The sequence below is a fragment of the Salvelinus fontinalis genome, chromosome 5 (genome assembly GCF_029448725.1).
Source record: "Salvelinus fontinalis isolate EN_2023a chromosome 5, ASM2944872v1, whole genome shotgun sequence".
NCBI lineage: Eukaryota > Metazoa > Chordata > Actinopteri > Salmoniformes > Salmonidae > Salvelinus > Salvelinus fontinalis.
The window spans coordinates 66,846,780-66,988,299 of NC_074669.1; the positions used below are offsets into that span (position 1 = coordinate 66,846,780).

The 141,520-nt window shown below is 43.9% G+C and overlaps 2 protein-coding genes and 2 pseudogenes across 2 annotated transcripts; all 4 read right to left on the minus strand.

The window, feature by feature from the left end:
- Positions 1-17,267: 17,267 nt before the first annotated feature.
- LOC129856179 (scavenger receptor cysteine-rich type 1 protein M130-like) lies at positions 17,268-28,365 on the minus strand. Its single transcript, XM_055924280.1, has 6 exons — positions 28,353-28,365; positions 19,479-19,784; positions 19,078-19,353; positions 17,970-18,068; positions 17,778-17,866; positions 17,268-17,650 (listed from the first exon to the last, which is right to left on the minus strand). Exons 1-6 carry the CDS (start codon positions 28,363-28,365, stop codon positions 17,516-17,518), a joined length of 918 nt encoding a protein of 305 aa, XP_055780255.1. The 3' UTR covers positions 17,268-17,515.
- Positions 20,431-84,584, minus strand: LOC129856064 (mitochondrial import receptor subunit TOM5 homolog; annotated as a pseudogene).
- On the minus strand, positions 39,091-41,048 carry LOC129856061 (mitochondrial import receptor subunit TOM5 homolog; annotated as a pseudogene).
- LOC129856180 (scavenger receptor cysteine-rich type 1 protein M130-like) lies at positions 50,036-118,142 on the minus strand. The gene is made up of 11 exons (XM_055924281.1): positions 117,569-118,142; positions 109,294-109,323; positions 108,760-109,062; positions 108,026-108,331; positions 107,616-107,900; positions 91,714-91,743; positions 55,628-55,936; positions 54,901-55,206; positions 50,564-50,812; positions 50,300-50,388; positions 50,036-50,179 (listed from the first exon to the last, which is right to left on the minus strand). The coding sequence occupies exons 1-11, from the start codon at positions 117,855-117,857 to the stop codon at positions 50,036-50,038; spliced, it is 2,340 nt and encodes a 779-aa protein (XP_055780256.1). The 5' UTR covers positions 117,858-118,142.
- Positions 118,143-141,520: the final 23,378 nt, after the last annotated feature.

Sequence of the window (141,520 nt, forward strand, 5' to 3'; positions counted from 1 at the left end):
CCTCTGCCATCGACACTCCCCCCTTCTCCTGCTCTAACATAAGACCAATATTAAATAGATACATAAAATATACTCTCACTCATTTACATAGGGACAGATACAATCAATCATTGACACACTGACTATACAACAGTCAGATGCATGACACCATCACAACTTAACTGACATTAGTGCCTGTCCCCAGATGGACAGTTAGGCTACAGTAAAGTACATTTACAGGTGATCACATCATTGTCCTGCTTTGAGACACATTTTTACTGTCTGCTTCCAGTTGCATGTTATTTTACCAGCCCTGAAAATTATGATATATCTTACAATATCAAAACATATCTCAGTAACTGTCACAAGTGTATAACAATATAACAGCCTCCTACCTGTGCTCCACAACAGGATGGTCAGTACCACTGCAGGTATCATATCTGTCTCTAACTGGGGCTCCACTGAGCGAAACAAGTCTACTGTCATGAAGAGAGGACTGAAGAGTTGAAAATACTGCTAGGCTATATGACTTCTATCTCATTACTTCCTGACTTCTATGACGTGACAAACCTTTAAGCAGCTAAGATCAGCTAAACCCACCTACCTACAGGAAACACTGACATTAGAAAAACTCCACAGGAAACTGCTGACAGAGCAGCAAAGTTTCACATAGTGTGTCCTATAATATCACCTCTAACTTTCTACTGCTTGAGTTCACCTCGTATAGAATATTGGCTTAATGTTCCAGCACCTCAATATAAACAGTACCAGCACCCAAAATGAGTACTGATGAGGTCTCATGTTAGAGCAGGAGAAGGGGGGATGTGGTGTAGAAGCTAGAGGTCTGTTACCCAAGTCAACTCAACAGGCATGATGCTATATGTCAGGGTCAGGCTGGGCTGGGACAAGGGAGGAAAAGGTTACTGGTTATGATGACATCACTGGTGAGAAGTCAGTGATACAAATATATTCAGTTGGTTTAAATGTTTGTCTCTCTCTCCCTCCTCCCCTGTCTCCTTCTACCAACCCAGTCTGTCTGTGAGTAAGAACTATCTTGCTCTCGCTCCTCCTCCCGTTGCTCTCTTCCTCCCGCCTCCCCCCTCTTTGACAGATATGATGCTGCATGTCAGGTTCATTGTTGGGGTCAGGGTCGGGGTTGGGGTCAGGTCAGCCTACAGCTGTGTCTGTAAACAACGACCCTATATGGAAGTAAATGACTACAAACTACATTCAAGTCTTGAGTTTATTCAAGTAGAATAAGAAAAGGACAAAACAACATCAAGGTGTATCTGTTAGAAATCATCAGAACATCACATCAACTCACAAGTATCACAGTAGGATAGAAATTAACACTTGGTAGAATATATAACTTAAACATCCATGGTGGTGACATTAACACTTGGTAGACTATATAACTTAAACATCCATGGTGGTGACATTAACAATTGGTAGAATATATAACTTAAACATCCATGGTGGTGACATTAACACTTGGTAGAATATATAACTTAAACATCCATGGTGGTGACATTAACACTTGGTAGAATATATAACTTAAACATCCATGGTGGTGACATTAACACTTGGTAGACTATATAACTTAAACATCCATGGTGGTGACATTAACACTTGATAGAATATACACTGCTCAAAAAAATAAAGGGAACACTTAAACAACACAATGTAACTCCAAGTCAATCACACTTCTATGAAATCAAACTGTCCACTTAGGAAGCAACACTGATTGCCAATAAATTTCACATGCTGTTGTGCAAATGGAATAGACAAAAGGTGGAAATTATAGGCAATTAGCAAGACACAAATGTGCATGTGTCAGCATATGGTCTCACAAGGGGTCTGAGGATCTCGTCTCGGTACCTAATTGCAGTCAGGCTACCTCTGGCGAGCACATGGAGGGCTGTGCGGCCCCACAAAGAAATGCCACCCCACACCATGACTGACCCACCGCCAAACCGGTCATGCTGGAGGATGTTGCAGGCAGCAGAACGTTCTCCACGGCGTCTCCAGACTCTGTCACGTCTGTCACATGTGCTCATGTGCTCAGTGTGAACCTGCTTTCATCTGTGAAGAGCACAGGGCGCCAGTGGTGAATTTGCCAATCTTGGTGTTCTCTGGCAAATGCCAAACGTCCTGCACGGTGCTGGGCTGTAAGCACAACCCCCACCTGTGGACGTCGGGCCCTCATACCACCCTCATGGAGTCTGTTTCTGACCGTTTGAGTAGACACATGCACATTTGTGGCCTGCTGGAGGTCATTTTGCAGGGCTCTGGCAGTGCACCTCCTGGCACAAAGGCGGAGGTAGCGGTCCTGCTGCTGGGTTGTTGCCCTCATACGGCCTCCTCCACGTCTCCTGGTGTACTGGCCTGTCTCCTGGTAGCGCCTCCATGCTCTGGACACTACGCTGACAGACACAGCAAACCTTTTTGCCACAGCTCGCATTGATGTGCCATCCTGGATGAACTGCACTATCTGAGCCACTTGTGTGGGTTGTAGACTCCGTCTCATGCTACCACTAGAGTGAGAGCACCGCCAGCATTCAAAAGTGACCAAAACATCAGCCAGGAAGCATAGGAACTGAGAAGTGGTCTGTGGTCACCACCTGCAGAATCACTCCTTTTTTGGGGGTGTCTTGGTAATTGCCTATAATTTCCACCTTTTGTCTATTCCATTTGCACAACAGCATGTGAAATTTATTGTCAATCAGTGTTGCTTCCTAAGTGGACAGTTTGATTTCACAGAAGAGTTACATTGTGTTGTTTAAGTGTTCCCTTTATTTTTTTGAGCAGTGTTTAACTTAAACATCCATGGTGGTGACATTAACACCTGGTAGACTATATAACTTAAACATCCATGGTGGTGACATTAACACTTGGTAGACTATATAACTTAAACATCCATGGTGGTGACATTAACACTTGGTAGACTATATAACTTAAACATCCATGGTGGTGACATTAACACTTGGTAGACTATATAACTTAAACATCCATGGTGGTGACATTAACACTTGGTAGACTATATAACCTAAACATCCATGGTGGTGATGTCGGGGCAGGTTCCTTGTTCCTTGTCAATCATTTGCTTATTGGTGAAATCAGTAATCAGACAATATCTTTAAGTAAATCAATCATTCATTTATTAATGCAGTTGCAGACAGAAGTTGACAACGGGAACACAGCATGTATGTTTCAGAGTAAGTTCTGCACCCCACCTAAGAGCACAGCTGATTATATACATGTGATCACTCCCTAGTGGTATAATCACCTACGTCAATGTATGTGTGTATCAATAAGCTGAGATTACCTTATAAAGTAACCTAGTTCAGTAGCTTCTCTGAATTCATTAGCATTGTCCACTGTCACACAATATCAGCATGTCAAAACCAGACAGTGGTTCCTTCTCTTTATCTAGTTTCGGTCTGACTCAGACCCAGCCTGCAAGCACACACTCACGACAGCCAGGGCTTAACCACAAAGACTAATATAGATGGCTTGTACAACGTATAGTGGCAGAGTTTAGACACATAGCAACAGTATCTATTATAAGGCCTGCAGAAAAACATATGAATCTTAAAGTCCCTTAATTAACAATGGGGAGGGTCTCTGGAACCCACCCCCTACAGTGACATTAACACTTGGTAGGCTATATAACTGAAACATATTGGTTGTTCCTGTTGGGTAGCAACTTCACCAGCTTGTTGTTGTTGTTGTCGTCATGGTTGTTCCTGTTGGGTAGCAACTTCACCAGCTTGTTGTTGTTGTTGTTGTCATGGTTGTTCCTGTTGGGTAGCAACTTCACCAGCTTGTTGTTGTTGTTGTTGTCATGGTTGTTCCTGTTGGGTAGCAACTTCACCAGCTGGTTGTTGTTGTTGTCGTCATGGTTGTTCCTGTTGGGAAGCAACTTCACCAGCTTGTTGTTGTCATGGTTGTTCCTGTTGGGTAGCAACTTCACCAGCTGGTTGTTGTTGTTGATGTCATGGTTGTTCCTGTTGGGTAGCAACTTCACCAGCTTGTTGTTGTTGTTGTCGTCATGGTTGTTCCTGTTGGGTAGCAACTTCACCAGCTTGTTGTTGTTGTTGTTGTTGTTGTCATGGTTGTTCCTGTTGGGTAGCAACTTCACCAGCTTGTTGTTGTTGTTGTCATGGTTGTCCTGTTGGGTAGCAACTTCACCAGCTGGTTGTTGTTGTTGTCGTCATGGTTGTTCCTGTTGGGTAGCAACTTCACCAGCTTGTTGTTGTTGTCATGGTTGTTCCTGTTGGGTAGCAACTTCACCAGCTTGTTGTTGTTGTTGTCATGGTTGTTCCTGTTGGGTAGCAACTTCACCAGCTTGTTGTTGTTGTCATGGTTGTTCCTGTTGGGTAGCAACTTCACCAGCTGGTTGTTGTTGTTGTCGTCATGGTTGTTCCTGTTGGGTAGCAACTTCACCAGCTTGTTGTTGTTGTTGTTGTCATGGTTGTTCCTGTTGGGTAGCAACTTCACCAGCTTGTTGTTGTTGTTGTCATGGTTGTTCCTGTTGGGTAGCAACTTCACCAGCTTGTTGTTGTTGTCATGGTTGTTCCTGTTGGGTAGCAACTTCACCAGCTTGTTGTTGTCATGGTTGTTCCTGTTGGGTAGCAACTTCACCAGCTTGTTGTTGTCATGGTTGTTCCTGTTGGGTAGCAACTTCACCAGCTGGTTGTTGTTGTTGTCGTCATGGTTGTTCCTGTTGGGAAGCAACTTCACCAGCTTGTTGTTGTCATGGTTGTTCCTGTTGGGTAGCAACTTCACCAACTGGTTGTTGTTGTTGTTGTCATGGTTGATCCTGTTGGGTAGCAACTTCACCAGCTGGTTGTTGTTATTGTTGTCATGGTTGTTCCTGTTGGGTAGCAACTTCACCTGCTTGTTGTTGTTGTCATGGTTGTTTCTGTTGGGTAGCAACTTCACCAGCTGGTTGTTGTTATTGTTGTCATGGTTGTTCCTGTTAGGTAGCAACTTCACCTGCTTGTTGTTGTTGTCATGGTTGTTTCTGTTGGGTAGCAACTTCACCAGCTTGTTGTTGTTGTTGTTGTTGTTGTCATGGTTGTTCCTGTTGGGTAGCAACTTCACCAGCTTGTTGTTGTCGTCATGGTTGTTCCTGTTGGGTAGCAACTTCACCAGCTTGTTGTTGTTGTTGTCGTCATGGTTGTTCCTGTTGGGTAGCAACTTCACCAGCTTGTTGTTGTTGTTGTTGTCATGTTTGTTCCTGTTGGGTAGCAACTTCACCAGCTTGTTGTTGTTGTTGTTGTCATGGTTGTTCCTGTTGGGTAGCAACTTCACCAGCTTGTTGTTGTTGTCATTGTTGTTCCTGTTGGGCAGCAACTTCACCAGCTTGTTGTTGTTGTTGTTGTCATGGTTGTTCCTGTTGGGTAGCAACTTCACCAGCTTGTTGTTGTTGTCATTGTTGTTCCTGTTGGGTAGCAACTTCACCAGCTTGTTGTTGTTGTCATGGTTGTTCCTGTTGGGTAGCAACTTCACCAGCTTGTTGTTGTTGTTGTTGTTGTTATGGTTGTTCCTGTTGGGTAGCAACTTCACCAGCTTGTTGTTGTTGTTGTTGTCATGGTTGTCCCTGTTGGGTAGCAACTTCACCAGCTTGTTGTTGTTGTTGTTGTCATGGTTGTTCCTGTTGGGTAGCAACTTCACCAGCTTGTTGTCGTTGTTGTTGTCATGGTTGTTCCTGTTGGGTAGCAACTTCACCAGCTTGTTGTTGTTGTTGTCGTCATGGTTGTTCCTGTTGGGTAGCAACTTCACCAGCTTGTTGTCGTTGTCATGGTTGTTCCTGTTGGGTAGCAACTTCACCAGCTTGTTGTTGTTGTCATGGTTGTTCCTGTTGGGTAGCAACTTCACCAGCTTGTTGTTGTTGTTGTTGTCATGGTTGTTACTGTTGGGTAGCAACTTCACCAGCTTGTTGTTGTTGTTGTTGTCATGGTTGTTCCTGTTGGGTAGCAACTTCACCAGTTTGTTGTTGTTGTTGTCGTCATGGTTGTTCCTGCTGGGTAGCAACTTCACCAGCTGTTGTTGTTGTTGTCATGGTTGTTCCTGTTGGGTAGAAACTTCACCAGCTTGTTGTTGCTGTTGTCATGGTTGTTCCTGTTGGGTAGCAACTTCACCAGCTTGTTGTTGTTGTCATGGTTGTTCCTGTTGGGTAGCAACTTCACCAGCTTGTTGTTGTTGTCATGGTTGTTCCTGTTGGGTAGCAACTTCACCAGCTTGTTGTTGTTGTCATGGTTGTTCCTGTTGGTTAGCAACTTCACCAGCTTGTTGTTGTTGTCAGGGTTGTTCCTGTTGGGTAGCAACTTCACCAGCTTGTTGTTGTTGTCATGGTTGTTCCTGTTGGGTAGCAACTTCACCAGCTTGTTGTTGTTGTCATGGTTGTTCCTGTTGGGTAGCAACTTCACCAGCTTGTTGTTGTTGTCATGGTTGTTCCTGTTGGGTAGCAACTTCACCAGCTTGTTGTTGTTGTCATGGTTGTTCCTGTTGGGAAGCAACTTCACCAGCTTGTTGTTGTTGTCAGGGTTGTTCCTGTTGGGAAGCAACTTCACCAGCTTGTTGTTGTTGTCATGGTTGTTTCTGTTGGGTAGCAACTTCACCAACTTGTTGTTGTTGTTGTCGTCATGGTTGTTCCTGTTGGGTAGCAACTTCACCAACTTGTTGTTGTTGTCATAGTTGTTCTTAACTGACTTGCCTTGTTAAATAAAGGTTAAAACATAAATAAAACAACTAGACAGTTACATTACATTTGACCTTAAAGTAAAATCCTAATTGTGTATGTACTTACCTATATAGACACACTTCCCATGGTTTGACAGAAATAAACCAGCTATAAAGACTATTTTCCTGACTGTCTCTACTGATGGCCTGTAACAGCAGAATAAAATAAGTGGGATATTTAACCAGCACTGAAACAGAGTAGGTTGCTAGTTGACTATGTGTTGGAAATTGTTTCAATGCTGCCGTCTACAGATCTTCTAATGTATTGTAATACCACATGTACCAATACAGTAGAATTGACAGGGACACTGTGTAATGATACAATGACCCTCCATCCAATGTTCTGCTGCTGTTGTGCAACATTGTGACACCACTGACATGTTTACAGGTTGCCATGCCGACGAAAGAGAAGGTGTTTTCATTCTGTAATAAGGCCTTTACTTCAGTCTGGATGGCTGGTTGACTGCAGACAGGTTACACAGTATCAGTGTAGGTGTTAGGCTGTTTCTGCTCTCCTCCCAACTACTAATGGAATTGTCCTGCCAATGCAACGTATGAAAATGTATCCACTCACTACTGTAAGTCTCTCTGGATAAGAGCGTCTGCTAAATGACTCACATGTTCAATGTAATGTTCAGTTTGACAATATCAATGGAATAGACCAAAGCAGAGCCATGTATTTAGATATGAATACATGACTCTGGGCAAAAACACAAACAGATCTGGGACCTGCCAGGCTACACAGTTGACATCATAGGGAAACCCGACTAGCTTCTGGTCCAATACTTACTGACTCGGAGTAGGGCGACATGGAGGAGAAAGTTCCTGACCGAAGACACCACATCTTCCTCTTCATCTCTTCCGGGTCCATCTTCGGCCCGAGTCCCTCCATTTTCAGCATCTTTAGTTAATTATCTGGCGGTGATGTGATCTGATTACCAAGATGGCTTAGCAGTTCAGATGTCATTTTTGTCCTCGTATTCTCGTATTGTCGTGTCCTGTGTATATATATATTTACACCTTTCTTCGCATATCTTTTATATATTTTATTATCCAAGAACTCAACTACAAAAGCTTTCCTGCAAAAGCTTTCCTGCAACCCGCCTCACCAATTACAAAAAAAAAAGTATTATTTACCTCAAATCTGAAAATCCACAGTGGAAGCTAGCCAGGGGTTAATCAGAAGCTAGCCAGAAAGCTAACCAGAAGCTAGCCGAAAGCTAGCCAGAAGCTAATCTGTAGCTGCCCAGAAGTTAGCCGGTTTGCTGGCTAGCGTTGGTGTTTCAGCTGCCCACGTTTTGTGGTCATCAGCTATTCCTTTAGCTCGATAATCTACCGGCACTTTTGTGCAACGCGACTCGGACCGGAGCATACCGGGCCTTTTTTTTCTCTCAGTTTCCCCGGATTTCAGCCGCAGGCTCTGGACATTTGCACCTTGATTTCGCAGCTAGCTAGCTGCAAACCGTGTGACTATTGGCTTACGTCGATCCCGGAGCAAACTTAAATCATTCCGGAGCTAGCCAGCTGAGGAGTTCCATCAGCCATTCCTGGGCTACAGTCACCTATCCGGACCCGTTTTTTTTTTTTGCTGCAGATACGGAGCCCCACCGGGCCTTCACGACTGACTGCCGACGTTATCTGCCCGAGGGGGTTATCCAACTGGCACCTCCGTCGCGACGTTACCTGAACGCTCATCTGGGGCCCGCTAATCGTTAGCTGTCTTATCGGCTGCTATCTGAATAAGTATATCGGACAATTATTATTATTTATTTTTTTCTTGGGTCACTATATCTATTTTGCCAATTGGATTGATCCCCTCTACCACACGGAACCCCACTAATCTACCGACGGAAACGCACGAGGTGACTAAAAATAGACCTCCATCCTATGCTATGCTATCTTGCTACCGATAGCCAGCTACCCGGCCAGCTGTCTGGATCGCCGTGACCCCAACCAACCTCTACTCACTGGACCCTTATGATCACTCGATTAAGCATGCCTCTCCTTAATGTAAATATGCTTTGTCCATTGCTGTTCTGGTTAGTGTTTATTGGCTTATTTCACTGTAGAGCCTCTAGCCCTGCTCACTATACCATATCCAACCTTTCAGTTCCACCACCCACATATGCGATGACATCACCTGGTTTCAATGATGTTTCTAGAGACAATATCTCTCTCATCATCACTCAATACCTAGGTTTACCTCCACTGTATTCACATCCTACCATACCTTTGTCTGTACATTATTCCTTGAAGCTATTTTATCGCCCCCAGAAACGTCCTTTTACTCTCTGTTCTAGACGTTCTAGACGACCAATTCTCATAGCTTTTAGCCGTACCCTTATCCTACTCCTCCTCTGTTCCTCTGGTGATGTAGAGGTGAATCCAGGCCCTGCAGTACCTAGCTCCACTCCTATTCCCCAGGCGCTCTCTTTTGATGACTTCTGTAACCGTAATAGCCTTGGTTTCTTGCATGTTAACATTAGAAGCCTCCTCCCTAAGTTTGTTTTGTTCACTGCTTTAGCACACTCTGCCAACCCGGATGTTTTAGCCGTGTCTGAATCCTGGCTTAGAAAGACCACCAAAAATTCTGACATTTTCATCCCCAACTACAAGATTTTCAGACAAGATAGAACGGCCAAAGTGGGCGGTGTTGCAATCTACTGCAAAGATTGCCTGCAGAGTTCTGTTTTACTATCCAGGTCTCTTCCCAAACAATTTGAACTTCTACTTTTAAAAATCCACCTCTCTAAAAACAAGTCTCCCACCGTTGCCGCCTGCTATAGACCACCATCTGCCCCCAGCTGTGCTCTGGACACCATATGTGAACTGATTGCCCCCCATCTATCTTCAGAGCTCGTGCTGCTAGGCGACCTAAATTTGAACATGCTTAACACCACAGCCATCCTACAATCTGAGCTTGATACCCTCAATCTCACACAAATTATCAATGAACCTACCAGGTACCACCCCAATTCCGTAAACACGGGTACCCTCATAGATATCATCCTAACCAACTTGCCCTCCAAATTCACCTCTGCTGTTTTCAACCAAGATCTCAGCGATCATTGCCTCATTGCCTGCATCCGTAATGGGTCTGTGGTCAAACGACCTCCACTCATCACTGTCGCTCCCTGAAACGCTCCCTGAAACACTTCAGCGAGCAGGCCTTTCTAATCGACCTGGCCGAGGTATCCTGGAAGGATATTGATCTCATCCCGTCAGTAGAGGATGCCTGGATTTTTTTTTTTAAATGCCTTCCTCACCATCTTGAATAAGCATGCCCCATTCAAGAAATTTAGAACCAGGAACAGATATAGCCCTTGGTTCTCTCCTGACCTGACTGCCCTTAACCAACAGAAAAACATCCTATGGCGTTCTGCATTAGCATCGAACAGCCCCCGTGATATGCAACTTTTCAGGGAAGCTAGAAACCAATATACACAGGCAGTTAGAAAAGCCAAGGCTAGCTTTTTCAAGCAGAAATTTGCTTCCTGCAACACAAATTCAAAAAAGTTCTGGGACACTGTAAAGTCCATGGAGAATAAGAACACCTCCTCCCAGCTTCCAACTGCACTGAAGATAGGAAACACTGTCACCACCGACAAATCCACTATAATTGAGAATTTCAATAAGCATTTTTCTACGGCTGGCCATGCTTTCCACCTGGCTACCCCTACCCCGGTCAACAGCACTCGCCCAAGCCTTCCCCATTTCTCTTTCTCCCAAATACAGTCAGCTGATGTTCTGAAAGAGCTGCAAAATCTGGACCCTTACAAATAAGCCGGGCTAGATAATCTGGACCCTTTTTTTCTAAAACTATCTGCTGAAATTGTTGCCACCCCTATTACTAGCCTTTTCAACCTCTCCTTCGTGTCGTCTGAGATTCCCAAAGATTGGAAAGCAGCTGCGGTTATCCCCCTCTTCAAAGGCCGGGGACACACTTGACCCTAACAGCTACAGACCTATATCTATCCTACCCTGCCTTTCTAAGGTCTTCGAAAGCCAAGTCAACAAACAGATTACCGACCATTTCGAATCCCACCATACCTTCTCCGCTATGCAATCTGGTTTCAGAGCTGGTCATGGGTGCACCTCAGCCACGCTCAAGGTCATAAACGATATCTTAACCGCCATCGATAGGAAACAATACTGTGCAGCCGTATTCATTGACCTGGCCAAGGCTTTTGACTCTGTCAATCACCACATCCTCATCGGCAGACTCGACAGCCTTGGTTTCTCTAATGATTGCCTTGCCTGGTTCACCAACTACTTCTCTGATCGAGTTCAGTGTGTCAAATTGGAGGGTCTGTTGTCCGGGCCTCTGGCAGTCTCTATGGGGGTGCCACAGGGTTCAATTCTTGGACCGACTCTCTTCTCTGTATACATCAATGATGTCGCTCTTGCTGCTGGTGATTCTCTGATCCACCTCTACGCAGACGACACTATTCTGTATACTTCTGGCCCTTCTTTTGACACTGTGTTAACAACCCTCCAGGCGAGCTTCAATGCCATACAACTCTCCTTCCGTGGCTTCCAATTGCTCTTAAATACAAGTAAAACTAAATGCATGCTCTTCAACCGATCGCTGCCTGCACCTGCCCGCCTGTACAACATCACTACTCTGGACGGCTCTGACTTAGAATATGTGGACAACTACAAATACCTAGGTGTCTGGTTAGACTGTAAACTCTCCTTCCAGACTCACATCAAACATCTCCAATCCAAAGTTAAATCTAGAATTGGCTTCCTATTCCGCAACAAAGCATCCTTCACTCATGCTGCCAAACATTCCCTTGTAAAACTGACCATCCTACCAATCCTCGACTTCGGTGATGTCATTTACAAAATAGCCTCCAAAACCCTACTCAATAAATTGGATGCAGTCTATCACAGTGCCATCTGTTTTGTCACCAAAGCCCCATATACTACCCACCACTGCGACCTGTACACTCTCGTTGGCTGGCCCTCGCTTCATACTCGTCGCCAAACCCACTGGCTCCAGGTCATCTACAAGACCCTGCTAGGTAAAGTCCAAGTCCCCCCTTATCTCAGCTCGCTGGTCACCATAGCAGCACCTACCTGTAGCACGCGCTCCAGCAGGTATATCTCTCTGGTCACCCCCAAAACCAATTCTTCCTTTGGCCGCCTCTCCTTCCAGTTCTCTGCTGCCAATGACTGGAACGAACTACAAAAATCTCTGAAACTGGAAACACTTATCTCCCTCACTAGCTTTAAGCACCAGCTGTCAGAGCAGCTCATAGATTACTGCACCTGTACATAGCCCATCTATAATTTTGCCCAAACAACTACCTCTTTACCTACTGTATTTATTTTGCTCCTTTGCACCCCATTATTTCTATCTCTACTTTACACTTTCTTCCACTGCAAACCAACCATTCCAGTGTTTTTTATTTTTTACTTGCTATATTGTATTTACTTCGCCACCATGGCCTTTTTATATTTTTATTTATTTATATATATATTTTGTTTGCCTTCACCTCCCTTATCTCACCTCACTTGCTCACATTGTATATTGACTTATTTTTCACTGTATTATTGACTGTATGTTTGTTTTACTCCATGTGTAACTATGTGTTGTTGTATGTGTCGAACTGCTTTGCTTTATCTTGGCCAGGTCGCAATTGTAAATGAGAACGTGTTCTCAATTTGCCTACCTGGTTAAATAAAGGTGAAATAAATAAATAATAAAATAAATTAGCGTCTGTCTGTCAACCAATAGCCTACTATGCTGTGTTATTAGCTAGAGCTAGACAGTCCCAGTACACTACATCCTGAATGGCCACGAAGATGTGTGTCTGAAATGCACCTTTAAGTTCAGTTGGAGCTGAAACGACGGACAGATATCTCGAATGAGGATAATGGCAGTATTCAGCTAAATTAGCTGTTTTGCTCACCAAAGGTGTAACAAAGTGAAACTGTTGATCTCAAAGCTACAGTTCCGGGAGAGTAGTGGGTGAAACCATTCACCTCAGGAAAAGGGGTGATGTAAATAACGTTTCCTTTCATTATGTGTTACTGAATTCATAAAAATATTTGCTGCCATTGTAGTAAGGTCGGTAATACGAGAGGTCTTCGGACTTACCATTTTTGTATTATTTTCTTTGAAAGTACAACTAGTGGGTTTTGAGTGCTTCTCCCCTATTTGGGAAGTTGGTCTGCCCGCTCCTCAGTCTGAGAGATATTCTGAGAGCAGGTTCGAGTCCTCTTCCTCTGTACATAAAAACTGTTTAAAACTGTATAACACAATAGTGTTTTTGGAAAACTGGTTCATATATCCTAAAGTCAATAGTGAATGTGGCTATGTGTATATTTATTTTGCCGTTCATGAATTGAAGACCTATTTCAGCCAGTTAACCAGGTTTTTGCTGTTTTAGCTAGCCGTGTTAATGACGAGCTAACTAGCACCGTTGGTCACTGCACTACAATGTCACGCCAGCTATTGTCAGCAGGTGATTTACTAGCAGGTGACTTATTGAAATATTAAGTGAATGTTTATTTTCTTACTACCTTTAAAGGTTTATATAAAAGGGTTGTTCTTGTGCTCTGTATTTATGGATTAATATCACTTCACATTGAGGGTATGTATCAATAACGTTACTGTTGCTCCTATCTAACAGATATCTTGTGTCCTACCTAACCATGTATCACTACTGTTGCTCCTATCTAACAGATATATTGTGTCCTACCTAACCATGTATCACTACTGTTGCTCCTATCTAACAGATATCTTGGGTCCTACCTAACCATGTATCACTACTGCTGCTCCTATCTAACAGATATATTGTGTCCTACCTAACCATGTATCACTACTGTTGCTCCTATCTAACAGATATCTTGTGTCCTACCTAACCATGTATCACTACTGCTGCTCCTATCTAACAGATATATTGTGTCCTACCTAACCATGTATCACTACTGTTGCTCCTATCTAACAGATATCTTGTGTCCTACCTAACCATGTATCACTACTGTTGCTCCTATCTAACAGATATCTTGTGTCCTACCTAACCATGTATCACTACTGCTGCTCCTATCTAACAGATATATTGTGTCCTACCTAACCATGTATCACTACTGTTGCTACTATCTAACAGATATCTTGTGTCCTACCTAACCGGTGAACGTGTGGCTGTGACCGTCCTGTCAGTGCCTGTCATCACTGTTTGATTTATTTTACTGCAGATAAAAACTGAGTCAACCTGAAGTGTGGGTGTCCGTGTGCCTTTCTTCTGGGGGGCTATGTGAAGTTGGTTACACCAGGTGCCCGTGCTACAGAAACACTGCTAATCCAACAATAGTGCTAGGTGCCTGTACTATATAAACACTGCTAATCCAACCATAGTGTTAGGTGCCTGTACTATAGAAACACTGCTAATCCAACAATAGTGCTAGGTGCCTGTACTACAGAAACACTGCTAATCCAACAATAGTGCTAGGTGCCTGTACTACAGAAACACTGCTAATCCAACAATAGTGTTAGGTGCCTGTACTATAGAAACACTGCTAATCCAACAATAGTGTTAGGTGCCTGTACTACAGAAACACTGCTAATCCAACAATAGTGCTAGGTGCCTGTACTACAGAAACACTGCTAATCCAACAATAGTGTTAGGTGCCTGTACTATAGAAACACTGCTAATCCAACAATAGTGCTAGGTGCCTGTACTATATAAACACTGCTAATCCAACAATAGCGCTAGGTGCCTGTACTATATAAACACTGCTAATCCAACAATAGTGCTAGGTGCCTGTACTATATAAACACTGCTAATCCAACAATAGTGCTAGGTACCTGTACTATATAAACACTGCTAATCCAACAATAGTGCTAGGTGCCTGTACTACAGAAACACTGCTAATTCAACAATAATGCTAGGTGCCTGTACTACAGAAACACTGCTAATTCAACAATAGTGCTAGGTGCCTGTACTACAGAATCACTGCTAATCCAACTATAGTGCTAGGTGCCTGTACACTTGAATTAAAGGGGACCTACTCTCAAAAATCAAAATTCTTTAGATTTTTCTCAAACCTCAATTGTGGTCTCCTGATGTGATTTAAGTATTGTTATGGACTTAGAATATACAATTTTATTGTTTTCCTTTTTAAAAAAGTCAGACTTTGAGAACAAAAAAATGAGAGAAATTTTGAAACCTTTCTGACTCAGTTTCTCTCTTTCAATAATAGTTCTACTATTATCCTACTGAACAGTACAGCTTGTTTTGGTCTACTATTATCCTACTGAAACAGTACAGCTTTGGTTGGTCTACTATTAACCTACTGAACAGCACAGCTTGGGTTGGTCTACTATTATCCTACTGAACAGTACAGCTTGGGTTGGTCTACTATTATCCTACTGAACAGTTCAGCTTGGGTTGGTCTACTATTATCCTACTGAACAGTACAGCTTGGGTTGGTCTACTATTATCCTACTGAACAGTACAGCTTGGGTTGGTCTACTATTATCCTACTGAACAGTACAGCTTGGGTTGGTCTACTATTATCCTACTGAACAGTACAGCTTGGGTTGGTCTACTATTATCCTACTGATCAGTACAGCTTGGGTTGGTCTACTATTATCCTACTGATCAGTACAGCTTGGGTTGGTCTACTCTTATCCTACTGAACAGTACAGCTTGGGTTGGTCTACTATTATCCTACTGAACAGTACAGCTTGGGTTGGTCTACTATTATCCTACTGAACAGTACAGCTTGGGTTGGTCTACTATTATCCTACTGAACAGTACAGCTTGGGTTGGTCTACTATTATCCTACTGAACAGTACAGCTTGGGTTGGTCTACTATTATCCTACTGAACAGTACAGCTTGGGTTGGTCTACTATTATCCTACTGAACAGTACAGCTTGGGTTGGCCTGACTGTGAAAGACCAATATGGGATTCATCATTTTAGGTCATTCAGAGTGTATATCACTGTTTCTCATGCTTTTCACACAGGGTGCCTTTCCTTCTCTGGGCCGTTTGGAAAATGTTTTACTAAATTAGAGTACTGTGTACCCACTTCTCCAGGCAGCACTACACCACTGACCTACACAACAGCTTTCAACATACCAGTATTTAGTTTGGAAACTTTCATTAGAAATGCTGGTCTAAATAACACAATATCAAAATATGTAAAATTATCCATTTATTTGTTTCTAAAGTGGTTGAAATGCTGAACTACAGTGCTAAAATAATATTGCTATTGAGAAAGGCTGCCGTCGTATTAGTTATGAGCCCCTAACCAACAATGCAGTTTAAAAAAATATGGATAAGAATAAGAAATGAAAGTAACAAGTAATTAAAGAGCAGCAGTAAAATAACAATAGCAAGACTATATACAGGTGGGTACCTGGCTCTCAAGAGAAGACAGGCTATGTGCACACAGCCCACAAAATGAGGTGGAAACGGAGATGCACTTCCTAACCTCCTGCCAAATGTATGACCAGTTAATTCATACTGTATGTTGTAGTCTGTCCAAGAGGGGAATCACACAGATTGATCTCAGTTAATTCATACTGTATGTTGTAGTCTGTCCAAGAGGGGAATCACACAGACTGATCTCATTTAATTCATACTGTATGTTGTAGTCTATCCAAGAGGGGAATCACACAGACTGATCTCAGTTAATTCATACTGTATGTTGTAGTCTGTCCAAGAGGGGAATCACACAAGACTGACAGCCTGTAATTTTATTAAAAGCATTCAGTTGATTACATGGCAGTTTAGAGAGAAACATCATAACAATAATCTACTCAATAATCAATATCATAACATGTATAATCAATAACATCATTATCTATATACTACTAACAACATCATAACAATAATCTACATCATAATCAATATCATAACATTTATAATCAATAACATCATTATCTATATACTACTAACAACATCATCACAATAATCGACATCATAATCAATAATCAATATAAGAACATTTAAGAACATTTATAATCAATAACATCATTATCTATATACTACTAACAACATCATAACAATAATCTACATCATAATGAACATCATAACATTTATAATCAATAACATCATTATCTATATACTACTAACACCATCATAACAATAATCTACATCATAATGAACATCATAACATTTATAATCAATAACATCATGAGGGATAAAGACATAAAGACAAAAACATTCTGGAACTCAAAACAGACGAAATGTAGCTACTAAAAAATAAAACCCCATGTTACCCAAACCCCATGTTACCCAAAACCCCAATGTTACCCAAAACCCCATGTTACCCAGAACCCCATGTTACCCCAAACCCCCTGTTACCCAAAACCCCCTGTTACTCAACCCCATGCTACCCCAAACCCCATGTTACCCAAACCCCATGTTACCTCAAACCCCATGTTATCCAAACCCCATGTTACCTCGAACCCCATGTTACTAAAACCCCATGTTACCCAAACCCCATGTTACCAAAACCCCATGTTACCCAGAACCCCATGTTACCCAAACCCCATGTTATCATAACCCCATGTTACCCAGAACCCCATGTTACTAAAACCCCATGTTTCTCTGGTGGTAAAAACCAAACTAAAAGGAATAATGGTGGTTGCAGTCACTCCTTTTAGATTTCTTCCAAGGTTCTAGAAAGATAAACTAATTCTGAACTTGTTAAAATTAGAACCACTTCAGGTTTGTCACCACATTTTAAACACCAGTCCACTGCTGACCATCGATTTAAAACACAAAACTGACCTAAGATCAGCATGTAGGGTCAGCTTCATTCTACTCCTACTCCGTCCCCTGGGCTGCGCTCTCCTCTCCCGGTCCAGCTTCAGCTCTGGAGCTCAGAGAGACCATCTCCATGGCATTGACATCAAGATCCATGCTGCTCACCCTGTTCACTCTCTTCTGCCTCCTGGTGGGCTAGAGAGACACAGCATCAACAGTCAGACATTTACTCTCTAGTATCTCCATTCTCTCTCCCTCCCTCTCCTCCTCCCCCTCTCCCTCTAGTTTAAATGACTTGTAACGTCTGAGTAAATGTCTTTACCTTGTAGTACAGGTAGGAGGTGGTGATGGCTGTCAGTAGGAGCAGCAGCACTACAACGTGTCTGATGATGAAGGCTGGCAGAGGAGAGGCTGCAAACAGAAACACATTTGATGAGGGGACTGATCATCATCACATAGATCTGTGGGAAATCTGTCAATGACAAAGTTATAAGTCTGGTTCATGTTCAGTTACCTGTGATGCTGAGGGAGAGGAGCTCGCTCTCAGAGGAGAAGTTATGAGAGAAAACATAATTGTCATAAACACATCTGTAGGTCCCTTGGTGGGAGTCATCTGCAGCAGGGAAGAGGAAGGCAGCAGAGTGATTGACAGCTGGCTGGGTCTGGGTTCTGTTGGAGCCGGTGAACGTGAGGAGGAAGGAGCCTCCTGGGTACTGTGGCTGAGTGGAGCAGGTGATGGTGAAGCTGTAGCCCCTGAACATCTCGGGCCCCTGGTGGCCCCTGGAGACCCCTCCCATTGAGTCAGTCAGGGAGATATCAGGCTGGACCAGGAGATCTGTAACAATAAAAGAGAAGAAGAAAAACCTCTTCAACTAGTTTCCTATAGATATGACAATAACATCAGCATGTAACAGTGCCAGCCACCCTCCCTCACAGGGCAACATGAGTAGTGGGCCTACAGTCACTGAGACAACATATGTTGATATCAGGCTTAAGCAGGACATCTGGAACAAGAGGAGAGAAAAAGAAAACGTAGCTCCTCAACTACTTTCCTCATTTAGATATGACAATAACATGACATGTGACAGTGGTAGTGAGTAGAGACGTTCACTGAGATAACACTCAAATACAAAAGCATTCTGGGATATTTAAGTTGTATTTGATTCCTACTTGACTGAGTGATCTATTTTGCAAAGCAGACTGACAAGCTAAACAGTCATCATGAGAGGTGCAGAGAAAGTTGTATGAATGAAGGAAATCAGTTGAATATAATGATAATATGTCCAGGAAGGAGATATAATACATGGACAAAAGTATGTGGAACTCAGCAGTGAGTTTTACAACAGAGGATTATTTTTACGCTCTACGTGGTTCAATACCCGGCGGTCCGTTCTGTCAGCTTGTGTTGTCGACCACTTCACGGCTGAGCCGTTGTTGCTCCTAGACGTGCCACGTTGAAAGTCACTGATATCGTCAGTGAGAACATTTTACTGACTGTGCTTGTCTATGGAGATTGCATGGCTGTGTGCTTGATTTTATACACCTGTCAGCAACAGGTGTGGCTGAAGCCGAATCCACTAAAGTCCACTTATTTTTGGCCACATAGTGTGTATTGTTATTACCTGAGCAGATCACTGTGAATCCAGGAGAGATATTATATCTTCTTCTACACTCCCTCAGTGAAGACTCAGACCCAGAACAGTAAACTCTAAACCATCTAGTGGTGTTTCCAGGAAGTACTGAAACAGTGAAACCACAACCCAGCTGTCTACACACTACTGCAGCTACATCCTTCACGTCAGAGAGAGTTCCCACAGTCCTCCACTCTCCCTGGTCGTACCACTCCACTCCACCAGCACAGCGACTGCCTCCTCCCACCAGCCTCACATCATCAGGCTCTGACAAAAGAAAAGAGAGAGACAGTAATCTTACTATTTTCTCACTAAAACACACCTATATTGTCTCTCATATTCTTCACTCCAGGTGAGAAACAATGTTGATTGAGTGATAAACTGTTTCTTACCTGAGCAGGTGAGTCCAACAGCATTACCCGGTAGGCAGGTGTTGTGTTTTCTGTCTGAGGTGTCACAGTCCAGGAGAAGGGACTCTTTGCCTTTACACTGGAACTCTTTATCCCAGGTCTGACCCTCACCTCCTCCATAGAGCCCCCCCTGTAGAGCTGCAGGAGCCCCACAGCCAAGCTCCCCACAGACTACCTCTGCATCCTGCCGGTCAAAGTCAGCTTCACACACTGAGGCCCAGGACTGATTGGACTTCACCTCCACTCTCCCAGAGCAGAGACCAGCTCCATCCACAAGCCGCACAGACTCTGGAGAAAAAGAGTTGGTTGAACATTCAATCAGTTTTGTTGATGACACTGTCAAGGACTAAACACAAATATGTTGGATAAAAGACTGTAGTTTGCTTTGTTTGATACTGTAAGAGGTAGAAATGGGTTCTTAGTCACTCAGGATCGGGTTGGGAATAATGCAGGCAGGAGACAGGAATAAGTTCACTTCACTTTATAGAAAATAAACAGCTGGACATCCATCAGGCAGCTTCACTTCAGTACCATCTGAACTACAATGATCTGCCCATGAACATCTCCCATAAACCAATATGACAAACACAAATATAATGTTTAAATACATCTGACATCTCTCCCTCTATTTAAATGAAATAAAAACACATAAAACATGATACATGGTAATATTGTATAATGTACAAATAAATCTCTCAATATTACCAGTCTCTTACCTGAACAGGTCACATGATGATAATATCCACCATCACAGTAACCAGGTTCTTCTATGATGTCACACTGTCTAATAGAAGACTCATTTCCATCACAACTTAGTCTGACTCCTCTTCTTCCCTCTTCAATCATACGTTCTCTAGATTCAGCTACAGGATTCCCACAGTTCAGCTCTCTACACACAACCTTAGTCTCTATACTCATGCTCCACCACCCAGTACATAGACCCAACCACTCTCCTCTGTAGAAGACTTCCACTGTCCCAGAACAGGAAGTGGTCCCATTCACCAGTCTGACTGAGAGTTCAGCTGTAAACAGCAGAGAGGAAAACACAGTGGTGAGGACACATGATGACAGTGATTCTGTTATTCTAACAGGAGTAATGTTTTGTGGTTGACAAGTATTAGTAGTTACATAAAACACTACTTGTTATTTGGGTTTAGAATGGTTTGTATGGACACATGAATTTCTCCATGTGGGATAATAAAGTTGACTAATATTGAACTGCTATAATCACTGTAGATTTATACCTTACCTACCTGGTGGACTGACGCTTTGAGCCTGGAGATCTGAGAAGAAAGAAAGAGACAGAGAGATAGAGAGAAACAAAGGAGAAAGGGAGGAGTCAGAGGAAGAGAGAGACAGAGGAGAAAGGGAGGAGTCAGAGGAAGAGAGAGAAACAGAGGTTAAATGAACATCAACATGACCTTTCATGATGTGATGGGAAGACAGGCTTATCGTTGGTATGGTGCAACAACACCCATGTGTACATACACTATATATACAAAAGTATGTGGACACCCTTCAAATTAGTGGACTCTATTTCAGCCACACCCCTTCCTGACAGATGTATAAAATCAAGCACTCAGCCATGCAATCTCCATAGACAAACATTGTCAGTAGAATGGTCTTAATGAAGAGCTCAGTGACTTTCAACATCGCAACATCATATGATACCACCTTTCCAAGTCAGATGGTCAAATTTCATAATCCACCAACTCCTCTCCTCTCCTCTCCTCTCCACCTCTCATATTCCTCTCCTCCCCCTCTCTTCTCTTTCCCCCTCCTCTTCTCTTCTCTTCTCCCCCTCTCTTCTATACCCTCCTCTCCCCCCTCTACTCTTCTCCCACTCTCCTCTTCTCCCCCTCCTCTCTTCTCCTCTTCTCTTCTCCTCTTTCCCCCCTCTTCTCCCCATCTCTTCTCCTCTTCTCCCCCTCTATTCTCCTCTTCTCCTCTTCTCCCCCTCTCTTCTCCTCTTTCCCCCATCTCTTCTCCTCTTTCCCCCATCTCTTCTCCCCCATCTTCTCCTCTCCTCTCTCCCTTCTCTACACTCCTCCCCCTCTCCCAGCTCCCCCTCTCTTCCCCTCCCCCCTCTCCTCTTCTCCCCCTCTCCTCTTCTCTTCTCCCCCTCTCTTCTCCACCTCTACCCTTCTTCTCCTCATCTCTTCTCCTCTTTCCCCCCTCTCTTCTCCTCTCCTCTCCTCTTCTCCCCATCTTCTCTTCTCCCCTCTCCCTTCTCTTCCTCACCTCTTTCTAATCTTCTCCCCCCTTCTCCCCTCTCCTCTTCTGCACCTCTCCTCTTCTCCCCCATCTCATCTAGTCTTCTCTTCTCTCCCTCTCATCTTCTCCAACCCTCAACTCTCCTCTTCTCCCCTTCCGCCCCTCTCTCTTTTGACACTCTGTTCACCTCTTCTCCCCCTCTCATTCTCCCTCCACTCCTCTCTCCCCCCCTCTACTCTTCTCCCCCTCTCCTCTCATCCCCCTCTCTTCTCCTCTTCTCCACCTCTACCCTTCTTCTCCCCATCTCTTCTCCTCTTTCCCCCTCTCTTCTCTTCTCTTCTCCCGCTCTCTTCTCCACCTCTACCCTTCTTCTCCTCATCTCTTCTCCTCTTTCCTCCCTCTCCTCTCCTCTTCTCTCTTCCCCAGTCTCCCCCATCATCTCCTCCCTCATCTCCTCTTCTCCCTCTCTTCTTTTCTCCCCTCCCCTCTTCTCCCCCATCTTCTAATCTTCTCCCCATCTCATCTACTCTTCTCCCCCTCCCCCCTCCCCGCTCTCCTATTCTCCCCCCTCTCTACCCCCCCCCTCTCTTCTCCTCTTTTGCCCCTCTTCTCCCCCACTCATCTTTTCCAACCCTCTCCTATCCTCCCCTTCCCCATTTCTGCCCCTCTCTTCCCCCTCTCATTCTCCCTCCACTCCTCTCCCCTTCTCCCCCTGTCCACTCCTCTCCTCCTCTCACTTCTCCTCTCCCCTCTCTACCCCCTCTCTTCTCATTTTCTCCCTCTTCTACCCCCTCTCCTCCACCTCTACCCTTCTCTCCCTCTCTTCTCCTCTTCTCCACCTCTCTTCCCTCCCCCCTCTACTATTCTCCTCCTCTCCCCCTCTCTTCTCCTCTTCTCCCCCATCTCTTCTCCTCTTCCCCCCTCCTCATCTCCTCTTCTCACCCTCTTGTCTTTACCCCCCCTCTCAACAGTCCAATCAGATGTGTCTCACCTCAACATGGATCTAGTCCAATCAGACGTGTCTCACATCAACATGGATCTATTCCAATCAGACGTGTCTCACATCAACATGGATCTAGTCCAATCAGACGTGTCTCACCTCAACATGTATCTAGTCCAATCAGACGTGTCTCACCTCAACATGGATCTAGTCCAATCAGACGTGTCTCACCTCAAAATGGATCTAGTCCAATCAGACGTGTCTCACCTCAACATGGATCTAGTCCAATCAGACATGTCTCACCTCAACATGGATCTAATCCAATCAGACGTGTCTCACCTCAACATGGATCTAGTCCAATCAGACATGTCTCACCTCAACATGGATCTAGTCCAATCAGACGTGTCTCACCTCAACATGGATCTAGTCCAACCAGACATGTCTCACCTCAACATGGATCTAATCCAATCAGACGTGTTCACACTGATATTGATCTAATAGGCAACAGTGACTTTTTTAATGCAACAGAATAAACACTAAAAAACACATTACATTTCAATACAACTTTCATTACAACAGAATATCTTGGAAAGACAGACCTCAACTACAGTATATATGAAGGGATTATTGGCATTGTTACATTATATAGGCTACAGTAAGTTATATTCTTCCATTTTAAATAACAGGCTCTCCCACCATCTAGAATCATCAGGTCTGCTTGCAGATGAACAGAATGTCTTGGAAAGACAGACCTTTAGACCTCATAGGCCTGTCCAATACATTGTTGATTTTTATTATTTATACTTTCATTACAAGTTGGGATTTAAATTGATGTACACACCATGATGTCTCTGTGAAAATGTATTATATATATTTATTATAAAACAATTTAGAAAACGTCACTCAGATCCTGTTAAAATGTATATAGAGGTATTAGTCTCATGCTACAGTATATAAATGATATTGTTCCATTTTAAACAGCCTAACAGGCTCTCCCACCATCTCTAATGATCAGGTCTGCTTGATGATGAACTAAATGTAGACCACAGCATGATTATTATATGACTACCACATCTCTGTACCCCACACACACAATCCATGTTTGATGCTCTTTTCATTTACAATTTAACCCTTAGCCTACCGCTTCTGCGGCCGTGTGGAAATCTGTAACATCCGATCAGTTTGGCCTTTAAACTGTGGAAAGATGAGACTCAGGAACACGATGATGTTCTCCGTTCTGCTCTACGACCCCATAAGCATCGTCTGAAGTCGTACAGTCCATCTGACAACTTCTGTCTGTAGTGTCAGAACCGTTTGGACTACACACTAACATGACCCCACTATGGAAAGGTGAGTCTCTCAGGAACACATACAGGTTGTATTGATCTAGGACACACTAACATGACCCCACTATGGAAAGGTGAGTCTCTCAGGAACACGTACAGGTTGTATTGATCTAGGACACACTAACATGACCCCACTATGGAAAGGTGAGTCTCTCAGGAACACATACAGGTTGTATTGATCTAGGACACACTAACATGACCCCACTATGGAAAGGTGAGTCTCTCAGGAACACATACAGGTTGTATTGATCTAGGACACACTAACATGACCCCACTATGGAAAGGTGAGTCTCTCAGGAACACATACAGGTTGGTTTGATCTAGGACACACTAACATGACCCCACTATGGAAAGGTGAGTCTCTCAGGAACACATACAGGTTGGTTTGATCTAGGACACACTAACATGACCCCACTATGGAAAGGTGAGTCTCTCAGGAACACATACAGGTTGGTTTGATCTAGGACACACTAACATGACCCCACTATGGAAAGGTGAGTCTCTCAGGAACACGTACAGGTTGGTTTGATCTAGGACACACTAACATGACCCCACTTTGGAAAGGTGAGTCTCTCAGGAACTCATACAGGTTGTATTGATCTAGGACACACTAACATGACCCCACTATGGAAAGGTGAGTCTCTCAGGAACACGTACAGGTTGGTTTGATCTAGGACACACCATCATGACCCCACTATGGAAAGGTGAGTCTCTCAGGAACACGTACAGGTTGGTTTGATATAGGACGCCCACAAGCTTTACAAGACTCGTCTGAAGGTCTCCTGGTACCAGTTTAACACATTTATGGAAGTATATATGGAGATAGTTTAGTTCCAAACAATAAGGGGTGAAATACATGTAAAATATTAATACGAGTTTCCTGATCTTTTTCCCACAAAATATAAAAATCCCAAAACTATTTGGCCCTAAACAGACATTACATGGTGACAGACTGTCTGATTGAAAACTGAGGAAAAAATGTACAATATACAAATGAAGTGAGCCTTGCTATTGAGAAAGGATTGAAACAGGCAGAGAGAAGACTGGCTATGTGCCCCTCCACTAGGGCCCTCTCAGTCAGCTGGTGTGTGTAGGAGAGTGTGAGCTGTGTGTACAATAAGTAGAAGACTGGCTATGTGCCCACTGCCACAAAATGAGGTGGAAACTGAGCTGTACTTTCTAACCTCCTGCCAAATGTACAACGATATAAGAGACACATATTTCCCTCAGATTACAAGGACCCCAAAATAATTTGAAAACAAATATAATATTGACAAGCTCCTGTATCTGTCAGGTGAAATACCACAGTGTGCGATCATGTCAGCAGAATGTATGACCTGTTGTGATGAGAACAGGGTAAACAGTGGAGAACAAACACCACAGTAAATAAAACCTAGGACTAGATTTATCACTTTAGTTCATTTCCATTGACATTTGTACTTCTACTTATTGTACACACAGCTCACGCTCTCCTACACACACCAGCTGACTGAGAGGGGCCTAGTGGAGACAGCTGGTTGAGAGGGCCCTAGTGGAGACAGGTGGCTGAGAGGGCCCTAGTGGAGACAGCTGGTTGAGAGGGCCCTAGTGGAGCCGGCTGGCTGAGAGGGCCCTAGTGGAGACAGGTGGCTGAGAGGGCACCAGTGGAGACAGGTGGCTGAGAGGGCCCTAGTGGAGACAGGTGGCTGAGAGGGCACTAGTGGAGACAGGTGGCTGAGAGGGCACTAGTGTAACCAGCTGGTTGAGAGGGCACTAGTGTAGCCAGCTGGTTGAGATGGCACTAGTGTAGCCAGCTGGTTGAGAGGGCCATAGTGGAGCCAGCTGGTTGATAGGGCCATAGTGGAGCCAGCTGGTTGAGAGGGCCCCAGTGTAGCCAGCTGGTTGAGAGTGCCATAGTGTAGCCATCCTGTTGAGATGGCCCTAGTGGAACCAGCTGGTTGAGAGGGCCATAGTGGAACCAGCTGGTTGAGAGGGCCCTAGTGTAGCCAGCTGGTTGAGAGGGCCCTCGTGGTACCGGGGTACCGGTGCAGAGTCAATGTGCGGGTCACCGGTGTCAAGGTTATTGAGGTAATATGTACATGTAGGTAGAGTTATTAAAGTGACTATACATAGATAATAACAGAGAGTAGCAGCAGCGTAGGCGAAGGGGGGGGGACAATGCAAATAGTCTGGGTAGCCATTTGATTAGATGTTCAGGAGTCTTATGGCTTGGGTGTAGAAGATGTCTAGAAGCCTCTTGGACCTAGACTTGGTGCTCCGGTACCGCTTGCCGTGCGGTAGAAGAGAAAACAGTCTATGACTAGGGTGGCTGGAGTCTTTGACCATTTTTATGGCCTTCCTCTGACACCGCCTGGTATAGAGGTCCTGGATGGCAGGAAGCTTGACCCAGTGATGTACAGGGCCGTACGCACTACCCTCTATAGCGTCATGCAGTCAGAGGTCGATCAGTTGCCATACCAGGCAGTGATGCAACCCGTCAGGATGCTCTCGATGGTGCAGCTGTAGAACCTTTTGAGGATCTGAGGACCCATGCCAAATCTTTTCAGTCTCCTTTTGTCGTGCCTTCTTCACGACTGTCTTGGTGTGTTTGGACCATGTTAGGATGTTGGTGATGTGGACACCAAGGAAGTTGAAGCTCTCAACCTGCTCCACTACAGCCCCGTTGATGAGAATGGGGGCGTGCTCGGTCCTCCTTTTCCTGTAGTCCACAATCATCTCCTTTGTCTTGATCACGTTGAGGGAGAGATTGTTGTCCTGGCACCACACGGCCAGGTCTCTGACCTCCTCCCTATAGGCTGTCGCACTGTTGTCAGTGATCAGGCCTACCACTGTTGTGTCATCGGCAAACTTAATGGTGTTGGAGTCATGCCTCGGCGTGCAGTCATGAGTGAACAGGGAGTACAGGAGGGGACTGAGCACACAGTGTTGAGGATCAGCGTGGCGGATGTGTTGTTACCTAACCTTACCCCCTGGTGGCGGCCCGTCAGGAAGTCCAGGATCCAGTTGCAGAGGGAGGTGTTTAGTCCCAGGGTCCTTAGCTTAGTGATGAGCTTTGAGGGCACTATGGTGTTGAACGCTGAGCTGTAGTCAATGAATAGCATTCTCACATAGGTGTTCCTTTTGTCCAGGTGGGAAAGGACAGTGTGGAGTTCAATAGAGATTACATCATCTGTGGATCTGTTGGGACGGTATGGAAATTGGAGTGGGTCTAGGGTTTCTGGGATAATGGTGTTGATGTGAGCCATGACCAGCCTTTCAAAGCACTTCATGGCTACAGACGTGAGTGCTACGGGTCGGTATTAATTTAGGCAGGTTACGTTATTGTTCTTAGGAACAGGGCCTATTGTGGTCTGATTGAAACATGTGGTGGATCTAATTTAATACATTTGCTTTCGTCTGTTTTTAAAAATAATTTATATCAAAGGTCAGGGTCAAGCTGAGTCGGACCAAGAGTGGAAGAGTGGAAAAGGTTACTGGTTGTGATGACATCACTGGTGATCTGTTCATCTTTTAATTCAGGAAGATGGACAAGCAACACTGATGGAGTGAGAGGTGGAAATGCATTATACCAGAGGTAGGTAGACTACAGGTAGGGATTAGGATGCAGACAGAGCAACACTGATGGAGTGAGAGGTGGAAATGCATTATACCAGAGGTAGGTAGACTACAGGTAGGGATTAGGATGCAGACAGAGCAACACTGATGGAGTGAGAGGTGGAAATGCATTATACCAGAGGTAGGTAGACTACAGGTAGGGATTAGGATGCAGACAGAGGATGATGATGTAGTCCTATTGTTTTATTTAACTAGGCAAGTCAGTTAAGAACAAATTCATATTTACATTGACGGACTAGGAACAGTGGGTTAACTACCTTATTCATGGGCAGAACAACAGATTTTTACCTTGTCAGCTCAGGGATTCGATCTAGCAACCTAGTCCCCTCCTCTCTCTCTCCTCTGCCTTCCCCACCCCCTCTTTCCTCTCTCTCGTTCTCTCTCTCTTCCTGACATGTAGCATCAGGCCTGTTGAGCTTGACTCAGGTCACAGACCTCTGGCGTCAACACTCCCCCCTTCTCCTGCTCTAACATAAGACCAATATTAAACAGATACATAAAATATACTCTCATTCATTTACATAGAGACAGATACAATCTGTTATGTTCTGTTAATTACTGATGTCCCCTTTAAGAATGGAGCACCCTTGGTCATGCGCAGTGTTGTTCGATGTTATTCTGGCTCTAACTGATTCCAGTAAAATGTGAAGCTCCAGTTCCATTTATTGTATTCAGAGTCTTTCTTATTAGATAAATAAGTAATAAGAGCTAAGACACTACAATGGCGACGAGGATGATTACCTGCAGTGTGCATCACGAATGCAGATGGAACTCGTAGGAAGAGAGGAAGATTTTGACCCTGTAGCACAACAGCTAGCAAGCAGTGACGACGAGGGGAGAGCTAACGAGAACGAGGCGGCAGATCAAAGACCCGTGGAGCCTGAGGTAAAGAGAATGGCTAGCATCGGGAAAATAGATGTGTTTGATGACACGCAAGAAAACTGGGCAACTTACATTGAACGACTGGAACAGTACTTCATTGCAAACGACATTGCTGATAACAAGAGAGTACCAGCGTTGTTGAGTTTAATTGGCCCCAAAACGTACAGTTTGCTAAGAGATCTGACTGCCCCTCTGAAGCCCTCAAATAAAACATTCACAGAGATTGTGGAGATATTGCAAAATCACCTATCACCTAAACCACTCCTCATCGCGGAACATTTTCGTTTCCACAAGAGAGATCAGAATGAGGGGGAGGGTGTTAGTACATATGTAGCAGAGTTGAAGAAACTGTCTGAACATTGCCAGTAGGAGAGAACCTAAATGACACATTAAGGGATAGATTTGTTTGTGGACTGAAACATGAACACATTCAAAAACGTTTGCTCACAGAATCAGATCTCACGTTTGCAAAGGCTGTTGAAATTGCTGTGACTATGGAAATCGCGACGAAAGATGCATTTGAGTTGCAAAGTAAAAGAAATACTGACCTATCACAAGCTTCCCTGCACAAGTTTTCGCGCAGCCGACAGCGCCCCCGTGTGGCCGATAAATGCAACAGGTGTGACAGAGATGGTCACAGAGCAGAGGACTGCCGTTTCAAAGACGAAATTTGTCACAAATGCAGTAGAAGGGGGCACATTCAAAGAGCATGCAGAGCAAAATTCAGTCACAACAGGAAAACTGAGAAAATGAAAGGGTCTGTGAATGCACTAGCAGAGAACAGTGGCAGTGATTCAGATGAACGAGTAATTGGTACAATGGAGTTAAACACAGTGACTTCTCCCAGCAGTAGCATAATATGGGTGACACCAGATATCGAAGGCAAACCCCTCAAAATGGAGCTGGACACAGGATCTGCAGTGTCTATAATTTCCACTACTGTCTACAATGAGCACTTCAAGGCTATCAAGCTGAAGAACACAAATGTGTTGCTGAAGACCTACTCAGGAGAGAGATTGAGCCCAATGGGGGTGTTGCAGGTCAGAGTGAGGTATGGGGAGCAAACACAGCAGTTACAGCTGTATGTGGTGCCTGGAACTGGCCCCCCATTATTTGGCAGGGAATGGCTTTCAAAAATAAAGCTGAACAGGTGTGATTTGAAAATGCTCCACACGTTCCAGTCCAAAGAGAAAGACACAGACCAAACACTGGAACACTTGCTGAAGAAATACAGCACAGTTTTCAGTGATCAGATGGGAACAGTAAAAGGCTTCACAGCAAAACTTGTACTGAGAGATGACGCAACCCCAAAATTCTGCAAAGCCAGATCTGTTCCATACTCCCTGAGACCAAAGGTGGAAGCGGAAATCGATCGCTTGCAGGATACAGGGATCCTGACGAAAGTGGACAGAAGCGAATGGGCCACACCCATAGTTCCTATTGTGAAGAAAGACGGGTCTGTTAGAATGTGTGGGGACTTCAAGGTAACTGTGAATTCAATGTTGCATGTGGACCTATACCCCTTGCCACGTCTGGAGGACATCTTTGCTGCACTAGCTGGTGGGAAACACTTCAGTAAAATCGATCTGAAACAGGCTTACCTGCAGCTACCGGTTGAAGAGAGCTCCAAACAGTACCTGACAATAAACACACACAAAGGTCTATACAGGTATAACCGCCTGGTTTTTGGCATTGCATCGGCCCCAGCCATTTGGCAACGAACTATTGACCAGATTTTGCAAGGAATCCCAGGAACCCAGTGTATCCTGGATGACATGATCATAACAGGACGCACCGACAAAGAACACCTGGCTAACCTGGAAGAGGTCCTGAAAAGACTGAAAGAATATGGTCTACAGGCAAACTTACAGAAGTGTGAGTTCTTCAAAGACAAGATTGTCTTCTGTGGACATGAAATTGACCGCAATGGATTGCACAAAACACAGGACAAAATCGAGGCAGTGGTACAGGCACCACGACCACAAAATATCACAGAAGTGAGATCTTTTGCGGGACTGATCAATTACTACAGAAGATTCCTCCCAAACCTTTCAGCAGTACTCCAGCCTCTAAATCAGCTCCTGGAAAAGAATAGGACATGGCGGTGGACAGAACAGTGTGAAAATGCATTTCTGGAGGCAAAACGGCTCATCACATCTGAACAGGTCCTGATGCATTACGACCCTGAACTGCCAGTGAAGTTGGCTTGTGATGCGTCCCCTTATGGCTTAGGGGCCGTCCTTTCACACACACTGAAAGATGGGTCAGAGAGGCCAATTGCATTTGCATCACGAACATTGAATGATGCAGAGAAAAACTACTCACAAATCGACAAAGAAGCACTGGCGCTAGTGTGGGGCGTCAAGAAATTCCATGCATACCTATATGGCAAGCGTTTCACACTGGTTACGGATCACCAGCCGTTGCTTTCCATTTTCAGTCCAAAGAAAGGCATTCCGGCAATGACAGCAGCCAGGTTACAGCGATACGCCTTGTTCCTCGCCAGTCATATGTATGACATTGAGTTTAAGCCGTCGTCCCTCCACACAAATGCAGATGGATTATCCAGACTGCCGTGTAGAAGAGAAAGACAAAGGAGTGTGGATGCAGTGGACATTTTCCATACCGCTCAGCTCGAGGCACTACCGGTCACAAGCACAGTGATCAAACAGGAGACAAGGAAAGATGTGACCTTGTCAAAAGTGTACACCTACACCATGTCAGGATGGCCAGCTACTGGCAGAAAGGAGCTGACTCCGTATTTCCAGCGGAGAAACGAAATTACAACGTACCAAGGATGTTTGATGTGGGGAATGAGAGTCATGATACCCCAGAAATGCCAACATCAGGTTTTGCAGCAACTACATGAAGGTCATGTTGGAATTGTCAAAATGAAGCTGCTCGCAAGGAGCCACTTCTGGTGGCCAGGTCTGGATCAACAGATAGAAAATATGGCAAAGAACTGTAGCGGATGTTTGGAAACCCTTCACATGCCTGCTCCTGTTCCAGTCCACCCTTGGGAATGGCCCACAGAGCCATGGCAGAGAATTCATGTGGACTACGCTGGTCCCTTTGAAAAGCACATGTTTCTGGTTATAGTTGATGCCCATTCCAAATGGCCAGAGGTGTTTTGCACTGACTCCTCCACCTCAGCTCAGACGATAGAGTGTCTCAGAACAACGTTTGCACGCTTCGGATTGCCGCTGCAGCTAGTAAGTGACAACGCGCAAGCTTTTGTAAGTGACGAGTTTACAAGATTCATGTCAGTAAATGGAATCAAACACTCAACCTCAGCTCCGTACCACCCTGCCACCAATGGGCTGGCAGAACGCTTTGTGCAAACCCTAAAGCAAGGACTCCGGGCAGCAAAACGAGATGAAGGGACTTTGCAAACAAAACTGGCCAAGTTCCTGCTCTCCTACCGAAACACCCCACATGCCACGACAAATGAAAGCCCAGCCGCACTGATGTTCGGGAGGCCTCTCCGCACACGGCTGGACCTCATGAAGCCTAACAGGCGTAATGAAGTGCTGAACAAACAAGCCAAGATGCTCTCCGGTGGCCGGGAGCGCCATCTCCAAACAGGACAGGAAGTGATGGTGCGAGACTACAGAAGAGGAGGGAAATGGACAAGAGGGACCGTACATACACAAACGGGACCCAGAACTTACCAGGTTCAAGTGAGCCCAGACATAATGTGGCGGCGTCACATTAACCAAATGCATTCCACGGAAAACAGCACAACAATCGAGAAAGAACAGGCACAGAGAGTTCCTGAGAATGACACACAGGGAACTGTAGAGGACGGTGGAGCAGTAAAGAGACCCCAGGCTGAAAGAAGGGAACGTGTTGATGAAGGTGCTGCTATAGCAGAAGCTATAAGGGAGCAAGCACACACTGAGGATGTTCAGGAGCCTCCAGACAATCCTAGGCGCTACCCAGAACGAAGGCACCGTCCACCAGACAGACTGGACTTATAAACAAACAAACAAAAACTAACTGTTCAAGTTCAAATTAAAAGATGCAAAATAACTACAACAAGTTCTGGGAAGTGTTTCAGTTGTGGTTTGGTAAAAGTAACTCTGATTGTATAAGAGAGGGAATGTTATGTTCTGTTAATTACTGATGTCCCCTTTAAGAATGGAGCGCCCTTGGTCATGCGCAGTGTTGTTCGATGTTATTCTGGCTCTAACTGATTCCAGTAAAATGTGAAGCTCCAGTTCCATTTATTGTATTCAGAGTCTTTCTTATTAGATAAATAAGTAATAAGAGCTAAGACACTACACAATCAATCATTGACACACTGAATATACAACAGTCAGATGCATGACACCATCACAACTTAACTGACATTAGTGCCTGTCCCCAGATGGACAGTTAGGCTACAGTAAAGTACATTTACAGGTGATCACATCATTGTCCTGCTTTGAGACACATTTTTACTGTCTGCTTCCAGTTGCATGTTATTTTACTAGCCCTGCAAATGGTAATATATCTTACAATATCAAAACATATCTCAGTAACTGTCACAAGTGTATATCAATATAACAGCCTCCTACCTGTGCTCCACAACAGGGTCATCAGTACCACTGCAGGTATCATATCTGTCTCTAACTGGGGCTCCACTGACATATACAGTCTACTGTCATGTAGAGAGGACTGAAGAATGGAAAATACTGCGAGGCTATATGACTTGTCTCTCATTACTTCCTTATTTCAATGGTGTGAAAACCTTTTCTCAGATCAGTGGTTGAACTCAGCTAAGTAGAGGAAACTGATCTGTCTGAAAAACCCCACAGGAAACTGCTGACAGAGCAGCAAAGTTACACATACAGTTGAAGTTGGAAGTTTACATACACTTAGGTTGAAGTCATTAAAACACATTTTTCAACCTCTCCACACATTTCTTGTTAACAAACTACAGTTTTGGCAAGTAGGTAAGGACATCTACTTTGTGCATGACACTGGTAATATTTCCAACAATTGTTTACAGACAGATTATTTCACTTACAATTCATTGTATCACAGTTCCAGTGGGTCAGAAGATTACATACACTAAGTTGACTGTGCATTTAAACAGCTTGGGAAATTCCAGAAAATGATGTTATGGCTTTAGAAGCTTCTGATAGGCTAATTGACATCATTTGAGTCAATTGGAGGTGTACCTGTGGATGTATTTCAAGGCCTACCTTCAAACGCAGTGCTTCTTTGCTTGACATCACGGGAAAATCAAAAGAAATCAGCCAAGTCCTCAGAAAATAAAATGTAGACCTCCACAAGTCTGGTTCATCCTTGGGAGCAATTTCCAAACGCCTGAAGGTACCACGTTCATCTGTACAAACAATAGTACGCAAGTATAAACACCATGGGACCACGCAGCCGTCATACCGCTCAGGTAGGAGACGCATTTTGTCTCCTAGAGATGAACGTACTTTGGTGCGAAAAGTGAAAATCAATCCCAGAACAGCAGCAAATGACCTTGTGAAGATGCTGGAGGAAACAGGTACAAAAGTATCTATATCCACAGTAAAATGAGTCCTATATCGACATAACCTGAAAGGCCGTTCAGCAAGGAAGAAGCCACTGCTCCAAAACCGCCATTAAAAAGCCAGACAGTTTGCAACTGCACATGGGGACAAAGATCGTACTTTTTGGAGAAATGTCCTCTGGTCTGATGAAACAAAACTAGAACTGTTTGGCCATAATGACCATCGTGATGTTTGGAGGAAAAGGGGGAGGCTTGCAAGCCGAAGAACACCATCCCAACCGTGAAACACGGGGTTGGCAGCATCATATTGTGGGGGTGCTTTGCTGCAGGAGGGACTGTTGCATTTCACAAAATAGATGGCATCATGAGGGGGGAAAATTATGTGGATATATTTTTTATTTATTCAACTAGGTAAGTCAGTTAAGAACAAATTCTTATTTTCAGTGACGGCCTAGGAACAGTGGGTTAACTGCCTTGTTCAGGAGCAGAACAACAGATGTGTACCTTGTCAGCTCAGGGATTTGAACTTGCAATCTTTCGATTACTAGTCCAACGCTCTAACCACTAGGCTCCCGCTAGCGGAACCCCTGTCCTACACAGGTTTTAAACAATTTAAAGGCAATGCTACCAAATACTAATTGAATGTATGTAAACTTCTGACCCACTGGGAATGTGATGAAATAAATAAAATATGAAATAAATCACTCTCCTATTATTCTGACATTTCACATTCTTAAAATAAAGTGGTTATATGTCAGGAATTGTGAAAAACTGAGTTTAAATGTATTTGGCTAAGGTGTATGTAAACTTCAGACTTCAACTGTAGTGTGTGCTATAATATCAGCTCTAACTTTCTACTGCTTGAGTTCACCTCTTATAGAATATTGGCTTAATGTTCCAGCACCTCAATATAAACAGTACCAGCACCCAAAATGAGTACTGATGAGGTCTCATGTTAGAGCAGGAGAAGGGGGGATGTGGTGTAGAAGCTAGAGGTCTATTACCCAAGTCAACTCAACAGGCCTGATGCTATATGTCAGGGTCAGGCTGGGCTGGGCCAAGAGAGGAACAGGTTACTGGTTATGATGACATCACTGGTGAGAAGTCAGTGATAAAAATGATATTCAGTTGGTTTAAATGTTTGTCTCTCTCTCCCTCCTCCCCTGTCTCCTTCTACCAACCCAGTCTGCCTGTGAGTAAGAACTTTCTTGCTCTCGCTCCTCCTCCAGTTGCTCTCTTCCTCCCGCCTCCCCCCTCTTTGACAGATATGATGCTGCATGTCAGGTTCATTGTTGGGGTCAGGCTTGGGGTCAGGTTGGGGTCATTGTTGGGGTCAGGGTTGGGGTTGGGGTCAGGTCAGCCTACAGCTGTGTCTGTAAACAACGACCCTATATGGAAGTAAATGACTACAAACTACATTCAAGTCTTGAGTTTATTCAAGTAGAATAAGAAAAGAACAAAACAACATCAAGGTGTATCTGTTAGAAATCATCAGAACATCACATCAACTCACAAGAATCACAGTAGAATAGAAATTAACACTTGGTAGACTATATAACTTAAACATCCATGGTGGTGACATTAACACTTGGTAGACTAAATAACTTAAACATCCATGGTGGTGACATTAACACTTGGTAGACTAAATAACTTAAACATCCATGGTGGTGACATTAACACTTGGTAGACTATATACAGTGGGGCAAAAAAGTATTTAGTCAGCCACCAATTGTGCAAGTTCTCCCACTTAAAAAGATGAGAGAGGCCTGTAATTTTCATCATAGGTACACTTCAACTATGACAGACAAAATGAGAAGAAAAAAAATCCAGAAAATCACATTGTAGGATTTTTTATGAATTTATTTGAAAATTATGGTGGAAAATAAGTATTTGGTCACCTACAAACAAGCAAGATTTCTGGTTCTCAAAGACCTGTAACTTCTTCTTTAAGAGGCTCCTCTGTCCTCCACTCGTTACCTGTATTAATGGCACCTGTTTGAACTTGTTATCAGTACAAAAGACACCTGTCCACAACCTCAAACAGTCACACTCCAAACTCCACTATGGCCAAGACCAAAGAGCTATCAAAGGACACCAGAAACAAAATTGTAGACCTGCACCAGGCTGGGAAGACTGAATCTGCAATAGGTAAGCAGCTTGGTTTGAAGAAATCAACTGTGGGAGCAATTATTAGGAAATGGAAGACATACAAGACCACTGATAATCTCCCTCGATCTGGTGCTCCACGCAAGATCTCACCCCGTGGGATCAAAATGATCACAAGAACGGTGAGCAAAAATCCCAGAACCACACGGGGAGACCTAGTGAATGACCTGCAGAGAGCTGGGACCAAAGTAACAAAGCCTACCATCAGTAACACACTACGCCGCCAGGGACTCAAAACCTGCAGTGCCAGACGTGTCCCCCTGCTTAAGACAGTACATGTCCAGGCCCGTCTGAAGTTTGCTAGAGAGCATTTGGATGATCCAGAAGAAGATTAGGAGAATGTCATATGGTCAGATGAAACCAAAATATAACTTTTTGGTAAAAACTCAACTCGTCGTGTTTGGAAGACAAAGAATGCTGATTTGCATCCAAAGAACACCATACCTACTGTGAAGCATGGGGGTGGAAACATCATGCTTTGGGGCTGTTTTTCTGCAAAGGGACCAGGACGACTGATCCGTGTAAAGGACAGAATGAATGGGGCCATGTATCGTGAGATTTTGAGTGAAAACCTCCTTCCATCAGCAAGGGCATTGAAGATGAAACGTGGCTGGGTCTTTCAGCATGACAATGATCCCAAACACACCGCCCGGGCAACGGAGTGGCTTCGTAAGAAGCATTTCAAGGTCCTGGAGTGGCCTAGCCTGTCTCCAGATCTCAACCCCATAGAAAATCTTTGGAGGGAGTTGAAAGTCCGTGTTGCCCAGCAACAGCCCCAAAACATCACTGTTCTAGAGGAGATCTGCATGGAGAAATGGGCCAAAATACCAGCAACAGTGTGTGAAAACCTTGTGAAGACTTACAGAAAACGTTTGACCTCTGTCATTGCCAACAAAGGGTATATAACAAAGTATTGAGATAAACTTTTGTTATTGACCAAATACTTATTTTCCACCATAATTTGCAAATAAATTCATTAAAAATCCTACAATGTGATTTTCTGAGGAAAAAAATCTCATTTTTTCTGTCATAGTTGAAGTGTACCTATGATGAAAATTACAGGCCTCTCTCATCTTTTTAAGTGGGAGAACTTGCACAATCGGTGGCTGACTAAATACTTTTTTGCCCCACTGTAACTTAAACATCCATGGTGGTGACATTAACACTTGGTAGACTATATAACTTAAACATCCATGGTGGTGACATTAACACTTGGTAGACTATATAACTTAAACATCCATGGTGGTGACATTAACACTTGGTAGACTATATAACTTAAACAATCATGGTGGTGACATTAACACTTGGTAGACTATATAACTTAAACATCCATGGTGGTGACATTAACACTTGGTAGACTATATAACTTAAACAATCATGGTGGTGACATTAACACTTGGTAGAATATATAACTTAAACATCCATGGTGGTGACATTAACACTTGGTAGACTATATAACTTAAACAATCATGGTGGTGACATTAACACTTGGTAGAATATATAACTTAAACATCCATGGTGGTGACATTAACACTTGGTAGACTATATAACTTAAACATCCATGGTGGTGACATTAACACTTGGTAGACTATATAACTTAAACATCCATGGTGGTGACATTAACACTTGGTAGAATATATAACTTAAACATCCATGGTGGTGACATTAACACTTGGTAGAATATATAACTTAAACATCCATGGTGGTGACATTAAGTTATATAGTCTACCAAGTGTTAAACAATCATGGTGGTGACATTAACACTTGGTAGACTATATAACTTAAACATCCATGGTGGAGACATTAACACTTGGTAGACTATATAACTTAAACATCCATGGTGGTGACATTAACACTTGGTAGACTATATAACTTAAACATCCATGGTGGTGACATTAACACTTGGTAGACTATATAACTTAAACATATTGGTTGTTCCTGTTGGGTAGCAACTTCACCAGCTTGTTGTTGTCGTCATGGTTGTTACTGTTGGGTAGCAACTTCACCAGCTTGTTGTTGTTGTCATGGTTGTTCCTGTTGGGTAGCAACTTCACCAGCTTGTTGTTGTTATTGTCATGGTTGTTCCTGTTGGGTAGCAACTTCACCAGCTTGTTGTTGTTGTCATGGTTGTTCCTGTTGTGTAGCAACTTCACCAGCTTGTTGTTGTTGTCATGGTTGTTCCTGTTGGGTAGCAACTTCACCAGCTTGTTGTTGTTGTCATGGTTGTTCCTGTTGGGTAGCAACTTCATCAGCTTGTTGTTGTTGTTGTCATGGTTGTTCCTGTTGGGTAGCAACTTCATCAGCTTGTTGTTGTTGTTGTCATGGCTGTTCCTGTTGGGTAGCAACTTCACCAGCTTGTTGTTGTTGTTGTCATGGTTGTTCCTGTTGGGTAGCAACTTCACCAGCTTGTTGTTGTCGTCATGGTTGTTCCTGTTGGGTAGCAACTTCACCAGCTTGTTGTTGTCATTGTTGTCATGGTTGTTCCTGTTGGGAAGCAACTTCATCAGCTTGTTGTTGTTGTTGTCATGGTTGTTCCTGTTGGGTAGCAACTTCACCAGCTTGTTGTTGTTGTCATGGTTGTTCCTGTTGGGTAGCAACTTCACCAGCTTGTTGTTGTTGTCATGGTTGTTCCTGTTGGGTAGCAACTTCACCAGCTTGTTGTTGTTGTCATGGTTGTTCCTGTTGGGTAGCAACTTCACCAGCTTGTTGTTGTTGTCATGGTTGTTCCTGTTGGGTAGCAACTTCACCAGCTTGTTGTTGTTGTCAGGGTTGTTCCTGTTGGGTAGCAACTTCACCAGCTTGTTGTTGTCATGGTTGTTCCTGTTGGGTAGCAACTTCATCAGCTTGTTGTTGTTGTTGTCATGGTTGTTCCTGTTGGGTAGCAACTTCACCAGCTTGTTGTTGTCATTGTTGTCATGGTTGTTCCTGTTGGGTAGCAACTTCACCAGCTTGTTGTTGTTGTTGTTCTGAAGCATCTTGTGTGATGTAGGTCTTGAGGGGAGAGGGTGAGAGAAGATGGATTCTATTCATATGCTGTCCAGCTTCTGAAGACCGTATGGTGCTAGAATGGAGAGGAGATCAGTAAACAACAGAATATATGGTGCTAGAATGGAGAGGAGATCAGTAAACAACAGAACGTATGGTGCTAGAATGGAGAGGAGATCAGTAAACAACAGAACGTATGGTGCTAGAATGGAGAGGAGATCAGTAAACAACAGAACATATGGTGCTAGAATGGAGAGGAGATCAGTAAACAACAGAACGTATGGTGCTAGAATGGAGAGGAGATCAGTAAACAACAGAACGTATGGTGCTAGAATGGAGAGGAGATCAGTAAACAACAGAACGTATGGTGCTAGAATAGAGAGGAGATCAGTAAACAACAGAACGTATGGTGCTAGAATGGAGAGGAGATCAGTAAACAACAGAACGTATGGTGCTAGAATGGAGAGGAGATCAGTAAACAACAGAACGTATGGTGCTAGAATGGAGAGGAGATCAGTAAACAACAGAACGTATGGTGCTAGAATGGAGAGGAGATCAGTAAACAACAGAACGTATGGTGCTAGAATGGAGAGGAGATCAGTAAACAACAGAACGTATGGTGCTAGAATGGAGAGGAGATCAGTAAACAACAGAACGTATGGTGCTAGAATGGAGAGGGGAGGAGGTCAATAAACAACACAGTTAGGTTCTCTTCACAACTAGACAGTTACAGTACATTTGACCTTAAAGTAAAATCCTAATTGTATATGTACTTACCTACATAGACACACTTCCCATGGTTTGACAGAAACAAACTAGCTATAAAGACTATTTTCCTGACTGTCTCTACTGATGGCCTCTAACAGCAGAATAAAATCAGTGGGATATTTAACCAGCACTGAAACAGAGTAGGTTGTTAGTTGACTATGTGTTGGAAATTGTTTCAATGCTGCCGTCTACAGATCTTCTAATGTGTTGTAATACCACATGTACCAATACAGTAGAATTGACAGGGACACTGTGTAATGATACAATGACCCTCCATCCAATGTTCTGCTGCTGTTGTGCAACATTGTGACACCACTGACATGTTTACAGGTTGCCATGCCGACGAAAGAGAAGGTGTTTTCATTCTGTAATAAGGCCTTCACTTCAGTCTGGATGGCTGGTTGACTGCAGACAGGTTACACAGTATCAGCGTAGGTGTTAGGCTGTTTCTGCTCTCCTCCCAACAACTAATGGAATTGTCCTGCCAATGCAACGTATGAAAATGTATCCACTCACTACTGTAAGTCTCTCTGGATAAGAGCGTCTGCTAAATGACTCACGTGTTCTATGTAATGTTCAGTTTGACAATATCAATGGAATAGACCAAAGCAGAGCCATGTATTTAGACATGAATACATGACTCTGGGCAAAAACACAAACAGATCTGGGACCTGCCAGGCTACACAGTTGACATCATAGGGAAACCCGACTAGCTTCTGGTCCAATACTTACTGACTCGGAGCAGGGCGACATGGAGGAGAAAGTTATTGACCGAAGACACCACATCTTCCTCTTCATCTCTTCCGGGTCCATCTTCGGCCCGAGTCCCTCCATTTTCAGCATCTTTAGTTAATTATCTGGCGGTGATGTGATCTGATTAGCGGCTGTCTGTCAACCAATAGCCTACTATGCTGTGTTATTAGCTAGAGCTAGACAGTCTGAGTACACTACATCCTGAATGGCCACGAAGATGTGTGTCTGAAATGCACCTTTAAGTTCAGTTGGAGCTGAAACGACGGACAGATATCTCGATTGAGGATAATGTCAGTATTTAGCTAAGTTATTAGCTGTTTTGCTCACCAAAGGAGTAACAAAGTGAAAATGTAGATCTCAAAGCCTCAGTTCCGGGAGAGTAGTGGTTGAAACCATTCACCTCAGGAAAAGGGGTGATGTAAATAAAGTTTCCTTTCATTATGTGTTACTGAATTCATAAAAATATTTGCTGCCATTGTAGTAAGGTTGGTAATACGAGAGGTCTTCGGACTTACCATTTTTGTATTATTTTCTTTGAAAGAACAACTAGTGAGTTTTGAGTGCTTCTCCCCTATTTGGGAAGTTGGTCTGCCCGCTCCTCAGTCTGAGAGATATTCTGAGAGCAGGTTCGAGTCCTCTTCCTCTGTACATAAAAACTGTTTAAAACTGTATAACACAATAGTGGTTTTGGAAAACTGGTTCATATATCCTAAAGGCAATAGCGAATGTGACTATGTACATATTTATTTTTCCGTTCATGAATTGAAGACCTATTTCAGCAAGTTAACCAAGTTTTTGCTGTCTTAGCTAGCCGTGTTAATGACGAGCTAACTAGCACCGTTGGTCTCTGCACTACAATGTCACGCCAGCTATTGCCAGCAGGTGATTTACTAGCAGGTGACTTATTGAAATATTAAGTGAATGTTTATTTTCTAACTACCTTTAAAGGTTTATTTAAAAGGGTTGTACTTGTGCTCTGTATTTATGGATTAATATCACTTCACATTTACATTTGAGGGTATGTATCAATAACGTTACTGTTGCTCCTATCTAACAGATATATTGTGTCCTACCTAACCATGTGTCACTACTGTTGCTACTATCTAACAGATGTATTGTGTCCTACCTAACCATGTATCACTACCGTTGCTCCTATCTAACAGATATCTTGTGTCCTGCCTAACCATGTATCACTACTGTTGCTATTATCATAAAGATATCTTGTGTCCGACCTAACCAGTGAACGTGTGGCTGTGACCGTCCTGTCAATGCCTGTCATCACTATTTGATTTATTTTACTGCAGATAAAAACTGAGTCAACCTGAAGTGTGGGTGTCCGTGTGCCTTTCTTCTGGGGGGCTATGTGAAGTTGGTTACACCAGGTGCCTGTATTACAGAAACACTGCTAATCCAACAATAGTGCTAGGTGCCTGTACTACAGAAACACTGCTAATCCAACAATAGTGCTAGGTGCCTGTACTACAGAAACACTGCTAATCCACCAATAGTGCTAGGTGCCTGTACTACAGAAACACTGCTAATCCAACAATAGTGCTAGGTGCCTGTACTACATAAACACTGCTAATCCAACAATAGTGCTAGGTGCCTGTACTACAGAAACACTGCTAATCCACCAATAGTGCTAGGTGCCTGTACTACAGAAACACTGCTAATCCAACAATAGTGCTAGGTGCCTGTACTACAGAAACACTGCTAATCCACCAATAGTGCTAGGTGCCTGTACTACAGAAACACTGCTAATCCAACAATAGTGCTAGGTGCCTGTACTACATAAACACTGCTAATCCAACAATAGTGCTAGGTGCCTGTACTACAGAAACACTGCTAATCCACCAATAGTGCTAGGTGCCTGTACTACAGAAACACTACTAATCCAACAATAGTGCTAGGTGCCTGTACTACAAACACTGCTAATCCAACAATAGTGCTAGGTGCCTGTACTACAGAAACACTGCTAATCCAACAATAGTGCTAGGTGCCTGTACTATATAAACACTGCTAATCCATCAATAGTGCTAGGTGCCTGTACTACAGAAACACTGCTAATCCAACAATAGTGCTAGGTGCCTGTACTACAGAAACACTGCTAATCCAACCAATAGTGATAGGTGCCTGTACTACAGAAACACTACTAATCCAACAATAGTGCTAGGTGCCTGTACTACAGAAACACTGCTAATCCAGCAATAGTGCTAGGTGCCTGTACTACAGAAACACTGCTAATCCATCAATAGTGCTAGGTGCCTGTACTACAGAAACACTGCTAATCCAACAATAGTGCTAGGTGTCTGTACACTTGAATTAAAGGGGAACTACTCTCAAAAATCTAAATTTCTTAGATTTTTCCCAAACCTCAATTGTGGTCTCCTGATGTGGTTTAAGCATTGTTATGTACTTAGAACATATAATTGTATTGTTTTTCTGTTTAAAAAAAGTCAGACTTTGAGAACATTAGCCTGAAAAAAAATTGATAAATTTTGAAACCTGTGAATTTCTGTCTCAGTTTCTCTGTTTCAATAATAGTAATACTATTATCCTACTGAACAGTACAGCTTGGGTTGGTCTACTATTATCCTCCTGAACAGTACAGCTTGGGTTGGTCTACTATTATCCTACTGAACAGTACAGCTTGGGTTGGTCTACTATTATCCTACTGAAAAGTACAGCTTGGGTTGGTCTACTATTATCCTACTGAACAGTACAGCTTGGGTTGGTCTATTATCCTACTGAACAGTACAGCTTGGGTTGGTCTACTATTATCCTACTGAACAGAACAGCTTGGGTTGGTCTACTATTATCCTACTGAACAGTACAGCTTGGGTTGGTCTATTATCCTACTTAACAGTACAGCTTGGGTTGGTCTACTATTATCCTACTGAACAGTACAGTTTGGGTTGGCCTGACTGTGAAAGACCAATATGGGATTCATAATTTTAGGTCATTCAGAGTGTATATCACTGTTTCTCATGCTTTTCACACAGGGTGCCTTTCCTTCTCTGGGCCGTTTGGGAAATGTTTTACTAAATTAGAGTACTGTGTACCCACTTCTCCAGGCAGCACTACACCACTGACCTACACAACAGCTTTCAACATACCAATATTTAGTTTGGAAACTTTCAAAAGAAATTCTGGTATAAATAACACAATATCAAAATATGTAAAATTATCCATTTATTTGTTTAAAAAGTGATTGCAATGCTGTGAAAAAGTGTTGTACTCCACTACAGCAGTAAAATAATCGCTATTCTCAAAATTGAGCTTGTCGTTGCAGGGGGACTCTTATTTAGAAGAAAATAATCTGATGTTGTGCTGCCAGCATATTATCCTGCTGCTAGCAGAACAGTAATATAAGAGTTTAACCTCGAATATTTGTACAGTGTTCTGCAAGGTACAAACTGCAGAGGTCTCTATATAGAGTGAGATCAAAAAGAGGTTATTTCCACAAGGGGGCGACAAACGCCAGTTAATATTCCAGAATAGAGCACCACAGAATTTATAGGCTCCCTTTGCCAAGTGGTCAATTTGGAGATCCTCTGGCCTGGGCCAGGGGTGCATCCCAAAAGTATTTACTGCTTCCTGAAGTGTGTACTCGTTCACTACTCCCCGTAAAGTGTAAAAGCATTGGATTGGTGAAGGCGTAGGTTATAGCATGAGTTTCCATACTAATCAATTCCTGTCAAATCCTGTCCATGAAGGGAGGTGAGCAAGCGCACACTTTGGGAGGAAGGAGAGGTTATTGGGGCACAGCCCAGGTATGCAGATGTTGCCCCAGCCCAGGTATGCAGACGTTTCTCCAGCCCAGGTATGAAGACGTTTCCCCAGCCCAGGTATGCAGACGTTTCCCCAGCCCAGCACCACTTCAACCAATCAATCAATATATCATCAAATCCTTTATGATTAGCCAATTTTTCAGTGGTGGTCTGGAACAAAATCCTGCAAAGCCTGTATGTTAGGAATTTTGTTAATAAATAGTTAAAACAAATTCTAGCTTTAGATAAAACTATAACTAATTGAACTCTGCATGCCTGGGGAAAAGAGATTTGTGTTGTGGGTTATAAAGTAAGCAGAAAGGGTCATTAAACTCTGGTTGAACTGACCCAACTTAGCCCTGAGGTGTTCAGATAAGGCTGTGGGTAACTTTTTAGGTCTTCCATTATCTTGAGTTGTCTGCTAAAGTGGTAATCAATTATAGTGAGCCTTCAGGATAAATGATTATAATGTGTGTCATGTGAGTGCCCTGTGAGGTTAGAATGAACTTTTGAACCTGTTTTCTATTTGTCAGGACAATGAGACTCATTCTGTAACCTATGACGTCATATCTTGTATATAAACCTGTGTTTATGATCAAATGGGAGCGTGCTCCGAGAATAAACACTATTATATAATTTTAATAAGACTGTATCCTGTCTATTTTATGTTAATAAGTATCTTACAAATTCTTATAAATAGACAGATTGAATTTAATTAATGAGTATATTAGAGGAATCATTTAATTCCACTAACACTGTATCTCTCCAGGGTTGGTGGGTGACTGTATCTCTCCAGGGTTGGTGGGTGACTGTATCTCTCCAGGGTTGGTGGGTGACTGTATCTCTCCAGGGTTGGTGGGTGACTGTATCTCTCCAGGGTTGGTGGGTGACTATCTCTCCAGGGTTGGTGGCTGACTGTATCTCTCCAGGGTTGGTGGGTGACTGTATCTCTCCAGGGTTGGTGGGTGACTGTATCTCTCCAGGGTTGGTGGGTGACTGTATCTCTCCAGGGTTGGTGGGTGACTGTATCTCTCCAGGGTTGGTGGGTGACTGTATCTCTCCAGGGTTGGTGGGTGACTGTATCTCTCCAGGGTTGGTGGGTGACTGTATCTCTCCAGGGTTGGTGGATGACTGTATCTCTCCAGGGTTGGTGGGTGACTGTATCTCTCCAGGGTTGGTGGGTGACTGTATCTCTCCAGGGTTGGTGGGTGACTGCTGGACCCTGACCAGACATGGAGTAGTTGGCTCTGCATTTACACTCACAGCACACCCACCTATCACCATCAATCACCACACACACACCAGGACAACAATACATCATAGTTTATGGAGGATAAATAACTACACACCAGGACAACAATACATCATAGTCTATGGAGGATAAATAACTACACACCAGGACAACAATACATCATAGTCTATGGAGGATAAATAACTACACACCAGGACAACAATACATCATAGTCTATAGAGGATAAATAACTACACACCAGGACAACAATACATCATAGTCGATGTGGAGGATAAATAACTACACACCAGGACAACAATACATCATAGTCTATGGAGGATAAATAACTACACACCAGAACAACAATACATCATAGTCTATGGAGGATAAAAAACTACACACCAGGACAACAATACATCAGTCTATGGAGGATAAATAACTACACACCAGGACAACAATACATCATAGTCTATAGAGGATAAATAACTACACACCAGGACAACAATACATCATAGTCTATGGAGGATAAATAACTACACACCAGGACAACAATACATCATAGTCTATGGAGGATAAATAACTACACACCAGGACAACAATACATCATAGTCTATGGAGGATACATAACTACACACCAGGACAACAACACATCATAGTCTATGGAGGATAAATAACTACACACCAGGACACCAATACATCATAGTCTATGGAGGATAAATAACTACACACCAGGACAACAATACATCATAGTCTATGGAGGATAAATAACTACACACCAGGACAACAATACATCATAGTCTATGGAGGATAAATAACTACACACCAGGACAACAATACATCATAGTCTATGGAGGATAAATAACTACACACCAGGACAACAATACATCATAGTCTATGGAGGATAAATAACTACACACCAGGACAACAATACATCATAGTCTATGGAGGATAAATAACTACACACCAGGACAACAATACATCATAGTCTATGGAGGATAAATAACTACACACCAGGACAACAAGACATCATAGTCTATGGAGGATAAATAACTACACACCAGGACAACAATACATCATAGTCTATAGAGGATAAATAACTACACACCAGGACAACAATACATCATAGTCTATGGAGGATAAATAACTACACACCAGGACAACAATACATCATAGTCTATGGAGGATAAATAACTACACACCAGGACAACAATACATCATAGTCTATGGAGGATAAATAACTACACACCAGGACAACAATACATCATAGTCTATGGAGGATAAATAACTACACACCAGGACAACAATACATCATAGTCTATGGAGGATAAATAACTACACACCAGGACAACAATACATCATAGTCTATGTGGAGGATAAATAACTACACACCAGGACAACAATACATCATAGTCTATGGAGGATAAATAACTACACACCAGGACAACAATACATCATAGTCTATGTGGAGGATAAATAACTACACACCAGGACAACAATACATCAGTCTATGTGGAGGATAAATAACTACACACCAGGACAACAATACATCATAGTCTATGGAGGATAAATAACTACACACCAGGACAACAATACATCATAGTCTATGTGGAGGATAAATAACTACACACCAGGACAACAATACATCATAGTCTATGTGGAGGATAAATAACTACACACCAGGACAACAATACATCATAGTCTATGGAGGATAAATAACTACACACCAGAACAACAATACATCATAGTCTATGGAGGATAAATAACTACATTGATGTCTTCTGTCACGCCCTGACCATAGAGAGCCATTTGTTTCTCTATGGTGTTGTAGGTCAGGGCTAGGGGGTGATCTAGTATATCTATGTCTATGTTGTGTTGGTCCGATAATTCTTACGACGAGCGTGACATCTTCTCTTCTCTCTCTTTGTTTGTTTGTATTTTCTCACTGTTTGAATTAGCAGGTGTTATTATTAGCCCCTCGTCTGTGTGTGAGAGAGAGAGAGAGAGACAGACAGAAGAGTCCCCTAAGCAAGCTGGAACTGGGGCTCTGTTCACAAACACTAACAGACCCCACAGAGCCCCAGGACAGCAACACAATTTGACCCAACCAAATCATGAGAAAACAAAAAGATTATTTCTTGACACATTGGAAAGAATTAACAAAAAACAGAGCAACCTAGAATGCTATTTAGTACTAAACAGAGAGTACACAGTGGCAGAATACCTGACCACTGTGACTGACCCAAACTTAAGGAAAGCTTTGACTATGTACAGACTCAGTGAGCATAGCCTTGCTATTGAGAAAGGCCGCCGTAGGCAGACCTCAATCAAATCAAATTATATTAGTTATGATCCCCTAACCAACAATGCAGTTTAAAAAAATAGGAAAAGAATAGGAAATTAAAGTAACAAGTAATTAAAGAGCAGCAGTAAAATAACAATAGCAGGACTATATACAGGTGGGTACCTGGCTCTCAAGAGAAGACAGGCTATGTGCACACAGTCCACAAAATGAGGTGGAAACTGAGATGCACTTCCTAACCTCCTGCCAAATGTATGACCAGTTAATTCATACTGTATGTTGTAGTCTGTCCAAGAGGGGAATCACACAGACTGATCTCAGTTAATTCATACTGTATGTTGTAGTCTTTCCAAGAGGGGAATCACACAGACTGATCTCAGTTAATTCATACTGTATGTTGTAGTCTGTCCAAGAGGGGAATCACACAGACTGATCTCAGTTAATTCATACTGTATGTTGTAGTCTGTCCAAGAGGGGAATCACACAGACTGATCTCAGTTAATTCATACTGTATGTTGTAGTCTGTCCAAGAGGGGAATCACACAAGACTCACAGCCTGTAATTTTATTAAAAGCATTCAGTTGATTACATGGCAGTTTAGAGAGCAACATCATAACAATAATCTACTTCATAATCAATAATCAATATCATAACATTTATAATCAATAACATCATTATCTATATACTACTAACAACATCATAACAATAATCTACATCATAATCAATAATCATAACATTTATAATCAATAACATCATTATCTATATACTACTAACAACATCATAACAATAATCTACATCATAATCAATATCATAACATTTATAATCAATAACATCATTATCTATATACTACTAACAACATCATAACAATAATCTACATCATAATCAATAATCACAACATTTATAATCAATAACATCATTATCTATATACTACTAACAACATCATAACAATAATCTACATCATAATCAATAATCAATATCATAACATTTATAATCAATAACATCATTATCTATATACTACTAACAACATCATAACAATAATCTACATCATAATCAATATCATAACATTTATAATCAATAACATCATTATCTATATACTACTAACAACATCATAACAATAATCTACATCATAATCAATAATCACAACATTTATAATCAATAACATCATTATCTATATACTACTAACAACATCATAACAATAATCTACATCATAATCAATAATCACAACATTTATAATCAATAACATCATTATCTATATACTACTAACAATATAATATAATCAATATCAATAACATCATGAAAACAGACGAAATGTAGCTACTATCTTAAATTACTCAATACCTCATGTTACCCAGAACCCCATGTTACCAAAACCCCATGTTACCCAGAACCCCATGTTACCCAGAACCCCATGTTACCCAGAACCCCATGTTACCCAGAACCCCATGTTACCCAAAACCCCACGTTACCCAGAACCCCATGTTACCCAAAACCCCATGTTACCAAAACCCCATGTTACCCAGAACCCCATGTTACCCAAAACCCCATGTTACCAAAACCCCATGTTACCCAGAACCCCATGTTACCCAGAACCCCATGTTACCCAAAACCCCACGTTACCCAGAACCCCATGTTACCCAAAACCCCATGTTACCAAAACCCCATGTTACCCAGAACCCCATGTTACCCAAAACCCCATGTTACCAAACCCCCATGTTACCCAGAACCCCATGTTACCCAGAACCCCATGTTACCCAAAACCCCATGTTACCAAAAACCCCATGTTACCCAAAACCCCATGTTACCCAAAACCCCATGTTACCCAAAACCCCATGTTACCCAAAACCCCATGTTACCCAGAACCCCATGTTTCTCTGGTGGTAAAAAACAAACTAAAAGGAATAATGGTGGTTGCAGTCACTCCTTTTAGATTTCTTCCAAGGTTCTAGAAAGATAAACTAATTCTGAACTTGTTATTAAAATTAGATCCACTTCAGGTTTGTCACCACATTTTAAACACCAGTCCACTGCTGACCATCGATTTAAAACACAAAACTGATCTAAGATCAGCATGTAGGATCAGCTTCATTCTACTCCTACTCCGTCCCCTGGGCTGCTCTCTCCTCCCGGTCCAGCTTCAGCTCTGGAGCTCAGAGAGACCGTCTCCATGGCATTGACATAAAGATCCATGCTGCTCACCCTGTTCACTCTCTTCTGCCTCCTGGTGGGCTAGTGAGACACAGCACCAACAGTCAGACATTTACTCTCTAGTATCTCCATTCTCTCTCCCCCCTCTCCCCCTCTCCCTCTAGTTTAAATGACTTGTAACGTCTGAGTAAATGTCTTTACCTTGTAGTACAGGTAGGAGGTGGTGATGGCTGTCAGTAGGAGCAGCAGCACTACAACGTGTCTGATGATGAAGGCTGGCAGAGGAGAGGCTGCAAACAGAAACACCTTTGATGAGGGGATTGATCATCATCAGATAGATCTGTGGGAAATCTGTCAATGACAAAGTTATAAGTCTGGTTCATCTTCAGTTACCTGTGAGGGTGAGGGAGAGGAGCTCACTCTCAGAGGAGAAGTTATGAGAGAAAACATAATTGTCATAAACACAGCTGTAGTTCCCTTGGTGGGAGTCATCTGCAGCAGGGAAGAGGAAGGCAGCAGAGTGATTGACAGCTGGCTGGGTCTGGGTTCTGTTGGAGCCGGTGAACGTGAGCAGGAAGGAGCCTCCTGGGTACTGTGGCTGAGTGGAACAGGTGATGGTGAAGCTGTAGCCCCTGAACACCTCGGGCCCCTGGTGGCCCCTGGAGACCCCTCCCATTGAGTCAGTCAGGGAGATATCAGGCTGGACCAGGAGATCTGTAACAGTAAAAGAGAAGAAGAAAAACCTCTTCAACTAGTTTCCTATAGATATGACAATAACATCAGCATGTAACAGTGCCAGCCACCCTCCCTCACAGGGCAACATGAGTAGTGGGCCTACAGTCACTGAGACAACATATGTTGATATCAGGCTTAAGCAGGACATCTGGAACAAGAGGAGAGAAAAAGAAAACGTAGCTCCTCAACTACTTTCCTCATTTAGATATGACAATAACATGACATGTGACAGTGGTAGTGAGTAGAGACGTTCACTGAGATAACACTCAAATACAAAAGCATTCTGGGATATTTAACTTGTATTTCATTCCTACTTGACTGATTGATCTATTTTGCAAAGCAGACTGACAAGCTAAACAGTCATCATGAGAGGTGCAGAGGAAGTTGTATGAATGAAGGAAATCAGTTGAATATAATTAGAATATGTTGTTATTACCTGAGCAGATCACTGTGAATCCAGGAAGGAGATCATAACTTGTCAAACACACCCTCAGTGAAGACTCAGACCCAGAACAGGAAACTCCAAACCCTCTAGTGGTGTTTCCAGGAAGTACTGAAACAGTGGAGCCACAACCCAGCTGTCTACACACTACTGCAGCTACATACTCCTGGTCCTCGCCCTCAGTTCCCACAGTCCTCCACTCTCCCTGGTCGTACCACTCCACTCCACCAGCACAGCGACTGCCTCCTCCCACCAGCCTCACATCATCAGGCTCTGAGAAAAGAAAAGAGAGAGACAGTAATCTTACTATTTTCTCACTAAAACACACCTATATTGTCTCTCATATTCTTCACTCCGGGTGAGAAACAATGTTGAGTGACAAACTGTTTCTTACCTGAGCAGGTGAGTCCAACAGCATTACCAGGTAGGCAGGTGTTGTTTTCTCTGTCTGAGGTGTCACAGTCCAGGAGAAGGGACTCTTTGCCTTTACACTGGAACTCTTTATCCCAGGTCTGACCCTCACCTCCTCCATAGAGCCCCCCCTGTAGAGCTGCAGGAGCCCCACAGCCAAGCTCCCCACAGACTACCTCTGCATCCTGCCGGTCAAAGTCAGCTTCACACACTGAGGCCCAGGACTGATTGGACTTCACCTCCACTCTCCCAGAGCAGAGACCAGCTCCATCCACAAGCCGCACAGACTCTGGAGAAAAAGAGTTGGTTGAACATTCAATCAGTTTTGTTGATGACACTGTCAAGGACTAAACACAAATATGTTGGATAAAAGATTGTAGTTTGCTATGTTTGATACTGTAAGAGGTAGAAATGGGTTCTTAGTCACTCAGGATCGGGTTGGGAATAATGCAGGCAGGAGACAGGAATAAGTTCACTTCACTTTATAGAAAATAAACAGCTGGACATCCATCAGGCAGCTTCACTTCAGAAACATCTGAACTAAAAGGTCTGATGCTATATGTCAGGGTCAGGCTGGGCTGGGCCAAGAGAGGAACAGGTTACTGGTTATGATGACATCACTGGTGAGAAGTCAGTGATATAAATATATTCTCTCTCTCATCTCTCTGTCTTCCTCTTCTCCTCCCTCCTTCTCTCTTTGTGACAGTGGTAGTGAGTAGAGACGTTCACTGAAATAACACTCAAATACAAAAGCATTCTGGGATATTTAAGTTGTATTTGATTCCTACTTGACTGAGTGATCTATTTTGCAAAGCAGACTGACAAGCTAAACAGTCATCATGAGAGGTGCAGAGGAAGTTGTATGAATGAAGGAAATCAGTTGAATATAATTATAATACACTGCTCAAAAAAATAAAGGGAACACTAAAATAACACATCCTAGATCTGAATGAATGAAATATTCTTATTAAATACTTTTTTCTTTACATAGTTGAATGTGCTGACAACAAAATCACACACAAATTATCAATGGAAATCAAATTTATCAACCCATGGAGGTCTGGATTTGGAGTCACACTCAAAATTAAAGTGGAAAACCACACTACAGGCTGATCCAACTTTGATGTAATGTCCTTAAAACAAGTCAAAATGAGGCTCAGTAGTGTGTGTGGCCTCCACGTGCCTGTATGACCTCCCTACAACGCCTGGGCATGCTCCTGATGAGGTGGCGGCCAACTCCTGGACAGTCTGTGGTGCAACGTGGCGTTGGTGGATGGAGCGAGACATGATGTCCCAGATGTGCTCAATTGGATTCAGGTCTAGGGAACGGGCGGGCCAGTCCATAGCATCAATGCCTTCCTCTTGCAGGAACTGCTGACACACTCCAGCCACATGAGGTCTAGCATTGTCTTGCATTAGGAGGAAACCAGGGCCAACCGCACCAGCATATGGTCTCACAAGGGGTCTGAGGATCTCATCTCGGTACCTAATGGCAGTCAGGCTACCTCTGGCGAGCACATGGAGGGCTGTGCGGCCCCCCAAAGAAATGCCACCCCACACCATGACTGACCCACCGCCAAACCGGTCATGCTGAAGGATGTTGCAGGCAGCAGAACGTTCTCCACGGCGTCTCCAGACTCTGTCACGTCTGTCACATGTGCTCAGTGTGAACCTGCTTTCATCTGTGAAGAGCACAGGGCGCCAGTGGCGAATTTGCCAATCTTGGTGTTCTCTGGCAAATGCCAAACATCCTGCACGGTGTTGGGCTGTAAGCACAACCCCCACCTGTGGACGTCGGGCCCTCATACCACCCTCATGGAGTCTGTTTCTGACCATTTGAGCAGACACATGCACATTTGTGGCCTGCTGGAGGTCATTTTGCAGGGCTCTGGCAGTGCTCCTCCTGCTCCTCCTTGCACAAAGGCGGAGGTAGTGGTGCTGCTGCTGGGTTGTTGCCCTCCTACGGCCTCCTCCACGTCTCCTGATGTACTGGCCTGTCTCCTGGTAGCGCCTCCATGCTCTGGACACTACGCTGACAGACACAGCAAACCTTCTTGCCACAGCTCGCATTGATGTGCCATCCTGGATGAGCTGCACTACCTGAGCCACTTGTGTGGGTTGTAGACTCCGTCTCATGCTACCACTAGAGTGAAAGCACCGCCAGCATTCAAAAGTGACCAAAACATCAGCCAGGAAGCATAGGAACTGAGAAGTGGTCTGTGGTCACCACCTGCAGAACAACTCCTTTATTGGGGGTGTCTTGCTAATTGCCTATAATTTCCACCTTTTGTCTATTCCATTTGCACAACAGCATGTGAAATTTATTGTCAATCAGTGTTGCTTCCTAAGTGGACAGTTTGATTTCACAGAAGTGTGATTGACTTGGAGTTACATTGTGTTGTTTAAGTGTTCCCTTTATTTTTTTGAGCAGTGTATGTTGATATTTCCTGAGCAGATCACTGTGAGTCCAGGAAGGAGATATAATACATGGACAAAAGTATGTGGACCTCAGCAGTGAGTTTTACAATCAAGGACAGACAATTCTTACACTATACACACTATAACACTCGGCGGTCCGTTCTGTCAGCTTGTGTTGTCTACCACTTCACGGCTGAGCCGTTGTTGCTCCTAGACGTGCCACGTTGAAAGTCACTGAGATCTTCAGTAAGGACATTTTTCTGCCAATGTTTGTCTATGGAGATTGCATGGCGGTGTGCTTGATTTTATACACCTGCCAGCTACAGGTGTGGCTGAAATAGCCAAATTCACAAAAGTCCACTTACTTTTGGCCATATAGTGTATCTTGTTATTACCTGAGCAGATCACTGTGAGTCCAGGAAGGAGATCATACATTCTGGAACACTCCCTCAGTGAAGACTCAGACCCAGAACAGTAAACTCCAAACTCTCTAGTGGTGTTTCCAGTTAGTACTGAAACAGTGGAGCCACAACCCAGCTGTCTACACACTACTGCAGCTACATCCTCCTGGTTAATATCAGATCCCACAATCCTCCACTCTCCCTGGTCGTACCACTCCACTCCACCAGCACAGCGACTGCCTCCTCCCACCAGCCTCACATCATCAGGCTCTGAGAAAAGAAAAGAGAGAGACAGTAATCTTACTATTTTCTCACTAAAACACACCTATATTGTCTCTCATATTCTTCACTCCAGGTGAGAAACAATGTTGATTGAGTGACAAACTGTTTCTTACCTGAGCAGGTGAGTCCAACAGCATTACCAGGTAGGCAGGTGTTGTTTTCTCTGTCTGAGGTGTCACAGTCCAGGAGAAGGGACTCTTTGCCTTTACACTGGAACTCTTTATCCCAGGTCTGACCCTCACCTCCTCCATAGAGCCCCCCCTGTAGAGCTGCAGGAGCCCCACAGCCAACATCCCTACAGACTACCTCTGCATCCTGCCGGTCAAAGTCAGCTTCACAGACTGAGGCCCAGGACTGATTGGACTTCACCTCCACTCTCCCAGAGCAGAGACCAGCTCCATCCACAAGCCGCACAGACTCTGGAGAAAAAGAGTTGGTTGAACATTCAATCAGTTTTGTTGATGACATTGTCAAGGACTAAACACAAATATGTTGGATAAAAGATTGTAGTTTGCTATGTTTGATACTGTAAGAGGTAGAAATGGGTTCTTAGTCACTCAGGATAGTGTTGGGAATAATGCAGGCAGGAGACAGGAATAAGTTCACTTCACTTTATAGAAAATAAACAGCTGGACATCCATCAGGCAGCTTCACTTCAGTACCATCTGAACTACAATGATCTGCCCATGAACATCTCCCATAAACCAATATGACAAACACAAATATAATGTTTAAATACATCTCTCCCTCCATTTAAATGAAATAAAAACACATAAAACATGATACATGGTAATATTGTATAATGTACAAATAAATCTCTCAATATGACCAGTCTCTTACCTGAACAGATCACATGATGATAATATCCACCATAACAGACACCAGGTCTTCTTATTCTGTCACACTGTCTAATAGAAGACTCATTTCCACTGCATCTACTATATAGTCTGACTCCTCCTCTTCCCTCTTCAAACAGAGGTTGAGATTCAGATACAGGATTCCCACAGTCCAGCTCTCTGCACATAACCTTAGTCTCTATCATCATGCTCCACCACCCAGTACATAGACCTGACCACTCTCCTCTGTAGAAGACTTCCACTGTCCCAGAACAGGAAGTGGTTCCATTCACCAGTCTGACTGAGAGTTCAGCTGTAAACAGCAGAGAGGAAAACACAGTGGTGAGGACAGATGATGACAGTGATTCTGTTATTCTAACAGCAGTAATGCTTTGTGGTTGACAAGTATTAGTAGTTCCATAAAACACTACTTGTTATTGGGTTTTAGAATGGTTTGTATGGACACATGAATTTCTCCATGTGGGATAATAAAGTTGACTAATTTGAACTGCTATTATCACTGTAGATTTATACTCTACCTACCTGGTGTACTGACGCTTTGAGCCTGGAGATCTGAGGAGAAAGAGAGAGACAGAGGAGAAAGAGAGAGAGACAGAGAGACAGAGGAGAAAGGGAGGAGTCAGAGGAAGAGAGAGACAGAGGAGAAAGGGAGGAGTCAGAGGAAGAGAGAGACAGAGGTCAAATGAACATCAACATGACCTTTCATGATGTGATGGGAAGACAGGCTTATCGTTGGTATGGTGCAACAACACCCATGTGTACATACACTATATATACAAAAGTATGTGGACACCCCTTCAATTTAGTGGATTTTATTTCAGCCACACCCCTTCCTGACAGATATATAAAATCAAGCACACAGACATGCAATCTCCATAGACAAACATTGGCAGTAGAATGGCCTTAATGAAGCGCTCAGAGACTTTCAACATGCCAACATCATAGGATGCCAATTTTCAGATCGTCAAATTTATGCTCTGCTAGAGCTGTCCCGGTCAACTGTAAGTGCTGTTATTGTGAAGTGGAAGCGTCTAGGAGCAACAGCGGCTCAACCGCGAAGTGGTAGAAGTAGTGGGCAACACAAGCTCACAGAACGGGACCACGAGTGCTGAAACAAAATCATCTGTCCTCGGTTACAACACTCACTAACGAGTTCCAAACTGTTCCAACGTCAGCACAATAACTATTCGTTGGGAGCTTCATGAAATGGGTTTCCATGGCGAGCAGCCACACACAAGCCTAAGATCACCATGGGAAATACCAAGGGACGCCTGGAGTGGTGTAAAGACTGCCGAAATTAGACTCTGGAGCAGTGGAAACACGTTCTCTGGAGTGATGAATCACGCTTCACCATCTGGGAGTCTGACAGACAAATCTGGGTTTGGCAGATGCCAGGAGAACTCTACCTGCCCCAATGCATAGTGCCAACTGTAAAGTTTGGTGGAGGAGGAATAATGGTCTGGGGTTGTTTTTCATGGTTCTTAACGCTACAGTAAACAATGTGATAAAACAGCAAACATTAAGAGTGTTTACTTATCAGACCCACATATATAATAAATATACTATAATAAACCGTATTCATATGCTATTAGTACTCACACATGAATCATATCCTGTATGCAGGTCATGTGTTGTTTTGAGCAAGCAGTTAAAACACACTGACAGGACAGTTCCTCTTATGGCCACTAGGTGGTAATCTGGTGTCACAGACGCAGGACTGTAGACTAGAAAGAAGCATTGCCCCAATTATCTCTCCTTTCTCCTAAAGTGTGCACTTGTTCACTTCCCTTCACTGAAATGACTGGTAGACTAAATATGGTGGAAACGCCCACTTGATAACAGAAGGTAGAGTCCTCTGAGTGGAACGGTGGGAGACAAACAGTACCTCCTCTCCCCTTCTCCCCTCTCTTCTCTTTCCTCCTCTCCCCTTCTCCCCCTCTCCCCTCCTCCCCCTCTCCGCTTCTCCCCCCGCTCCGCTTCTCCCCCCTCTCCGCTTCTCCCCCCTTCTCCTCTTCTCCACTCCTCTCTTCCTTTCCTCACCTCTCCTCCCCTGTCCTCTCTCCTCCTCCTCTCTGCTTCTCCTCCCCTCTTCCCCCTATCCTCTACTCCCCCTCTCCTCTCCCTTCTCCTCCACACTCTCCTCTCCCTTCTCCGCTCTCCTATTCCCTTCTCCCCCTCCCCTCTCCTTTGCTCTTCTCCCCCTCCCCTCTCCTCTTTTGACCTCTCCCCTTCTATCCCCTCTTCTCCCACTCTCCTCCCCCTCTCATCTTCTCCTCCTCTCCATCTCCCCTTCTCTCTCTTCTCCCCTTCTCTCTCTTCTCCCCTTCTCTCTCTTCTCCCCTCTCCTCCTCTTGTCCATGGAGAAGAAGAGCACCTCCTCCCAGCTGCCCACTGCACTGAGGCTAGGAAACACTGTTACCACCGATAAATCCACTATAATTGAGAATTTCAAGAAGCATTTTTCTACGGCTGGCCATGCTTTCCACCGGGCTACACCTACCCCGGTCAACAGCCCTGCACTCCCCACAGCAACTCGCCCAAGCCTCCCCCATTTCTCCTTCACCCAAATCCAGATTGCTGATGTTCTTAAAGAACTGCAAATCCTGGACCCCTACAAATCAACCGGGCTAGACAATCTGGACCCTCTCTTTTTAAAATTATCTGCCGAAATTGTTGCAACCCCTGTTACTAGCCTGTTCAACCTCTCTTTCGTATCGTCTGAGATTCCCAAAGATTGGAAAGCTGATCATCCCCATCTTCAAAGGGGGTGACACTCTAGACCCAAACTGCTACTGACCTATATCTATCCTACCCTGTCTTTCTAAGGTCTTCGAAAGCCAAGTTAACAAACAGATTACTGACCATTTCGAATCCCATCATACCTTCGCCGCTATGCAATCTGGTTTCAGAGCTGGTCATGTGTGCACCTCAGCCACGCTCAAGGTTCTAAACGACATCATAACCGCCATCGATAAGAGACATTACTGTGCAGCCGTATTCATCGACCTGGCTAAGGTTTTCGACTCTGTCAATCACCACATCCTCCTCGGCAGACTCAACAGCCTTGGTTTCTCAAATGATTGCCTCGCCTGGTTCACCAACTACTTCTCAGATGGAGTTCAGTGTGTCAAATCGGAGGGCCTGTTGTCCGGAACTCTGGCAGTCTCTATGGGGGTGCCACAGGGTTCAATTCTCGGGCCGACTCTCTTCTCTGTATACATCAATGATGTCGCTCTCGCTGCTGGTGATTCTCTGATCCACCTCTACACAGATTTTTTTCCTACTGTATTATTGACTGTATGTTTGTTTATTCCATGTGTAACTCTGTGTTGTTTGTGTCCAACTGCTTTGCTTGATCTTGGCCAGGTCGCAGTTGTAAATGAGAACTTGTTCTCAACTAGCCTACCTGGTTAAACTATCATTATGACATCATGGCCTACCTGGTTAAACTATCATTATGACATCATGGCCTACCTGGTTAAACTATCATTATGACATCATGGCCTACCTGGTTAAACTATCATTATGACATCATGGCCTACCTGGTTAAACTATCATTATGACATCATGGCCTACCTGGTTAAACTATCATTATGACATCATGGCCTACCTGGTTAAACTATCATTATGACATCATGGCCTACCTGGTTAAACTATCATTATGACATCATGGCCTACCTGGTTAAACTATCATTATGACATCATGGCCTACCTGGTTAAACTATCATTATGACATCATGGCCTACCTGGTTAAACTATCATTATGACATCATGGCCTACCTGGTTAAACTATCATTATGACATCATGGCCTACCTGGTTAAACTATCATTATGACATCATGGCCTACCTGGTTAAACTATCATTATGACATCATGGCCGACCTGGTTAAACTATCATTATGACATCATGGCCTACCTGGTTAAACTATCATTATGACATCATGGCCTACCTGGTTAAATAAAGGTGAACTAAATACCCTTCTTCTCTCCCTCTCCTCTTCAGTTTGGAACTCAGTAGTGAGTGTCGTAACCGAGGCGATGTTTACGCGCTATGTGCTTCATCACTCTGTGGTCCCGTTCTGTGTGACGTACCACTTCACAGATGAGCCATAAGACTGTTAAATAGTTCATTAATATGGCTGGGGGCAGTATTGAGTAGAGTTTGGACACAGGTTTTTATAGGAACACTAATGCACCTGGGCCACATATTGAGATGTGCCTTTAGTTAAGTAAATCAGTTGTTACATAAGGTGACAGTTGTAGGACTGTTAACAAAGTAGCTGAATTGTCAAAGACCGTAGCCTGAGGTCACCCAAAGAAAAGAATTCCAGAACTTTCTCTTGTAAAGAATTACAAATCTACCACTTTCATATAAACCCCTCGATACACAGCAGAACATCTACACTGAATCCATCCACCAAACATCCTGATTTGTTTTAATCAACACTTTTTATGACACTAAAATAACCTTCAACTACAGTATATATGAAGGGATTATTGTCATTGTTACATTATATAGGCTACAGTAAGTTATATTCTTCCATTTTAAATAACAGGCTCTCCCACCATCTAGAATCATCAGGTCTGCTTGCAGATGAACAGAATGTCTTGGAAAGACAGACCTTTAGACCTCATAGGCCTGTCCAATACATTGTGGATTTTTATTATTTATACTTTCATTACAAGTTGGGATTTAAATTGATGTACACGCCATGATGTCTCAGTGAAAATGTATTATATATATTTATTATAAAACAATTTAGAAAACGTCACTCAAATCCTGTTAAATGTATATAGAGGTATTAGTCTCATGCTACAGTATATAAATTATATTGTTCCATTTTAAACAGCCTAACAGGCTCTCCCACCATCTCTAATGATCTGGTCTGCTTGATGATGAACTAAATGTAGACCACAGCATGATTATTATATGACTACCACATCTCTGTACCCCCACACACACAATCCATGTTTGGCAGATGCTCTTTTCATTTACAATTGAACCTTTAGCCTACCATTTCTGCGGGCGTTTGTAAATCAAATTAACATTAAAAAACAATCCCCATCAAAAAAAATATATATATACACTGCTCAAAAAAATAAAGGGAACACTAAAATAACACATCCTAGATCTGAATGAACGAAATATTCTTATTAAATACTTTTTTCTTTACATAGTTGAATGTGCTGACAACAAAATCACACAAAAATGATCAATGGAAATCAAATGTATCAACCCATGGAGGTCTGGATTTGGAGTCACACTCAAAATTAAAGTGGAAAACCACACTACAGGCTGATCCAACTTTGATGTAATGTCCTTAAAACAAGTCAAAATAAGGCTCAGTAGTGTGTGTGGCCTCCACGTGCCTGTATGACCTCCCTACAACGCCTGGGCATGCTCCTGATGAGGTGGCGGATGGTCTCCTGAGGGATCTCCTCCCAGACCTGGACTAAAGCATCCGCCAACTCCTGGACAGTCTGTGGTGCAACGTGGCGTTGGTGGATGGAGCGAGACATGATGTCCCAGATGTGCTCAATTGGATTCAGGTCTGGGGAACGGGCGGGCCAGTCCATAGCATCAATGCCTTCCTGTTGCAGGAACTGCTGACACACTCCAGCCACATGAGGTCTAGCATTGTCTTGCATTAGGAGGAACCCAGGGCCAACCGCACCAGCATATGGTCTCACAAGGGGTCTGAGGATCTCATCTCGGTACCTAATGGCAGTCAGGCTACCTCTGGCGAGTCCATGGAGGGCTGTGCGGACCCCCAAAGAAATGCCACCCAACACCATGACTGACCCACCGCCAAACCGGTCATGCTGGAGGATGTTGCAGGCAGCAGAACGTTCTCCACGGCGTCTCCAGACTGTCACGTCTGTCACATGTGCTCAGTGTGAACCTGCTTTCATCTGTGAAGAGCACAGGGCGCCAGTGGCGAATTTGCCAATCTTGGTGTTCTCTGGCAAATGCCAAATGCCAAACGTCCTGCACGGTGTTGGGCTGAAAGCACAACCCCCACCTGTGGACGTCGGGCCCTCATACCACCCTCATGGAGTCTGTTTCTGACCGTTTGAGCAGACACATGACCTCCTGCTGGAGGTCATTTTGCAGGGCTCTGGCAGTGCTCCTTCTGCTCCTTCTAAATCAAATCAAATCAAATCAAATTTTATTAGTCACATACACATGGTTAGCAGATGTTAATGCGAGTGTAGCGAAATGCTTGTGCTTCTAGTTCCGACAATGCAGTAATAACCAACAGTAATCTAACCTAACAATTCCACACTACTACCTTACACACACACACAAGTGTAAAGGGATAAAGAATATGTACATAAAGATATATGAATGAGTGGTGGTACAGAACGGCATGGCAGATGCAGTAGATGGTATAGAGTACGGTATATACATATGAGATGAGTACTGTAGGGTATGTAAACATAAAGTGGCATAGTTTAAAGTGGCTAGTGGTACATGTATTGCATAAAGATGGCAAGATGCAGTAGATGATATAGAGTACAGTATATATACAGTGGGGAGAACAAGTATTTGATACACTGCCGATTTTGCAGGTTTTCCTACTTACAAAGCATGTAGAGGTCTGTAATTTTTATCATAGGTACACTTCAACTGTGAGAGACGGAATCTAAAACAAAAATCCAGAAAATCACATTGTATGATTTTTAAGTAATTAATTTGCATTTTATTGCATGACATAAGTATTTGATACATCAGAAAAGCAGATCTTAATATTTGGTACAGAAACCTTTGTTTGCAATTACAGAGATCATACGTTTCCTGTAGTTCTTGACCAGGTTTGCACACACTGCAGCAGGGATTTTGGCCCACTCCTCCATACAGATCTTCTCCAGATCCTTCAGGTTTCAGGGGCTGTCGCGGAGCTATACGGACTTTCAGCTCCCTCCAAAGATTTTCTATTGGGTTCAGGTCTGGAGACTGGCTAGGCCACTCCAGGACCTTGAGATGCTTCTTACGGCGCCACTCCTTAGTTGCCCTGGCTGTGTGTTTCGGGTCGTTGTCATGCTGGAAGACCCAGCCACGACCCATCTTCAATGCTCTTACTGAGGGAAGGAGGTTGTTGGCCAAGATCTCGCGATACATGGCCCCATCCATCCTCCCCTCAATACGGTGCAGTCATCCTGTACCCTTTGCAGAAAAGCATCCCCAAAGAATGATGTTTCCACCTCCATGCTTCACGGTTGGGATGGTGTTCTTGGGGTTGTACTCATCCTTCTTCTTCCTCCAAACACGGCGAGTGGAGTTTAGACCAAAAAGCTCTATTTTTGTCTCATCAGACCACATGACCTGCTCCCATTCCTCCTCTGGATCATCCAGATGGTCATTGGCAAACTTCAGACGGGCCTGGACATGCGCTGGCTTGAGCAGGTGGACCTTGCGTGCGCTGCAGGATTTTAATCCATGACGGTGTAGTGTGTTACTAATGGTTTTCTTTGAGACTGTGGTCCCAGCTCTCTTCAGGTCATTGACCAGGTCCTGCCGTGTAGTTCTGGGCTGATAACTCACCTTCCTCATGATCATTGATGCCCCACGAGGTGAGATCTTGCATGGAGCCCCAGACCGAGGGTGATTGACCGTCATCTTGAACTTCTTCCATTTTCTAATAATTGCGCCAACAGTTGTTGCCTTCTCACCAAGCTGCTTGCCTATTGTCCTGTAGCCCATCCCAGCCTGTTACATGTCTACAATTTTATCCCTGATGTCCTTATACAGCTCTCTGGTCTTGGCCATTGTGGAGAGGTTGGAGTCTGTTTGATTGAGTGTGTGGACAGGTGTCTTTTATACAGGTAACAAGTTCAAACAGGTGCAGTTAATACAGGTAATGAGTGGAGAACAGGAGGGCTTCTTAAAGAAAAACTAACAGGTCTGTGAGAGCCGGAATTCTTACTGGTTGGTAGGTGATCAAATACTTATGTCATGCAATAAAATACAAATTAATTACTTAAAAATCATACAATGTGATTTTCTGGATTTTTGTTTTAGATTCCGTCTCTCACAGTTGAAGTGTACCTATGATAAAAATTACAGACCTCTACATGCTTTGTAAGTAGGAAAACCTGCAAAATCGGCAGTGTATCAAATACTTGTTCTCTCCACTGTACATATGAGATGGGTAATGTAGGGTATGTAAACATTGTATTAAGTGGCATTGCTTAAAGTGGCTAGTGGTACATTTTTACATAATTTCCATCAATTCCCATTTTTAAAGTGGCTGGAGTTGAGTCAGTATGTTGGCAGCGGCCGCTAAATGTTAGTGGTTGCTGTTTAACAGTCTGATGGCCTTGAGATAGAAGCTGTTTTTCAGTCTCTCGGTCCCTGCTTTGATGCACCTGTACTGACCTCGCCTTCTGGATGATAGCGGGGTGAACAGGCAGTGGCTTGGGTGGTTGTTGTCCTTGATGATCTTTATGGCCTTCCTGTGACATCGGGTGGTGTAGGTGTCCTGGAGGGCAGGTAGTTTGCCCCTGGTGATGCGTTCTGCAGACCTCACTACCCTCTGGAGAGCCTTACGGTTGTGGGCGGAGCAGTTGCCGTACCAGGCGGTGATACAGCCCGACAGGATGCTCTCGATTGTGCATCTGTAGAAGTTTGTGAGTGCTTTTGGTGACAAGCCGAATTTCTTCAGCCTCCTGAGGTTGAAGAGGCGCTGCTGCGCCTTCTTCACAACGCTGTCTGTGTGGGTGGACCAGTTCAGTTTGTCCGTGATGTGTACACCGAGGAACTTAAAACTTTCCACCTTCTCCACTACTGACCCGTCGATGTGGATAGGGGGGTGCTCCCTCTGCTGTTTCCTGAAGTCCACAATCATCTCCTTTGTTTTGTTGACGTTGAGTATGAGGTTATTTTCCTGACACCACACTCCGAGGGCCCTCACCTCCTCCCTGTAGGCCGTCTCGTCGTTGTTGGTGATCAAGCCTACCACTGTAGTGTCATCCGCAAACTTGATGATTGAGTTGGAGGCGTGCATGGCCACGCAGTCGTGGGTGAACAGGGAGTACAGGAGAGGGCTCAGAACGCACCCTTGTGGGGCCCCAGTGTTGAGGATCAGCGGGGTGGAGATGTTGTTACCTACCCTCACCACCTGGGGGCGGCCCGTCAGGAAGTCCAGGACCCAGTTGCACAGGGCGGGGTCGAGACCCAGGTTCTCGAGCTTGATGACGAGTTTGGAGGGTACTATGGTGTTAAATGCTGAGCTGTAATCGATGAACAGCATTCTCACATGGGTATTCCTCTTGTCCAGATGGGTTAGGGCAGTGTGCAGTGTGGTTGCGATTGCGTCGTCTGTGGACCTATTGGGTCGGTAAGCAAATTGGAGTGGGTCTAGGGTGTCCGGTAGGGTGGAGGTGATATGGTCCTTGACTAGTCTCTCAAAGCACTTCATGATGACGGAAGTGAGTGCTACGGGGCGGTAGTCGTTTAGCTCAGTTACCTTAGCTTTCTTGGGAACAGGAACAATGGTGGCCCTCTTGAAGCATGTGGGAACAGCAGACTGGGATAAGGATTGATTGAATATGTCCGTAAACACACCAGCCAGCTGGTCTGCGCATGCTCTGAGGACGCGGCTGGGAATGCCGTCTGGGCCTGCAGCCTTGCGAGGGTTAACACGTTTAAATGTTTTACTCACCTCGGCTGCAGTGAAGGAGAGCCCGCAGGTTTTGGTAGGGGGCCGTGTCAGTGGCACTGTATTGTCCTCAAAGCGGGCAAAAAAGTTGTTTAGCCTGTCTGGGAGCAAGACATCCTGGTCCTCGACGGGGCTGGTTTTCTTTTTGTAATCCGTGATTGACTGTAGACCCTGCCACATACCTCGTGTCTGAGCTGTTGAATTTCGACTCGATTTTGTCTCTGTACTGAGACTTAGCCTGTTTGATTGCCTTGCGGAGAGAATAGCTACACTGTTTGTATTCGGTCATGCTTCCGGTCACCTTGCCCTGGTTAAAAGCAGTTGTTCGCGCTTTCAGTTTCACGCGAATGCTGCCGTCAATCCACGGTTTCTGGTTTGGGAATGTTTTTATCGTTGCTGTGGGTACGACATCGTCAATGCACTTCCTAATGAACTCGCTCACCGAATCAGCATATTCGTCAATATTGTTGTTGGACGCGATGCGGAACATATTCCAATCCGCGTGATCGAAGCAGTCTTGAAGCGTGGATTCAGATTGGTCGGACCAGCGTTGAACAGACCTGAGCGCGGGAGCTTGTTGTTTGAGTTTTTGTTTGTAGGCTGGAATCAACAAAATGGAGTCGTGGTCAGCTTTTCCGAAAGGGGGGCGGGGGAGGGCCTTATAAGCGTCGCGGAAATTAGTATAACAATGGTCTAGTGTTTTTCCAGCCCTGGTAGCACAATCGATATGCTGATAGAATTTAGGGAGTTTTGTTTTTAGATTAGCCTTGTTAAAATCCCCAGCTACGATGAATGCAGCCTCAGGGTGTGTGGTTTCCAGTTTACAAAGAGTCAGATAAAGTTCGTTCAGGGCCATCGATGTGTCTGCTTGGGGGGGAATGTATACGGCTGTGATTATGATTGACGAGAATTCCCTTGGTAGATAATGCGGTCGACATTTGATTGTGAGGAGTTCTAGATCAGGTGAACAGAACGACTTGAGTTCTTGTGTGTTGTTATGATGATCACACCACTTCTCGTTAATCATGAGGCATACCCCCCCGCCCCTCTTCTTACCGGAAAGATGTTTGTTTCTGTCGGCGCGATGCATGAAGAAACCAGCTGGCTGCACCGACTCCGTTAGCGTCCCTTGAGTTAGCCATGTTTCCGTGAAGCAGAGCACGTTGCAATCCCTGATGTCTCTCTGGAATGCTACCCGTGCTCGGATTTCATCAACCTTATTGTCAAGAGACTGGACATTGGCGAGTAGTATGCTAGGGAGTGGAGCGCGATGTGCCCGTCTCCGAAGCCTGACCACGAGACCGCCACGTTTTCCCCTTTTTCGGCGTCGCACAGGGTCGCCGGCTGGGATCAGATCCATTGTATTGTGTGGAAGGCAAAACACTGGATCCGTTTCGGGAAAGTCATATTCCTGGTAGGAACGATGATGAGTTGACGTTAATCGTATATTCAGTAGTTCCTCCCGACTGTATGTAATGAAACCTAAGATTACCCGGGGTACCGATGTAAGAAATAACACGTAAAAAAACAAAATACTGCATATTTTCCAAGGAACACGAAGCGAGGCAGCCATCTCTTTTCGGCGCCGGAAGTTTCTTGCACATAGGCGGAGGTAGTGGTCCTGCTGCTTGGTTGTTGCCCTCCTACGGCCTCCTCCACGTCTCCTGATGTACTGGCCTGTCTCCTGGTAGCGCCTCCATGCTCTGGACACTACGCTGACAGACACAGCAAACCTTCTTGCCACAGCTCGCATTGATGTGCCATCCTGGATGAGCTGCACTACCTGAGCCACTTGTGTGGGTTGTAGACTCCGTCTCATGCTACCACTAGAGTGAAAGCACCGCCAGCATTCAAAAGTGACCAAAACATCAGCCAGGAAGCATAGGAACTGAGAAGTGGTCTGTGGTCACCACCTGCATAACCACTCCTTTATTGGGGGTGTCTTGCTAATTGCCTATAATTTCCACCTGTTGTCTATTCCATTTGCACAACAGCATGTGAAATTTATTGTCAATCAGTGTTGCTCCCTAAGTGGACAGTTTGATTTCACAGAAGTGTGATTGACTTGGAGTTACATTGTGTTGTTTAAGTGTTCCCTTTATTTTTTTGAGCAGTGTATATTATTTCACCTTTATTTAACCAGGTAGGCTAGTTCAGAACAAGTTCTCATTTACAACTGCGACCTGGCCAAGATAAAGCAAAGCAGTGCGACAAAAACAACAACACAGAGTTACACATGGTATAAACAAACATACAGTCAATAACACAATAGAAAAGTCTATATACAGTGTGTGCAAATGAAGTAAGATTAGGGAGGTAAGGCAATAAATAGGCCATAGTGGCGAAATAATTACAATTAACTTCCTCAAGCTGAGATCCCGTTAACGGGATCGATTTGACAACAGCCAGTGAAAGTGGAGGGCGCCAAATTCAAAACAACAGAAATCTCATAATTACAATTCCTTAGACATACAAGTATTTTACAGCATTTTAAAGATGAACTTGTTGTTAATCCCACCACAGTGTCCGATTTCCAAAAGGCTTTACGACGAAAGCAAACCAAAAGATTATGTTAGGTCTGCACCTAGTCACAGAAAAACCCAGACATTTTTCCAGCCACAGAGAGGAGTCACAAAAAGCAGAAATAGAGATAAAATGAATCACTAACCTTTGATGATCTTCATCAGATGACACTCATAGGACTTCATGTTACACAATACATGTACGTTTTGTTCAACAAGGTTCATATTTATATCCAAAAATCTTAGTTTACATTGGCGCGTTTCCTTCAGTAATGTTTTGCCTCCAAAACATCCAGTGATTTTGCAGAGAGCCACATCAATATACAGAAATACTCATAATAAACATTGATAAAAGATACAAGCATTATACATGGAACTTTAGATAAACGTCTCCTTAATGCAACCGCTGTGTCAGATTTCAGAAAAACTTTACGGAAAAAGCACACCATGCTATAATCTGAGTACAGCGCTCAGAGACCATATGACCCTACAGACACCGTATATTGGATAGGCAAACATACAAACCTCAGATTTCCCACTTCCTGGTTGGATTTTTTCTCAGGTTTTTGCCTGCCATATTAGTTCTGTTATACTCACAGACATCATTCAAACCGTTTTAGGAACTTCAGAGTGTTTTCTATCAAAATCTACTAATAATATGTATATCTTAACCTCTGGGCCTGAGTAGTAGGCAGTTTACTCTGGGCACATTTTCATCCAAGCTACTCAATACTGCCACCCAGCCATAAGACATTTTAAGCAATTAAACACTGGAGTGATTGATGAGCAGAAGATGAATGTACAAGTAGAGATACTAGGGTGCAAAGGAGCAAAAATATGAATAAGAATATGGGGATGAGGTAGTTGGGTGGGCAATTTACAGATGGGCTATATACAGGTTCAATTATCTGTAACAATGCTCTGACAGCTGATGCTTAAAAGTTAGTGAGGGAGATATAAGTCTCCAGCTTCAGTGATTTTTGCAATTCGTTCCAGTCATTGGCAGCAGAAAACTGGAAGGAAAGGCGGTAAAAGGAGGTGCTGGCTTTGGGGGTGACCAATGAAATATACCTGCTGGGGTGCGTGCTAGGGTGGGTGCTGCTATGGTGACCAGTGAGCTGAGATAAGGCGGGGCTTTACCAAGCAAAGACTTATAGATGACCTGGATCCAGTGGGTTTGGCAAGGAATATGAAGTGACGAGAGCATACAGGTCACAATGGTGGGTAGTATACGGGGCTTTGGTGACAAAACGGATGGCACTGTGATAGACTGCATCCAATTTGCTGAGTAGAGTGTTGGAGGCTATTTTGTAAATGACATCAAAATCCATCTGTTTAAACTAGAGATATTTTTTGCATCTCCAGCACATCCACCAATATCTCCACTCCTCATCTGAGGTGAAAGGTCACAGAGCTGTGTTTGTCAGACCTTGAAACATTCTGAAAATGGGTCTTCTCATGAAAACATCTGTAGCGTCCGATCAGTTTGGCCTTTAAACTATGGAAAGATGAGACTCAGGAACACGTACAGGTTGTATTGATCTAGGACACACTAACATGACCCCACTATGGAAAGGTGAGTCTCTCAGGAACACATACAGGTTGTATTGATCTAGGACACACTAACATGACCCCACTATGGAAAGGTGAGTCTCTCAGGAACACGTACAGGTTGTATTGATCTAGGACACACTAACATGACCCCACTATGGAAAGGTGAGTCTCTCAGGAACACGTACAGGTTGTATTGATCTAGGACACACTAACATGACCCCACTATGGAAAGGTGAGTCTCTCAGGAACACATACAGGTTGTATTGATCTAGGACACACTAACATGACCCCACTATGGAAAGGTGAGACTCTCAGGAACACATACAGGTTGTATTGATCTAGGACACACTAACATGACCCCACTATGGAAAGGTGAGTCTCTCAGGAACACGTACAGGTTGTATTGATCGAGGACACACTAACATGACCCCACTATGGAAAGGTGAGACTCTCAGGAACACGTACAGGTTGTACGTGTTCATGAATTTTGTCAAAAAGAAATACAACATTACAGATATTTTTGGAGATGTGAGATAATTAACTTGCTATCTGTAGTATCGTATAGCTTTGGAATCATGACAGTACGTACTTTTGATGAATATAGGCAGTTTCTCGACATAAAGTACACTGACTTTGAGAAGATATTACGTGACGATTGGTTTAGCAACCGCGTGACGCAGCATGACAACATGAACGTGATTGGTCGACAGTCTGCTGGGTGGGGCGTTATACAGGCACGCAGATCTTTAGAAATGGGAGGATCATTTGTAAATTGAAAAGCGTTGTCGACCCCCTGCTATAATGTATATGAAGTCACCCTTGTGGAGCGGTTCGTATTGTGTACTATGACAGTGTCATTGTCTCATGTGCTTCCCAACAAAATTGTTGCTCTGCATTCAGAGATGTTCCTTATGATGTGTGCACCCAGCTCATTTTGTATTTGCCTGTCTGCATTATTCACCAGGGAAAGGAAACATTCTGTGAATACTGAAGCATTGCATCAACAAGGTGGCTCTGATAATATTTAAAACATTGTATAAATGAACGAGGCGGCTCGGAGAAACTGAAACATTTAGTATCAACAAGACAACTCTGAGAATATTCATATTGCAACATAGTAGTCAACACGGAGGCAGCAGGGCCAGTTTGTCTGTCTGATATTATTGTGTTGCCTACGCAGCATCTGGGTGCTCATTATATACTAAAAACAGCCCTACATCCACACTATAGATAAATAACTTAGCAATATTTAATGACCTTATGCAGCAATATTGATCTGTTCATCTTTTAATTCAGGAAGATGGACAAGCAACACTGATGGAGTGAGAGGTGGAAATGCATTATACCAGAGGTAGGTAGACTACAGGTAGGGATTAGGATGCAGACAGAGTAACACTGATGGAGTGAGAGGTGGAAATGCATTATACCAGAGGTAGGTAGACTACAGGTAGGGATTAGGATGCAGACAGAGTAACACTGATGGAGTGAGAGGTGGAAATGCATTATACCAGAGGTAGGTAGACTACAGGTAGGGATTAGGATGCAGACAGAGTAACACTGATGGAGTGAGAGGTGGAAATGCATTATACCAGAGGTAGGTAGACTACAGGTAGGGATTAGGATGCAGACAGAGCAACACTGATGGAGTGAGAGGTGGAAATGCATTATACCAGAGGTAGGTAGACTCCAGGTAGGGATTAGGATGCAGACAGAGCAACACTGATGGAGTGAGAGGTGGAAATGCATTATACCAGAGGTAGGTAGACTACAGGTAGGGATTAGGATGCAAACAGTGGATGATGATGGAGTCCTATTGCTTTATTTAACTAGGCAAGTCAGTTAAGAACAAATTCATATTTACAATGACGGACTAGGAACAGTGGGTTAACTACCTTATTCATGGGCAGAACAACAGATTTTTACCTCGTCAGCTCAGGGATTCGATCTAGCAACCTTTCAGTTACTGGCCCAACGCTTTAACCACTAGGCTACCTGCCGCCCCTATAAGCAAAAATTTGTATTTTTGGCTCCCTACAGAAGGCTATATCAAACCGCTGATACAGTACTGGACTACTAGGGTGAAAAAATGTTCCCGGAAGTTTACAAAAAATTATAAATTACATATTTGTATTTTTTTTTTTTTTTGTGGGGCGCTGCAGCACCTTCATCATGCCTACTTCCCTCAGCTATGCTCTGTCCCCTCCCCTCCTCTCTCTCTCCTCTCCTCTGCCCTCCCCACCCCCTACTTCCCTCAGCTATACTCTGTCTCCTCCCCTCCTCTCTCTCTCCTCTGCCCTCCCCACCCCCTCCTTCCCTCAGCCAGTTGCATGTTATTTTACCAGCCCAGCAAATTATAATATATCTTACAATATCAAAACATATCTCAGTAACTGTTACAAGTGTCTATCAGTATAACAGCCTCCTACCTGTGCTCCAGAATAAGATCATGAATATCATTGCAGGTATCATATCTGTCTCTAACTGGGGCTCCACTGACATATACAGTCTACTGTCATGTAGAGGACTGAAGAATGGAAAATACTGCGAGGCTGTATGACTTGTCTCTCATTACTTCCTTATTTCAATGGTGTGAAAACCTTTTCTTAGATCAGTGGTTGAACTCAGCTAAATAGAGCAAACTGATCTGTTGTGAAAAACCCCACAGGAAACTGCTGACAGAGCAGCAAAGTTTCACATACAGTTGATGTCAGAAGTTTACATACACTTAGGTTGAAGTCATTAAAACACATTTTTCAACCACTCCACAAATTTTTTGTTAACAAACTACAGTTTTGGCAATCGGTAAGGACATCTACTTTGTGCATGACACAGGTAATTTTTCCAACAATTGTTTACAGACAGATTATTTCACTTATAATTCACTGTATCACAATTCCAGTGGATCAGAACTTTACATACACTAAGTTGACTGTGCCTTTAAACAGCTTGGAAAATTCCAGAAAATGATGTCATGGCTTTAGAAGCTTCTGATAGGCTAATTGACATCATTTGAGTCAATTGGAGGTGTACCTGTGGATGTATTTCAAGGCCTACCTTCAAACGCAGTGCTTCTTTGCTTGACATCATGGGAAAATCACAAGAAATCAGCCAAGACCTCAGAAAATAAATTGTAGACCTCCACAAGTCTGGTTCATCCTTGGGAGAAATTTCCAAATGCCTGAAGGTACGACGTTCATCTGTACAAACAATAGTACGCAAGTATAAACACCATGGGACCACGCAGCCGTCATACAGCTCAGGAAGGAGACGCGTTCTGTCTCCTAGAGATGAACGTACTTTGGTGCGAAAAGTGCAAATCAATCCCAGAACAACAGCAAATGACCTTGTGAAGATGCTGGAGGAAACAGGTACAAAAGTATCTATATCCACAGTAAAATGAGTCCTATATCGACATAACCTGAATGGCCGCTCAGCAAGGAAGAAGCCACTGCTACAAAACCACCATTAAAAACCAGACAGTTTTCAACTGCACATGGGGACAAAGATCGGCCTTTTTGGAGAAATGTCCTCTGGTCTGATGAAACAAAAATAGAACTGTTTGGCCATAATGACCATCGTGATGTATGGAGGAAAAAGGGAGAGGCTTGCAATCCGAAGAACACCATCCCAACCGTGAAGCACGGGGGTGGCAGCATCATGTTGTGGGGGTGCTTTGCTGCAGGAGGGACTGGTGCACTTTACAAAATAGATGGCATCATGAGGAAAGACAATTATGTGGATATATTGAAGCAACATCTCAAGACATCAGTCAGGAAGTTAAAGCTTGGTCGCAAACGGGTCTTCCAAATGGACAATGACCCCAAGCATGCTTCCAAAGTTGTGGCAAAATGGCTTAAGGACAACAAAGTCAAGGTATTGGAGTGGTCATCACAAAGCTCTGACCTCAATCGTATAGAACATTTGTATTTTGAAGTGAAAAAATGTGTGAGCAAGGAGGCCTACAAACCTGACTCAGTTACACCAGCTCTGTCAGGAGGAATGGTCCAAAATTCACCCAACTTACTGTAGGAAGCTATGGAAGACTACCTGAAACGTTTGACCCAAGTTTAACAATTTAAAGGCAATGCTACCAAATACTAATTTAATGTATGTAAACTATAAAAAGCTGAAATAAATAAAAGCTGAAATAAAATCACTCCAATTATTCTGACATTTCACATTCTTAAAATACAGTGGTTATATGTCAGGAATTGTGAAAAACTGAGTTTAAATGTATTTGGCTAAATGTATTTGGCTATGTAAACTTCCGACTTCAACTGTAGTGTGTGCTGTAATATCACCTCTAACTTTCTACTGCTTGAGTTCACCTCTTATAGAATATTGGCTTAATGTTCCAGCACCTCAATATAAACAGTACCAGCACCCAAAATGAGTACTGATGAGGTCTCATGTTAGAGCAGGAGAAGGGGGGATGTGGTGTAGAAGCTAGAGGTCTGTTACCCAAGTCAACTCAACAGGCCTGATGCTATATGTCAGGGTCAGGCTGGGCTGGGACAAGAGAGGAACAGGTTACTGGTTATGATGACTTCACTGGTGAGTTGTCAGTAATGAAAGATGAAGTGGACAAGAGGGGGAGAAGAGGAGATGGAGAGAAGAGGGGAAGGGAGAAGAGGAGAGAGGGAGAAGAGGAGAGGTATGAGGAGATAGGGAGAGGAGAAGTGAGAAGACAAGTATAAGACATGGGGGGGTCATGAATACACATTAGACATGGGGGGGTCATGAGTACACATTAGACATGGGGGGGTCATGAATACACATTAGACATGGGGGGGTCATGAGTACACATTAGACATGGGGGGTCATGAATACACATTAGACATGGGGGGGTCATGAATACACATTAGACATGGGGGGGTCATGAGTACACATTAGACATGGGGGGTCATGAATACACATTAGACATGGGGGGGTCATGAGTACACATTAGACATGGGGGGGTCATGAATACACATTAGACATGGGGGGGTCATGAATACACATTAGACATGGGGGGGTCATGAGTACACATTAGACATGGGGGGGTCATGAATACACATTAGACATGGGGGGGTCATGAATACACATTAGACATGGGGGGGGTCATGAATACACATTAGACATGGGGGGGTCATGAGTACACATTAGACATGGGGGGGTCATGAGTACACATTAGACATGTGGGGGGTCATGAATACACATTAGACATGGGGGGGTCATGAGTACACATTAGACATGGGGGGGGGGGTCATGAATACACATTAGACGGTACAGAGTCAATGTGGAGGCTATATACAGGGGTACCAGTACAGAGTCAATGTGGAGGCTATATACAGGGGGTACTGGTACAGAGTCAATGTGGAGGCTATATACAGGGGTACCGGTACAGAGTCAATGTGGGGGATATATACAGGGGGTACCAGTACAGAGTCAATGTGGAGGCTATATACAGGGGGTACCGGTACAGAGTCAATGTGGGGGATATATACAGGGGTACTGGTACAGAGTCAATGTGGAGGCCATATACAGGGGGTACCGGTACAGAGTCAATGTGGGGGATATATACAGGGGTACTGGTACAGAGTCAATGTGGAGGCTATATACAGGGGTACCAGTACAGAGTCAATGTGGAGGCTATATACAGGGGGTACTGGTACAGAGTCAATGTGGGGGATATATACAGGGGGTACTGGTACAGAGTCAATGTGGAGGCTATATACAGGGGGTATTGGTACAGAGTCAATGTGTGGGTCACCGGTTAGTTGAGGTAATTGAGGTAATACATTGCTCAAAAAAATAAAGGGAACACTTAAACAACACAATGTAACTCCAAGTCAATCACACTTCTGTGAAATCAGACTGTCCACTTAGGAAGCAACACTGATTGACAATAAATGTCACATGCTGTTGTGCAAATGGAATAGACAACAGGTGGAAATTATAGGCAATTAGCAAGACACCCCCAATAAAGGAGTGGTTCTGCAGGTGGTGACCACAGACCACTTCTCAGTTCCTATGCTTCCTGGCTGATGTTTTGGTCACTTTTGAATGCTGGCGGTGCTTTCACTCTAGTGGTAGCATGAGACGGAGTCTACAACCCACACAAGTGGCTCAGGTAGTGCAGCTCATCCAGGATGGCACATCAATGCGAGCTGTGGCAAGAAGGTTTGCTGTGTCTGTCAGCGTAGTGTCCAGAGCATAGAGGCGCTACCAGGAGACAGGCCAGTACATCAGAAGACGTGGAGGAGGCCGTAGGAGGGCAACAACCCAGCAGCAGGACCGCTACCTCCGCCTTTGTGCAAGGAGGAGCAGGAGGAGCACTGCCAGAGCCCTGCAAAATGACCTCCAGCAGGCCACAAATGTGCATGTGTCTGCTCAAACGGTCAGAAACAGACTCCATGAGGGTGGTATGAGGGCCCGACGTCCACAGGTGGGGGTTGTGCTTACAGCCCAACACCGTGCAGGACGTTTGGCATTTGCCAGAGAACACCAAGATTGGCAAATTCGCCACTGGCGGCATGTGCTCTTCACAGATGAAAGCAGGTTCACACTGAGCACGTGACAGATGTGACAGAGTCTGGAGACGCCGTGGAGAACGTTCTGCTGCCTGCAACATCCTCCAGCATGACCGGTTTGGCGGTGGGTCAGTCATGGTGTGGGGTGGCATTTCTTTGGGGGGCCGCACAGCCCTCCATGTGCTCGCCAGAGGTAGCCTGACTGCCATTAGGTACCGAGATGAGATCCTCAGACCCCTTGTGAGACCATATGCTGGTGCGGTTGGCCCTGGGTTCCTTCTAATGCAAGACAATGCTAGACCTCATGTGGCTGGAGTGTGTCAGCAGTTCCTGCAAGAGGAAGGCATTGATGCTATGGACTGGCCCGCCCGTTCCCCAGACCTGAATCCAATTGAGCACATCTGGGACATCATGTCTCGCTCCATCCACCAACGCCACGTTGCACCACAGACTGTCCAGGAGTTGGCGGATACTTTAGTCCAGGTCTGGGAGGAGATCTCTCAGGAGACCATCCACCACCTCATCAGGAGCATGCCCAGGCGTTGTAGGGAGGTCATACAGGCACGTGGAGGCCACACACACTACTGAGCCTCATTTTGACTTGTTTTAAGGACATTACATCAAAGTTGGATCAGCCTATAGTGTGGTTTTCCACTTTAATTTTGAGTGTGACTCCAAATCCAGACCTCCATGGGTTGATAAATTTGATTTCCATTGATAATTTTTGTGTGATTTTGTTGTCAGCACATTCAACTATGTAAAGAAAAAAGTATTTAATAAGAATATTTCATTCATTCAGATCTAGGATGTGTTATTTTAGTGTTCCCTTTATTTTTTGAGCAGTGTACATGTGATCACTCCTTAGTGGTATGATCACCTACGTCAATGTATCAATAAGCTGAGGTTACCTTATAAGACAACCTAGTACAGTAGCTTATGTGAATTCATTATCAATGTCCACGGTCACACAATATCAGCATGTCAAAACCAGACAGTGGTTACTTCTCTTTATCTAGTTTCAGTCTGACTCAGACCCAGCCTGCAAGCACACACTCACAACAGCCAGGGCTTAACCACAAAGACTAATATAGATGCTTGTACAACGTATAGTGGCAGAGTTTAGACACATAGCAACAGTATCTATTATAAGGCCTGCAGCAAAAGATATTAATCTTAAAGTCCCTGAATTAACAATGGGGAGGGTCTCTGGAACCCACCCCCTACAGTGACATTAACACTTGGTAGAATATATTACTTAAACAATCATGGTGGTGACATTGACACTTGGTAGAATATATAACTTAAACATCCATGGTGGAGACATTAACACTTGGTAGACTATATAACTTAAACATCCATGGTGGAGACATTAACACTTGGTAGACTATATAACTTAAACATCCATGGTGGAGACATTAACACTTGGTAGAATATATAACTTAAACATCCATGGTGGTGACATTAACACTTGGTAGACTATATAACTTAAACATCCATGGTGGAGACATTAACACTTGGTAGAATATATAACTTAAACATCCATGGTGGTGACATTAACACTTGGTAGAATATATAACTTAAACATCCATGGTGGTGACATTAACACTTGATAGACTATATAACTTAAACATCCATGGTGGAGACATTAACACTTGGTAGACTATATAACCTAAACATCCATGGTGGTGACATTAACACTTGGTAGAATATATAACTTAAACATCCATGGTGGTGACATTAAGACTTGGTAGAATATATAACTTAAACATCCATGGTGGTGACATTAACACTTGGTAGACTATATAACTTAAACATCCATGGTGGTGACATTAAGACTTGGTAGAATATATAACTTAAACATCCATGGTGGTGACATTAACACTTGGTAGACTATATAACTTAAACATCCATGGTGGTGACATTAACACTTGGTAGAATATATACCTTAAACATCCATGGTGGTGACATTAACACTTGGTAGACTATATAACTTAAACATCCATGGTGGAGACATTAACACTTGGTAGAATATATAACTTAAACATCCATGGTGGTGACATTAACACTTGGTAGACTATATAACTTAAACATCCATGGTGGTGACATTAATACTTGGTAGAATATATAACTTAAACATCCATGGTGGTGACATTAACACTTGGTAGAATATATACCTTAAACATCCATGGTGGTGACATTAACACTTGGTAGACTATATAACTTAAACATCCATGGTGGAGACATTAACACTTGGTAGAATATTGTTGTTGTTGTTGTTGTCATGGTTGATCCTGTTGGGTAGCAACTTCACCAGCTTGTTGTTGTTGTCATGGTTGTTCCTGTTGGGAAGCAACTTCACCAGCTTGTTGTTGTTGTCATGGTTGTTCCTGTTGGGTAGCAACTTCACCAGCTTGTTGTTGTTGTCAGGATTGTTCCTGTTGGGTAGCAACTTCACCAGCTTGTTGTTGTTGTCATGGTTGTTCCTGTTGGGAAGCAACTTCACCAGCTTGTTGTTGTTGTCATGGTTGTTCCTGTTGGGTAGCAACTTCACCAGCTTGTTGTTGTTGTCATGGTTGTTCCTGTTGGGTAGCAACTTCACCAGCTTGTTGTTGTTGTCATGGTTGTTCCTGTTGGGTAGCAACTTCACCAGCTTGTTGTTGTTGTCAGGATTGTTCCTGTTGGGTAGCAACTTCACCAGCTTGTTGTTGTTGTCATGGTTGTTCCTGTTGGGAAGCAACTTCACCAGCTTGTTGTTGTTGTCAGGATTGTTCCTGTTGGGTAGCAACTTCACCAGCTTGTTGTTGTTGTCATGGTTGTTCCTGTTGGGAAGCAACTTCACCAGCTTGTTGTTGTTGTCATGGTTGTTCCTGTTGGGTAGCAACTTCACCAGCTTGTTGTTGTTGTTGTTGTCATGGTAGTTCCTGTTGGGTAGCAACTTCACCAGCTTGTTGTTGTTGTCATGGTTGTTCCTGTTGGGTAGCAACTTCACCAGCTTGTTGTTGTTGTTGTTGTCATGGTTGTTCCTGTTGGGTAGCAACTTCACCAGCTTGTTGTTGTTGTCAGGATTGTTCCTGTTGGGTAGCAACTTCACCAGCTTGTTGTTGTTGTCATGGTTGTTCCTGTTGGGAAGCAACTTCACCAGCTTGTTGTTGTTGTCAGGATTGTTCCTGTTGGGTAGCAACTTCACCAGCTTGTTGTTGTTGTTGTTGTCATGGTAGTTCCTGTTGGGTAGCAACTTCACCAGCTTGTTGTTGTTGTCATGGTTGTTCCTGTTGGGTAGCAACTTCACCAGCTTGTTGTTGTTGTTGTTGTCATGGTTGTTCCTGTTGGGTAGCAACTACACCAGCTTGTTGTTGTTGTTGTTGTCATGGTTGTTCCTGTTGGGTAGCAACTTCACCAGCTTGTTGTTGTTGTTGTTGTCATGGTTGTTCCTGTTGGGTAGCAACTACACCAGCTTGTTGTTGTTGTTGTTGTCATGGTTGTTCCTGTTGGGTAGCAACTTCACCAGCTTGTTGTTGTTGTCATGGTTGTTCCTGTTGGGTAGCAACTTCACCAGCTTGTTGTTGTTGTTGTCATGGTTGTTCCTGTTGGGTAGCAACTTCACCAGCTTGTTGTTGTTGTTGTCATGGTTGTTCCTGTTGGGTAGCAACTTCACCAGCTTGTTGTTGTTGTTGTCATGGTTGTTCCTGTTGGGTAGCAACTTCACCAGCTTGTTGTTGTTGTTGTTGTCATGGTTGTTCCTGTTGGGTAGCAACTTCACCAGCTTGTTGTTGTTGTCAGGGTTGTTCCTGTTGGGTAGCAACTTCACCAGCTTGTTGTTGTTGTCATGGTTGTTCCTGTTGGGTAGCAACTTCACCAGCTTGTTGTTGTTGTCACGTCCTGACCTTAGTTCCTTTTTATGTCTCTATTTTGGTTTGGTCAGGGCCTGAGTTAGGGTGGGCATACTATGTTTATCATTCTATGTTTTGTTCTGTGTGTTGTATTTCTATGTGTTTGGCCTGGTATGGTTCCCAATCAGAGGCAGCTGTCAATCGTTGTCTCTGATTGAGAACCATACTTAGGTAGCCTGTTCCCACCTGTGTTTGTGTTGTTTTCTGTTTTGTGTATTGCACCTTGCGGAACTGTTTGTCTGTTGTTTTTGTACAAGTGTTCATATTTATTAAACGTATTATGAATACTTACCACGCTGCACCTTGGTCCTCTTCTCCTTATCCCGGAAACATTTGTTACAGTTGTTGTTTTTCTGAAGCATCTTGTGTGATGTAGGTCTTGAGGGTAGAGGGTGAGAGAAGATGGATTCTATTCATATGCTGTCCAGCTTCTGAAGAACATATTGTGCTAGAATGGAGAGGAGATCAGTAAACAACAGAATATATGGTGCTAGAATGGAGAGGAGATCAGTAAACAACAGAACGTATGGTACTAGAATGGAGAGGAGATCAGTAAACAACAGAACGTATGGTGCTAGAATGGAGAGGAGATCAGTAAACAACAGAACGTATGGTGCTAGAATGGAGAGGAGATCAGTAAACAACAGAACGTATGGTGCTAGAATGGAGAGGAGATCAGTAAACAACAGAACGTATGGTGCTAGAATGGAGAGGAGATCAGTAAACAACAGAATGTATGGTGCTAGAATGGAGAGGGGAGGAGGTCAATAAACAACAGAACGTATGGTGCTAGAATGGAGAGGAGATCAATAAACAACAGAACGTATAGTGCTAGAATGGAGAGATCAATAAACAACAGAACGTATAGTGCTAGAATGAAGAGGAGATCAGTAAACAGAATGTATGGTGCTAGAATGGAGAGATCAATAAACAACAGAACGTATAGTGCTAGAATGGAGAGGAGATCAGTAAACAGAACGTATGGTGCTAGAATGGAGAGGAGATCAGTAAACAACAGAACGTATGGTGCTGGAATGGAGAGGAGATCAGTAAACAACAGAACGTATGGTGCTAGAATGGAGAGGAGATCAGTAAACAACAGAACGTATGGTGCTAGAATGGAGAGGAGATCAGTAAACAACAGAATGTATGGTGCTAGAATGGAGAGGAGATCAGTAAACAACAGAACGTATGGTGCTAGAATGGAGAGGAGATCAGTAAACAACAGAACGTATGGTGCTAGAATGGAGAGGAGATCAGTAAACAACAGAACGTATGGTGCTAGAATGGAGAGGAGATCAGTAAACAACAGAATGTATGGTGCTAGAATGGAGAGGAGATCAGTAAACAACAGAACGTATGGTGCTAGAATGGAGAGGAGATCAGTAAACAACAGAACGTATGGTGCTGGAATGGAGAGGAGATCAGTAAACAACAGAACGTATGGTGCTAGAATGGAGAGGAGATCAGTAAACAACAGAACGTATGGTGCTAGAATAGAGAGGAGATCAGTAAACAACATATTTCGATTCTCTTCACAACTAGACAGTACATTTGACTCATGTTGGTTCCATGAAGAACCCTCTTAAATGGAACCCAAAAGGGTTCTACCTGGAACTAAAAGGGTTCTTCAAAGGGTTCTCCTATGGGGACAGTGGAAGAATCCTTCTAGGTTCTAGATAGCACCTTTTATTTAAGAGTGTAGGCCTATATTCAAATCCCCGAGCTGCCCCTGAACAAGGCAGTTAACCCACTGTTCCTAGACCGTCATTGAAAATTAGAATTTGTTCTTAACTGATTTGCCTTGTTAAAGGTTAAAACATAAATAAAACAACTAGACAGTTACAGTACACTTGACCTTAAAGTAAAATCCTAATTGTATATGTACTTACCTACATAGACACACTTCCCATGGTTTGACAAAAACAAACCAGCTACAAAGACTATTTTCCTGATTGTCTCTACTGATGGCCTCTAACAGCAGAATAAAATAAGTGGGATATTTAACCAGCACTGAAACAGAGTAGGTTGCTAGTTGACTATGTGTTGTAAATTGTTTCAATGCTGCCGTCTACAGATCTTCTAATGTATTGTAATACCACATGTACCAATACAGTAGAATTGACAGGGACACTGTGTAATGATACAATGACCCTCCATCCAATGTTCTGCTGCTGTTGTGCAACATTGTGACACCACAGACATGTTTACAGGTTGCCATGCCGACGAAAGAGAAGGTGTTTTCATTCTGTAATAAGGCCTTCACTTCAGTCTGGATGGCTGGTTGACTGCAGACAGGTTACACAGTATCAGTGTAGGTGTTAGGCTGTTTCTGCTCTCCTCCCAACTACTAATGGAATTGTCCTGCCAATGCAACGTATGAAAATGTATCCACTCACTACTGTAAGTCTCTCTGGATAAGAGCGTCTGCTAAATGACTCACATGTTCTATGTAATGTTCAGTTTGACAATATCAATGGAATAGACCAAAGCAGAGCCATGTATTTAGACATGAATACATGACTCTGGGCAAAAACACAAACAGATCTGGGACCTGCCAGGCTACACAGTTGATGTAACAGGGTTGGTTATGTTTCCACTTGCCTCTAAAGAAATGTGTATTTGATGTTCAAGCATTCTTATTGGTTAGTTCAACTCTGATGACAATAAGGGGTGTTGTGATTGGCCCCGCTTGCAGATAGGGGGAGATCGCGAACGTCAGGTCTTCCCAGTATGAAAATGTGATGCGAGGGGTAGGTCACGTTTTGAATACTGTTTTCTATTTTCTATTTTACAATGTGTACAAATTTGCTGTACGTTACTGATTTTATACATGTGTGGTTATATGGTACCTGTTAGGGATTGAGGGGCTTTCTGGGATGTGCTTTGGCATATGATTGCTGTAAATAATTGTGTTAGCTAGCATACACCGATGTCATGGTCACATAAGCCACGGCTAACACAGTTGTCTTCATGCTACAGATTTTGCCATCGACAGCCATCATCACTGTTAAGTCCTGCACAACTAACGTGCTGTTTCCCATTTAACCACAGGTATTTACACATGTTATATTTTGTATTGTATTTTTGTATTTTGTTCACCCCAGTATGAAAATGTGATGCGAGGGATTTTGCCATCGACAGCCATCATCACTGTTAAGTCCTGCACAACTAACGTGCTGTTTCCCATTTAACCACAGCAGAAATAAATGATGCTCAACTGGGACCACTGGCCGAAGTGATTTATTATTTTAAAACACAACGCATGGAGAGTACACTATACATCTGTTACATTGACACAGTTGACATCATAGGGAAACCCGACTAGCTTCTGGTCCAGTACTTACTGACTCGGAGCAGGGCGACATGGAGGAGAAAGTTCCTGACCGAAGACACCACATCTTCATCTCTTCCGGGTCCATCTTCGGCCCGAGTCCTTCCATTTTCAGCATCTTTAGTTAATTATCTGGCGGTGATGTGATCTGATTAGCGGCTGTCTGTCAACCAATAGCCTACTATGCTGTGTTATTAGCTAGAGCTAGACAGTCTGATTACACTACATCCTGAATGGCCACGAAGATGTGTGTCTGAAATGCACCTTTAAGTTCAGTTGGAGCTGAAACGACGAGCAGATATCTCGATTGGGGATAATGTTAATATTTAGCTACGTTATTAGCTGTTATGTGTTTTGTTTTGCACGCAGGGTATGGCTAAATGGGGTGTGTAGAAATACAGCTAAACCTAGGGTATGGCTAAATGGGGTGTGTAGAAATACAGCTAAACCTAGGGCATGGCTAAATGGGGTGTGTAGAAATACAGCTAAACCTAGTGCATGGCTAAATGGGATGTGTAGAAATACAGCTAAACCTAGGGTATGGCTAAATGGGATGTGTAGAAATACAGCTAAACCTAGGGTATGGCTAAATGGGGTGTGTATAAATACAGCTAAACCTAGGGTATGGCTAAATGGGGTGTGTAGAAATACAGCTAAACCTAGGGTATGGCTAAATGGGGTGTGTAGAAATACAGCTAAACCTAGGGCATGGCTAAATGGGGTGTGTAGAAATACAGCTAAACCTAGGGTATGGCTAAATGGGGTGTGTAGAAATACAGCTAAACCTAGGGTATGGCTAAATGGGGTGTGTAGAAATACAGCTAAACCTAGGGTATGGCTAAATGGGGTGTGTAGAAATACAGCTAAACCTAGGGTATGGCTATATGGGGTGTGTAGAATCCCTCCACCAGTTGAAGATAATTTACTAAATTTACTGTACTATAAACTCTAAAGTACTATTTGGAGAACAGCAAAAACGAACAGAAATGCCCCCAGACATTAACTATTTAACTGTACTAGAATGCTTAAAAGGTCACAATATGTTTTATATCGGTTATCGGTATGGTTTCTTTTTGGCAAGGAAAATATTGGATATCTGTATCGGCCAAAAATGTAATATCGGTGCATCCCTAATAATAAGGTTGGTAACAAGATGGAACATCGTTGTGGAAATCTGTTGCAGCTCAAGTCGACTACAAAATCCACAATGCAATGCTCTCTGTATGGGCTGGCTGGTAGCTAAACGTATCTACACACAATAATACCAAAGACAATATCAGCATGTGAAGTAGCTAACTAGCTGTTAAATCACCTAAACAAACTGCACTATCAATTTAGGAGTTTACAATCTCACCATATTCAACCTGCAGATCGATGTGTCTCACAGAGTGGAATCTAACATTCACAACTTCAGAAATAATTTTGCGGAGATGTGAAACATTGCCTTTTCTATGTCAAAAGGCGGTGCGGTGCATTCTGGGCGACTGTGGGACAAGGAGAGGCTCTTTCAAGGTTTGAATGGGAGTCTATTGGGCTCTAGATTAAAAACCCAACATTAGCATGAATTTTGTCAAAAAGAAATACAACATTACTGATATTTTCGGAGATGTGAGGTAATTAACTTGCTATCTGTCGTATCGTATAGCTTTGGGATCGTGACAGTACGTACTTTTGATGAAAATAGGCAGTTTCTCGACATAAAGTACACTGACTTTGAGAAGATATTACGTTACGATTGGTTTAGCAACCGCGTGACGCAGCATGACAACGTGAACGTGATTGGTCGACAGTCTGCTGGGTGGGGCGTTATACAGGCACGCAGATCTTTAGAAATTGGAGGCTCATTTGTAAATTGAAAAACGTTGCCGATCCCCTGCTATAATGTATATGAAGTCACCTGTCATGTTTTGCACGCTTTGTACAAAATAATAAAATGCAGTACTACAGGATATTTCTTAACGTAGCTCTTTATTAGCTAGCTACAACTGGCATGTTCACGTATCTCCAACCATGATCAACTGACCATGACCTAACCATCTGGGTGGTCTTAACCAATCATAGCACAGTATGATACGGCGGTAAAATGCATCCAATTACAATTCAGTATGTTTAGACATATGAATATTACATTTTGCTCATCAAAGGTGTAACAAAGTGAAACTGTAGATCTCAAAGCCTCAGTTCCGGGAGAGTAGTGGGTGAAACCATTCACCTCAGGAAAAGGGGTGATGTAAATAAAGTTTCCTTTCATTATGTGTTACTGAATTCATAAAAATATTTGCTGCCATTGTAGTAAGGTTGATAATACGAGAGGTCTTCGGACTTACCATTTTTGTATTATTTTCATTGAAAGAACAACTAGTGGGTTTTGAGTGCTTCTCCCCTATTTGGGAAGTTGGTCTGCCCGCTCCTCAGTCTGAGAGATATTCTGAGAGCAGGTTCGAGTCCTCTTCCTCTGTACATAAAAACTGTTTAAAACTGTATAACACAATAGTGGTTTTGGAAAACTGGTTCATATATCCTAAAGTCAATAGCGAATGTGACTATGTATATATTTATTTTTCCGTTCATGAATTGAATTACCTATTTCAGCCAGTTAACCAAGTTGTTGCTGTTTTAGTTAGCCGTGTTAATGACGAACTAGCACCGTTGGTCTCTGCACTACAATGTCACGCCAGCTATTGCCAGCAGGTGATTTACTAGCAGGTGACTTATTGAAATATTAAGTGAATGTTTATTTTCTTACTACCTTAAAAGGTTTATATAAAAGGGTTGTACTTGTGCTCTGTATTTCTGGATTAATATCACTTCACATTGAGGGTGTTGTGGCAACCCGCACATACAGCGGTGTGTTTGGCTATTAGTGGGTTGTGTTGTATTTACCAGTGTTCGCGGGGTCCGACATGCCAATCAACCTGCTAAGTGCCAATCACGGGAATGCCTGGTGGTTGGCGGAGTGGCGTGGAGGGGGGTTGGGCAGGGGGATGGAGTGGCGTGGAGGGGGGTTGGGCAGGGGGATGGAGCATTGGAAGTTAAGACCAGATTTAGCCATTGTTCTTTCCCTTACGCCTGACCTTCACAAGAGAAGGTCAGGTTTGGCGTGGGTTACGGCCAAACAGTAGGCTGTGTAAAGTTGGGTTAATCAACTCAATCCTCTGTCTGGACATTTGTTCCTTTATGATCTAGTCAGTATGTATCACTAAGGTTACTGTTGCTCCTATCTAACAATAGTGCTAGGTGCCTGTACTACAGAAACACTGCTAATCCAACAATAGTGTTAGGTGTCTGTACTACAGAAACACTGCTAATCCAACAATAGTGCTAGGTGCCTGCACACTTGAATTAAAGGGGAATTACTCTCAAAAATGTAAATTTCTTCGATTTTCCTCACACCTCAAACGTGGTCTCCTGATGTGGTTTAAGCATTATTATGGACTTAGAACATACAATTGTATTGGTTTTCTGTTTAAAAAAGTCAGACTTTGAGAACAAAAACCTGGGAAAAAATGAGAGAAATTTTGAAACCTGTGAATTTCTGACTCAGTTTCTCTGTTTCAATAATAGTAATACTATTATCCTACTGAACAGTACAGCTTGGGTTGGTCTACTATTATCCTACTGAACAGTACAGCTTGGGTTGGTCTACTATTATCCTACTGAACAGTACAGCTTGGGTTAGTCTACTATTATCCTACTGAACAGTACAGCTTGGGTTGGTCTACTATTATCCTACTGAACAGTACAGCTTGGGTTGGTCTACTATTATCCTACTGAACAGTACAGCTTGGGTTGGTCTACTATTATCCTACTGACCAGTACAGCTTGGGTTGGTCTACTATTATCCTACTGAACAGTACAGCTTGGGTTGGTCTACTATTATCCTACTGAACAGTACAGCTTGGGTTGGTCTACTATTATCCGATTGAACAGTACAGCTTGGGTTGGTCTACTATTATCCTACTGAACAGTACAGCTTGGGTTGGTCTACTATTATCCTACTGAACAGTACAGCTTGGGTTGGTCTACTATTATCCTACTGAACAGTACAGCTTGGGTTGGTCTACTATTATCCTACTGAACAGTACAGCTTGGGTTGGTCTACTATTATCCTACTGAACAGTACAGCTTGGGTTGGTCTACTATTATCCTACTGAACAGTACAGCTTGGGTTGGTCTACTATTATCCTACTGAACAGTACAGCTTGGGTTGGTCTACTATTATCCTACTGAACAGTACAGCTTGGGTTGGTCTACTATTATCCTACTGAACAGTACAGCTTGGGTTGGTCTACTATTATCCTACTGAACAGTACAGCTTGGGTTGGTCTACTATTATCCTACTGAACAGTACAGCTTGGGTTGGTCTACTATTATCCTACTGAACAGTACAGCTTGGGTCGGTCTACTATTATCCTACTGAACAGTACAGCTTGGGTTGGTCTACTATTATCCTACTGAACAGTACAGCTTGGGTTGGTCTACTATTATCCTACTGAACAGTACAGCTTGGGTCGGTCTACTATTATCCTACTGAACAATACAGCTTGGGTTGGTCTACTATTATCCTACTGAACAATACAGCTTACGTTGGTCTACTATTATCCTACTGACCAGTACAGCTTGGGTCGGTCTACTATTATCCTACTGAACAGTACAGCTTGGGTCGGTCTACTATTATCCTACTGAACAATACAGCTTGGGTTGGTCTACTATTATCCTACTGAACAATACAGCTTGGGTTGGCCTGTAACAAGTAATTAAAGAGTAACAAGTAATTAAAGAGCAGCAGTAAAATAACAATAGCAGGACTATATACAGGTGGGTGCCTGGCTCTCAAGAGAAGACAGACTATGTGCACACAGCCCACAAAATGAGGTGGAAACTGAGATGCACTTCCTAACCTCCTGCCAAATGTATGACCAGTTAATTCATACTGTATGTTGTAGTCTGTCCAAGAGGGGAATCACACAGACTGATCTCAGTGAATTCATACTGTATGTTGTAGTCTGTCCAAGAGGGGAATCACACAGACTGATCTCAGTTAATTCATACTGTATGTTGTAGTCTGTCCAAGAGGGGAATCACACAAGACTGACAGCCTGTAATTTTATTAAAAGCATTCAGTTGATTACATGGCAGTTTAGAGAGCAACATCATAACAGTAATCTACTTCATAATCAATAATCTATATCATAACATTTATAATCAATTCAATTATAATCTCTAGACTACTCACAACATTCAAACAATAATCTACACCCCTTTATCCATTTTCTTTTCAAAATACAAAGAATGACCAGATGATTATAATAATACATGAACTAATAATGGAGACACTAAATAAGATAAAGAATCTAAGAGACACTAAATAAGATAAAGAATCTAAGAGACACTAAATAAGATAAAGAATCGAAAAGAACACTAAATAAGATAAAGAATCTAAGAGAACTCTAAAGCAATACATTCTGGAACACAAAACGGACGTAATTTAAAAAAATCAAAACCCCATGTTACCCAGACCCCATGTTACCCAGACCCCATGTTACCAAAACCCCATGCTACCCAAAACCCCATGTTACCAAAACCCCATGTTACCCAAACCCCATGTTACCCAAACCCAATGTTACCAAAACCCCATCCGAGGCTGCAAACAGAAACACCTTTGATGAGGGGACTGATCATCATCACATAGATCTGTGGGAAATCTGTCAATGACAAAGTTATGAGTCTGGTTCATGTTCAGTTACCTGTGATGGTGAGGAAGAGGAGCTCACTCTCAGAGGAGAAGTTATGAGAGAAAACATAATTGTCATAAACACAGCTGTAGTTCCCTTGGTGGGAGTCATCTGCAGCAGGGAAGAGGAAGGCAGCAGAGTGATTGACAGCTGGCTGGGTCTGGATTCTGTTGGAGCCGGTGAACGTGAGGAGGAAGGAGCCTCCTGGGTACTGTGGCTGAGTGGAGCAGGTGATGGTGAAGCTGTAGCCCCTGAACATCTCGGGCCCCTGGTGGCCCCTGGAGACCCCTCCCATTGAGTCAGTCAGGGAGATATCAGGCTGGACCAGGAGATCTGTAACAATAAAAGAGAAGAAGAAAAACCTCTTCAACTAGTTTCCTATAAATATGACAATAACATCAGCATGTAACAGTGCTAGCCACCCTCCCTCACAGGGCAACATGAGTAGTGGGCCTACAGTCACTGAGACAACATATGTTGATATCAGGCTTAAGCAGGACATCTGGAACAAGAGGAGAGAAAAAGAAAACGTAGCTCCTCAACTACTTTCCTCATTTAGATATGACAATAACATGACATGTGACAGTGGTAGTGAGTAGAGACGTTCACTGAGATAACACTCAAATACAAAAGCATTCTGGGATATTTAACTTGTATTTCATTCCTACTTGACACCCGTTGATCTATTTAGTAAAGCAGACTGACAAGCTAAACAGTCATCATGAGAGGTGCAGAGGAAGTTGTATGAATGAAGGAAATCAGTTGAATATAATTATAATATGTTGATATTTCCTGAGCAGATCACTGTGAGTCCAGGAAGGAGATATAATACATGGACAAAAGTATGTGGAACTCAGCAGTGAGTTTTACAACAGAGGATTATTTTTACTCTCTACGTGGTTCAACACTCGGCGGTCCGTTCTGTCAGCTTGTGTTGTCTACCACTTCACGGCTGAGCCGTTGTTGCTCCTAGACGTGCCACGTTAAGTCACTGAGATCTTCAGTGAGACCATTCTACTGCCGATGTTTGTCTATGGAGATTGCATGGCTGTGTGCTCGAGTTTATACACCTGTCAGCAACAGGTGTGGCTGAAATAGCCGAATCCACTGATGTCCACATACATTTGGCCATATAGTGTGTCTTGTTATTACCTGAGCAGATCACTGTGAGTCCAGGAAGGAGATAATAACTTCTAGGAGAGACTAGCTTATAGCTTCTTCTGGAACACTCCCTCAGTGAAGATTCAGACTCAGAACATTGAACTTCAAACCCTCTAGTGGTGTTTCCAGGTGGTACTGAAACAGTGGAGCCACAACCCAGCTGTCTACACACTACTGCAGCTACATCCTCCTGGTCCCAGTCATCAGTTCCCACAGTCCTCCACTCTCCCTGGTCGTACCGCTCCACTCCACCAGCACAGCGACTGCCTCCTCCCACCAGCCTCACATCATCAGGCTCTGAGAAAAGAAAAGAGAGAGACAGTAATCTTACTATTTTCTCACTAAAACACACCTATATTGTCTCTCATATTCTTCACTCCAGGTGAGAAACAATGTTGATTGAGTGACAAACTGTTTCTTACCTGAGCAGGTGAGTCCAACAGCATTACCAGGTAGGCAGGTGTTGTGTTTTCTGTCTGAGGTGTCACAGTCCAGGAGAAGGGACTCTTTGCCTTTACACTGGAACTCTTTATCCCAGGTCTGACCCTCACCTCCTCCATAGAGCCCCCCCTGTAGAGCTGCAGGAGCCCCACAGCCAACATCCCTACAGACTACCTCTGCATCCTGCCGGTCAAAGTCAGCTTCACACACTGAGGCCCAGGACTGATTGGACTTCACCTCCACTCTCCCAGAGCAGAGACCAGCTCCATCCACAAGCCGCACAGACTCTGGAGAAAAAGAGTTGGTTGAACATTCAATCAGTTTTGTTGATGACACTGTCAAGGACTAAACACAAATATGTTGGATAAAAGATTGTAGTTTGCTATGTTTGATACTGTAAGAGGTAGAAATGGGTTCTTAGTCACTCAGGATCGGGTTGGGAATAATGCAGTCAGGAGACAGGAATAAGTTCACTTCACTTTATAGAAAATAAACAGCTGGACATCCATCAGGCAGCTTCACTTCAGTACCATCTGAACTACAATGATCTGCCCATGAACATCTCCCATAAACCAATATGACAAACACAAATATAATGTTTAAATACATCTGACATCTCTCCCTCTATTTAAATGAAATAAAAACACATAAAACATGATACATGGTAATATTGTATAATGTATAAATAAATCTCTCAATGTGACCAGTCTCTTACCTGAACAGATCACATGATGATAATATCTACCAATACAGACACCAGGTCCTCCTTCTATGATTTCACACTGTCTAATAGTAGACTCATCTCCATCACATCTCAATAGTCTGACTCCTCCTCTTCCATCTTCAATCAGACGTCCTCTAGATTCAGCTACAGGATTCCCACAGTTCAGCTGTCTATACACAACCTTAGTCTCTCTCATCATGCTCCACCAACTAGAACATAGACCCAACCACTCTCCTCTGTAGAAGACTTCCACTGTCCCAGAACAGGAAGTGGTCCCATTCACCAGTCTGACTGAGTATTTAGCTGTAAACAGCAGAGAGGAAAACACAGTGGTGAGGACAGATGATGACAGTGATTCTGTTATTCTAACAGCAGTAATGCTTTGTGGTTGACAAGTATTAGTAGTTCCATAAAACACTACTTGTTATTGGGGTTTAGAATGGTTTGTATGGACACATGAATTTCTCCATGTGGGATAATAAAGTTGACTAATATTGAACTGCTATAATCACTGTAGATGTATACTCTACCTACCTGGTGGACGGACGCGTTGAGCCTGGAGATCTGAGGAGAAAGAGAGAGACAGAGGAGAAAGAGAGAGAAAGAGGAGAAAGGGAGGAGTCAGAGGAAGAGAGAGACAGAGGAGAAAGGGAGGAGTCAGAGGAAGAGAGAGACAGAGGAGAAAGGGAGGAGTCAGAGGAAGAGAGAGACAGAGGAGAAAGGGAGGAGTCAGAGGAAGAGAGAGACAGAGGAGAAAGGGAGGAGTCAGAGGAAGAGAGAAAGGGAGGAGTCAGAGGAAGAGAGAGACAGAGGAGAAAGGGAGGAGTCAGAGGAAGAGAGAGACAGAGGTTAAATGAACATCAACATGACCTTTCATGATGTGATGGGAAGTCAGGCTTATCATTGGTATTGTGCAACAACACACATGTGTACATACACTATATATACAAAAGTATGTGGACACCCCTTCAAATTAGTGGATTCTATTTCAGCCACACCCCTTCCTGACAGATGTATTAAATCAAGCACTCAGCCATGCAATCTCCATAGACAAACATTGTCAGTAGAATGGCCTTAATGAAGAGCTCAGTGACTTTCAACATGGCACCATCATAGGATACCACCTTTCCAAGTCAGATGGTCAAATTTCATAATCCCCCAACTCCTCTCCTCTCCTCTTATCCGCCTCTCCTCATCTACCCCTCTCCTCCCCTCTTCTCCCCCCTCTCCTATTCCTCTCCCTCACTTCTTCTCTTATTGTCCTCTCTTCTCCGCATCTCTACTCCACTTCTCCCTCTCTCTTCTACTAATCTTCCCCTCTCTTCTCCCTCTCTCCTCCCCCTCTCCTCTCCTCATCTTGTCTTCTCCCCTATAATCTTCTCCCCCCTCTTCTCCTTTTCTCCCACTCTCTTCTACCCCCCTTCTCCCCCTCTCTTCTCCTCTTCTCCCCCACTCTTCTCCTCTGTTCCCATACTCCTCTCCTCTACACTCCTCCCCCTCTCCTCTTCTCACCCTTTCCTCTCCCTCTCCTCTTCTCCCCCTCTCTTCTCCCCCTCTCCTCTTCTCCCCCTCTCCTCTTCTCCCCCTCTCCTCTTCTCCCCCTGTCCTCTCCTCTCACTTTTCTTCTCCCCTCTCCACTTCTCCCCCTCTCTTCTCCTCTTCTGCCCCTCCCTTCTCCACCCCGCTCTCCTCTCATCTACACTCCCCCCCTCACCCAGCTCCCCCTCCCTTCTCCTCTTCTCCCTCTCCTCCCCATCTCTTCTCCTCTTCTCCCCCTCTCTTCTACACCCTCCTCTCTTCCCCTCCCCCCTCTTCTCCACCTCTACCCTTCTTCTCCCCCTCTCTCCCCCCTCTCTTCTACCCCTCTCTTCTCCTCTTTCCCCCATCTCTTCTCCTCTTTCCCCGCTCTCCTCTCCTCTCTTCAATTCTCCTCTTCTCCCCCTACCTCTTCTCCTCTCCTCTCCCCTCTCCCTTCTCTTCCTCTCTCTTCTCCACCTCTCTTCTAATCTTCTCTCCTCTCCTCTCCTCTCCATCCCCACTTCTGCCCCTCTCTTCTCCTCTTTTGACACTCTATTCTCCTCTTCTGCCCCTCCCTTCTCCACCCCGCTCTCCTCTCCTCCACACTCCTCCCACTCTCCCAGCTCCCCCTCTTTTCTCCTCTTCTCCCCCTCTCTTCTCCTCTCCTCCCCCTCTCTTCTCTTTCCCCCCTCTACTCTTCTCCCCCCCTCTACTCTTCTCTTCTCTCCTCTTATCCCCATCTCTTCTCCTCTTCTCCACCTCTACCCTTCTTCTCCCCCTCTCTTCTCCTCTTTCCCCCCTCTCTTCTCCCCATCTCCTCTCCTCCCCTCTCTTCTCCTCTTCTCCCCCTCTCTTCTCTCCTTCTCCCCCTCTCTTCTCCTCTTCTCCCCATCTCTTCTCCTCTTTCCCCCATCTCTTCTCCTCTCCTCTATTCAATTCTCTGCTTCTCACCCTCTCCTCATCTCTTCTCCTCTTTCCCCCATCTCTTCTCCTCTCCTCTATTCAATTCTCTGCTTCTCACCCTCTCCTCTTCTCCCCCCCTTCTCTCCTCTCCCCTCTTCTCCCCCATCTTCTCTTCTCCTCTCCTCTCTCCCTTATCTTCCTCTCTCTTCTCCATCTCTCTTCTAATCTTCTCCCCCCTTCTCCCCTCTCCTCTTCTGCACCTCTCCTCTTCTCCCCCATCTCATCTACTCTTCTGATCTCCCCCTCTCCTATTCTTCCCCCTCTCCACACCTCCCCCTCTCTTCTCCTCTTTTGCCCCTCTTCTCCCCCCTCTTCTCCTCTTTCCCCCCTCTCCTCTTCTCCACATATCTTCTTCTCTCCTCTCCTCCCCTTCCCCACTTCTGCCCCTCTCTTCTCCTCTTTTGACACTCTATTCTCCTCTTCTCCCCCTCTCATTCTCCCTCCTCTCCTCCCCCTGTCCTCTCCTATCCCCTTCTCCTCTCACTTTTCTTCTCCCCTCTCCACTTCTCCCCCTCTCTTCTCCTCTTCTGCCCCTTCCTTCTCCACCCCGCTCTCCTCTCCTCTACACTCCTCCCACTCTCCCAGCTCCCCCTCTCTTCTCACCCTCTCTTCTCCTCTCCTCCCCATCTCTTCTCCTCTTCTCTTCTCCCCCTCTCCTCTACACCCTCCTCTCTTCCCCTCCCCCTCTCCTCTTCTCTTCTCTCCTCTTATCCCCATCTCTTCTCCTCTTTCCCCCCTCTCTTCTCCCCATCTCTTCTCCTCCCCTCTTCTCCCCCATCTTCTCTTCTCCCCTCTCCCTTCTCTTCCTCTCTCTTCTCCACCTCTTTTCTAATCTTCTCCCCCCTTCTCCACCCCGCTCTCATCTCCTCTACACTCCTCCCCCTCTCCCAGCTCCCCCTCTCTTCTCACCCTCTCTTCTCCTCTCCTCCCCATCTCTTCTCCTCTTCTCTTCTCCCCCTCTCTTCTACACCCTCCTCTCTTCCCCTCCCCCTCTTCTCTTCTCTTATCCCCATCTCTTCTCCTCTTTCCCCCCTCTCTTCTCCCCATCTCTTCTCCTCCCCTCTTCTCCCCCATCTTCTCTTCTCCCCTCTCCCTTCTCTTCCTCTCTCTTCTCCACCTCTTTTCTAATCTTCTCCCCCCTTCTCCCCTCTCCTCTTCTGCACCTCTCCTCTTCTCCCCCATCTCATCTACTCTCCTCTTCTCCCCCTCTTCTCTTCTCTCCCTCTCATCTTCTCCACCTCTTCTCCCCTCCCCCTCTCCTCTTCTCCCCCTCTTCTCTTCCTCTCATCTTCTCCAACCCTCTTCTCCCCTTCCGCCCCTCTCTTCTCCTCTTTTGACACTCTGTTCACCTCTTCTCCCCCTCTCATTCTCCCTCCACTCCTCTCATTTCTTCCCCTCCCCCTCTACTCTTCTCCCCCTCTCCTCTCTCCTCTTATCCCCCTCTCTTCTCCTCTTCTCCACCTCTACCCTTCTTCTCCCCATCTCTTCTCCTCATCTCTTTTCCCCCTTTTCTCTTCTCCCCCTCTCTTCTCATCTTTCCCCCATCTCCCCTCCCCTCTTTTCCCCCATCTTCCCTTCTGCTCTCCCCTCTCCCTTCTCTTCCTCACCTCTCTTCTAATCTTCTCCCCCCTTCTCTTCTCCCCCATCTCATCTACTCTTCTCTTCTCCCCCTCCCCGCTCTCCTATTCTCCCCCCTCTCCACACCCCCCCGCTCTTCTCCCCTCCCCTCCCCTCTCATCTTTTCCAATCCTCTCCTCTCCTCCCCTTCCCCACTTCTGCCCCTCTCTTCCCCCTCCACTCCTCTCCTCCTCTCACTTTTCTTCTCCCCTCTCTACCCCCTCTCTTCTCCTGTCCTCCACCTCTACCCTTCTCTCCCTCTCTTCTCCTCTTCTCCCCCTCTTCTCCTCTTCTCCCCCTCTTCTCCTCTTTCCTCCATCTCTTCTCCTCTTTCCCCCACCTCTTCTCCTCTTTTCCCCATCTCTTCTCCTCTTTTCCCCTCTTTCCCCCATCTCTTCTCCTCTCCTCTCCTCCCCCTCTCTTCTCCTCTTCTCTCCCTTTCTTCTCCTCTTCTCTCCCTTTCTTCTCCTCTGCTCTTCCCCCCTCATCTCCTCTTCTCACCCTCTTGTCTTCACCCCCTCCTCTCTCAACATGGATCTAGTCCAATCAGAAGTGTCTCACCTCAACATGGATCTAGTCCAATCAGACGTGTCTCACCTCAACATGGATCTAGTCCAATCAGACGTGTCTCTCCTCAACATGGTTCTAGTCCAATCAGAAGTGTCTCACCTCAACATGGATCTAGTCCAATCAGACGTGTCTCACCTCAACATGGATCTAGTCCAATCAGACGTGTCTCACCTCAACATGGATCTAGTCCAATCAGACGTGTCTCACCTCAACATGGATCTAGTCCAATCAGACGTGTCTCACCTCAACATGGATCTAGTCCAATCAGACGTGTCTCACCTCAACATGGATCTAGTCCAATCAGACGTGTCTCACCTCAACATGGATCTAGTCCAATATTGATCTAATAGGCAACAGTGACTTTTTTAATGCAACAGAATAAACACTAAAAAACACATTACATTTCAATAGGTGCAATAACTTATCTCTGTACACTATTCTGATTAGATACTATTTAATGCTGAGTTTGGACACAGGTTTTTATAGGACCACTAAGGCACCTGGGCCACATATTGAGATGTGCCTTTAGTTAAGTAAATCAGTTGTTACATGAGGTGACAGTTGTAGGACTGTTAACAAAGTAGCTGAATTGTCAAAGACCGTAGCCTGAGGTCACCCAAAGAAAAGTAATCCAGAACTTTCTCTTGTAAAGAATTACAAATCTACCACTTTCATATAAACCCCTCGATACACAGCAGAACATCTACACTGAATCCATCCACCAAACATCCTGATTTGTTTTAATCAACACTTTTTATGACACTAAAATAACCTTCAACTACAGTATATATGAAGGGATTATTGTCATTGTTACATTATATAGACTACAGTAAGTTATATTCTTCAATTTTAAATAACAGGCTCTCCCACCATCTAGAATCATCAGGTCTGCTTGCAGATGAACAGAATGTCTTGGAAAGACAGACCTTTAGACCTCATAGGCCTGTCCAATACATTGTGGATTTTTATTATTTATACTTTCATTACAAGTTGGGATTTAAATTGATGTACACGCCATGATGTCTCAGTGAAAATGTATTATATATATTTATTATAAAACAATTTAGAAAACGTCACACAAATCCTGTTAAATGTATATAGAGGTATTAGTCTCATGCTACAGTATATAAATGATATTGTTCCATTTTAAACAGCCTAACAGGCTCTCCCACCATCTCTACTGATCTGGTCTGCTTGATGATGAACTAAATGTAGACCACAGCATGATTATTATATGACTACCACATCTCTGTACCCCCACACACACAATCCATGTTTGGCAGATGCTCTTTTCATTTACAATTTAACCTTTAGCCTACCATTTCTGCAGCCGTGTGGAAATCTGTAACGTCCGATCAGTTTGGCCTGTAAACTGTGGAAAGATGAGACTCAGGAACACATACAGGTTGTATTGATCTAGGACACACTAACATGACCCCACTATGGAAAGGTGAGTCTCTCAGGAACACGTACAGGTTGGTTTGATCTAGGACACACTAACATGACCCCACTATGGAAAGGTGAGTCTCTCAGGAACACGTACAGGTTGTATTGATCTAGGACACACTAACATGACCCCACTATGGAAAGGTGAGTCTCTCAGGAACACGTACAGGTTGTATTGATCTAGGACACACTAACATGACCCCACTATGGAAAGGTGAGTCTCTCAGGAACACATACAGGTTGTATTGATCTAGGACACACTAACATGACCCCACTATGGAAAGGTGAGTCTCTCAGGAACACGTACAGGTTGTATTGATATAGGACACACTAACATGACCCCACTATGGAAAGGTGAGTCTCTCAGGAACACGTACAGGTTGGTTTGATCTAGGACACACTAACATGACCCCACTATGGAAAGGTGAGTCTCTCAGGAACACGTACAGGTTGTATTGATCTAGGACACACTAACATGACCCCACTATGGAAAGGTGAGTACCCACAAGCTTTACAAGACTCGTCTGAAGGTCTTAACACATTTATGGAAGTATATATGGAGATAGTTTAGTGCCAAAAATAAGGGGGGGAAATTATGAGATTCCTGATCCAAAATATAACAATCCCAAAACTATTTGGCCCTAAACAGACATTACATGGTGACAGACTATCTGATAGAAAACTGAGGAAAAAATGTACAATATACAAATGAAGTGAGCCTTGCTATTGAGAAAGGATTGAAACAGGCAGAGAGAAGACAGGCTATGTGTCCACTGCCACAAAATGAGGTGGAAACTGAGCTGTACTTTCTAACCTCCTGCCAAATGTACAACGATATAAGAGACACAGATTTCAAGGACCCCAAAATAATTTGAACACAAATATAATATTGACAAGCTCCCGTATCTGTTAGGTGAAATACCACAGTGTGCAATCATGTCAGCAGAACGTGTGACCTGTTGTGATGAGAACAGGGTAACCAGTGGAGAACAAACACCACAGTAAATAAAACCTAGGACTAGATTTATCACTTTAGTTAATTTCCCTTGACATTTGTTCTTCTACTTTTTGTACACACAGCTCACACTCTCCTACACACACCAGCTGACTGAGAGGGACCTAGTGTAGCCAGCTGGTTGAGAGGGCACTAGTGTAGCCAGCTGGTTGAGAGGGCACTAGTGGAGCCGGCTGGTTGAGAGGGCACTAGTGGAGCCAGCTGGTTGAGAGGGCCCTAGTGGAGCCAGCTGGTTGAGAGGGCCCTAGTGGTACCAGGGAACCGGTGCAGAGTCAATGTGCGGGTCACCAGTGTCAAGGTTATTGAGGTAATATGTACATGTAGGTAGAGTTATTAAAGTGACTATACATAGATAATAACAGAGTAGCAGCAGCGTAGGCGAAGGGGGGGACAATGCAAATATTCTGGGTAGCCATTTGATTAGATGTTCAGGAGTCTTATGGCTTGGGTGTAGAAGATGTTTAGAAGCCTCTTGGACCTAGACTTGGTGCTCCGGAACCGCTTGCCGTGCAGTAGGAGAGAGAACAGACTTTGACTAGGGTGACTGGAGTCTTTGACCATTTTTATGGCCTTCCTCTGACACCGCCTGGTATAGAGGTCCTGGATGGCAGGAAGCTTGACCCAGTGATGTACTGGGCCGTATGCACTAACCTCTATAGTGTCATGCGGTCAGAGGTCGATCAGTTGCCATACCAGGCAGTGATGCAACCCGTCAGGATGCTCTCGATGGTGCAGCTGTAGAACCTTTTGAGGATCTGAGGACCCATGCCAAATCTTTTCAGTCTCCTTTTGTCGTGCCTTCTTCACGACTGTCTTGGTGTGTTTGGACCATGTTAGGATGTTGGTGATGTGGACACCAAGGAACTTGATGCTCTCAACCTGCTCCACTACAGCCCCGTTGATGAGAATGGGGGCGTGCTCGGTCTTGATCACGTTGAGGGAGAGATTGTTGTCCTGGCACCACACGGCCAGGTCTCTGACCTCCTCCCTATAGGCTGTCGCACTATTGTCAGTGATCAGGCCTACCACTGTTGTGTCATCGGCAAACTTAATGATGGTGTTGGAGTCATGCCTCGGGGTGCAGTCATGAGTGAACAGGGAGTACAGGAGGGGACTGAGCACACAGCCCCCGTGTTGAGGATCAGCGTGGCGGATGTGTTGTTACCTAACCTTACCACCTGGTGGCGGCCCGTCAGGAAGTCCAGGATCCAGTTGCAGAGGGAGGTGTTTAGTCCCAGGGTCCTTAGCTTAGTGATGAGCTTAGAGGAGACTATGGTGTTGAATGCTGAGCTGTAATCAATGAATAGCATTCTCACATAGGTGTTCCTTTTGTCCAGGTGGGAAGGGGCAGTGTTGAGTGCAATAGAGATTGCATCATCTGTGGATCTGTTGGGGCGGTATGGAAATTGGAGTGGGTCTAGGGTTTCTGGGATAATGGTGTTGATATGAGCCATGACCAGCCTTTCAAAGCCCTTCATGGCTACAGACGTGAGTACTACGGGTCGGTAGTCATTTAGGCAGGTTACCTTGGTGTTCTTGGACACAGGGACTATGGTGGTCTGATTGAAACATGTGGTGGATCTAATTTAATACATTTGCTTCTGTCTGTTTTATAAATAATGAAATTCAAAGGTCAGGGTCAAGCTGAGTCGGACCAAGAGTGGAAGAGTGGAAAAGGTTACTGGTTGTGATGACGTCACTGGTGAGAAGTCAGTAATGAAAATATATTGAGTTGACTGCATGTTATTCTGTCAGCCCCATCTCTGTTGACATCTGCCTCTCTCTCCATCTCCCCTCCCCTCCTCCTCTGTCCCATAGACACATCAAGTAGTTTGGGTGTGTATAAATACAGCTAAACCTAGGGTATGGCTAAATGGGGTGTGTAGAAATACAGCTAAACCTAGGGTATGGCTAAATGGGGTGTGTAGAAATACAGCTAAACCTAGGGTATGGCTAAATGGGATGTGTAGAAATACAGCTAAACCTAGGGTATGGCTAAATGGGATGTGTAGAAATACAGCTAAACCTAGGGTATGGCTAAATGGGGTGTGTAGAAATACGGCTAAACCTAGGGCATGGCTAAATGGGGTGTGTATAAATACAGCTAAACCTAGGGTATGGATTGAATGGGAGTCTATTGGGCTCTAGATCAAAACACAATATTATCATGAGTTTTGTCAAAAATAAATACAACATTACAGATATTTTCGGAGATGTGAGATAATTAACTTGCTATCTGTCGTATCGTATAGCTTTGGGATCGTGACAGTACGTACTTTTGATGAAAATAGGCAGTTTCTCGACATAAAGTACACTGACTTTGAGAAGGGATTACGTGACGATTGGTTTAGCAACCGCGTGACGCAGCATGACAACGTGAACGTGATTGGTCGACAGTCTGCTGGGTGGGGCGTTATACAGGCACGCAGATCTTTAGAAATGGGAGGATCATTTGTACATTGAAAAACGTCGTCGACCCCCTGCTATAATGTATATGAAGTCACCCTTGTGGAGCGGTTCATATTGTGTACTATGACAGTGTCATTGTCTCATGTGCTTCCCAACAAAAGTGTTGCTCTCCATTCAGAGATGTTCCTTATGATGTCTGCACCCAGCTCATTTTGTATTTGCCTGTCTGCATTATTCACCAGGGAAAGGAAACATTCTGTGAATACTGAAGCATTGCATCAACAAGGTGGCTCTGATAATATTGAAACATTGTATAAATGAACGAGGCGGCTCGGAGAAACTGAAACATTTAGTATCAACAAGACAACGAGACCCCTCCCATTGAGTCAGTCAGGGAGATATCAGGCTGGACCAGGAGATCTGTAACAATAAAAGAGAAGAAGAAAAACCTCTTCAACTAGTTTCCTATAGATATGACAATAACATCAGCATGTAACAATGCTAGCCACCCTCCCTCACAGGGCAACATGAGTAGTGGGCCTACAGTCACTGAGACAACATATGTTGATATCAGGCTTAAGCAGGACATCTGGAACAAGAGGAGAGAAAAAGAAAACGTAGCTCCTCAACTACTTTCCTCATTTAGATGTGACAATAACATGACATGTGACAGTGGTAGTGAGTAGAGACGTTCACTGAGATAACACTCAAATACAAAAGCATTCTGGGATAGTTGAATATAATTATAATACAGTATGTTGACATTTCCTGAGCAGATCACTGTGAGTTGACTGAGTGATCTATTATGCAAAGCAGACTTACAAGCTAAACAGTCATCATGAGAGGTGCAGAGGAAGTTGTATGAATGAAGGAAATCAGTTGAATGTAATTATCAGATAGTTAGCTGAAGAGGTCCATCAGCCAATTTCTTGGGCTACAATATCTATTTTGTCAATTGGCCGGGACCCTTTTACTGCCTCCATGGAGCCCTGCCGATCCATTACGACTGGTCTGCCGACGTAACCGTCTGAGGGGGCTACAACAGACTCTTCCGTTGCGACGTCCCCCTAAGGCTGTTCTGCTAGCCTGCTATCCCCGGCCCGCTAGCTGTCTGAATTGCCGTGTCTCCAGCTCGTCTAGCTCCTCACTGGTCCCTGTGATCACTGGGCTACGCATGCCTCTCCTTAATGTCAATATGCCTTGTCCATTACTGTCCTGGTTAGTGATTATTGTATTATTTCACTGTAGAGCCTCCAGCCCTGCTCAATATGTCTTAGTTAACCCTTTAGTTCCACCTCCCACACAGGCGGTGACCTCACCTAGTTTAAATGGTGTCTCTAGAGACAATACCTCTCTCATCATCACTCAAAGCCTAAATTTACCTCTACTGAATTCACATCCTACCATAACCTTGTCTGTACATTATGCCTTGAATCTATTCTTCCGCGCCCAGAAACCTGCTCCTTTAACTCTCTGTTCCGAACGCACTAGACGACCAGTTCTTATAGGCTTTAGCCGTACCCTTATCCTACTCCTCCTTTGTTTCTCTGGTGATGTAGAGGTTAATCCAGGCCCTGCAGCGCCTAGCTCTACACCCATTCCCCAGGTGCTCTCATTTGTTGACTTCTGTAACCGTAAAAGCATTGGTTTCTTGCATGTTAACATTAGAAGCCTCCTCCCTAAGTTTGTTTTATTCACTGCTTCTCACACTCTGCCAACCCGGATGTTCTAGCCGTGTCTGAATCCTGGTTTAGGAAGACCACCAAAAATCCTGATATTTCCATCCCTAACTATAACAATTTCCGACAAGCTAGAACTGCCAAAGGGGGCGGAGTTGCAATCTACTGCAGAGATAGCCTGCAGAGTTCTGTCACACAATCCAGTTCTGTGCCCAAACAATTCGAGCTTCTACTTCACCGTTGCCGCTTGTTAAAGACCACCTTCTGCCCCCAGCTATGCCCTGGACACAATATGTGAATTGATTGCCCCACATCTATCTTCGGAGCACGTACTGTTAGGTGATCTAAACTGGGACATGCTTAACACCCCGGCCGTCCTACAATCTAAGATAGATGCCCTCAATCTCACACAAATGATCAATGAACCTACCAGGTACAACCTTTGACGACCCTCCCACTCTGTCTGCCATATTCCCTCTGTGGTCTTGTCTCCTTATTAGGATGCCGGTGGGCGGAGTTGGGAGGGTCGTCAGCTACATGGGAAACACCTGGGCCCGGGTGTAAATAGATAGACCTCTTCTACATACACTGGGGAGACTCTCTCTATGCAGACACCTTCATAGATTTTGTTGTGGTATTTTTGTAGCCTTTTGGTTGTTTGCATTGGCACCTTTCAACACCCAGCATTATCACATTTATGCAAGCAAAACACTCACTTACACTACTGATTACACACACCATTGTTAATTGCATGTAGGTTACCTTAGTTAATAAATATATTTTGTTATTCTTTATCTTCATGTTGTCTCCCTTTTGTTACGGGCTTTGAGCCGGTTCGTGACAAACCCCAAATCTGTAAACACGGGCACCCTCATAGATATTATCCTGACCAACCTGCCCTCTAAATACACCTCTGCTGTCTTCAACCAGGATCTCAGCGATCACATCCTCATTGCCTGCATCCGTAATGGGTCTGCGGTCAAACGACCCTCATCACTGTCAAATGCTCCCTAAAACAGCGAGCAGGCCTTTCTAATCGACCTGGCCTTCCTCACCATCTTAAATAAGCCCCATTCCAAAACATGTAGAACCAGGAACAGATAGCCCTTGGTTCTCTCCAGACCTGACTGCCTTTGACCAGCACAAAAACATGCTGTGGGGTACTGCATTAGCATCGAATAGCCCCCGCGTCTGCAACTTTTCAGGGAAGTTAGTAACCAATATACACAGGCAGTTAGGAAAGCAAAGGCTAGCTTTTTTAAACAGAAATTTGCATCCTGTAGCACAAACTCAAAAAAAGTTCTGGGACACTGTAAAGTCCATGGAGAATAAGAGCACCTAATCTCAGCTGCCCACTGCACTGAGGCTAGGAAACACTGTCACCACCAATAAATCCACAATAATTCCGGGTTGCACCCCTTCTGAAAAAACCTACACTCGATCCCTCCGATGTCAACAACTACAGACCAGTATCCCTTCTTTCTTTTCTCTCCAAAACTCTTGAACGTGCCGTCCTTGGCCAGCTCTCCCGCTATCTCTCTCAGAATGACCTTCTTGATCCAAATCAGTCAGGTTTCAAGACTAGTCATTCAACTGAGACTGCTCTTCTCTGTATCACGGAGGCGCTCCGCACTGCTAAAGCTAACTCTCTCTCCTCTGCTCTCATCCTTCTAGACCTATCGGCTGCCTTCGATACTGTGAACCATCAGATCCTCCTCTCCACCCTCTCCGAGTTGGGCATCTCCGGCGCGGCCCACGCTTGGATCGCGTCCTACCTGACAGGTCGCTCCTACCAGGTGGCGTGGCGAGAATCTGTCTCCTCACCACGCGCTCTCACCACTGGTGTCCCCCAGGGCTCTGTTCTAGGCCCTCTCCTATTCTCGCTATACACCAAGTCACTTGGCTCTGTCATAACCTCACATGGTCTCTCCTATCATTGCTATGCAGACGACACACAATTAATCTTCTCCTTTCCCCCTTCTGATGACCAGGTGACGAATCGCATCTCTGCATGTCTGGCAGACATATCAGTGTGGATGACGGATCACCACCTCAAGCTGAACCTCGGCAAGACGGAGCTGCTCTTCCTCCCGGGGAAGGACTGCCCGTTCCATGATCTCGCCATCACGGTTGACAACTCCATTGTGTCCTCCTCCCAGAGCGCTAAGAACCTTGGCGTGATCCTGGACAACACCCTGTCGTTCTCAACTAACATCAAGGCGGTGGCCCGTTCCTGTAGGTTCATGCTCTACAACATCCGCAGAGTACGACCCTGCCTCACACAGGAAGCGGCGCAGGTCCTAATCCAGGCACTCGTCATCTCCCGTCTGGATTACTGCAACTCGCTGTTGGCTGGGCTCCCTGCCTGTGCCATTAAACCCCTACAACTCATCCAGAACGCCGCAGCCCGTCTGGTGTTCAACCTTCCCAAGTTCTCTCACGTCACCCCGCTCCTCCGCTCTCTCCACTGGCTTCCAGTTGAAGCTCGCATCCGCTACAAGACCATGGTGCTTGCCTACGGAGCTGTGAGGGGAACGGCACCTCAGTACCTCCAGGCTCTGATCAGGCCCTACACCCAAACAAGGGCACTGCGTTCATCCACCTCTGGCCTGCTCGCCTCCCTACCACTGAGGAAGTACAGTTCCCGCTCAGCCCAGTCAAAACTGTTCGCTGCTCTGGCCCCCCAATGGTGGAACAAACTCCCTCACGACGCCAGGACAGCGGAGTCAATCACCACCTTCCGGAGACACCTGAAACCCCACCTCTTTAAGGAATACCTAGGATAGGATAAAGCAATCCTTCTCACCCCCCCCCCCCCCCCTTAAAAGATTTAGATGCACTATTGTAAAGTGGCTGTTCCACTGGATGTCATAAGGTGAATGCACCAATTTGTAAGTCGCTCTGGATAAGAGCGTCTGCTAAATGACTTAAATGTAAATGTAATTGAGAAATTCAATAAGCATTTTTCTATGGATGGCCATGCTTTCCACCTAGACAATCTGGACCCTCTCTTTCTAAAATTACCTGCCCGAAATTGCTGCAACCCCTATTATTGGCCTGTTCAACCTCTCTTTCGTATCGTCTGAGATCCCCAAAGATTGGAAAGCTGCCGCGGTCATCCCCCTCTTCAAAGGGGGAGACACTCTAGACCCAAACTGTTATAAACCTATATCCTTCCTGCCCTGCCTTTCTAAAGTCTTCGAAGCCAAGTTAACAAACAGATCACCGACCATTTAGAATCCCACCTTTACCTTCGCCGCTATACAATCTGTTTTCCGAGCTGGTCACGGGTGCACCTCAGCCTCGCTCAAGGTCCTAAACGACAACATAACCGCCATCGATAAGAGACATTACTGTGCAGCCAAATTCATCGACCTGGCAAAGGCTTTTGACTCTGTCAATCACCACATTCTTATCTACAGACTCAACAGCCTTGGTTTCTCTAATGACTGCCTCGCCTGGTTCACCAACTACTTCTCTGATAGAGTTCAGTGTGTCAAATTGGAGGGCCTGTTGTCCGGACCTCTGGCAGTCTCTATGGGGGTGCCACAGGGTTCAATTCTCAGGCCGACTCTTTTCTCTGTATACATCAATGATATCGCTCTTGCTGCTGGTGATTCTCTGATCCACCTCTACGCAGATGACACCATTCTGTATACTTCTGGCCCCTTGTTGGACACTGTGTTAACTAACCTCCAGATGAGCTTCAATGCCATACAACTCTCCTTCCGTGGCCTCCAACTGCTCTTAAATGCAAGTAAAACTAAATGCATGCTCTTCAACCAATCGCTGCCCAGCACTTGCCCGCCCGTCCTGCATCACTACTCTGGATGGTTCTGACTTAGAATATGTGGACAACTACAAATACCTAGGTGTCTGGTTAGACTGTAAACTCTCCTTCCAGACTCACATTAAGCATCTCCAATCCAAAATTACATCTAGAATCGGCTTCCTATTTTGCAACAAAGCCTCCTTCACTCATGCTGCCAAACATACCCTCGTAAAACTGACTATCCTGCCGATCCTTGACTTCGGCGATGTCATTTACAAAATAGCTTCCAACACACTACTTAACAAACTGGATGCAGTCTATCACAGTGCCATCCGTTTTGTCACCAAAGCCCCACATACTACCCACCACTGCGACCTGTATGCCCTCATTGGCTGGCCCTCGCTTCATATTCGTCTTCAAACCCACCGGCTCCAGGTCATCTATAAGTCTTTGCTAGGTAAAGCCTCACTTTATCTCAGCTCACTGGTCACCATAGCAGCACCCGCCCGTAGCACGCGCTCCAGCAGGAATGTTTCACTGGTCACCCCCAAAGCCAATTCCTCTTTTGGCCTCCTTTCCTTCCAGTTCTCTGCTCCCAATAACTGGAACGAATTGCAAAAATCACTGAAGCTGGACTCTTATCTCCCTCACTAGCTTTAAGCATCAGCTGTCAGAGCAGCTCACAGATCATTGCACCTGTACATAGCTCATCTGTAAACAGCCCATCCAACTACCTCATCCCCATATTGTTATTTTTTTGTCTCCTTTGCACCCCAGTATCTCTACTTGCACATTCACCTTCTGCACATCTATCATTCCAGTGTTAAATTGCTAAATGTTAATTACTTTGCCACTACTGCCTATTTATTGCCTTACCTCCCTAATCTTGTCTCATTTGCACAAGCTGTATATAGATTTTTTCCATTGTGTTATTGACTGTACGTTTGTTTATTTCATGTGTAACTCTGTGTTGTTTTTTGTGTCGCTTTGCTTATCTTGGCCAGGTCGCAGCTGCAAATGAGACCTTGCTCGCAACTGGCCTACCAGGTTAAATAAATAAAATAAAAATAATATCTTGATATTTCCTGAGCAGATCAATGTGAGTCCAGGAAGGAGATATAATACATGGACAAAAGTATGTGGAACTCTGCAGTGAGTTTTGCAACTGAGGATCATTTTTACGTTCTGCGTGGATCAGCACTCGGCGGTATGTTCTGTCAGCTTGTGTGGCCTGCCACTTTGCGGCTGAGGCGTTGTTGCTCCTAGACGTACCACGTTGAAAGTCACTGAGATCTTCAGTAAGGACATTCTACTGACGATGTTTGTCTATGGAGATTGCATGGCTGTGTGCTCAATTGTATACACCTGTCAGCAACAGGTGTGGCTGAAATAGCCGAATCCACTGATGTCCACATACATTTGGCCATATAGTGTATCTTGTTATTACCTGAGCAGATCACTGTGAGTCCAGGACGGGGATAAAACATTCTGGAACACTCCCTCAGTGAAGACTCAGACCCAGAACAGTGAACTCTAAACCCTCTAGTGGTGTTTCCAGGTATTACTGAAACAGTGGAGTCACAACCCAGCTGTCTACACACTACTGCAGCTACATTCTCCTGGTTCCAGTCCCTGTCAGCAGTTCCCACAGTCCTCCACTCTCCCTGGTCGTACCACTCCACTCCACCAGCACAGCGACTGCCTCCTCCCACCAGCCTTACATCATCAGGCTCTGAGAAAAGAAAAGAGAGAGACAGTAATCTTACTATTTTCTCACTAAAACACACCTATATTGTCTCTCATATTCTTCACTCCAGGTGAGAAACAATGTTGATTGAGTGACAAACTGTTTCTTACCTGAGCAGGTGAGTCCAACAGCATTACCAGGTAGGCAGGTGTTGTGTTTTCTGTCTGAGGTGTCACAGTCCAGGAGAAGGGACTCTTTGCCTTTACACTGGAACTCTTTATCCCAGGTCTGACCCTCACCTCCTCCATAGAGCCCCCCCTGTAGAGCTGCAGGAGCCCCACAGCCAAGCTCCCCACAGACTACCTCTGCATCCTGCCGGTCAAAGTCAGCTTCACACACTGAGGCCCAGGACTGATTGGACTTCACCTCCACTCTCCCAGAGCAGAGACCAGCTCCATCCACAAGCCGCACAGACTCTGGAGAAAAAGAGTTGGTTGAACATTCAATCAGTTTTATTGATGAAGCTGTCAAGGACTAAACACAAATATGTTGGATAAAAGATTGTAGTTTGCTATGTTTGATACTGTAAGAGGTAGAAATGGGTTCTTAGTCACTCAGGATCGGGTTGGGAATAATGCAGGCAGGAGACAGGAATAAGTTCACTTCACTTTATAGAAAATAAACAGCTGGACATCCATCAGGCAGCTTCACTTCAGTACCATCTGAACTACAATGATCTGCCCATGAACATCTCCCATGAACCAATATGACAAACACAAATATAATGTTTAAATACATCTGACATCTCTCCCTCTATTTAAATGAAATAAAAACACATAAAACATGATACATGGTAATATTATATAATGTACAAATAAATCTCTCAATATGACCAGTCTCTTACCTGAACAGATCACATGATGATAATATCTACCAACACAGACACCAGGTCCTCCTCCTCTGATGCCACACTGTCTAATAGAAGACTCATGTCCCTTACAAATCAGTCTGACTCCTCTTCTTCCATCTTCAACCAGAGGTCCTCCAGATTCAGCTACAACATTCCCACAGTCCAGCTGTCTACACACAACCTTAGTATCTCTCATGCTCCACCCAGTACATAGACCTGACCACTCTCCTCTGGAGAAGACTTCCACTGTCCCAGAACAGGAAGTGGTCCCATCCACCAGTCTGACTGAGAGTTCAGCTGTAAACAGCAGAGAGGAAAACACAGTGGTGAGGACAGATGATGACAGTGATTCTGTTATTCTAACAGCAGTAATGCTTTGTGGTTGACAAGTATTAGTAGTTCCATAAAACACTACTTGTTATTGAGTTTTAGAATGGTTTGTATGGACACATGAATTTCTCCATGTGGGATAATAAAGTTGACTAATATTGAACTGCTATAATCACTGTAGATTTATACTCTACCGACCTGTTGGACGGACACGTTGAGCCTGGAGATCTGAGGAGAAAGAGATAGACAGAGGAGAAAGGGAGAGACAGAGGAGAAAGGGAGGAGTCAGAGGAAGAGAGAGGCAGAGGAGAAAGGGAGGAGTCAGAGGAAGATAGAGACAGAGGAGAAAGGGAGGAGTCAGAGGAAGAGAGAGACAGAGGAGAAAGGGAGGAGTCAGAGGAAGAGAGAGGCAGAGGAGAAAGGGAGGAGTCAGAGGAAGAGAGAGACAGAGGAGAAAGGGAGGAGTCAGAGGAAGAGAGAAACAAAGGAGAAATGGAGGAGTCAGAGGAAGAGAGAGACAGAGGAGAAAGGGAGGAGTCAGAGGAAGAGAGAGACAGAGGAGAAAGGGAGGAGTCAGAGGAAGAGAGAGGCAGAGGAGAAAGGGAGGAGTCAGAGGAAGAGAGAGAGACAGAGGAGAAAGAGAGAGACAGAGGAGAAAGGGAGGAGTCAGAGGAAGAGAGAAACAAAGGAGAAAGGGAGGAGTCAGAGGAAGAGAGAGACAGAGGAGAAAGGGAGGAGTCAGAGGAAGAGAGAGACAGAGGAGAAAGGGAGGAGTCAGAGGAAGAGAGAGACAGAGGAGAAAGGGAGGAGTCAGAGGAAGAGAGAGACAGAGGAGAAAGGGAGGAGTCAGAGGAAGAGAGAGACAGAGGTTAAATGAACATCAACATGACCTTTCATGATGTGATGGGAAGACAGGTTTATCATGAGGTTTCACATGTGTTTGGTTACATATTGTCCAATGTTCTTCTGAGTGATAAAACAGCAAACATTAAGAGTGTTTACTTATCAGACCCACATATATAATAAATATACTATAATATACTATATTCATATGCTTTTAGTACTCACACATGAATCATATCCTGTTTGCAGGTCATGTGTTGTTTTGAGCCAGCAGTAAAAACACACTGACAGGACAGTTCCTCTTATGGCCACTAGGTAATAATCTGGTGTCACAGACGCAGGACTGAAGACTAAAGAGAAACATTGCCCCAATTATCTCTCCTTTCTCCTAAAGTGTGCACTTGTTCCCTTCACTGAAATGACTGGTAAACTAAATATGGTGGAAACGCCCACTTGATAACAGAAGGTAGAGTCCTCTGAGTGGAACGGTGGGAGACAAACAGTACCTCCTCTCCCCTTCTCCTTTCCTCCCCCTCTCCACTCCCCTCCCCCTCTCTTCCCCCCTCCTCTCCTCTCCCCCTCTCCCCCCTTTCATCTTCTCCCCCTCCCCTCTCATCACCCCTCCTCTTCTCTCCCTCCCCCTGTCCCCTCCCCCTCTTCTCTACTCTCCTCTCCTCCCCCTCTCCTCTATTCTTCTCCCCCTCTTCTCTTCTACCCCAGTCCTCTTCTCTCCCTCTCCTCTTCTCCCCCTCTCCTCCCCCCTCCCCTCTCCCCTTCTCTCCTCCTCTTCTCTTCTCTCCCTCTCCTCTTCTCTCCTCCTCTTCTACCCCTCCCCACTTCTCTCCCTCTCCTCTTCTCTCCCTCTCATCTTGTCTCCCTCTCCTCTCCTCTTCTCTCCCTCTCCTCTCCTCTTCCTCTCCTCTTCTCTCCCTCTCCTCTTCTCTCCTCCTCTTCTACCCCTCCCCTCTTCTCTCCCCTCTTCTCTCCCTCTCCTCTTCTCTCCCTCTCCTCTCCTCTTCCATTTCTCTCCCTCTCCTCTTCTCTCCCTCTCCTCTTCTCTCCCTCTCCTCTTCTCCCCCTCTCCTCTTCTCTCCCTCTCCTGTTCTCCCTCCTCGAATACTCCACCCCTCTCCTCTTCTCCACCTCTCCGCTTCTCCCCCTCGAATATTCTACCCCTCTCCTCTTCTCCCCCATTCTTCCCCTCCCCCTCTCCTCTCCTCTCCACTTCTTCCCCTCCCCCCTCTCCTCTTCTTCCCCTCTCTTCCCCTCTTCTGCCCCTTGCTCTTCTCCCTCTCTCCACTTCTCACAATCTCATTTTCTCACCTTCTCTTCTCTCCCCCATCTCTTCTCCCTCCTCGAATATTCTACCCCTCTCTTCTCTCCCTCTACTCTTCTCCCCCTTCTAATATTCTCCCCCTCTCTTCTTCTCTTCTCCCCCTTCTAATATTCTACCCCTGTTCTCAACTCCCCCTCTCCTCTCTTTCCTCTCCTCTTTCCCCCTTCTAATATTCTACCCCTCTTCTCTTCTCTCCCTCTTCTCTTCTCCCTCCTTGACTATTCTACCCATCTCTTCTCCCCCTTCTAATATTCTACCCCTCTTCTCAACTCCCCCTCTCCTCTCCTCTCTTTCCTCTTCTCCCCCATTAATCTTCTCCGCCTCTCCACCCCTCTTCTCTCCCTCTCTTCTCCTCTTCTCCCCCATTCATCTTCTCCGCCTCTCCACTCCTCTTCTCTCCCTCTCTTCTCCTCTTCTGACCCTCTATTCTCCTCTTTTGCCCCCTGCTCTTCTCCCCCTCTCCACTTCTCACAATCTCATTTTCTCACCCTATCTTCTCCGCCTCTCCACTCCTCTTCTGACCCTCTCTTCTCCTCTTCTGACCCTCTCTTCTCCTCTTCTCCCCCTCTCCACTTTTTACAATCTCATTTTCTCACCCTATCTTCTGCCCCTCTCCTCTTCTCTATTCTCCGTTTTACTAGCGTTTAAGAGCAGTTGGAGGCCAAGGAAGGAGTGTTGTATGGCATTGAATCTCATTTGGAGGTTAGTTAACACAGTGTCCAAAGAAGAGCCAGAAGTATACAGAATGGTGTCGTCTGCATAGAGGTGGATCAGGGAATCACCAGCAGCAAGAGCGACATCGTTGATATATACAGAGAAAAGAGTCGGCTCGAGAATTGAACCATGTGGAACCCCCATAGAGACTGCCAGAGGTCCGGACAACAGGCCCTCCAATTTGACACACTGAACTCTGTCTGAGAAGTAGTTGGTGAACCAGGCGAGGCAATCATTTGAGAAACCAAGGCTGTTGAGTCTGCAGATAAGAATGTGGTGATTGACAGAGTCGAAAGCCTTTGCCAGGTCGATGAAGACGGCTGCACAGTACTGTCTTTTATCGATGGCGGTTATGATATCGTTTAGGACCTTGAGCGTGGCTGAGGTGCAACCCTGACCAGCTCGAAAACCGAACTGCACAGCGGGTACGGTGGGTTGCGAAATGGTCAGTGATCTGTTTATTAACTTGGCTTTCGAAGACTTTAGAAAGGCAGGGCAGGATGGATATAGGTCTGTAACAGTTTGGGTCTAGAGTGTCTCCCCCTTTGAAGAAGGGGATGACCGCGGCAGCCATCCTATCTTTAGGGATCTCGGACGAAACGAAAGAGAGGTTGAACAGGCTGGTAATAGGGGTTGCAACAATGGCGACGGATAATTAAAGAAAGAGAGGGTCCAGATTGTCTAGCCCAGCTGATTTGTACGGGTCAAGGTTTTGCAGCTCTTTCAGAACATCTGCTATCTGGATTTGGGTGAAGGAGAAGCTGGGGAGGCTTGGGCAAGTAGCTGCGGGGGGTGCGGAGCTGTTGGCCGGGGTTGGGCTAGCTCCTCTTCTCTCTCTTCTCCTCTTCTCCCCCTCTCCTCTTCCCTTCTCCTCTCCTCCCCTCTTCTTCCCCCCTCTCCTCTCCTCCCCCGTTCTTCTCCTCTTCTCCCCCTCTCTTCTCCTCTTCTCCCCCTCTCTTCTCCTCTTTCCACTCTCTCCTCTTCACCTTCTACTCTCCTCTTCTCCCCCCTCTCCTCTCACCTTCTCTTCTCCTCTTCTGCCCCTTTCTTCTCTTCTTCTCCCCATTCTACTCTTCTCGTCACCCCTCTCTTCTCCCCTTCTCTCCCTCCCTCCTCTTCTCCCCTCTCCCCTCTCCCCCCCTCTTCTCCCCCTCTCCCCTTCTCCTCCCCTTTCCTCCACTCTTCTTCCCCCCTCTCCTCCTCTTCTTCCCCTCTCTTCTCCGCTTCTCCCCCCTTCCCCCCCTCTCTTCTCCTCCTCTCCTCTTCTGCCCCTTTCTTCACTTCTTCTCCCCATTCTACTCTTCTCTTCACCCCTCTCCTCTTCTCCCTCCCATCTCCCCCCTCACTTTTCCTCTTCTCCCCCTCTCTTCTCCCCTTCTCTCCCTCTACTTTCCGACCGTTCCACAGGTGCATGTTCATTAATTGTTTATGTTTCATTGAAAAAGCATGGGAAACAGTGTTTATACCCTTTACAATGAAGATCTGTGAAGTTATTTGGGAGTGAGTTCAGTTATGTACTAGACTGGTGGGGGTCTGGGAGTGAGTTGAGTTATGTACTAGACTGATGGGGGTTGGGGAGAGAGTTGAGTTATGTACTAGACTTCTGTGGGTCTGGGAGTGAGTTGAGTTATGTACTAGACTTCTGTGGGTCTGGGAGTGAGTTGAGTTATGTACTAGACTGGTGGGGGTTGGGGAGAGAGTTCAGTTATGTACTAGACTGGTGGGGGTCTGGGAGTGAGTTGAGTTATGTACTAGACTGGTGGGGGTTGGGGAGAGAGTTGAGTTATGAGCTAGACTGGTGGGGGTCAGGGAGAGAGTTGAGTTATGTACTAGACTGGTGGGGGTCTGGGAGTGAGTTGAGTTATGTACTAGACTGGTGGGGGTCTGGGAGTGAGTTCAGTTATGTACTAGACTGGTGGGGGTCTGTCGTCCAGGCGGCCCTGTTAGCAGTAGTGGGTCAAATCACTGGCGAAGACAATCCAGAAAAAAAATGTGTTGTGATAATTACGTTGTTTGCTCTGTAACCTGTTAATTTATATGCCTTGCGAACGTGATATATAAGCCTAAAGGCCGAGACAATTAGAGGACACAGTGGCAGAATACATTTGTCACCTTTGTTTCATCACAAAACCAGAGAGCAACATCTGTCCGGTGAAGTCCACAAAACATATTACATGTAACAAACAGGTACATGACCTACAGCATGGTCAAGCAAGGTCATGTTTCTGACATTTTCAGAAACGTGTGTGTGTGTGTGTGTGTGTGTGTGTGTGTGTGTGTGTGTGTGTGTGTGTGTGTGTGTGTGTGTGTGTGTGTGTGTGTGTGTGTGTGTGTGTGTGTGTGTGTGTGTGTGTGTGTGTGTGTGTGTGTGTGTGTGTGTGTGTGTGCAAGTAGAAAACAGATGTTGACTCACCTTACTTGTAGAGAAACACCAATGCCATCCTCCTCTTTCATGTATCCTACACGTCTATGACTCTGTCATACAGGACACCATTTTAGTTTTTGTTGTCCTAGGCTATCTAAAATGCTTGCTCGCTAGCCTAACTTCCTTTCATGGGCTAGTTAACATTAGCATACTACATCTACCTACATGTTGAACTTCCATCCTCTCAGCCAATGGATGAATTAATGGTTGGATCAGAATCGCTGTTATAATCATTGGCCTGAACGGAGAATTAAGTAAAACTCAAGTCCAAATCCCTATCTCCATCTATGGCTAATTTAGTAAAGGGAATATATTAGCTAGCTAGACAACAACACAACAAGATGCATTCAAATTATTTCTGTCAATGATGATGTTTTGGCTTGTGATGTGATTGGTCTGAAGCCAAATCCAAACTTGCTTCCCTTGACACTTTTTTTGGTTGTTTAGCCAGGACCATTCACAGCTGAGCTCACTCAGTTTAACTCAACGCTGATTGGCTATTCATTTATTCATTTTTTATCAAGGGAGGCCAAATGCTCGTTGGCTTCTCTTGCATTCAATGCTATGGTCGACAACAATGTCATACTCTTTCTGACCAGACAGCGTCAGATAGATACGCTACACAAACTGAGACTGAGTGGCGCTGTTTTATTCGCTCAGATGCTTTTTCCGGTGAGATACATTCATCATCTTGAGAATTGAAGGACATTTTTGAAACACAGAGAGACAAATATAAAATAAATAAAACATCTTTCCTCTGCATCCAGGAATACACGCCACTGCTAGGCGTTCTGGATTAAACTTGATACAGAGGATGTCTTAATAAAGACAATCAAAAGTTCAAGGGATACTTTTGGATTTTGGTGATAAGGCCCTTTAGCTGCTTCCCAGGTGACCTTGTGGATGTTTATGTTCCTGTGTCCAGTATCAAGGCATTTAGAGGTAGTTTAGATAAAGGGCCTCATTGCCAACATCCTGAAGTATTCCTTTAAGTCTTTGTCCTATATTTGTAAGAGTTGTTCATTTGTTAGACTACTGGTTAAAGATGCAACGCAATATTGATATTTTAATTACCCTTTGATCTAGTTAATTCTTATCAATCACTTAAACAGACAGTATGTAATAATGATCTCTAACATAGCTTGATGACTGAGGGCATTTTAGCTTATTTTCTGTTGTTCTATAAAGAGACGGCTAGAAGGGTCATGGGTCATATTAGATTGTTGTTATAGAGACGGCTAGAAGGGTCATAGGTCATATTAGATTGTTGTTCTAGAGACGGCTAGAAGGGTCATAGGTCATATTAGATTGTTGTTCTATAAAGAGACGGCTAGAAGGGTCATGGGTTATATTAGATTGTTGTTCTAGAGACGGCTAGAAGGGTCATAGGTCATATTAGATTGTTGTTCTAGAGACGGCTAGAAGGGTCATAGGTCATATTAGATTGTTGTTCTGGAGACGGCTAGAAGGGTCATGGGTCATATTAGATTGTTGTTCTAGAGACGGCTAGAAGGGTCATAGGTCATATTAGATTGTTGTTATAGAGACGGCTAGAAGGGTCATGGGTCATATTAGATTGTTGTTCTATATAGAGACGGCTAGAAGGGTCATGGGTCATATTAGATTGTTGTTCTAGAGACGGCTAGAAGGGTCATGGGTCATATTAGATTGTTGTTCTAGAGACGGCTAGAAGGGTCATGGGTCATATTAGATTGTTGTTCTAGAGACGGCTAGAAGGGTCATGGGTCATATTAGATTGTTGTTATAGAGACGGCTAGAAGGGTCATAGGTCATATTAGATTGTTGTTATAGAGACGGCTAGAAGGGTCATGGGTCATATTAGATTGTTGTTCTAGAGACGGCTAGAAGGGTCATGGGTCATTAGATTGTTGTTCTAGAGACGGCTAGAAGGGTCATGGGTCATATTAGATTGTTGTTATAGAGACGGCTAGAAGGGTCATGGGTCATATTAGATTGTTGTTCTAGAGACGGCTAGAAGGGTCATGGGTCATATTAGATTGTTGTTCTAGAGACGGCTAGAAGGGTCATGGGTCATTAGATTGTTATTCTAGAGACGGCTAGAAGGGTCATGGGTCATATTAGATTGTTGTTCTGGAGACGGCTAGAAGGGTCATGGGTCATATTAGATTGTGTGGAAATGTAGGAAATTATCTTTCAATTCCCCAAAACATTCTAAGGTTATGTAAAACCAAAGTTGCTCCCCTGGGTGGGGGCATAGGCTAGCGCACCCCTTGGTCCCGAGGACCAGGTTTGGGAATCCTTGTTCTAGTCAAGCGTCTGTGACACAAGTCTACCACCTAGTGGCTATAAGAGGAACTGTCCTGTCAGTGTTGTTTTTACTGCTGGCTCAAAACAACACATGACCTGCATACATGATATGATTCATGTGTGAGTACTAAAAGCATATGAATATAGTATATTATAGTATATTTATTATATATGTGGGTCTGATAAGTAAACACTCTTAATGTTTGCTGTTTTATCACTCAGAAGAACATTGGACACTATGTAACCAAACACATGTGAAACCTCATGATATGAGTGATAAGAAGTGTTTAAAAAGGTGAGTTCTGAACCCTGTAGACTACTGCACTACTTCTGAAGAAGACCAGAGTCATTTCAGAATGAAGACTAGTCTTCAGTCCTGCGTCTGTGACACCAGATTACCACCTTGTGGCCATAAGAGGAACTGTCCTGTCAGTGTGTTTTTACTGCTGCCGCAAAACAACACATGACCTGCATACATGATATGATTCATGTGTGATCATTTTGCAGATCATTTTGCTTATTTTAGCCTAAATTCTCGATACAAGTGGGGTAAGATAAATTAATAAGATGTCTCACCAAGACAAATTGTCTAGTGCACTGGCAAATAATGGCAGATCATGTTGCTGACTTTAACATAAACAAGGCTTGAAACAGGTCAGAATATCTTAAAACAAATCAACTTGATTTTCTGGGTAAGAAAAATGAACTAAAAACAAGTAAATACGCTTTCTGGGAAAGTGAGACCGACTCAAAACAAGTAAATACTTTTTCTGGGAAAGTGAGACCGACTCAAAACAAGTAATTTTAACGTTATTATAACTCTAGGTAAGATTTACATTTTTTTGCATTGTGGCAACTCTTATTACCTGATTTCTGTGTCTTCACGTCCTCCAGTTGACTTTGCATGACAGCCTCTCTCTTTTCCACTCTCTGTGCCACCCCCATGTCTCTCAGCGCTCTCAGCTCAGCCCAGAGGTCCGGCTCAGAGTCTGTCTGTCCATCTGTTTTTCTGTCTGCTGGTGTTTTGACCTCGAATTCTGTCTTGAAATCTACAGCTTTAGTGACCTCTACACCTTGACCTTTGGTGACCCCTACCCCAGACAGACAGAGGAGCAACAGCAGAGGAACGACAGAGACAGACTTCTGCATCTTCATATCACAATCACAGCTTGCTAATGGAACTGGAGGTCTGAATATTGCTTAACCTTAAATCCACGCTGATTCAGAATTCACCCCCCTAGTCATGTTGCAACACTAACCTAGTCAAGCCTCACTCCTCCTCCTCACTCCTCCTCCTCGGTTGCTTCCCACTTAATGAATCATCCCACATTTCATCAGGATCTATGGGTTAAAAAAACTCCTGTTCACTTCTCAATCACTGGGACGACACACATGATCAAAACCAGTTCAGACCAAGGAGTGGTGCAGAATAAGGGGAGGGGTCTGAGGAGGAGGAATAACGAAGTCCTGAATATGTATTTCTGGACACGTAGCTGAGGACACTCATGGTGGTGTTTACCAACGAACTGATAGTGAACGGACGTCTCTATTTGTTTAACTGAGAGGGAGGAGTGAGTGGGGAGCAGGAACAGGGTCAAGTTAAGTAAACTGAGAGGGAGGAGTGAGTAGGGAGCAGGAACAGGGTCAAGTTAAGTAAACTGAGTCTGTGTCAAAAATTGCACTCTATTCCCTCCATAGTACACTACTTCTAGAAACAGTGACTTATATAGGGAATAGGGCTCCATTGGGGATGCACCCAGACAGTCATGGTGATGGGAACTGGTTGGATCAGGGCCATGACAGGTTTACCGGCAGTTCTTGAGTTGAACTCAATTGAACCCAGTCCACTTTGTTTTTGTCCAGTAATGTTGGGAGACTTGCGGTCTCTCATAAGAAAAACTGTTTTTGTTTATATATATAAACTGTTCTTAACTTTTCTTTCTTATAGTTACCTAAAAGTCTAAAGTTTTTGAAAAACCGAGGTAAATTGAAAAATCTTTGTACATTTCTGTAACTCTCTTCTGTAACTCTCTTTTTTTTAGTTGGACGAGCCCAACTAAAAGAAAACTCATCTTCAATACGGAAAAACACGCAGTTAAAATGTGTGCCAAGGTCACACACTGGCTAACACATGACTGCTCACCCTTGAAAGAAAATCATAAACCAAGTTGTCCTTACCACGGACATGTCTGACTTCATGGGGACGAGCAAAATGCATTTCATGCTCGCTTTGAGGCAAGCAACACTGAAGCATGCATGAGGTCACCAGCTGTTCCAGACGACTGTGTGATCCCGCTCTCCGTAGCCGATGTGAGCAAGACCTTTACACAGGTCAACATTCACAAAGCAGCGGGGCCAGAACCTCTTGAGCCTATGGGGGCGCCATTTCGACTTTGTAAAAATGAGTTCCCAAATTAAACTGCCTCGTACTCAATTCTTGCTTGTACAATATGCATATTATTATTACTATTGGATAGAAAACACTCTCTAGTTTCTAAAACCGTTTGAATTATTTCTCTGAGTGAAACAGAACTCATTCTGCAGCACATTTCCTGTCAGGGAGTGAGATTTCAGAAATCGAGGTCCCTGTTCTGAGGCCAGTTTATAAGTCCCCATGTAAGCCATCGGGCTACATGCACTGCATACGTCTTCCTCTAGATGTCAGTAAGCGGGGAGAATTTGAATGGAGTGGATTGCGCAATCTGGGACCCTATATAAGACCGTGGAACGGAAGTACCTTCCTTTTCAACGGTGCGCCTGGCGCAAGAAGACATCACAATGGCGTCCTGCAAACGCTTTCGTTTTAGTAGTTCTATATCTCCGGTCATGTTTTTATTCGTTATAGGTGTTAAAGACATCATAAGGTAGTTAATTTAAACCGACTTATAGCAGTTTATAGCAGTTTATTGCGATTTTCTGGGATTTCTTTGTCATGCGCTTTCACGAGTTGGACACCTCTCCAGTGGGTGGCTATCGTTAGCTGCTATTTCGACAGGAGAAGAGGACATCTTTCAACCCAAAGACGATTGTTCTGGAGAAAGGACACCTTGCCCAAGATTCTGATGGAAGCTCAGCTAATAGTAAGCAGTCTTTATGCTGTTAATTCGTACTTATGTTGACAAATGTCAAATAATAATTCCGCCATGAATTATGGGGCGGTCTCGCTTTAGCGCACAATGTATTGCGCAGTAACGTTAATTTTAAAAATCAGAGGGTAGTGCTTATGGCCCAGTACTGGGGCCAAGCTTCCTCAAATCCAGGACCCATATAATAGGCGGTGTCAGAGGAAGGCCCAAAAAATTGTCAAAGCCTCCAGTCACCCATGTCATAGACTTTTCTCTCTGCTCCCGCACGGCAAGTGGTGCCAGAGTGCCAAGTCTATGACCAAAAGGCTCCTTCACAGCTTCTACCCTCAAGCCATAAGACTGCTGAACAACTAAACTAATCAAATGGCCACACGTACTATTTACATATACCCCCCACCCCCCCACTGCTGCTACCGGTACCCCCTGTATATATCCTCGTTATTGTTATGTACATTTCTTGTGTTACTTTAAATTTGATTTGTCTCAGGATGGTAAGTTGGTGGTTGAAGATATCCCTCTAGTGGTGTGGGGGCTGTGCCTTGGCAAAGTGGGTGGGGTTATATCCTTCCTATTTGGCCCTGTCTGGGGGTATCATCGGATGGGGCCACAATGTCTCCTGACCCCTCCTGTCTCAGCCTCCAGTATTTATGCTGCATTAGTTTATGTGTCGGGGGGCTAGGGTCAGTTTGTTATATCTGGAGTACTTGTCCTGTCTTATCCGGTGTCCTATGTGAATTTAAGTATGCTCTCTCTAATTCTCTTTTTCTCTTTCTTTCTCTCTCTCGGAGGACCTGAGCCCTAGGACCATGCCTCAGGACGACCTGACATGATGACTCCTTGCTGTCCCCAGTCCACCTGTCCCCAGTCCACCTGGCCAACTGTTCTGCCTGCGGCTATGGAACCCTGACCTGTTCACCGGACGTGCTACCTGTCCCAGACCTGCTGTTTTCAACTCTCTAGAGACCGCAGGAGCGGTAGTGATACTCTTAATGATCGGCTATGAAAAGCCAACTGACATTTACTCCTGAGGTGCTGCACCCTCGACAACTACTGTGATTATTATTATTTGACAATGCTGGTCATTTATGAACATTTGAACATCTTGGCCATGTTCTGTTATAATCTCCACCCGGCACAGCCAGAAGAGGACTGGCCTCCCCTCATAGCCTGGTTCCTCTCTAGGTTTCTTCCTTGGTTTTGGACTTTCTAGGGAGTTTTTCCTAGCCACCGTGCTTCTACACGGGGTTTTAGGCTGGGTTTCTGTACAGCACTTTGAGATATCAGCTCATGTACGAAGGGCTATATAAATACATTTGATTTGATTCGACTTTACTCTAGTGATTTTCCAGAGTGGAATGGCCTCAGGGAAATGAGTGGCAGCGTACATGATGTTTAAGAGAAACTAGTTGCCATTCTTTGCTTTGGGCACTGTTTGGTTTGGTTTAACCATCCGCTGGCAAACGTGAAAGGATTGACAGTAAGCCACAACATGCTGTTCAGAGGAGGCCAGAAGAAGTTACACAAGATACAGTCATACGTCTTGTTGACCCCAAGATGGCCTGTCGTACTACCAACGTGAGCCAACCTCAGTATCTTGTTGAACTGTAAGTGGAACCACATTTGAAGATACACTGGGCCAATCGTCTTGCCCAGAAGAAACAGAACAGAATTACTGCCGTGAAAATCAGAACACCATCTCTGTCAAAGTATCCCACACAATCTTCTTCTCTGGACGAGACCAAAAAGAGGGGAGAGGAAATCATCTTTAGACATCAACTGTAGGGGCCCTCTCTTCCATCAGTGGTCCTACAAACATCTTTAGACATCAACTGTAGAGGCCCTCTCTTCCATCAGTGGTCCTACAAACATCTTTAGACATCAACTGTAGAGGCCCTCTCTTCTATCAGTGGTCCTACAAACACTTTTAGACATCAACTGTAGGGGCCCTCTCTTCCATCAGTGGTCCTACAAACATCTTTAGACATCAACTGTAGAGGCCCTCTCTTCCATCAGTGGTCCTACAAACATCTTTAGACATCAACTGTAGGGGCCCTCTCTTCCATCAGTGGTCCTACAAACATCTTTAGACATCAACTGTAGGGGCCCTCTCTTCCATCAGTGGTCCTACAAACATCTTTAGACATCAACTGTAGAGGGCCTCTCTTCCATCAGTGGTCCTACAAACATCTTTAGACATCAACTGTAGGGGCCCTCTCTTCCATCAGTGGTCCTACAAACATCTTTAGACATCAACTGTAGAGGCCCTCTCTTCCATCAGTGGTCCTACAAACATCTTTAGACATCAACTGTAGAGGCCCTCTCTTCCATCAGTGGTCCTACAAACATCTTTAGACATCAACTGTAGGGGCCCTCTCTTCCATCAGTGGTCCTACAAACATCTTTAGACATCAACTGTAGGGGCCCTCTCTTCCATCAGTGGTCCTACAAACATCTTTAGACATCAACTGTAGGGGCCCTCTCTTCCATCAGTGGTCCTACAAACATCTTTAGACATCAACTGTAGGGGCCCTCTCTTCCATCAGTGGTCCTACAAACATCTTTAGACATCAACTGTAGGGGCCCTCTCTTCCATCAGTGGTCCTACAAACATCTTTAGACATCAACTGTAGGGGCCCTCTCTTCCATCAGTGGTCCTACAAACATCTTTAGACATCAACTGTAGAGGGCCCTCTCTTCCATCAGTGGTCCTACAAACATCTTTAGACATCAACTGTAGGGGCCCTCTCTTCCATCAGTGGTCCTACAAACTCACTCCCCTTTGGGTTTTTAAAGGAGAGATCATCTCAATAGGTTTACAGAAATCCGGACCACACATAAACGTCTCAGACAGATCCAACATCCTGTTCAAGACTAGACTTGCACCAGACAACTTTCTTAGACATAGCATGTGTAACTGCACACACTGGGACAACTCTAGTGTACTTTTCTGGTAATACATTAAGACCCTCCACCCTGGGTTCCATACAAACAACAGAAAACATTAAGACCCTCCACCCTGGGTTCCATACAAACAACCGTTGCCCAAAATTAACGAGACCCCCTTCACTGGTAGGCTAAACTTCACCCAAATGACAGGGGAACCCGAAACAAGATCAGATTCGAGTTCCACATTATACTAAGGAACTTCCATACAAACCATGTCCATACCTTGTCCTAACACACTGTAACCGGTTAGTGACTTGTCAGACAAAGGCAAAACACCTAAATGAAGGACTTGGCTGCCCCAGTGTCTTGCAGTATCTTTACCAGCTGCTTAGAGACACAAAGCTGTCTGAATCAAAACGGATCCAAAACTATATAAATCTGATCTAAATCCTTTTTAGGAGATAAAACAAAGTATCCTCACTAGAGCGATGTTTGTCAGACCATGAGACATCCCAAAAATCATTCTTCTCTCAAAATCATCTGTTGGGTCCAAATGGTTACAAACTACTATGACCCCTCTATTGATAAAAATGACACTAACGAACATGATGGTGTCCCAACCAGAGTCTTGACAGGCTGGAGTCACAAGAACAAACATTTTTCTCTCTTTTGAATTTTTCTGATTCAGTTGAGGACACTGAGAGACAACGTGTTCTTTATTATGGTGGAAATGACAAACTGGCAGATACAAAGAACTGGTTTTCTGCCCATCCTTGTCTTTGGGCACTGTAGAAAAAGAGTGAAACCTCGCAGTAGGAGGTGCCTTCTCTGGACTGCTTTTGTCTAGGGATAACTACTGGGTGAGTTGTTTGAGAAGGTAGTTTAATGTGTCAACACAAACTCATCTGCAAGGACTGCAGCTTTCTCAAGAGTGAGATCCTTGTGCTCATAAATGTAGGTAGAAACCCCTTCGTGAAAATAATTATTGAACTGCTTGAGCAGTAGGAGTCTTCAAATCCTCAAGGTCCTTGACCTCTTGAGAACTACCCCAACGATCAAAAATAAATGCTTGTTTCCTTGCGAAATCAACATGGATTTGTGATTCTGTCTTTCCTAATTTATGGAACTGTTGTCTGTATGCCTCTGGAACCAACTCGTGAGCCCGAAGGAGGGCAGCTTTAACAGTGACATAATCTGAGCTCTGGTCAGGAGAAAGTGATGTAAACTTTCTGAGCTTATCCAATAAGAACATTTTGGAGGAGCAGTGACCAAATGTCTTGTTGTCTGTCTGCAAGTTCTCTTTCTTTGTGTTCAAGCTCTAATTTATGTTGCTCCATCTTGCCTTTAGTTCTAACTCCCTCAGTTGCACCTCTACGGGGGGGAACTCTACCATTCCTAGGACCCTTTTCACCATCTCCCTCAATGGGAGCATTTCCCCCTCCACCAGAACAGCATTGACTAAGTCTTTGACTACTGCTTTTGAATTGGCAGGTACCACTTTGATGTCATAATGGTTTGCAATGATAAGCAGATCTACCTTTGTACATGTATCTAGAATTTCCCAAGTAGAGTTTTCCACAAACTTAAACAGGCAAAAAAATCATGGACAACTGAGGAAAGCTCAAAGCAGGTTTATTCACCCAAGGGGTCAACCAAAAAGTTGTGCACTTTACAGGGTAAAGGACTCATCAAAAGTAGCAAGAGGAACTGCCCCTCCCTACCTTCAGGCTCAAACCCTACACCCCAACCCAAGCCACATCAGGGGCTCTTGGCCCTCCCACCCCTACAGGTGTTTCTACCATTCCAGTGTTTAATTGCTATATTGTAATTACTTCGCCACCATGGCCTATTTATTGCCTTACCTCCCTAATCTTACCTCATTTGCACACACTGTAAATAGACTGTTTCTACTGTATTATTGACTGTATGTTTGTTTATTCCATGTGTAACTCTGTGTTGTATGTGTCGAACTGCTTTGCTTTATCTTGGCCAGGTTGAGAACTTATCAACTAGTCTACCTGGTTGAATAAAGATGAAATAAAAAAAATAAAAAACAGGAGGGCAGCTCCCGCTCAGCCAAGTCCTAGCTCTTCTCTGTCATGGAACCCCAATGGAGGAACAAGCTTCTGCCTGAAGCTAAGATGCCAGAATCCCTGCCCATCTTCCAAAAACATCTGAAACCCTATCTCTTCAAACAGATTCTTAAATAATCCTCCTCCTCACCTCTACCCCCCCCCCCTAATAAATACATTTAATCAGCACTTGACCCTGTACTTACTATGCCTGTGCTATGTCGTTGTCCCAACTAGCTATCTTAAGATGAATGCACTAAATCTGGATAAGAGCATCTGCTAAATGACAAAAATGTCAATGTCATGCCCTGTACGGAAATATGACTCTTATCAAAAGTAGTGCACTATACAGGGAACAGGACTCTTATCAACAGTAGTGCACTATACAGGGAATAGGACTCTTATCAACAGTAGTGCACTATACAGGGAACAGGACTCTTATCAACAGTAGTGCACTATACAGGGAACAGGACTCTTATCAACAGTAGTGCACTATACAGGGAATAGGACTCTTATCAAAAGTAGTGCACTATACAGGGAACAGGACTCTTATCAACAGTAGTGCACTATACAGGGAACAGGACTCTTATCAAAAGTAGTGCACTATACAGGGGATATGACTCTTATCAACAGTAGTGCACTATACAGGGAATAGGACTCTTATCAAAAGTAGTGCACTAGTAGTGCACTAAGAGGACTGGCCACCCCTCATAGCCTGGTTCCTCTCTAGGTTTCTTCCTAGGTTCTGGCCTTTCTAGGGAGTTTTTCCTAGCCACCGTGCCTCTACGCCTGCATTGCTTGCTGTTTGGGGTTTTAGGCTGAGTTTCTGTACAGCACTTTGAGACATCAACTGACGTAAGAAGGGCTTTATAAATACATTTGATTGATTGATTGATTATCAAAAGTAGTGCACTCTATGCAAGGAATAGGGTGGCTCTGGGGTGAAGTCTGCTGCCCCCTAGAGGTGGGATGTGGGATGTGGAAATGGATTGTCTTACTGTGGCTCTGGGGTGAAGTCTGCTTCCCCCTAGATGTGAGATGTGGGTAGGGAAATGGAATGTCTTACTGTGGCTCTGGGGTGAAGTCTGCTTCCCCCTAGAGGTGAGATGTGGGAAACGGAATGGAATGTCTTACTGTGGCTCTGGGGTGAAGTCTGCTGCCCCCTAGATGTGAGATGTGGGAAACGGAATGGAATGTCTTACTGTGGCTCTGGGGTGAAGTCTGCTTCCCCCTAGAGGTGAGATGTGGGAAACGGAATGGAATGTCTTACTGTGGCTCTGGGGTGAAGTCTGCTGCCCCCTAGAGGTGAGATGTGTGTAGGGGAAATGGAATGTCTTACTGTGGCTCTGGGGTGAAGTCTGCTTCCCCCTAGAGGTGAGATGTGTGTAGGGGAAATGGAATGTCTTACTGTGGCTCTGGGGTGAAGTCTGCTGCCCCCTAGAGGTGAGATGTGGGTAGTGGAAATGGAATGTCTTACTGTGGCTCTGGGGTGAAGTCTGCTGCCTCCTAGAGGTGAGATGTGTGTAGTGGAAATGGAAAGTCTTAATGTGGCTCCGGGGTGGAGTCCAAATGAACCAGATCCAGTCATTCAGTAGGCTTTACAATATTGTCCCATTCCCACATATTAGAATGTAAATCACATAGTGCAGAACGTGTTACTACATTTGCAATAGGAGGCCATTTCAGACATAATGACAACACTGATAACTAAACCAGACAAACAAGCTGTAAAACTGCTGAGCTCATATAATGATTAATACTTAATTAAATGTGTGTGTAGCTGTAAAGTAAGTAAGTAAGAATGTGATTGAAGTAATAGCTATGTCGTTTTTGGGAGTATCTGTATTTTACCCTCCTATTTATATTTTTGACCACTTTAACTCCAATGAATTCAGATAAACGTTTTACTCCCGTACATTTTATCTGAAACCCAAAAGTACTTGCTACATTTTGAATGCCTGGTCCAACTCAGGCACTTACTGATAGAACGTGCATCACCACTGCCTCTGATCTGGTGGACTCACTAAACTAAAGAACTGAAATAGGACAGCACTCCGGTAAATAAACTTCAATTGAAATGTTCATTGCCGCACAAACGCTTTAGACATGAGCTCTTCTTCAGCGTGCAAGGCAATGGCAATCAATGTCACTTCAACAATACCACACAGGTGGGCATAATTATAAATTCACATTCAGTATTGGCCCTATCAAGTGATCCCAGCAGAGGGCGCTGTGGGGGAAACATGACAGTCATATTAAGACTGTGAGACAATACAAATTCATTATGATGTCATTACATGTCGTTATGATGTCATTATCTTTCATTATGATGTCATTAACTAAATGTTTGGCCTATTTAGAACCTAGTACAAACAAAACAAGAAAAATAACATTCCTCATTGAGGCCTCCTGGGGGAAGATTGACCAAGCAGTCTGTCCAATATGTATCTCTTTGTAGAAGTCATTCATCCCTGTCTCCTCCCCTTTGTGGCGCCTTCACCAATCCAATGAACATATTAGGTACTTAGTTCATGATTATGTCTGTTGAAATATCTGGCAACAGGGGATGTTTCATCATGGTTGTGAATGGAGCTCTTATGTTCACATGTGTTCGTCTTAAGGTCACGTTTCAGTCTTAATAACCACATAATACAAGTTACAGGAACACTTAAGGAGATATACAACATATTTCGTGTTCAGTGGCAATTTTAGCATGTAAATATTGTTAGGGCAAAAAAATTAATATAGTGGGACGCAGCAAAGTCACTACACAACACAACACTAAACAATACATTAATTGCACTATAACGTTGACAAACGGTGCACACAAACGATTAGGGCCCACATAAAGCTGTCCCAACAGCAGAGTCCCAACATCTCACCACTGCTACACCTGGCTGTCAGTGGAGCCTTGTCTGGCAGCGAAATAGTTCATTCAGCCTCATTTACTGCCTTGATATGGCTGACTTGCTTAAACAAATGTGGTTTGTACTGACAATTGAGATGTACAAACTATGGCATAAGGGGACAACAAGCGGATGAGGCAATCCGTAATTTAGACCTGTCTGGGAACGGGGTTCCGCTAGCAGCCAGTGAAATTGCAGGGCGCCAAATTCAAACAACAGAAATCTCATAATTCAAATTTCTCATACATACAAGTATTAGGAACCATTTTAAAGAAAAACTTCTCGTTAATCCAACCACAGTGTCCGATTTCAAAAAGGCTTTACAGCGAAAGCACCACAAACGATTATGTTAGGTCACCGCCAAGTCACAGAAAAACACAGCCATTTTTTCAGCCAAAAAGAGGAGTCACAAAAAGCAGAAAAAGAGATAAAATGAATCACTAACCTTTGATGATCTTCATCAGATGACACTCATAGGACTTCATGTTACTCAATACATGTATGTTTTGTTCGATAAAGTGCATATTTGTATCCAACTTTAGATAAACTTCTCCTCAATGCAACCTCTGTGTCAGATTATTATTTTTTTATTACGGAAAAAGCATACTATGCAATAATCTGAGTACAGCGCTCAGAGACCAAAACAGCCAAACAGATATCCGCCATGTTGTGGGGTCAACATTAGTCAGAAATAGCATTATAAATATTCACTTACCTTTGATGATCTTCATCAGAATGCACTCCCAGGAATCCCAGTTCCACAATAAATGTTTGATTGTTCGATAAAGTTCATAATTTATGTCCAAATACCTCCTTTTGTTGGGGGTTTGGTAAACAAATCCAAACACGTGTGCAAGTCCAGCCGAAAGGTCGGACGAGAGTCCAAAAAGTTATATTACAGGTCGTAGAAACATGTCAAACGAAGTATAGAATCAATCTTTAGGAGTTTTTTTATCATAAATCTTCAATAATGTTCCAACCGGAGAATTCCTTTGTCTGTAGAAAAGCAATGGAACATGAGGTAACTTTCACATGAACGCGCTGTCAGGTTTTGGCCAAGACTGTTTGGGTTTTGGTCACTAGATGTCCCCATTGCACCTTTTTTGTACCTTTTGTTTTTCTTGCTCTAATTATTGTTTGCACCTGTAGGTCATTCCCTTGTTAGTATTTAAACCCTGTGTGTTCCTCAGTTCCTTGCTCAGTGTTTGTAAGTTAGCACCCAGCCCCAGCCCAAGCCTTGTTTTATTCAGATATTTCTATTGTTGGATTTTCCAGAGGTTCTCTGGTTTAGTTCTTGTGTATTTTTTGAGTAGTCTTTTGAGGTTTGTTTTTCCCTGCTGTTTTTTACCACTTTGTGGAGTTTCTTTTGTATTTTGGAGGATTTCCATTTTGTGCCTTTTGGCTTTATTTTTGGACATTGTGGATTTAGTTTCTTTGCCTGAAGATTTTGTTCTTTAATTAAACCACCATCTCTAGTACTGCTGTGTCTGCCTCATCTTCTGGGTTCTGACGATTATTAGTGACTGTTTCTCGCACCGGGTCCTGACAGAAACACTGAGCCATTATAATGAACCCAGAGGCAGCCAGTACCCAGGATCTTTTTTCCATGCTGTCCCACCACGAGGGGACTGTCCAACGCCACGAAGCTGCTCTGGTTCAGCAAGAGGCCTTAATGGCTAGACATTCTCAACTTCTGTCAGAGATGCTGACTTCCATAAAGCAGATTTCGGATCGACTTTCCCCGGCAACCGCTTCTGCTCCAGTTCATCAGATTCAAGTGCCCCTGGCAGTTAACCCCCTGGCTGAACCTCGTCTACTGCCTCCCCAACGGTTCTCAGGGGATCCGAGTGTTTGTAAGGGGTTTTTCACCCAATGTTCTCTCTCCTTTGAGCTGCAACCATCGTCGTTTCCCACCGACCGGTCCAAGATAGCATATATCATCACCCTGCTGTCGGGAAAAGCCCTAGCCTGGGCTACTGCTGTGTGGGATGCCCAAAGTCCCTGCTGTGCCAGCTACTCTACCTTTGCTGAAGAATTCAAGCGAGTGTTTCAAGGTCCTACCAACGGCCCTGACTCAGCCAAACAGCTCCTGACTCTCCGCCAAGGTCGGCGCAGCGTGACGGACTATGCCATCCAGTTCCGCACTGTGGCAGCAGCAAGTGGCTGGAACGACGAGGCGCTCACAGTGTGTTTTTTGAAGGGTCTTTCTGACACCATCCAAGATGAACTGGCCACTCGGGAACCACCGGACAACCTCGAGTCCCTTATCAAGTTGGCTTCACGCATAGACCAGCGTCTGAGAGAGAGAGAACTCAACCGTAGACCGCTCACCCTAGCTCCTATCGGTTCCAGCTCCGAGTCTCCACCTTTATCCTCGCTGGCTCCACCAGAACCCATGCAGGTTGGACGCATCTCCCAGGCTGAGAGAGACCGCCGGATGAGGGAGCGATGCTGTCTATATTGCGGCAAACCGGGCCATTTCCGCTCCACGTGTCCCGGGCTCCAGGGAAACGCACTCTCCTGTGCAGGCCTGGGAGGACTGTAACGGGAAACATAACCTCCTCCCATCCATCCAACTCCCGCCTGCTCATTCCAGTTACCCTTTCCTGGGACGACCACGAGTTTTCTCTTCAAGCCTTGGTAGACTCTGGAGCCGCAGGTAACTTCATGGATGGGGTCTGGGCGAAAGAGAATGGCGTTCCTTCTGAACCTCTGAGTGACCCCATAAGGGTTACTACGTTGGATAGAAGCCCTTTGGGATCTGGACTTGTTACTCGTGCCACTACCCCCTTGCGACTTTCAGTTTCCCAACACCAGGAAGTGATGAACTTTCATCTGATCTCCTGTTCCGAGTTCCCTCTCGTCCTTGGTTATCCCTGGCTTCACAGCCATAACCCTCACATCGACTGGTCTGTGGGCACTATCAAGCAGTGGGGTCCTACGTGCCAAGCCACTTGTATCTTCCCGAGTTCCCCGAGTTCCCCTTCCGAGTCTCTAGAATCCATCGACCTGTCCCGAGTTCCCGAGTGTTACCATGACCTCAAACTGGTATTTAGCAAACAGAGGGCCACCAAACTACCACCCCATAGCAGGTCCCCTGTTTCCGGGGACCTGCCCTCCCAGGGGTCGGATCTTTTCCCGTTCTCCTCCCGAACGAGCTGCTATGGATACCTACATCAAGGACTCTCTGGCAGCAGGCCTCATGCGTCCATCTACCTCGCCGGCGGGAGCAGGGTTTTTCTTTGTGGCCAAGAAAGACGGTGGATTACGACCTTGCATCGACTACCGGGGACTCAATGCCATAACCGTCCGTAACCGCTACCCGCTACCCCTTATGGCCACAGCCTTTGAGCTGCTCCAGGAAGCAGTTGTCTTCACTAAGCTTGACCTGCGGAACGCATACCATCTTGTGCGGATCAAACCCGGGGACGAGTGGAAGACCGCTTTCAACACGCCTACTGGTCACTACGAATACTCGGTGATGCCCTTCGGCCTGACCAACGCTCCGGCTGTGTTCCAAGCGCTCATAAACGATGTGCTTAGGGATATGCTTAACATCTTCGTGTTTGTTTACTTGGATGACATCCTCATCTTTTCGAGCTCCCTTCAAGAACACACTAAGCATGTCAGACAAGTGCTCAAACGCCTCCTAGACAGCCATTTGTACGTTAAGCCGGAAAAGTGTGAATTCCATTCCTCTCGAGTACAATTCCTGGGATTTATAGTGGAACCCGGTCGAGTCCAGATGGACCCCAAGAAGGTAGGGGCGGTAGCGGATTGGCCCACCCCCAAGTCCGTTAAGGAAGTTCAGCGTTTCCTGGGCTTCACCAACTTTTACCGCAAGTTCATCAAGAACTTCAGCTCGGTGGCAGCCCCTCTCTCAGCTGTAACCAAGGGTGGCAACACAAGGTTTCTGTGGGGAAGAGAAGCTGAGACGGCCTTCCAAGGACTCAAGCAGCGCATCCTCTCTGCTCCCATCCTGACACTACCAACGGCGGATGAACCTTTTGTGGTGGAGGTAGACGCATCAGAGGTTGGGGTTGGAGCTGTCTTGTCTCAGAGGGGTGAAGACAAGAAGCTTCATCCTTGCGCCTTCTTCTCTCACCGGCTTACCCCGGCCGAGAGGAATTACGATGTGGGGGATCGTGAACTCCTAGCGGTTAAGATGGCATTGAAGGAATGGAGACACTGGCTCGAGGGGGCTTCTCAACCGTTTCAAGTGCTTACGGACCACAAAAATCTGGAGTATATCCAGCAGGCGAAGCGGTTGAACTCCAGACAAGCTCGATGGTCTCTTTTCTTCAGCCGATTTCAGTTTATCCTCACCTATAGACCCGGGTCAAAGAATCTCAAACCGGACGCCTTGTCACGAATCTACTCTCCTGCCATTCGAGAAGATACTGACATGACTGTCCTTCCGGCCGCTAAGATCGTGGCTCCGATCTCGTGGCAAGTGGAGGATACCGTGAAACAAGCTCAAGCCATCGAACCGGGCCCTGGAGGAGGTCCTGCTAATCGGTTGTTTGTTCCCAAGGCAGCAAGGTCCCAAGTCCTTCTGTGGGGGCACTCCTCTCGCCTCACCTGTCACCCGGGCGTAGGTCGCACCTTGGAGTTCATCCAGCGTAAGTTCTGGTGGCCCACCATAAAAGAAGACGTTGCCACTTTCGTCAAGGCCTGTTCCGTGTGCTGCCAGGGCAAATCTTCTCACCTCCGCCCTCAAGGACTCCTTCACCCTCTATCTATTCCCCACCGACCCTGGTCCCATATCTCGTTGGACTTTATTACTGGCCTTCCTCCGTCCCATGGTAATACTACGATCCTAGTCATCATCGACAGGTTTTCTAAGGCGGCCAGGTTTGTTCCCTTGACCAAATTACCTTCTGCCAAGGAAACAGCTGAGTTGGTGATTAACCATGTGTTCCGAGTCTTTGGGATTCCGCAAGATATGGTTTCCGACAGAGGTCCCCAGTTCGCCTCAAGGTTTTGGAAGGCCTTCTGCCAACTCATAGGGGCCACGGCCAGTTTATCTTCAGGGTACCATCCGGAGTCCAATGGCCAAACTGAGAGGATGAATCAGGAGCTGGAAACCACCCTCAGATGCATGGTTTCCAACAACCCGTCCACATGTTCATCATTCATTGTTTGGGCCGAGTACGCGCACAACACCTTGTGCTCCTCCTCCACTGGTATATCCCCACATGAGTGTCAGTTTGGCTATGCGCCTCTATTGTTCCCGGACCAGGAGGCAGAAGTCAGAGTGCCTTCAGCCTCGAGGTTCATCAGACGCTGTCGGCTTACGTGGAAGAAGGCACGTCTTAATCTTCTGCGTTCCTCTCAGCAGTACCAACGACAAGCCAACAGACGTCGCCGTCCCGGTCCTACCCTGTACCCCGGCCAGAGAGTATGGCTCTCAACTAAGAATTTACCACTACGGGTGGAGTCTCGCAAGCTGTCCCAGAGGTTCATCGGTCCCTTTAAGATTGCCAGGAGAGTCAATCCCGTTACTTTTCGCCTGCACTTACCCAGATCCCTTAAGATCAATCCAACATTTCACATTTCTTTATTAAAACCTGTTTTTTCTCCCCTTATCCCGGCAGGCAGACCTCCCCCTCCGCTCCGTGTCATCGGTGGCCAGTCGGCTTATACCGTCCACCGGATACTGGATTCCCGCCGGGTGCAGCGGTCCTGGCAGTATCTGGTGGACTGGGAAGGCTACGGTCCCGAGGAGCGCTCCTGGGTTCCTGCCAAGGACATACTGGACCCTGACCTCATTCATCAGTTCAGGACCCTCCACCCTGAGAAGGCTGGTAGGAACGTCAGGAGCCGTTCCTAGGAGGGGGATTCTGTCAGGTTTTGGCCAAGACTGTTCGGGTTTTGGTCACTAGATGTCCCCATTGCACCTTTTTTGTACCTTTTGTTTTTCTTGCTCTAATTATTGTTTGCACCTGTAGGTCATTCCCTTGTTAGTATTTAAACCCTGTGTGTTCCTCAGTTCCTTGCTCAGTGTTTGTAAGTTAGCACCCAGCCCCAGCCCAAGCCTTGTTTTATTCAGATATTTCTCTTGTTGGATTTGTGGAGTTTCTTTTGTATTTTGGAGGATTTCCATTTTGTGCCTTTTGGCTTTATTTTTGGACATTGTGGATTTAGTTTCTTTGCCTGAAGATTTTGTTCTTTAATTAAACCACCATCTCTAGTACTGCTGTGTCTGCCTCATCTTCTGGGTTCTGACGATTATTAGTGACTGTTTCTCGCACCGGGTCCTGACACGCGCTTCACGAGCTCATGGCACTCTGCCAGACACTTTGCACAAACAGCCCTTATGAGCCCCCACTTCACAGTAGAAGCATCAAACAAGGTTCTAAAGACTGTTGACATCTAGTGGAAGCCTTAGGAAGTGCAAGATGACCAATATCCCACTGTATCTTCAATAAGGAATGAGTTGAAAATCTACAAACCTCAGATTTCCCACTTCCTGGTTGGATTTTTCTGAGGTTTTCGCCTGCCATATGAGTTCTGTTATACTCACAGACATCATTCAAACAGTTTTATAAACTTCAGAGTGTTTTCTATCCAATACTACTAATACTATAATATGCATATATTAGCATCTGGGACTGAGTAGCAGGCAGTTTACTCTGGGCACGCTCTCTGGGCACAAGCTCTTACAATATTCAATGATTCCTTTTCTCAAAAACAGGTTATAGGCTACATGTTCACCATAGAGTCAGAACAGTAGGCAAAATTAAGAGGTGAAAATAGACCAAATGATTAGGTGGTGAGGCACGTGAGCTACTAACAGATTACTACACAACATACACTTAGTATTACTTTCTTAGCTACAGTATACATATCTCCCTGGCATATTACATCATTTATGCAGCAGCATATAAGACATTTTTGGACTCACTTTGTTGTGATGTGTTCACTTGAACAGGAAGGTGGTGCGGTGTTCCTTCGTAGGCAAATTTTGTCATCAAAGAAAGAGAAAGAGGCCAAATTTACAATCAGAGTTGGATGACCGCTCACAACTTATTTTCCCAGACTGAGCTCGTTTATTCCCAACTTCCCAGTTGCAATGCTTGCAGTTAGCCACCGTCATCGATTCCTTTCAAACCACTCATTGTTGAATTTGCAATTTCCTACTTCATGTCAAATGGCCAATGAGCACCGATACATTTTATCTATAATTTCTCTTCATTCTTTCTCTTCATATGACAAGGATTAAAAGGATTTGCCAGTAGAATGTCAACTTGATTCATGATGATGACTGCTAGCTAAGATTTTGAAAGTTGGATGTTGATTTGACGTCATTTTATCTGTGGCCAATGACCTTGAGCCTTCTTGGAAGGACCCAAAGGGCATACATGTTTGATGTCTACCCTTACTAAGGACTTAGACTTAGTGGTGACATAGTGTCCCCATGAGTGACAGAACACTGAGCCAATCACGGCGCATTGCTCCTATTTTCCACTGGCATGCCCCACCACAGAAAGCACTGAGCTAGGCTGAAACACCTGCATTTTGTATCTGCCTTACTCTAGAAAACAAAACAGAGGCCATGTTTGTATGCGGCTTTATTAACTCAATGATATATATATATATTACATTGTTTGCAAACAGATATGTCACGTGTTAATGCCAAAATAACACGCAAAACAGGCCCCGCCCCCCAAAAATATATATAGAGTACCAGTCAAAAGTTTGGACACACCTACTCATTCAAGGGGTTCTCTTTATTTTTACTTTTTTCTACATTGTAGAATAATAGTAAAGACATCAAAACTATAAAATAACACATATGGAATCTTTTTGTAACGAATCATTTTAGATTATTCAAAGTAGCCTCCCTTTGCTTTGATGACAGCTTTGCACACTCTTGACATTCTCTCAACCAGCTTCACCTGGAATGCTTTTCCAACGGTCTTGAATGAGTTCCCACATATGCTGATAACTTGTTGGCTGCTTTTCCTTCACTCTGCGGTCCGACGAATCCCAAACCATCTCAATTGGGTTGAGGTCGGGTGATTGTGGAGGCCAGGTCATCTGATGCAGCTCTCCATCACTCTCCTTCTTGGTCAAATAAACCTTACACAACCTGGAGGTGTTTTGGGTAATTGTCCTGATGAAAAACAGATGATAGTCCCACTGAGTGCAAACCAGATGGGATGGCGTATCGCTGCAAAATGCTGTGGTAGCCATGCTGGTTAAGTGTGCCTTGAATTCTAAATAAATCACTGAGTGTCAATAGCAAGGGACCCCCACACCATCAGACCTCCTCCATGTTTCACGGTGGGAACAACTCATGCAGAGATCATCTGTTCACCTACTCTGCTTCTCACAATGATACGGCGGTTGGAACCACTATTTTCAATTTGGACTAGTCAGGCCAAAGGACAGATTTCCAACTGTCTAATGTCCATTGCTTGTGTTTTTTGGCCCAAACAAGTGTCTTCTTTTTATTGGTGTCCTTTAGTAGTGGTTTCTTTGCAGCAACCAAGAAGGCCTGATTCATGCACCTCTGAACAGTTGATGTTGAGATGTGTTTGTTACTCAAATTCTGTGAAGCATTTATTTGGGCTGCAATTTCTGATGCTGGTAACACTAATGAACTTATGTTCTTGCCTTATGGACTTGGTCTTTTACCCCTTAAAATAAATACATCTCCTGTATACGACCCCTACCTTGTCACAGCACAATTGATTGGCTCAAACGCATTAACTTCTTATGGCTGCAGGGGCAGTATTGAGTAGCTTGGATGAAAGGTGCCCAGAGGTGCCCAGAGTAAACGGCCTGCTACTCAGTCCCAGTTGCTAATATATGCATATTATTATTAGTATTGGATAGAAAACACTCAACGTTTCTAAAACTGTTTGAATGATGTCTGTGAGTATAACAGAACTCTGAGGTTGGTCGATTTTCAACCCATGCCCTATTGAATTCACAGTGGGATATGAATTATGTTGCACTTCCTAGGGCTTCCACTAGATGTCAACCGTTTTTAGAAACTTGAATGAGGCTTCTCCTGTGTTGTGGGGCTGAATAAGAGCTGAATGAGTCAGGTTACTGGCAGAGAGCCATTTCCTGGTCACGCGCATTCCACATGATATCGACCTGCGTTCCATTGCTTCTCTAGACATAAAGGAATTCTCCAGTTGGAACTTTATTGAAGATTTATGATAACAACACCCTAAAGATTGATTCTATACTTAGTTTGAAATGTTTCTTCAACCTGTAATATAACTTTTTGAAGTTTTTGTCCGAAGTTATGCGGGACCTGCACAAGCGTTTGGATATGTGAACCTAACGCCCTAACAAAAATAGCTATTTGGACATAAATGATGGACATTACCGAACAAAACGAACATTTCTTGTGGAAGTGGGAGTCCTGGGAGTGCATTCTGACGAAGATCAGCAAAGGTAAGTGAAGATTTATAATGCTTTTTATGAGTTTTGTTGACTGCACAATTTGGCGGGTAACTGTATGGCTTGCTTTTGTGGCTGAACGCTGTTCTCAGATTATTGAATATTGTGCTTTTGCCGTAAAGGTTTTTGAAATCTGACACAGCAGTTACATTAAGAACAAGTGTATCTTTAATTCTATGTAAAACATGTATCTTTCATCAAAGTGTATGATGAGTATTTCTGTTATTTGACGTGGCTCTCTGCAATTTCTCCGGATATTTTGGAGGCATTTCTGAACATGGCGCCAATATAAACTGAGGTTTTTGGATATAAATATTAACTTTATCAAACAAAACATATATGTATTGTGTAACATGAAGTCCTATGAGTGTCATCTGATGAAGATCATCAAAGGTTAGTGATTTATTTGATCTCTATTTCTGCTTTTTGTGACTCCTGTCTTTGGCTGGAAAAATGACTGTATTTGTCTGTGATTTTGCGGTGACCTAACATAATCGTTTGTGGTGCTTTCGCTGAAAAGCCTATTTGAAATTGGACACTTTGGTGGGATTAACAACAAGATTACCTTTAAAATGGTATAAGATACATGTATGTTTGAGGAATTTTAATTATGAGATTTCTGTTGTTTGAATTTGGCACCCTGCACTTTCACTGGCTGTTGTCATATCATCCCGTTAACGGGATTGCAGCCATAAGAAGTTTTAAGTAGGAAATAAATTCCACAAATGCACTTTTAACGAGGCACACCTGTTAATTGAAATGCATTCCAGGTGACTACCTCATGAAGCTGGTTGAGAGAATGGCAAGAGTGTGCAAAGCTGTCATCAAGGCAAAGGGTGCCTACATTGAAGATTCTCAAATCTAAATTATATTGTGATGTGTTTAACAATTTTTTGGTTACTACATTATTATTTCATAGTTTTGATGTCCTCACTATTATTCTACAAGCAGTGGAGGTTCTAGCTTGTATGGCTCCCTGGGCGAACCCCCCCTTCATTGCCCCCCCCTCTACTTTGCCCCCCCCCCCCCCCCCTCTACTTGTTATTTTTATTCAGACATTTGGAACAACACAAATAAATAATCATAACATTTCAAACTTAATAAATATAAAAATATATACAAAAATAAGACTCATGAATATCCAAAAAGAAGTAACAAAGACAAATACAAACAAATTGTAGTAAATAAATACAAATAAAAAAGAGAATGGAATTATTAACCTATTACCCTATTGCTAACAAAAAACACAAATAAAACTAAATTGCACAAATCCTGTATCACACAAATACACAAATAGAATAACAGACTTATAAAGAAAGAACCTGATGATTACACTATTGCACTTCAAACAAGAAACACACAAACTAAATTGCACAACTAATTGCATTACTAATTGCATTAGTACTGTACAAAGTTAGAGGTGTGCTTTTTGATAGATACAGTAATATAGTGGATAATATAGCCCACATCAATATAATGTAACAATATATGGTAATATAGTGGGTAATATAGCCTACATCAATATAATTAACAATATACAGTAATATAGCGGGTAATATAGCCGACATCAATATAATTAACAATATACAGTAATATAGCGGGTAATATAGCCGACATCAATATAATTAACAATATACAGTAATATAGTGGGTAATATAGCCTACATCAATATACAGTAATATAGTGGGTAATATAGCCTACATCAATATAATTAACAATATACAGTAATATAGTGGGTAATATAGCCCACATCAATATACAGTAATATAGTGGGTAATATAGCCTACATCAATATAATTAACAATATACAGTAATATAGTGGGTAATATAGTCTACATCAATATACAGTAATATAGTGGGTAATATAGCCTACATCAATATACTGTAATATAGTGGGTAATATAGCCTACATCAATATACTGTAATATAGTGGGTAATATAGCCTACATCAATATACAGTAATATAGTGGGTAATATAGCCTACATCAATATAATTAACAATATACAGTAATATAGTGGGTAATATAGCCTACATCAATATACAGTAATATAGTGGGTAATATAGCCTACATCAATATAATTAACAATATACAGTAATATAGTGGGTAATATAGCCTACATCAATATACAGTAATATAGTGGGTAATATAGCCTACATCAATATAATTAACAATATACAGTAATATAGGGGGTAATATAGCCTACATCAATACACAATAATAGTGGGTAATATAGCCTACATCAATATACAGTAATATAGTGGGTAATATAGCCTACATCAATATAATTAACAATATACAGTAATATAGGGGGTAATATAGCCTACATCAATACACAATAATAGTGGGTAATATAGCCTACATCAATATACAGTAATATAGTGGGTAATATAGCCTACATCAATACACAATAATATAGTGGGTAATATAGCCTACATCAATACACAGTAATATAGTGGGTAATATAGCCTACATCAATATACAGTAATATAGTGGGTAATATAGCCTACATCAATATAATTAACAATATACAGTAATATAGTGGGTAATATAGCCTACATCAATATACAGTAATATAGTGGGTAATATAGCCTACATCAATATACAGTAATATAGCGGGTAATATAGCCTACATCAATATACAGTAATATAGTGGGTAATATAGCGTACATCAATATGCAGTAATATAGTGGGTAATATAGCCTACATCAATATAATTAACAATATACAGTAATATAGTGGGTAATATAGCCTACATCAATATACAGTAATATAGTGGGTAATATAGCCTACATCAATATACAGTAATATAGCGGGTAATATAGCCTACATCAATATACAGTAATATAGTGGGTAATATAGCGTACATCAATATGCAGTAATATAGTGGGTAATATAGCCTACATCAATATACAGTAATATAGTGGGTAATATGGCCTACATCAATATACTGTAATATAGTGGGTAATATATCCTACATCAATATACAGTAATATAGTGGGTAATATAGCCTACATCAATACACAATAATATAGTGGGTAATATAGCCTACATCAATACACAATAATATAGTGGGTAATATATCCTACATCAATATACAGTAATATAGTGGGTAATATAGCCTACATCAATACACAATAATATAGTGGGTAATATAGCCTACATCAATATACAGTAATATAGTGGGTAATATAGCCTACATCAATATATGGTAATATAGTGGGTAATATAGCCTACATCAATATACAGTAATATAGTGGGTAATATAGCCTACATCAATATACTGTAATATAGTGGGTAATATAGCCTACATTAATATAATGTAATATAGTGGGTAATATAGCCTACATCAATACACAGTAATATAGTGGGTAATATAGCCTACATCAATATATGGTAATATAGTGGGTAATATAGCCTACATCAATATACAGTAATATAGTGGGTAATATGGCCTACATCAATATACAATAATATAGTGGGTAATATAGCCTACATCAATATACAGTAATATAGTGGGTAATATAGCCTACATCAATATACAGTAATATAGTGGGTAATATAGCCTACATCAATATACAGTAATATAGTGGGTAATATAGCCTACATCAATATATGGTAATATAGTGGGTAATATAGCCTACATCAATATAAAGTAATATAGTGGGTAATATAGCCTACATCAATACACAATAATATAGTGGGTAATATAGCCTACATCAATATATGGTAATATAGTGGGTAATATAGCCTACATCAATATACAGTAATATAGTGGGTAATATAGCCTACATCAATATACAGTAATATAGAGGGTAATATAGCCTACATCAATATAATTAACAATATACAGTAATATAGCGGGTAATATATCCTACATCAATATACAGTAATATAGTGGGTAATATAGCCTACATCAATATACAGTAATATAGTGGGTAATATAGCGTACATCAATATACAGTAATATAGTGGGTAATATAGCCTACATCAATATACAGTAATATAGTGGGTAATATAGCTTACATCAATATACAGTAATATAGTGGGTAATATAGCCTACATCAATATACAGTAATATAGTGGGTAATATAGCCTACATCAATATAATTAACAATATACAGTAATATAGCGGGTAATATATCCTACATCAATATACAGTAATATAGTGGGTAATATAGCCTACATCAATATACAGTAATATAGTGGGTAATATAGCCTACATCAATATACAGTAATATAGTGGGTAATATAGCCTACATCAATATAATTAACAATATACAGTAATATAGCGGGTAATATATCCTACATCAATATACAGTAATATAGTGGGTAATATAGCCTACATCAATATACAGTAATATAGTGGGTAATATAGCGTACATCAATATACAGTAATATAGTGGGTAATATAGCCTACATCAATATACAGTAATATAGTGGGTA

Bases quoted from the DNA above. Each gene is read 5' to 3' on its own strand.
- LOC129856179 (XM_055924280.1), bottom strand. The intron at 19,354-19,478 runs GTAAGAAACAGT...TTCTTTTGTCAG, and splicing joins TGTTGGACTCACCTGCTCAG to AGCCTGATGATGTGAGGCTG. The intron at 17,651-17,777 runs GTAAAGACATTT...GTGTCTCTCTAG, and splicing joins CCTCCTACCTGTACTACAAG to CCCACCAGGAGGCAGAAGAG.
- LOC129856180 (XM_055924281.1), bottom strand. From the start codon at position 117,857: ATGAAGATGCAGAAGTCTGTCTCTGTCGTTCCTCTGCTGTTGCTCCTC. The intron at 108,332-108,759 runs GTAAGAGACTGG...CTTTTTCTCCAG, and splicing joins TCATCATGTGATCTGTTCAG to AGTCTGTGCGGCTTGTGGAT. The intron at 107,901-108,025 runs GTAAGAAACAGT...TTCTTTTCTCAG, and splicing joins TGTTGGACTCACCTGCTCAG to AGCCTGATGATGTAAGGCTG.